We start from the raw sequence: 105,435 nt of genomic DNA, 5'->3' as shown, positions 1-105,435 counted from the left end.
ATGTGGTGAGTGGAGCTTTTTTGGCGTTGGAAAGCTCGGCCCCTATCCAGACTCCTTCCCAGGGGACTCTGTCTCAGATTCTTCCTCAGACTTGGATCCTCGAAATTTCGGGGTGGGACTCGGACACGAATCCCGGACCTCACCGGACCTCGAGGATGTCTAACACACTGGGTCCTCCATCAGCTACATTTGGTTTTGCGGCCGGCTCCAGGCACAAAAACTAACATTCCTCCTCTGCCATCCCACTAGCCGTTATCATCGGCAGCTCTATGGTGAGAAACATCTTGGTTCCTGAAAAACCTTGTGCTATCCTGAGGCTCGGGTACAGAACATCAATAGGCTGATTCCTACCGTTCTACTCCAGAACACAGGGGCTGTTGCTGTCGTAGTCCATGTAGGATCAAATGACATTAGGAAGTCTTGCTCGGATCAGCTGAAATGGGATTTTATAGAACTAATTGGAACTCTGAATGACTCCAATAAACATCCAATTATTTCAGCCCCAGTGGCATCACTGAGTCATGGTAGCGAAAAATCAGTAGGTTGCTTGCATCAGAGACTGTAACGTTCTCTGTTTCACGGAAACGTGGCTCACTGGAGAGACGCAATCCGAAGCGGTGCAGCCAGCAAGGTGTCTGGTAACATGACTGAATACAAACAGCGCAGCTATTCCCTCCGCAAGGCTATCAAACAAGCTAAGCGCCAGTACAGAGACAAAGTAGAATCTCAATTCAACGGCTCAGACACAAGAGGCATGTGGCAGGGTCTACAGTCAATCACGGACTACAGGAAGAAACCCAGCCCAGTCACGGACCAGGATGTCTTGCTCCCAGGCAGACTAAACAACTTTTTTGCCCGCTTTGAGGACAATACAGTGCCACTGACACGGCCTGCAACGAAAACATGCGGTCTCTCCTTCACTGCAGCCGAAGTGAGTAAGACATTTAAACGTGTTAACCCTCGCAAGGCTGCAGGCCCAGACGGCATCCCCAGCCGCGCCCTCAGAGCATGCGCAGACCAGCTGGCCGGTGTGTTTACGGACATATTCAACCAATCCCTATACCAGTCTGCTGTTCCCACATGCTTCAAGAGGGCCACCATTGTTCCTGTTCCCAAGAAAGCTAAGGTAACTGAGCTAAACGACTACCGCCCCGTAGCACTCACATCCGTCATCATGAAGTGCTTTGAGAGACTAGTCAAGGACCATATCACCTCCACCCTACCTGACACCCTTGACCCACTCCAATTTGCTTACCGCCCAAATAGGTCCACAGACGATGCAATCTCAACCACACTGCACACTGCCCTAACCCATCTGGACAAGAGGAATACCTATGTGAGAATGCTGTTCATCGACTACAGCTCGGCATTCAACACCATAGTACCCTCCAAGCTCGTCATCAAGCTCGAGACCCTGGGTCTCGACCCCGCCCTGTGCAACTGGGTACTGGACTTCCTGACGGGCCGCCCCCAGGTGGTGAGGGTAGGCAACAACATCTCCTCCCCGCTGATCCTCAACACTGGGGCCCCACAAGGGTGCGTTCTGAGCCCTCTCCTGTATTCCCTGTTCACCCACGACTGCGTGGCCACGCACGCCTCCAACTCAATCATCAAGTTTGCGGACGACACAAAAGTGGTAGGCTTGATTACCAACAACGACGAGACGGCCTACAGGGAGGAGGTGAGGGCCCTCGGAGTGTGGTGTCAGGAAAATAACCTCACACTCAACGTCAACAAAACTAAGGAGATGATTGTGGACTTCAGGAAACAGCAGAGGGAACACCCCCCCATCCACATCGATGGAACAGTAGTGGAGAGGGTAGCAAGTTTTAAGTTCCTCGGCATACACATCACAGACAAACTGAATTGGTCCACTCACACAGACAGCATCGTGAAGAAGGCGCAGCAGCGCCTCTTCAACCTCAGGAGGCTGAAGAAATTCGGCTTGTCACCAAAAGCACTCACAAACTTCTACAGATGCACAATCGAGAGCATCCTGGCGGGCTGTATCACCGCCTGGTATGGCAACTGCACCGCCCTCAACCGTAAGGCTCTCCAGAGGGTAGTGAGGTCTGCACAACGCATCACCGGGGGCAAACTACCTGCCCTCCAGGACACCTACACCACCCGATGCTACAGGAAGGCCATAAAGATCATCAAGGACATCAACCACCCGAGCCACTGCCTGTTCACCCCGCTGTCATCCAGAAGGCGAGGTCAGTACAGGTGCATCAAAGCTGGGACCGAGAGACTGAAAAACAGCTTCTATCTCAAGGCCATCAGACTGTTAAACAGCCACCACTAACATTGAGTGGCTACTGCCAACACACTGTCAATGCCACTGACTCTACTCCAGCCACTTTAATCATGGGAATTGATGGGAAATGATGTAAATATATCACTAGCCACTTTAAACAATGCTACCTTATATAATGTTACTTACCCTACATTATTCATCTAATATGCATACGTAGATACTGTACTCTATATCATCGACTGCATCCTTATGTAATACATGTATCACTAGCCACTTTAACTATGCCACTTGGTTTACATACTCATCTCATATGTATATACTGTACTCGATATCATCTACTGTATCTTGCCTATGCTGCTCTGTACCATCACTCATTCATATATCCTTATGTACATATTCTTTATCCCCTTACACTGTGTATAAGACAGTAGTTTTTTTGGAATTGTTAGTTAGATTACTTGTTCGTTATTACTGCATTGTCGGAACTAGAAGCACAAGCATTTCGCTACACTCGCATTAACATCTGCTAACCATGTGTATGTGACAAATAAATTTGCTTTGATTTGATTTAGCTCTGTTGGAGTTACTTTTGTGGATAACTTTGACCTTTTTGAAACAGAAGATGTTCTACAGAGAGGATGGGGTCCATCAAATTCATTTTAGAGCCTGGACCCTGACCTTAACCTATCAACACCCCAAGTCCTGCTCAGGTAATCCCAACCAAAAAGTATCAGCATTATCATCATACTGCAGGCCCGCAACAGGTAACCATCATTGATGCTTGTTGTAACCCACATCCTCGCTCGAGGCATAAGCCCAATGGTAAAGTTTGAGAGAATATTGTATATACTAATTCAAGCTAGTACTAGTATCATAACTTAGAATAAGACCCAGATGCAGACAGCTAGAGTCACAGATGTTTATTGACCCAAACAGGGAGCAGGCAAAAACAGGTCAAAGGCAGGCAGAGGTCTGTAATCCAGGGCAGAGTCAAAAAAAGTACAGAACAGGCAGGCAGGCTCAGGGTCAGGACAGGCAGAATGGTCAGAACTGGGAAAACTAGGAAACAGAACTTGAGAACGCAGGGAGATGGGAAACACGGTGGTAAGACCTGACAAGACAAACAGACAACTGGCAACAGACAAACAGAGAACACAGATATAAATACACTGGGGATAATGAGGAAGATGGGCGACACCTGGAGGGGGGTGGAGACAAGCACAAAGACATGTGGAATAGATCAGGGTGTGACACCTATGGTATTTTCAATAAAGGGGTTACCAACTGAGCATAGTATGCCTGTACTAGAGAGTCCATCCGATGTGAAATCCCGCAGCTGCGACTTTGGGCTGATACATGTAAATGCCAGAAGCTTGACCTTGAAAATGTACTTTATTATAACTCTGGCCTCTCAAACTAACATTTAAAAACAATCTGTGTTCGACACAAATACCTAGACATACTGACCAGCTCCAATAGACAGACGTGCCATATCGACCAATCCAAACTCATCTCTCAACATGTCCAGCCCACTCATTATCTCAGTATTATCTCACTATTATCTCTTATCACGGCTAGCGCGAAGGTTGCTCACTTTTTCTGTGGCTAAACCAACTAGGCTCGTAATTTGGCAATTGTATTTGCCAAGCTACCTGTATTGGCACACCTGTATTTGGGGAGACTCTCCCATTATTCTCTGCAGATCCTCATCCTCTGTCAGGTTGGATGGGGTGCGTCTCTCCAGATATGTTTGATCAGGTTCAAGTCCAGGCTCTGGCTGGGCCACTCAAGGACATTCAGAGACTTGTCCCGAAGCCACTCCTGCATTGTCTTGGCTGTGTGCTTAGTGTTGTTGTCCTGTTGGAAGATGAACATTCGCCCCACGTTGCGGTCCTGAGCTCTCTGGAGGAAGTTTTCATCAAGGATCTCTCTGTACTTTGCCCCGTTCATCTTTTCTTCGATTCGGACTAGTCTACCAGTCCCTTTAGCTGAAAAAGATCCCAACAGCATGATGCTGCCACCATCATTTTTTTATTTTTTATTTTACCTTTATTTAACCAGGTAGCCTAGTTGAGAACAAGTTCTCATTTACAACTGCTACCTGGCCAAGGTAAAGCAAAGCAGTTCGAAACATACAACAACACAGAGTTACACATGGAATAAACAAACATACAGTCAATAATACAGTACAAAAAGTCTATATACAGTGTGTGCAAATGAGGTAAGATAAGGGAGATAAGGGAATAAATAGGCCATGGTAATTACAAGTAATTACAATATAGCAATTAAACACTGCAGTGATAGATGTGCAAAATATGAATGTGCAATTAGAGATACTGAGGTGCAAAGGAGCAAGATAAATAAATACAGTGTGGGGATGAGGCAGTTGGATGGGCTATTTCAAGATGGGCTATGTACAGGTGCAGTAATCTGCTCTGACAGCTGGTGCTTAAAGTTAGTGAGGGAGATATGAGTCTCCAGCTTCAGTGATTTTTGCAGTTCATTCCAGTCATTGGCAACAGAGAACTGGAAGCAATGGCGGCAAAAGGAGGAATTGGCTTTGGGGGTGACCAGTGAAATATACCTGCTGGAGCGTGTACTATGGGTGGGTGCTGCTATGGTGACCAGTGAGCTGAGATAAGGCAGGGATTTACCTAGCAAAGACTTATAGATGACCTGGAGCCAATGGATTTGGCGACGAGTATGAAGCGAGGGCTAGCCAACGAGAGCATACAGGTCGCAGCGGTGGGTAGTATATGGTGGATAGTATGTGGCTTTGGTGACAAAACGGATGTCACTGTGATAGACTGCATACAGTTTGTTGAGTAGAGTGTTGGAGGCTATTTTGTAAATTACATCGCCGAAATCGAGGATCAGTAGGATGGTTACCTGGGTATGTTTGGCAGCATGTGTGAAGGATGCATTGTTGCGAAATAGGAAGCCGATTCTAGATTTCATTTTGGATTAGAGATGCTTAAAATGTGAGTCTGGAAGGAGAGTTTACAGTCTAACCAGACACCTAGGTATTTGTAGTTGTCCACATATTCTAAGTCAGAACCGTCCAGAGTAGTGATGCTGGACTGGCGGGCAGGTGTGAGCAGCGATCGGTTGAAGAGCATGCATTTAGTTTTACTTGCATTTAAGAGCAGTTGGAGGCCATGGAAGGAGAGTTGTATGCCATTGAAGCTCGTCTGGAGGTTTGTTAACACATGCTTAACCGTAGGGATGGTGCCAGGTTTCCTCCAGGCATGACGCTTGACATTCAGGCCAAAGAGTTCAAACTTGGATTCATCAGACCAGAGAATCTTGTTTCTCATGGGCTGAGAGTCTTTAGGTGCATTTTGGCAAACTCCAAGCGGGTTGTCATGTGCCTTTTTACAGAGTTTCTGGGGACCTTCAATGCTGCAGACATTTTTTGTTGTCCTTCCCCAGGTCTGTGCCTAGACACAATGATGATCAATGGAAACAGGATGTACTTGAGCTCAATTTTGAGTCTCATAGCAAAGGGTTTGAATACCTATGTAAATAAGGTATTTATTTTTATACATTTGCAAATATATCTAAAAAAAAATTTTGCTTTGTCATTATGGGGTATTGTGTATAGATTGAGGATGAAAAATATTTATTTTATCAATTTTAGTATAAGGCTGTAACGTAACACTATCAGAGAAACATCCATAGAAAAATGTAGCTTGGGCTAAGGCTAGACTGATTCTACGTCTGACTGGCAGTCATTCAGACGCTTGAGAAATGGATGTCTATCCCTGTTCAGAAGAAATTTGACATAGTTCTTGTACTGTGTATCTGAGATTGGTGTGAATCCAGCTGCCTTCATGAAAGTAGTCAAATCCCTGAAACAGAACTCCAAAACTTATCTCAGCAAGTTATGACAGCTTCTGGTCCCATAACAGATTAGAAGGACATTTGTGGTGCTTCTTTCTAATAACTGCTTTGCCTCAGTGGGCCACCTATTTGATAGAATAGCATCTGAAAACTCTGATCCCAGTAGAGGGAGTTCTTTACTCACCCCGAGTCAGGTTGCAGAAAACGATACATTCCCAGATACACTTGATTGGAGTCAACCTGTGGTAAATTATATTGATTGGACATGATTTGGATGGGCACACACCTGTCTAAATAAGGTCCCACAGTTGACAGTGCATGTCAGAGAAAAATCCAATCCATGAGGTTGGGACGAGTGTCTAAATGTCCTTGAGTAGCCCAGCAGGAGCTTGAATTTCTAAGGTCTTCGAAAGCAAAGTCAACAAACAGATTACCGAGCATTTCAAATCCCACCATACCTTCTCCGCTATGCAATCTGGCTTCAGAGCTGGTCATGGGTGCACCTCAGCCACTCTCAAGGTCCTAAATGATATCTTAACTGCCATCGATAAGAAACAATACTGTGCAGCCGTATTCATTGACCTGGCCAAGGCTTTCAGCTCTGTCAATCACAACATCCTCATCGGCAGACTCGACAGCCTTGGTTTCTCAAATGATTGCCTCGCCTGGTTCACCAACTACTTCTCTGATAGAGTTCAGTGTGTCAAATCGGAGGGCCTGTTGTCCGGTCCTCTGGCAGTCTCTATGGGGGTGCCACAGGGTTAAATTCTTGGCCCGACTTTCTTCTCTGTATACATCAATGATGTCGCTCTTGCTGCTGATGAGTCTCTGATCCACCTCTACACAGACGACACCATTCTGTATACTTCTGGCCCTTCTTTGGACACTGTATTAACAACCCTCCAGGCGAGCTTCAATGCCATACAACTCTCCTTCCATGGCCTCCAATTGCTCTTAAATACAAGTAAAACTGAATGCATGCTCTTCAACCGATCGCTGCAAGCACCTGCCCTCCTGTCCAACATCACTACTCTGGACGGTTCTGACTTATACAATATGTGGACAACTACAAATACCTAGGTGTCTGGTTAGACTGTAAACTCTCCTTCCAGACTCACGTCAAACATCTCCAATCCAAAGTTAAATCTAGAAATGGCTTCCTATTTCGCAATAAAGCATCCTTCACTCATGCTGCCAAACATACCCTTGTAAAACTGACCATCCTACAGATCCTCGACTTTGGCGATGTCATTTACAAAATAGCCTCCAATACCCTACTCAATAAATTGGATGCAGTCTATCACAGTGCCATCCGTTTGTCACCAAAGCCCCATATACTAAATCAAATCAAATCAAATCAAATTTATTTATATAGCCCTTCGTACATCAGCTGATATCTCAAAGTGCTGTACAGAAACCCAGCCTAAAACCCCAAACAGCAAGCAATGCAGGTGTAGAAGCACGGTGGCTAGGAAAAACTCCCTACCCACCACTGCGACCTGTACGCTCTCGTTAGCTGGCCCTCGCTTCATACTCGTCGCCAAACCCACTAGCTCCAGGTCATCTACAAGACCCTGCAAGGTAAAGTCCCCCCTTATCTCAGCTCGCTGGTCACCATAGCAGCACCCACCTGTAGCACGCGCTCCAGCAGGTATATCTCTCTGGTCACCCCCAAAACCAATTCTTCCTTTGACCGACTCTCCTTCCAGTTATCTGCTGCCAATGACTGGAACGAACTACAAAAATCTCTGAAACTGGAAACGCTTATCTCCCTCACTAGCTTTAAGCACCAGCTGTCAGAGCATCTCACAGATTACTGCACCTGTACATAGCCCATCTATAATTTAGCCCAAACAACTACCTCTTTCCCTACTGTATTTATTTATTTTGCTCCTTTGCACCCCATGATTTCTATCTCTTCTTTGCACATTCTTCCACTGCAAATCAACCATTCCAGTGTTTTACTTGCTATATTGTATTTACTTCGTCACCATGGCCTTTTTTTTTACCTTTACCTCCCTTATCTCACATCACTTGCTCACATTGTATATAGACTTATTTTTCTATTGTATTATTGACTGTATGTTTGTTTTACTCTATGTGTAACTCTGTATTGTTTTATGTGTCGAACTGCTTTGCTTTATCTTGGCCAGGTAGCAATTGTAAATGAGAACTTGTTCTCAACTTGCCTACCTGGTTAAATGAAGTTGAAAAAAAGAGTCTGTAATCGCTGCCAAAGTTGCTTCAACAAAGTACTGAATAAAGGTTTCTGAATACTTACGTGTAGGCCTTAAAAGCATAATTGGATATGAGTGGTAAAGTATGGTCATATTTAATTTGCTCTGTTAAAACATATATAGAAGACTCTTACCTCTCACTAGCTTTAAGCAACAGCTGTCAGAGCAGCTCACAGATCACTGCACCTGTACATAGCTCATCTGTAAATAGCCTAGCCAATCCAATCTCCCTCATCCCCATACTGTATTTATTTATTTATCTTGCTCCTTTGCACCCCAGTATGTCAACTTGCACATTCATCGTCTGCACATCCTACAATTCCAGTGTTTAATTGCTATATTGTAATTACTTTGCCACCATGGCCTATTTATTGCCTTACCTCTCTTATCCTACCTCATTTGTACATGCTGTATATAGATTTTTTCTACTGTATTATTGATTGTATGTTTGTTTATTCCATGTGTAACTCTGTGTTGTTGTACGTGTCAAACTGCTTTGCTGTATCTTGGCCAGGTTGCAGTTGCAAATGAGAACTTGTTCTCAACTAGCGTATCTGGTTAAATAAAAGTGAAAAAAATAATAATAATTGATTCCCTGTGTCTATCGAAGTCATTCCAAAGGGTAGATTTAAGTGGGCTCTCAACAATCACTCTCACAATGGGACATTGTCAGTGACAAATATCATAGTTAAGCAAGGCTTGGTTAAAAACCTGGTTGGGAGACCAAAGGATAGCTGTAGATAGATCAGTTCTCCAGTAGGAAGTGCTGTCCAGCCTGGATAGGAGACCAAAGGATAGCTGTAGATAGATCAGTTATCCAGTAGGAAGTGCTGTCCAGCCTGGATAGGAGACCAAAGGATAGCTGTAGATAGATCAGTTCTGCAGTATGATGTGCTGCCCAACCTTGATAGGAGACCAAAGGACAGCTGTAGATAGATCAGTTCTCCAGTAGGAAGTGCTTCCCGGCCTATTGGAAATCAATCTGGAGTACATCCGGGCAGCGAGGAGACTGAACCCTCGCCAGGCAAGGTGGGCCATGTTTTTCACCCGTTTTGTTTTCACCCTTTCTTACAGACCAGGTTCCCAGAACGTGAAGGCAGACGCACTGTTCCGGCTGTATGACACAGAGGAGCTGCCCATGGATCCCACCCCCATACTCCTGGCCTCCTGCCTGGTGGCACCGGTAGTGTGGGAGCTGAACGCGGACATTGAGCAGGCGCTATGTGCAGAACACGCTCCCCTCCAGTGTCCCGCTTGGGATCTGTATGTTCCGTCTGCTGTCCGTGACCGGCTGATCTATTGGGCCCACACGTCACCTTCCTCTGGTCATCCAGGCATCGGGTGGAAGGTGCGCTGTCTGAGTGGAAAGTACTGGTGGCCCACTATGGCTAAGGACGCGAGGGTTTATGTTTCCTCCTGCTTGGTGTGTGCTCAGTGTAAGGCTCCTAGGCACCTGCCCAGATGTAAGCTACACCCCTTACCTGTTCCACAGCGTCCATGGTCGCACCTGTCGATCGATTTCCTGACCGATCTGCCCCATCACAGGGAAACACCTCGATCCTAGTTGTTGTGGATCGTTTCTCTAAGTCCTGCCGTCTCCTTCCTCTGCCCGGTCTCCCTACGACCCTACAGACTGTGGAGGCCTTGTTTACGCACGTCTTCTGGCACTACAGGTGCTTGAGGATATAGTGTCTGATAGGGGTCCCCAGTTCACTTCCAGGGTCTGGAGGGCGTTCATGGAAAGTCTGGGGGTCTCGATCAGCCTTACCTCGGGTTTTCACCCTGAGAGTAACGGGCAGGTGGAGAGAGTTAACCAGGATGGGGGTATGTTTCTGCGTTCTTATTGCCAGGACCGGCCAGGGGAGTGGGCGGCGTTCGTGCCCTGGGCAGAGATGGCCCAGAACTCGCTTCACCACTCCTCCACTAACCTCCCCCCTTCCAGTGCGTACTGGGGTACCAGCTGGTTATGGCTCCTTGGCATCCGAATCAGACCGATGCTCCTGCAGTGGATGACTGGTTCCGGCGTGCGGAGACATGGGTCGCCGCCCATGTTCACCTTCAGCGCGTCGTGCTGAAGGTGCCAGTGCAGACCGTCACCGCAGTGAGGCCCCAGTGTTAGCACTAGGGGACCGGGTCTGGCTCTCGACCCGAAACCTGCCCCTCCACCTGCCCTTCTGGAAGCTGGGTCGTTCTAAGTCCTTTGGAGACTGAATGAGGTGTGTTACAGGTTACAGCTCCCCCTGATTACCGTATTAACCCCTCGTTCCATGTGTCTCTCCTCCGGCCAGTGATGGCTGGTCCGCTCCAGGTGTCTGAGGTGCGGGAGGTTCCTCCGCCCCCTCTGGACATCGAGGCGGCCCCGGCATACGCCGATCGCTCCCTACTGGATTCGAGGCGGCGGGCGAGGGCCCTTCAGTACCTCGTGGAGTGGGAGGGGTACGGTCCGGAGGAGAGATGCTGGCTTCCGGTGGAGGATGTGTTGGACCCTTCAATGCTGCATGAGTTCCACCTTCACCGTCCAGATCGCCCTGCGCCTCACCCTCCGGGTTGTCCCCGAGGCCGGTGTCGGCGCGCTGCTGGAGCCGAGCGTCAATGGGGGTTGCTTCCGCCGAAGTTTGTTCCTCTCCTTGTTCGGGCGGCGTTCGGCTGTCGACGTCACCGGTCTTCTAGCCATCGCCGATCCACCTTTCATTTTCCATTTGTTTCATCTTGTTTTCCTACACACCTGGTTTCAATCCCCATTATTTGTGTATATAACCCTCTGTTTCCCCCCCCCCCATGTCTGTGTGTGGAATTGTTTGTTGTTTCGTATGGGCACGTCTGACTGCTTTGCGCTGGGGTATGTCTACCCTTAGCTGTTTAGTGTTGTGTGTTTTGTTCACCGAAATAAACTGCTCCATTTGCTACCCAATTCTGCTCTCCTGGCCTGACTTCCCTGCAGCCAGTTACGCACATGCTGCAGATTTGAAGATAGATTTCAAGCAAAATAATAAGCTCTTTTAAATTAGTTTGATAAGGCTGGGAAGGCAGTAGCCATGTTTATGTGAACATTTTCTGACATAGCACAATGCTCTTGTCTGATTTTAATGTGAAGCTCTTTAAGTCATCTGACAAATTGCATAATGAGTGATTGGTTGTGTGAAGCAGTAAGGAGTAGTTTAATCCATCCAGTTCATTTTAATTGAGGGAACATTAGATTATGGCTGATGCATTTTAAAATTTGTGCGCTTTACATGTTAATCTCAAAATAATAGATGTTGAGTGTGAAGCAAATAATGAATACCCCACAGAGATTGGTAATAAATATATACAGTTAAAATGTAGGGTAAGACTTCCAATAAAGGTTCACCTGGTAAATTAGTGTTAGAGGGAAAGAGAGAGGTAGAGATTTTAGAGGGGACAAGAAATGTTGTCGTTAATGGGGATTTAGAAGGCTTTTGTGTTGGAAAGGGTGGAAGAGTCTGAGTTGAAGGAAACAATGCAGACGAGTGAAAGTAACATAGAGAAAGTGAGTTCTGAGTAGAAAGAAAGGAAATTGAAAAAATTAATGGTACTCATGGTCTATCAGTTGAAGTCAAGTGTAATGAGTTTTGACAGAATGGTGCATAATGATGTGTTATTAGTAGCTTTAAGCAAGCACTCTAATTAAGTGATAATGCACTCGCAACCTGTGTTTGGAGGATATATCGGCATGGGTGTTGTTAGGACCATTAGCACCGAGACAAAGTCTTTGAGGGCATTATCACTTTCATACAATGGGCATCCGCCAAACCCAGATTTGTCCGTTGGACTGCCAGATGGTCAAAACAAATCAAATCACGTGCGCTGAATACAACCTTACAGTGAAATGCTTACTTACAGGCTCTAACCAACAGTGCAAAAAAGGTATTAGGTGTACAATAGGTAAGTAAAGAAATAAAAACAACAGTAAAAAAGACAGTGAAAAATAACAGTAGCGCGGCTACATACAGTAGCGAGGCTATAACAGTAGCGAGGCTATATACAGTAGCGAGGCTATAACAGTAGCGAGGCTATATACAGGCACCGGTTAGTAGGGCTGATTGAGGTAGTATGCACATGTAGAAATTGTTAAAATGACTATGCATATATGATAAACAAAGAGTAGCAGTAGGGTAAAATAGGGGTTGGCGGGTGGCGGGTGGCGGGACACAATTCAGATAGCCCAGTTAGCCAATGTGTGTGGGCACTGGTTGGTTGGGCCAATTGAGGTAGTATGTACATGAATGTATAGTTAAAGTGACTATGCATATATGATAAGCAGAGAGTATCATCAGCGTAAAAGGGGGGTTGGGGGGCACACAATGGAAATAGTCCGGGTAGCAATTAGATTACCTGTTCAGGAGTCTTATGTCTTGGGGGTAAAAACTGCTGAGAAGCCTTTTTAGTCCTAGACTTGGCATTCCGGTACCGCTTGCCATGCGGTAGTAGAGAGAACAGTCTATGACTGGGGTGGCTGGGGTCTATGACAATTTTTAGGGCCTTCCTCTGACACCGCCTGGTGTAGAGGTCCTGGAGGGCAGGCAGCTTAGCCCCAGTGATGTACTGGGCCGTACGCACTACCCTCTGTAGTGCCTTGCGGTCGGAGGCCGAGCAATTGCCATACCAGGCAGGGATGCAACCAGTGTTGTTGCTGTAGAACCTTTAGAGGATCTGAGAACCCATGACAAATCTTTTTAGTTTCCTGAGGGGGAATAGGCTTTGTTGTGCCCTCTTCACGATTGTCTTGGTGTGTTTGGACCATTCTAGTTTGTTGGTGATGTGGACACCAAGGAACTTGAAGCTCTCAACCTGCTCCCCTACAGCCCCGCAATGAGAATGGGGGCGTGCTTGGTCCTCCTTTTCCTGTAGTCCACAATCATCTCCTTAGTCTTGGTTACGGTGAGGGATAGGTTGTTGTCATGGCACCACATGGCCAGGTCTCTGACCTCCTCCCTATAGGCTGTCTGGTCATTGTCGGTGATCAGGCCTACCACTGTTGTGTCGTCTGCAAACTTAATGATGGTGTTGGAGTCATGCATAGCCATGCAGTCATGGGTGAACAGGGAGTACAGGAGGGGACTGAGCACGCACCCCTGAGGGGCTCCAGTGTTGAGGATCAGCATTGCAGATGTGTTGCTACCTCCCCTCACCACCTGGGGGCGGCCCGTCAGGAAGTTCAGGATCCATTTGTAGAGGGAGGTGTTTAGTCCCAGGATCCTTAGTTTAGTGATGAGCTTTAAGGGCACTATGGTGTTGAGCACTGAGCTGTAGTCAATGAATAGTATTCTCACGTAGGTGTTCCTTTTGTCCAGGTTGGAAAGGGCAGTGTGGAGTGCAATAGAGATTGCATCATCTGTGGATCTGTTTGGGCGGTATGCAAATTGTAGTGGGTCTAGGGTTTCTGGGATAATGGTGTTGATGTGAGCCATTACCAGCCTTTCAAAGAACTTCATGGCCAAGGACATGAGTGCTACGGGTCTGTAGTCATTTAGACAGATTGCTTTGTTATTGGACACAGAGCCTATGGTGGTCTGCTTGAAACATGTTGGTATTACAGACTCAACCAGGGGCATGTTGAAAATGTCAGTGAAGACACCTGCCAATTGATCAGCACATGCCCAGAGCACACGTCCTGGTTTATCCGTCTGGCCCCGCAGCCTTGTGAATGTTGACCTGTTGAAAGGTCTTACTCATGTCAGCTACGGAGAGCGTGATCACACAGTCGCCTGGAACAGCTGATGCTCTCATGCATGCCTCAGTGTTGCTTGCTTCGAACCGAGCATAGAAGTGATTTAGCTCGTCTGATAGGCTTGTGTCACTGGGTAGCACGCGGCTTTGCTTCCCTTTCGAGTCTGTAAAGGTTTGCAAGCCCTGCCACATAAGACTAGCGTCGGAGCCGGTGTCTTACAATTCAATCTTAGCCCTGTATTGACGCTTTGTCTGTTTGATGGTTCGTCGAAGGGCATAGCAGGATTTCTTATAAGCTTCTGTGGTAGAGTCCTGCAACTTGAAAGCAGCAGCACTATCCTTCCTTCCGGTTGGGGTATGTACTTACAGTCACTGTGGGGACGACGTCTTCGAGGCACTTATTGATAAAGCCAGTGACTGATGTGGTGTGCTCCTCAATGCCATCGGAAGAATCCCGGAACATGTTCCAGTCTGTGATAGTAAAACAGTCATATAGTTTAGCATATGCATACCTGACCAATTTTTTATAGACCGAGTCACTGGTGCTTCCTGCTTTAATTTTTGCTTGTAAGCAGGAATCAGGAGGATAGAATTGTGGTTGGATTTACCCGATGGAGGGCGAGGGAGAGCTTTTTACGTGTCTCTGTGTGTGGAATACAGGTGATCTAGATTTTTTATCCCCTCAGGTTGCACATTTAACCTGTTGATAGAAATTAGCTAGAACTGATTTAAGATTCCCTGCATTAAAGTCTCCAGCCACTAGGAACGCCACACCTAGGTGAGCGGTTTCCTGATTGCTTATTTGCTTATACAGCTGACTGAGTGCGGTCTTAGTGCCAGCATCCGTCTGTGGTGGTAAATAAACAGCCATGAGAAGTATAGCCTAAAATTCTCTTGGTAAATAGTGTGGTCTGTATTTTATCACAAGATACTATAGACTTCCTTAGATTTCGTGCACCAGCTGTTGTTTACAAATATGCACAGACCGCCCGGAGTGTGCTGTTCTATCTTTTATCTTCGCGACTGAGACGTTGTTCCTCATAGATGTTTCCATTTCACAATAACGGCAGAAATTTGACAAACTGACTTGTTGGAAAGGTGGCATCCTATGACGATACCACATTGAAAGTCACTGAGCTCTTCGTAAGGCCATTCTAGTGCCGGTGTTTGTCTATGGAGATTTCATGGCTGTGTGCTCGATTTTATATACCTGTCATCAAAGGTATATACAATTCGGCTAAAATAGCCAAATCCACTAATTTGAAGGGTTGTCCACATACTTTTGTGTATATATAGTGTAATATTACACGATATGGTATTTAGTGCCAAAGGGGCTAGAATTCTTCCTCATTATGTTTTCACCATTGGTCAAGCGTTCTGTAATTGTGGGAGTGTAAGCATTTATTTGATATTTTTACAGCTTTGGCGCTGTAGTTTACGACTTAATTAAAGTTGTTGAGAGAAGAAAGGGACACAGTGTTCTTACAGTATGTAAGGATTTATGATCTTAAAGCAGGAACATTAGCATTGATTTCTTAATAAGTGGATTAGCACGTACTGTTCTTACAGTTCTTACGAATTCACAGTGTCTGTGTGTTCTCAGACAAATAGATTTACACTGTTTACACTGTGTTTGCACTGCATCGTCCAAAGTCAAATCGTAAGGTTGTTTCTTTGGTCAAATTCAAATGGTAACATTTTAATTCTTTCCAAACCATAATGGTCAAATAAATGTCATAATATCTAATATGTCTGCCAATTTGTCTGCCTTTGTATTACAAAACAGTTATAACATATTAAAACAACTGATTACGTGAAAGCGACCAGTTTGGGGGACAGTCCACAGAATACTGATAAAATGGTTGGAATACCACTCTGTTGACATCATTGGATCGCATTCACACATACTATATCCTTTGTGTGTCAACAATACACTGATGCTGCTTTACGACTGTAACATGAGTGTTACAATAGTGTGCTGTATATGTCAAAAGCAGAGTTCTAAGATCCCACAGCAAACACAACTACAGTTGTAGACAGGAAATGTATAATTGGATCATTGTGTGTATTTGGATCATGACGGTAGGCCGCCATTGTAAATAAGAAAATAAAGGTTAAATAATTATATATATTTTTTATTATTATAGTTAATTAACTGTGACAATAGCTTAAAAATCATTCATTTGTTTGTTCTCTTTTTTTTTAAGTACTACAATCTAAAACACGCGTTCGAGTAGAATAGGGGAAAAGGTATTCACCAAGGGCTTTAAATAAGGGTCAGCAATTGAGAGCTTGAGAGGATATGTAGAGAAGATTGGGAGAAACTCCACAAATACAGGTGTACCAAGCTTGTAGCGTCACACCCAAGAAGACTCGAGGCTGTAATCGCGTGTGCGTGTGTGTGTGCGCCAGAGTTGCAAACCCACTTGCTTATCACCACGGCAAGAGATGAAAAGGGGCTTCAAGTAACTTCCAATAATAGTGTGTGTGATAAATCATTGGAATTGGACATTTAGATAAAGTTGAAAGAACTTTATTGTCTGGTAAATCAATCCTCTATAGTTTGGAGATCACTCTCTCTTTCTCCCTCCCTCCCTCACTTCTCTTATCCTTTACCCTTCCCTCCCTCTTTCTCCTTTTCCTATCTCTCTCTCTCACTCTCTATGATCACCCTCCCTTGTGGTTGAGTTAATGATTAATACTTTCTCTGTGATATAAACTGTAAATGACAGTCTTATTAGGCACCTTTCCTGCAACGCTGTCAGCCTGGAGCACACCAAGGGCTTACCAGTAGCTAACCTGAGGCTTACCTGTATTTGGCTCAGCCAGGAGTGCAGATGTACCTTTCTGTTCACTGCTTTCCGGTTTACATTTTGGTACCCTGAAGGTTGAGCTATCTGGTGCCCAGGTGTATACCTGACCAAACAGTTTTTCGTATTACCTGTAGGTTAGTAGTAAGTTAACGCTAGGTTACCTGTGGTCCAGGTGTGTTTCTGTCTCTGGGTTACCTGTCTGTTGGAGAGCCATGGTTGGGTGTAGCTGGATGTGGAGCCATAGGAACTACCTCATTATCCTCCTCACCCCACTTCTCCTCCTGCCTCTGCCTCTGCTCATCCCCACACCAGTAAGTGTGTGTGTGTGTGTGTGTGTGTGTGTGTGTGTGTGTGTGTGTGTGTGTGTGTGTGTGTGTGTGTGTGTGTGTGTGTGTGTGTGTGTGGGTGTGTGTGTGTGTGTGTGTGGGTGTGTGTGTGGGTGTGTGTGTGTGTTGCTAGCATTTACATTCTTATTAAAAAGTATTTTCAAATCGAGTGTTATTTGTCACATGCCTCGTAATCAACAGGTGTGGACTAACAGTGAAATACTTACTTACGGGCCCTTCCCAACAATGCAGAGAGAAAAAAGAAAAACAATAGAAAATTCACAATAAGTAACAATAATTTGGCTATATACACAGTCTATCACTACTGAGTTGATGTGCAGGGGTACGAGGTAAATATGTACATATAGGTAGGGGAAAAGTGACTAGGCAACAGGATTGACAATAAGCGGTAGCAGTAGGGTATTTAATGAGTCAATAGAGTGCAGAAGGGGTCTATGCAGATAGTCCAGGAAGCTATTTGGTTAACTATTTATCAGTCTTATGGCTTGGGGGTAGAAGCTGTTCAGGGTCCTGTTGGTTCCAGACTTGGTGCATCAGTACCGCTTGCCATGGGGTAGCAGAGAGAGCAGTATGACTTTGTGGCTCGAGGCTTTGACAATTTTTAGGCATTCCTCTGACACCGCCTGGTATAGAGTTCCTGGAGTTCCCTCTGTAGCGGCTTGTGGTCAGAAGCCAAACAGTTGCTGTACCAAGCGGTGATGCGGCCAGTTAACTTCTTACGGATGTAATCCCGTTAACGGGATTGTGAAAGTGCAGGGCGCCAAATTCAAACAACAGAAATCTCATTATTAAATTTCTCAAACATTCAAGTATTATACACCATTTTAAAGATAAACTTGTTGTTAATCCCACCACAGTGTCTGATTTAAAAAAGGGTTTACGACGAAAGCATACCATGGGATTATGTTAGGTCAGCGCCTAGTCACAGATAAACACAGCCATTTTCCAGCCAAAGAGAGGAGTCACAAAAAGCAGAAATAGAGATAACATTAATCACTAACCTTTGATGATCACTCCTAGGACTTCATGTTACACAATACATGTATGTTTTGTTCGATATCAAAAAATCTCAGTTTACATTGGCGTGTTATGTTCAGTAATGTTTTGCCTCCAAAACATATGGTGATTTTGCAGTGAGCCACATCAATTTACAGAAATACTCATCATAAACATTGATGAAAGATACAAGTGTTATGCAGAGAATTAAAGATATACTTCTCCTTAATGCAACTGCTGTCAGATTTCAAAAAAGCTTTATGGCAAAAGCACACCATGTGATAATCTGAGTACAGCGCACAGCCACCAAACAGATACTCGCCATGTTGTGGAGTCAACAAAAGTCAGAAACAGCATTATAAATATTCACTTACCTTTGAAGATCTTCATCGGAATGCACTCATAGGAATCCCAGTTCCACAATGAATGTTTGTTTTGTTCGATAAACTCCATAATTTATGTCCAAATACCTCCTTTTAGTCCAGTAAATCAAATGCACAAGGTGCGAGCACTAAGTCCAGACGAAAAGTCAAAAAAGTTATATTACAGTTCGTAGAAACATGTCAAACGATGTATAGATTCAATCTTTAGGATGTTTTTATCATAAATCTTCAATAATGTTTCAACCGGACAATTCCTTTGTCTTTAGAAATGAGATGGAACAGAGCTCGTGCTCAAGGCCGCGCACGTGACTAAACTAATGGCTTTCAGCCAGACCCCTGATACAAACAGCTCTTATTCGCTCCCCCTTCACAGTCGAAGCATGAAACAAAATTCTAAAGACTGTTAACATCTAGTGGAAGCCTTAGGAAGTGCAATCGGACCAAATTTTACACTGTATATTGGATAGACAATGACTTGAAAAACTACAAGCCACAGATTTCCTACTTCCGGGTTGGATTTTTCTCAGGTTTTCACCTGCCATATGAGTTCTGTTATACTCACAGACATCATTCAAACAATGTTAGAAACTTCAGAGTGTTTTCCATCCAAATCTACTACTAATATGCATATCTTAGCTTCTGGGCCTGAGTAGCAAGCAGTTTACTCTGGGCACGCTTTTAGCAAGCAGTTTACTCTGGGCACGCTTTTCATCCGAACGTGAAATAGCACCCTCAGCCATAAGAAGTTTTAAATGCTCTCAATGGTGCATTTGTGTGTGGACCATGTTAAATCCTTGGTGATGTGAACACAGAGGAGCTTGCCTGGTTAGAGGGATATTGATTGGTATCCATAATGAAGAGAAAGAGCTCCTAAATCAGAATGAGCAGCAGTTCTGAGGAGGGAACATGTTGATGTCATCAAGTGCAAAACACTGTGAGGAGCGAGGCTCCAAAATACCAAGGTTCATTATTAGATAACAGCAGATACTAGTAGATATACATTAAATATAAAAATATATATCTTCCGTCACGATCGTCAAAATAACAAGAGGAATACCTATGTGAGAATGCTGTTCATCAACTACAGCTCAGCATTTAATCATGATTACCAACAATGACGAGACGGCCTACAGGGAGGAGGTGAGGGCCCTTGGAGTGTGGTGTCAGGAAAATAACCTCACACTCAACGTCAACAAAACTAAGGAGATGATTGTGGACTTCAGGAAACAGCAGAGGGAGCACCCCCCTATCCACATCGATGGGACCGTAGTGGAGAGGGTAGTAAGTTTTATGTTCCTCGGCGTACACATCAAAGACAAACTGAATTGGTCCACACACACAGACAGCATCGTGAAGAAGGCGCAGCAGCGCCTCCTCAACCTCAGGAGGCTGAAGAAATTTGGCTTGTCACCAAAAGCACTCAGCACTCAGGCGGTGCTGTATCACCGCCTGGTACGGCAACTGCTCCGCCCCACAACCGTAAGGCTCTCCAGAGGGTAGTGGTCTGCACAACGCATCACCGGTAGCAAACTACCTGCCCTCCAGGACAACCACACCACCCGATGTCACAGGAAGGCCATAAAGATCATCAAGGACAACAAGAGACCGAGAGACTGAAAAACAGCTTCTATCTCAAGGCCATCAGACTGTTAAAGAGCCAACGCTAACATTGAGTGGCTGCTGCCAACAGTCTGGCATTTCATTTTTACATTTATTGTTCAACAAGTTTTTGCTTGGTTGTTCTACTAGATATTAGATAACATTAGATGTGTCACGGCCGTCCTCCTCTTCATCTGAAGAGGAGAGGCGAGAAGGATCGGACCAAAATGCGGCGTCGTAAGTGTCCATGGTAAATCTTTAATAAAGCAAGTACTGACACTGTATACAAAACAATAAACAAATGACGACCGTGAAGCTACAACATAGACAATCACCCACCAACAAACAGTGCAACCCAGGCTACCTAAGTATGATTCTCAATCAGAGACAACTAATGACACCTGCCTCTGATTGAGAACCATACTAGGCCGAAACATAGAAATACCCAAATCATAGAAAAACAAACATAGACTGCCCACCCAACTCACGCCCTGACCATACTAAATAAATACAAAACAAAGGAAATAAAGGTCAGAACGTGACAGTATCCCCCCCCAAAAGGTGCGGACTCCGGCCGCAAAACCTTGACCTATAGGGGAGGGTCTGGGTGGGCGTCTGTCCGCGGTGGCGGCTCTGGCGCGGGACGCGGACCCCACTTAACCATTGTCTTTGTCCGCCTTATTGTCCGCCTCCGTGGCTTTCTAACCATGACCACCCCTCTCAATGACCCCACTGGACAGAGGGGCGGAAGCTCTGGACAGAGGGGCGGAAGCTCTGGACAGAGGGGCAGAAGCTCTGGACAGAGGGGCAGAAGCTCTGGCACCTCTGGGCTGAGGGGCTCTGGCGCCTCAGACTCCGGCAGCAGCGCCGGACAGGCGGGATACTCCGGCAGCAGCGCCGGACAGGCGGGATACTCCGGCAGCAGCGCCGGACAGGCGGGAGACTCCGGCAGCAGCGCCGGACAGGCGGGAGACTCCGGCAGCAGCGCCGGACAGGCGGGAGACTCCGGCAGCAGCGCCGGACAGGCGGGAGACTCCGGCAGCAGCGCCGGACAGGCGGGAGACTCCAGCAGCAGCGCCGGACAGGCGGGAGACTCCGGCAGCAGCGCCGGACAGGCGGGAGACTCCGGCAGCAGCGCCGGACAGGCGGGAGACTCCGGCCGCAGCGCCGGACAGGCGGGAGACTCCGGCCGCAGCGCCGGACAGGCGGGAGACTCCGGCAGCAGCGCCGGACAGGCGGGAGACTCCGGCAGCAGCGCCGGACAGGCGGGAGACTCCGGCAGCAGCGCCGGACAGGCGGGAGACTCCGGCAGCAGCGCCGGACAGGCGGGAGACTCCGGCCGCAGCGCCGGACAGGCGGGAGACTCCGGCCGCAGCGCCGGACAGGCGGGAGACTCCGGCCGCAGCGCCGGACAGGCGGGAGACTCCGGCCGCAGCGCCGGACAGGCGGGAGACTCCGGCCGCAGCGCCGGACAGGCGGGAGACTCCGGCAGCAGCGCCGGACAGGCGGGAGGCTCCGGACAGGCGGGAGGCTCCGGACAGGCGGGAGGCTCCGGCAGCGGCGCCGGACAGGCGGGAGGCTCCGGCAGCGGCGCCGGACAGGCGGGAGGCTCCGGCAGCGGCGCCGGACAGGCGGGAGGCGCCGGACAGGCGGGAGGCTCCGGCAGCAGCGCCGGACAGGCGGGAGGCTCCGGACAGGCGGGAGGCTCCGGCGCCGGACAGGCGGGAGGCGCTGGACAGGCGGGAGACTCCGGCCGCAGCGCCGGACAGGCGGGAGACTCCGGCCGCAGCGCCGGACAGGCGGGAGACTCCGGCCGCAGCGCCGGACAGGCGGGAGACTCCGGCCGCAGCGCCGGACAGGCGGGAGGCTCCGGCAGCAGCGCCGGACAGGCGGGAGGCTCCGGACAGGCGGGAGGCTCCGGCAGCGGCGCCGGACAGGCGGGAGGCTCCGGACAGGCGGGAGGCTCCGGCAGCGGCGCCGGACAGGCGGGAGGCGCCAGACAGGCGGGAGACTCCGGCAGCGGCGCCGGACAGGCGGGAGGCTCCGGACAGGCGGGAGGCTCCGGCAGCAGCGCCGGACAGGCGGGAGGCTCCGACAGCGGCGCCGGACAGGCGGGACCACCTGCAGGGAGGAGACAGAGAGACAGCCTGGTGCGTGGGGCTGCCACAGGAGCCACCAGGCTGGGGAGACCCTCAGGAGGCTTGGTGTTAGGAGGCACCTGAAGGACCGGGCTGTGGGGGAGCACTGGAGCTCTGGTGTGCAACCTTGGCACCACTTCCCCAGGCTGGACAACTACTCTAGCCCGGACCATCCAGAGTGCAGGCACAGGTTGAACCGGGCTGTGGATAAGCACGGGAGATCTAGTGCTCACTACACGCACCTCTCCCCTAGGCTCCACTCCCACATTCGCCCGGCACGAGCGGAGCGCAGGCAGAGGACGCACTGCACCCTCCCAGCGCCCCGGAGACACAGCACGCAGAGCCGGCGCAGGATAACCTGGACCAAAACTGCGTACCGGCGACCAGACCCGCTGAGCAGGCACCATACGCCCTGGCTCGATGCCCACACTCTCACGGCACTTTCGGGGGGCTGCCCTATAGCGCACCGGGCTATGGGCACGCACTGGCGACACCGTGCGCTTAACCGCATAACACGGTGCCTGACCAGTAATGCGCTGCTTATAATAAGCACGAGGAGTGAGCTCAGGTCTGCTACCTGGCTTCCTACCACACCTCGTCTGTCTCTCGTACCTGTCGCACTGCCGTGCTGCCTCCTCATATCGCCGCCGCTCAGCTTTCGCTGCCTCCAGCTCTGCTTTGGGGCGACGATATTCCCCAGCCTGCGCCCAGGGTCCTCTCCCGTCTAGAATCTCCTCCCATGTCCAGGAGTCCTGTGATGCTGGCCGCTGTTTTTGCTGTTGTTGCTGCTGCTGCTGCTGTCGTCGCTGCTGCTTACCACGCCGCTTGGTCCTTGGTTGGTGGGTGATTCTGTCACGGCCGTCCTCCTCTTCATCTGAAGAGGAGAGGCGAGAAGGATCGGACCAAAATGCGGCGTCGTAAGTGTCCATGGTAAATCTTTAATAAAGCAAGTACTGACACTGTATACAAAACAATAAACAAATGACGACCGTGAAGCTACAACATAGACAATCACCCACCAACAAACAGTGCAACCCAGGCTACCTAAGTATGATTCTCAATCAGAGACAACTAATGACACCTGCCTCTGATTGAGAACCATACTAGGCCGAAACATAGAAATACCCAAATCATAGAAAAACAAACATAGACTGCCCACCCAACTCACGCCCTGACCATACTAAATAAATACAAAACAAAGGAAATAAAGGTCAGAACGTGACAAGATGATTCAAATATTTCATACAAATCTCCAAATCTCTCCAATCTCCTTTTAGTTTTATGCTGTAGTGCTATATAATGCTCCAGGGGAAATCATTTTTGATTGTTTTGGGATTTTTTTCAAGATTCAGAAGAATTACTAATTCTTATCTAATTCAACTGTTACCATTTACCTGCAACAAAGAATAATATCAAATGAAATTGTATTTGTCACATACACATGGTTAACAGATGTTAATGTGAGTGTAGCGAAATGCTTGTGGTTCTAGTTAAGACAATGCAGTAATAACCAATGAGTAATCTAACCTAACAATTTCACAACAACTACCTTATACACACAAGTGTAAAGGAATGAAGAATATGTACATAAAGATATATGAATGAGTGATGGTACAGAACGGCATAGGCAAGATGCAGTAGATGGTATCGAGTACAGTATATACATATGAGATGAGTAATGTAGGGTATTTTTAAACATATGAAAGTGGCATTGTTTAAAGTGGCTTGTGATACATGTATTACATAAAGATGGCAAGATGCAGTAAATGGTATAGAGTACAGTATATACATATGAGATGAGTAATGTAGGGTATGTAAACATTATATGAAGTCATTTTTTTTAAGTGGCTAGTGATAATTTTTTAAATACATTTTTTAATTATTAAAGTGGCTGGAGTTAAGTCAGTATGTTGGCAGCAGCCACTCAATGTTAGTGGTGGCTGTTTAACAGTCTGATGGCCTTGAGATAGAAGCTGTTTTTCAGTCTCTCAGTCCCAGCTTTGATGCACCTGTACTGACCTCGCCTTCTGGATGATAGCGGGGTGAACAGGCAGTGGCTCAGGTGGTTGTTGTCCTTGATGATCTTTATGGCCTTTCTGTGACATCGGGTGGTGTAGGTGTCCTGGAGGGCAGGTAGTTTGCTACCGGTGATGCGTTGTGCAGACCTCACACTTTCCACCTTCTGCCCTACTGCCCCGTCGATATTTTGTTAACAGTACCACTTAAAAATATAAAAAAAGAAGGTCCAAGTGTCTTCAACACAAGGGATCAAGCTGATTCTATACCAATTCTATACCAATTCTATACCAATTCTATACCAATTCTATACCAATTCTATACCAATTCTATACCAATTCTATACCAATTTACAGAGGCCAGGTCACGAAGGAACGCTTGCCCATTAAAGTTGTTTTGCAAGCGTGTATGACAAATCAGGACAGGTCGTTTCACTGAGCGCCCATTATGAACACAGGCTGTAACACAGTGATCTCTAAGGTCATTACAGAAAAGACCAGACTGATACCTATCAGGTTTATTTGTGGGGATAATATTGAGGAGAGTAGCCTTTTCTGGGTGTTTGGAGTCATACCTTGTGGGATTGGTAATAATATGAGAAAGATTTAGGGAGTCCCATTGCTTTAGGACTTGGTCAGGTGTTTTAAGCATGTCCCAGTTTAGGTCACCTAGGAGGACAAATTCCGACTTAGTGTAAGGGGCCAGGAGATAGCTTAGGGCAGGTAGGGTACAGGCTGGTTGCTGATGGAGGACGAGCAACAGTCAACAAAGAGCTATTTGAATGGGTAATGCTTAAACCCAGCACATCAAATTGTTTGGGGACAGAGTTGGTGGAGACAACCGAGCACTGAAGGTGATCCTTGATAAAGATTGCCACTCCACAACCTTTGAAAGATCTGTCTTGCTAAAAATGGTTACAACCAGAAAGGTTAACATCAGTATTCAAAACATTTCCTCAACCACGTCTCAGTAATGACCAACACATCTGGATTGGAACTGTGAACCCACGCTTTCAATTGATAAATTTGAGGTAATAAGCTTCTCGTGTTAACGTGCAGAAAACCCAGGCTTTTACGAGAGCAGAAATCAGTGAAGCAGATATCAGAGCACAATTGGGGTCAGAATTGGGGCTAGCAACAGTAGATGGGCCAGGGTGTACATGTACATTTCTAGATATCATCAGCAGTGATACAATCAAGGACAGGGAGAGCTCTGCAGTGCTGATTTATGACATTTGAATGTGAGCTAGATGGCAACAAGATCATATTGTACAGAAATTTCATCAGGTAACATGAATATCAAGCTGGCGAGAGGTGGTTAGAATAGGATGGGAGGCCAAAAGTCTGTGTAACCAATAGAGTCAGAGTCCCGAGTGTGGGAACAAACATAGTCTATCCCACGGTTGGGTAAACAAGCACGTTCATAGTCAACAAAGCATGCAGGAGTCATGAGGCAAATAGCAAAATAGGAAAATGCACAAGAAAAAAAATTACGACGTGGGGCTAGCCATTGTAAGTTCAGAGTCAACAGTGCAGACGGTGAACAGATCCACCAGGTGGAATAGTAGTTGTCACACCCACTTGGGAGAAGCTTTGATTTCTGGAGGCAGATTTCTTGAAGAAAATGCCACTGAATGGTCTTTTAACAGTAGGAGGGTGCTTCAAAGGCCTTCGGATTTGGGTGTGGAAGGCTGTGAGAGACTCCTGCCATTTGTTGGGCTCAAAGGCTTCGACACCTCTCTCTTCACACCTCAGTGCTAATAGAAGTTGTATCTCGTCTGTCACAGGTTGGGTGGTGTCCTCAGGTTTCTGCTGTTTGTTAGCTTGGAAGAAAGAATCCTTGATAGTAGTAATCCTTAAGGTGTCACGTGCTGATCTTAGTTCCTTTTTTTATGTCTCTATTTTAGTTTGGTCAGGGCGTGAGTTGCGGTGGGTATTCTATGTTTTGTATTTAGTGTTCAGTTTATTAAAGGCATCATGAACACATAATACACTTTGGTCTACTCCTTCTTCCACCAACGAGAATCGTTACATAAAGGTAATTTTGTCCAAAAATGTGGTTTTAGGTTTTGGGCTGTGGAGGGTAGCATCCTGTATATGTCCCTACCCGAAAAATGCAAGTTTACCTAACTCTAAATCTATCTTCTTATAAAAAAAATGTGAGATATCTCTCTCTCTCTCTCTCTCTCTCTCTCTCTCTCTCTCTCTCTCTCTCTCACACACACACACACACACACACGCTCCCTTCATCGCTTTATGACTCTAAAACCTAATTAAAATAAACAAAAAAGTGTACATCCTATCTTAATCTATCAGGGAGATGGAGTTGACCATTTATAATAATTTCAATATTGTTTGTTTAAATCAATCAAAAAAAAGATAACTTTACAGACCATGAGGTCGTGTTGCACTACATGTAATGAGGACATGAATAAGGGGTCCTGCTCATGAATAATGTAGCTCCCTGCTCATTCCTGATTAATTTAAGATTGTAGACTAATTTGACTGAGTTGACCAAATCTCTGGACACATTTTTCAGGAATCACAGTTTTTAAAATAGTAAACACTTTTTGGGGGAGCGCTTGAAATTGGGATCCTTTACTCCGGACATGGGCATTTCTGGGCATGGAGCCGACATGGATATGAATAATATTGAAAATATGTAGAAAATACCAAAAGCAAATCTTTCACCTTCAAAAAATTCCCCCTAAAGGTAAGCTCAAATAACAAAATACTTTTTTCACCTATAAAAATACATTTTCCAGACTTTCAAGAATCCCTGAACTACTTCTATTGGAAGTATTTATAAATATTTTCAAATAATTTACTATACTATTTTGAACTATTTTCAAATACGTATTTCCAAATACAATATTTGAAATACCAAACAGACACGGGTTCAAATGCATGGGAGTATTTAAACATTAATATTTGCAAATGCATGCCAATAATTTGCCAATAATTTGCTAGTCTATTTCTAAATACACAATATTGTGTTTTTACTGTGTGCTTATTCTCAGAAACCCTTTGTTTTTCCAGTGATGGACTATGCTGCTGGGGTATGGGGATCCAACGTGCGTACTAATTGTAACAATGTTCAAAACAGAGAAATCCGCTGCTTTTTTGTAGGGCGCGAACTGACTCCAAACCTGGCCATCTGTGGAGATATGGGTTGGGAACCATGTGTGGTTAGGCAAAAAGGTGACATGGTATGTCTATGGCGCAGACGGATAAATATGCCAGAACACAGAATCACAAAAAAAGTGTTAGACTGGGACCTTACTCATAACAACAATCCGTGGACTAGAGAATTGTTATCTATTTTTTGTGAAACTGATTTTCAGTATAAATATTCAGGAACAAATTATCATGTGGTGTAACCCAAATCAAGGATAAACTTTTTCTAATCCACAAGGAAAAATGGGAAGCTGATATTTGGTTTAAACTTCAATTTAGAATGTACACTCCCACTGGGCACACATACCACGGCATTTCAATGTGGGTAAAATTTGGCTGAGACATTGATCAATGAGATTTCAACCTTTATTCACTCACTCAAAAAGACAGCCAGAATTGTTGAATTCCCGATATGTTATCACTATGCTTTCAACCATCTAAAACCCCAAGCAAATTACAATGGAATAACAATGTCTGATTTTTGGTTTAGTGGTCATCTAAATGTGTTATTACTGCACTTTCAACCATTTAAAAGCAAAGGAAAGTTCAAATGGGAATACAATGTCAGATTTTTTATTCATACAAAAGCGTGATGTTTTATCACTGTGCTTCATCTAATAGCAAAAACCAAATGACATGGTATCCAGTTGAGATTACATTAAAAGTACATGGTGCAAGTGATCAATGCTGTTCGAGATCCTGCACAAATTATTACAGCAATTGTGAAGATCTCCACTGACCTGCGATCTTTGCATGTTATCTTGAACATGCAAACACCCCATTATTACATAAGAAGATATTTATATTCATAGTTACTACAGGCTACCCTCAATGTGGCCGTTACTCATTTTAAGGTTAAATAAATACTGTTATATTAGTTTGTAAGATTAACTTTTGGCTATTTACTGTATTACAAAAGTAATATATAAAAATGATGAATTGTGTTTGATAGTCAACTCAACCAAATATCAACATTTGAAGGAGACGTATATTTTGTACAGGTGACTTAGTCTGGCTTCAATTTCAGTTTGTCTACAAATTAAGAATTGATATGTTGGCTTTACGACTCCATCTCAACCAATAATCACATCAAACTTCATGTAAAGTGCATTTAAGGTTTGATTTAATTTAGTCCTATTTTTTTACTTCGATTTTTGGTTGAGATGGAGACAAGAGTCCAACATATTAATGATGAACTTGAAGAATATATTTGAAATCAACCAAAACTTGAAACCCTAGGCCTATATGTAATCCAAAAAAAAAGGAAACATCCTCTCAATGTCAACTGTGTTTATTTTCAGCAAACGAAACATGTGTAAATATTTGTATGAACATAACAAGATTCAAAAACTGAGACAGAAACTGAACAGGTTCCACAGACATGTGACTAGCAGAAATTGAATAATGTGTCCCTGAACAAAGGGAGGTCAAAATCAAAAGTAACAGTCAGTATCTGGTGTGGTCACCAGCTGCACTAAGAACTGCAGTGCATCTCCTCCTCATGGACTGCACCAGATTTTCCAGTTCTTGCTGTGAGATGTTACCCCTCTTCCACCAAGGCACCTGCAAGTTCCCGGACATTTCTGGGGGGAATGGCCCTAGCCCTCACGTTCTGATCCAACAGGTCCCAGAGGTGCCCAATGGGATCCGAGCTCTTCGCTGGCCATGGCAGAACACTGACATACCTGTCTTGCAAGAAATCATGCACAGAACGAGCAGTATGGCTGGAGGCATTGTCATGCTGCAGGGTCATGTCAGGATGAGCCTACAGGAAGGGTACCACATGAGGGAGGAGGATGTCTTCCCTGTAACGCACAGTGTTGAGATTGCCTGCAATGACAACAGCTCAGTCCGATGATGCTGTGACACACCGCGCCAGACCATGACGGACCCTCCACCTCCAAATCGATCCCACTCCAGTGTACAGGCCTCGGTGTAACGCTCATTCCTTCAACGATAAACATGAATCCGACCATCACCCCTGGTGAGACAAAACCGTGACTCGTCAGTGAAGAACACTTTTTGCCAGTCGTGTCTGGTCCAACGACGGTGGGTTTGTGCCCATAGGAAACATTGTTGCCGGTCATGTCTGGTGAGGACCTGCTTACAACAGGCCTACAAGCCCTCAGTCCAGCCTCTCTCAGCCTAATGCGGACAGTCTGAGCACTGATGGAGGGATTGTTCCTGGTGTAACTCGGGCAGTTATTGTTGCCATCCTGTGTCTGTCCTGCAGGTGTGATGTTCGGATGTACCGATCCTGTGCAGGTGTTGTTATACATGGTCTGCCACTGCGAGGATGATCAGTTGTCTGTCCTGTCTCCATGTAGCGCTGCCTTAGGCATCTCACAGTACGGACATTGCAATTTATTGCCATGGCCACATCTGCTGTCGTCATGCCTCCTTGCAGCATGCCCAAGGCACGTTCACGCAGATGAGCAGGGATCCTGGGCATCTTTCTTTTGGTGTTTTTCAGAGTCAGTAGAAAGGCCTCGTTAGTGTCCTAAGTTTTCATAACTGTGACCTTAGTTGCCTACCGTCTGTAAGCTCTTAACAACCATTCCACAGGTGCATGTTCATTAATTGTTTATGTTTCATTGAACCAGCATGGGAAACAGTGTTAAAAACCCTTTACAATGAAGGTCTGTGAAGTTATTTGGATTTTTACTAATTATCTATGAAAGACAGTCCTGAAAAAGGTATTTTTCTTTTTCTGCTGAGTTGATTGTGCATTTTTTGTTAATCCCTGGGTTGAATTGAAGCAAAAGCTGTTGGTGACTTTTCAAAGGATATATAGGCTTAAATAATATCATTGATGATATGCAGTGCCTTCGGAAAGTATTCATACATAAGTATTCAGACCCTTTACTCAGACCCTTTAGCAGCGATTAGACCATTGAGTCTTCTTGGGTATGACGCTACAGGCTTGGCACACCTGTATCTGGAGAGTTTCTTACATTCCTCAGTGCAGATTCTCTCAAGCTCTATCTGGTTGGATGGGGAGCATTGCTGCACAGCTATTTTCAGGTATTTTCAGAGCTGTCCGATCGGATTCAAGTCCTGTTGGAAGGTGAACCTTCGCCCCAGTCTCAATCCTGACTAGACTCTCAGTCCCTGCCCAGTGAAAAACATCCCCACAGCATGATGCTGTCACCACCATGCTTCACCGTAGGGATAGTGCCAGGTTTCCTCCAGACGTGAAGGTTGGCATTCAGGCTAAAGAGTGCAATCTTGGTTTCATCTGAGAATCTTTAGGTGCCTTTTGGCAAACTCCAAGTGGGTTGCCATGTGCAGTTTTACTGAGGACTGGCTTCTGTCTGTACATTCTACCATAAAGGCCTGATTGGTGGAGTGCTGCAGAGATGGTTGTCCTTCTGGAAGGTTCATCTTCTCAGAGGAACTCAGGAGCTCTTTCAGAGTGACCATCGGGTTCCTGATCACCTGCCTCACCAAGGCCCTTTCCCCACGATTGCTCAGTTTGGCCAGGTGGCCAGCTCTAGAAAGAGTCTTGGTGGTTCCAAACTTTTTCCATTTAAGAATGTTGGAAGCCACTGTGTTCTTGGGGACCTTCAATGCTGCAGATATTTTTTGGTACCCTTCCCCAGATCCGTGCCTAGACACAATCCTGTCTCGGAGCTCTACAGACAATTCCTTTGACCTCATGTGTTGATTTTTGCTCTGACATGCACTATCAACTGTGGGACATTATATGGACAGGAGTGTGCCTTTGCTAATCCTGTCCAATCAAGTGGACTCAAATCAAGTTGTATAAACATCTCAAGGATGATCAATGGAAACAGGATGCACCTGAGCTCAATTTCGAGTCTCACAGCAAAGGGTCTGAATACTTATGTAAATAAGGTTTTAGGTTTTCTGTTTTAAAAAACACGTTTTCGCTTTGTCATTATGGGGTATTGTTTGTAGATTGCTCATGATTTTTAATTTATTTAATTCATTGTAGAATAAGACTGTAACGCAAGTTGTGAAAAAGGTCAAGGGGTCTGAATACTTTCCAAAATCACTGTGTGACTAATGAAGTATGGTTACATTTAATTTGTTCTTTTAAACCAAAATGTTGGATTGACTTCGAAAATAACAGTGAATATATTTAGTTATTAAGACATCTCTCAATAATCATTCTCAGGATAGCACATTGGTAGTAGTTAGTGACAAATATCAGAGTTAAGCAGGGCAGGGCTTGATTAAAACCCTGGATTGCAAGACCAAATGAATAGCTGTAGATAGATCAACTCTTCAGTAGGAGGCTTGCATTATGTTTAGTTTGCTCAGTTTGTTCACAATGCCTGGGGAAGGAGGAGGAGGAGGAGAAATGCACTATTTGTGTAATGTGGCTAGATGGTAGCTGTACATAATTATTGTATATATGTGTATAATTTGTCAAATGTTATTTGGCTTTCAGTACAAGGAAAATGGTATTGTGTTTCGTAGTGTCTTGTAAGCCCATGTGGCTGGGCACCGGTAGATTTTCAGAGACTTAAATAAATCATATCAATCAATCATATTCAACTACTTGTATTTTCAAGAAAAATTATGTCAAAATGTATTTGAAAGTAATTGAAATACCCTAAATAGTATTTGAACCCAGATCTGCACTGTTCACACTCAACAAATACACAATACATACAGTGGACATTGCCCATGTCATACACATCTTGTACCACCACATACATAATACATACAGTATATTGCATTCTGCCCATACACATTTTGTCGGTGGCACACTGACACAACCTGAAACTGAATAGCACAGTCAATGGAATTGTACAAGAGAGAGAACCCAAACCCAAGGCTACATGGTAGACCAAGGGATAAAGGAAAGCTCTGTTCAAAGCTGAATTCCTGACCTTAGGTCAACTAGCTTGCTACTACTATGATTACCTTTCACACTGTTTCCTTTCTACTGTAACTCTCTCCTGGTTTGTTGTAAAATATTATCTGTTCTAAACCAATGTGTTGGAATGGAAAGTTTTCAGCCAGCGAGGTTAATTAAATAATGAATTTGTATTTCTCCCTCCGGCCCATAAAGTGTGTCATAAAAGACAATTGCATGGATGAATGTTCGTTTTTATGATCAAAGGTTACAGCTATTTACTATTTCTCTGTTGTGTGTGTGTGTGTGTGTTTAAGATTATGTGCATGTATGTTTAAGAGAGAGACTTAATACAGAGAAACAGTAGTAGTGCTATACATTTTCTAATTCAGTCAGTTTAGCAATTCCAGAACCCACAAGTGAAAATCCATCCCTTTCTGGTCTAATGGAGAGCTAGGCAGTTGCTATTGTTGTTCAACGTGTAATGAAACTGGCCATATTCTGTTTCAAGTTTGTATTCTAACCCCCCCCCCCTCTATTCCTCTCACTCTCTCTCTCTTTTTCTCCATCTGTGTCTGTGTACAGGAGGCTAAGTGTGGCTATGCTATCATCCTGATGGCACTGTACTGGTGTACAGAGTGCATGCCCCTGGCTGTGACTGCCCTACTGCCTGTTGTCCTCTTCCCTATGATGGGCATCATGGAGTCTGGAGCAGTACGCAAACATTACACAAACAAATCAATACAAATGACTGAAACCTGATGTCCACGCTTTAGTCAGTGGGCTGACTAGGTCCTGACCTGTGTGTGTGTGTGTGTGTGTGTGTGTGTGTGTGTGTGTGTGTGTGTGTGTGTGCATGTTACCTTTTCCAGGTGTGTGTCCAGTACCTAAAGGACTCTAACATGCTGTTCATCGGTGGTCTGTTGGTGGCCATCGCTGTTGAGAACTGGAATCTTCACAAACGCATCGCCCTCCGAGTACTACTAGTGGTGGGGGTACGACCGGCACTGTAAGTACAATAAGTTAGCTAGTAGCCACTGTAATACAGTAGCATTTATACTGTACAGTCAGAGTTAGCTACCGTTCTACAAAATATAGTCAGAGAAAGCAACATTAGCTACAAAATATAGTCAGAGTTAGCAACATTATCTACTGCTCTACAAAATACAGTCAGAGTTAGCAATATAAGCTACCGTTCTACAAATCAAATCAAATTTATTTGTCACATACACATGGTTAGCAGATGTTAATGCGAGTGTAGCGAAATGCTTGTGCTTCTAGTTCCGACAATGCAGTAATAACCAACGAGTAATCTAACCTAACAATTCCAAAACTACGACCTTATACACACAAGTGTAAAGGGATAAAGAATATGTACATAAAGATATGAATGAGTGATGGTACAGAACGGCATAGGCAAGATGCAGTAGATGGTATCGAGTACAGTATATACATATGAGATGAGTAATATAGGGTATGTAAACAAAGTGGCATAGTTTAAAGTGGCTAGTGATACATGTATTACATAAAGATGCAGTAGATGATATAGAGTACAGTATATACATATACATATGAGATGAATAATGTAGGGTATGTAAACATTATATTAAGTAGCATTGTTTAAAGTGGCTAGTGATATATTTTACATCAATTTCCATCAATTCCCATTATTGAAGTGGCTGGAGTTGAGTCAGTGTGTTGGCAGCAGCCACTCAATGTTAGTGGTGGCTGTTTAACAGTCTGATGGCCTTGAGATAGAAGCTGTTTTTCAGTCTCTCGGCCCCTGCTTTGATGCACCTGTACTGACCTCGCCTTCTGGACGATAGCGGGGTGAACAGGCAGTGGCTCGGGTGGTTGTTGTCCTTGATGATCTTTATGGCCTTCCTGTGACATCAGGTGGTGTAGGTGTCCTGGAGGGCCCCCGGTGATGCGTTGTGCAGACCTCACTACCCTCTGGAGAGCCCTACGGTTGTGGGCGGAGCAATTGCCGTACCAGGCGATGATACAGCCCGACAGGATGCTCTCGATTGTGCATCTGTAGAAGTTTGTGAGTGCTTTTGGTGACAAGCCGAATTTCTTCAGCCTCCTGAGGTTGAAGAGGCGCTGCTGCGCCTTCTTCACGATGCTGTCTGTGTGAGTGTACCAATACAGTTTGTCTGTGATGTGTACGCCGAAACTCTTAAAACTTACTACCCTCTCCACTACTGTCCCATCGATGTAGATAAGGGGGTGCTCCCTCTGCTGTTTCCTGAAGTCCACAATCATCTCCTCAGTTTTGTTGACGTTGAGTGTGAGGTTATTTTCCTGACACCACACTCCGAGGGCCCTCACCTCCTCCCTGTAGGCCGTCTCGTCGTTGTTGGTAATCAAGCCTACCACTGTAGTGTCATCCGCAAACTTGATAATTTAGTGCATGGCCACGCAGTCGTGGGTGAACAGGGAGTACAGGAGAGGGCTCAGAACGCACCCTTGTGGGGCCCCAGGGTCTCGAGCTTGATGACAAGTTTGGAGGGTACCATGGTGTTAAATGCTGAGCTGTAGTCGATGAACAGCATTCTCACATAGGTATTCCTCTTGTCCAGATGGGTTAGGGCAGTGTGCAGTGTGGTTGAGATTGCATCGTCTGTGGACCTATTTGGGCGGTAAGCAAATTGGAGAGGGTCTAGGGTGTCAGGTAGTGTGGAGGTGATATGGTCCTTGACTAGTCTCTCAAAGCACTTCATGATGACGGAAGTGAGTGCTATGGGGCGGTAGTTGTCTTGCTCAGTTACCTTAGCTTTCTTGGGAACAGGAACAATGGTGGCCCTCTTGAAGCATGTGGGAACAGCAGACTGGGATAAGGATTGATTGAATATGTCCGTAAACACACCAGCCAGCTGGTCTGCGCATGCTCTGAAGGCGCGGCTGGGGATGCCGTCTGGGCCTGCAGCCTTGCGAGGGTTAACACGTTTAAATGTTTTACTCACGTCGGCTGCAGTGAAGGAGAGTCTGCATGTTTTGGTTGCGGGCCGTGTCAGTGGCACTGTTTCGTCCTCAAAGCGGGCAAAAAAGTTATTTAGTCTGCCTGGGAGCAAGACATCCTGGTCCGTGACCGGGCTGGTTTTCTTTTTGTAATCCATGATTGACTGTAGACCCTGCCACATACCTCTTGTGTCTGAGCCATTGAATTGCGACTCTACTTTGTTTCTATACTGACTCTTAGCTTGTTTGATTGCCTTGCGGAGGGAATAGCTACACTGTTTGTATTCGGTCTTGTTTCCGGTCACCTTGCCCTGGTTAAAAGCAGTGGTTCGTGCTTTCAGTTTCACGCGAATGCTGCCATCAATCCACGGTTTCTGTTTTGGGAATGTTTTAATCGTTGCTATGGGAACAACATCTTCAATGCACGTTCTAATGAACTAAAATACAGTCAGATTTAGTAACGATAGCTACCGCTCTACAAAATACAGTCAGAGTTAGCAATATTAGCTACCATTCTACAAAATTCAGTCAGAGAGCAATATTAGCTACCGTTCTACAAAATACAGTAAGAGTTAGCAACAAAATCTGCCATAATATAACAATAGTCAGAGTTAGCAACATTAGCTACGTACTACAAAATACAGCCATAGTTAGAAATATTAGCTAACTATTAGCTACCTTCGTGAAAAATACAGTCAGAGTTAGCCACATTAGGTAACACATCAGAATTTTTCATATTAGCTACAAAATACAGTCAAAGTTAACAATATTAGCTACCGTCTGGCAAAATACTGTCAGAGTTAGAGAACATTAGCTACCTTACTACTGGTAGTGGGGATATGGCCGGCACTGTAAGTATACTAAGTTAGCTAGTAGCCACTGTAATACAGTAGCATTTACAGTCAGTATACTGTACAGTCAGAGTTAGCAACATTACCTATCATTCTACAAAATACAGTCAGATTTAGCAATATTAGCTACTATTCTACAAAAAACAGTCGGATTTAGCAACAAGAGCTACCGTAATACAAAATGCAGTCAGAGTAAGTAACATTAGTGACTGTTCTACAAATTATAGTCAGTTAGCAATATTAGCTATAGTTCTACAAAATACAGTCAGATTTGGCAACATTAGCTACAGTAATGCAAAATACAGTCAGAGTTATCAAAATTAACTACCGTCCTACAAAATACAGTCTGATTTTGATATATTAGGTACTGTACTGTAAAATGCAGTGAGAGTTAGCAACATTAGCTATCGTCCTCCAAAATACAGTCAGAGTTAGCAACATTAGCTACTGTATCACATAAAACAATAAGAACAATGTTAGAAGTAGGCCTACCTTAGGTATAAAAAAAACAATACAGATAGATATTACATGCAATGCAAAAGTAACGTTTGAATGCAATCACCATCCACATCTCACTCTCTCCAGGCTGATGTCGGGGTTCATGGGTGTGACAGCCTTCCTTTCCATGTGGATCAGTAACACAGCCACCACAGCCATGATGGTGCCCATCGCCCAGGCTGTGCTAGGACAGCTGTGTGCCACAGAGGCCGGGCAGGATGAGCGGGAGCTGCAGGTTGAAGGGAAAGACAACCAGGCCTTTGAACTGGACACCAAAGCACCCCAAGAAGAAGAGATCAACACCAAACAGGACCTCGTCAAGATTCAGCAGGATTATATGTGTAAGTGTAAAGATACATTACTTTCTTTCCTGAATGTAATATTTTTAAAAGGGGAGTTTTATGGTTCTTTCTTAAAAACTTAAAAGTGATGTTATAAAGAACAACCCATTATTGCCTGATATGGTTCCTAGAACCATTTTCAATATGTTTTAATAAGTTGAAAAGAGTACCCTGAATACAGTGTTAATGATTCTTCTGAGACAGGTGTATGTGAATGAATGGAGAACAGGGAATGACAGGAACATGTCTCGTTTAATGTGACCCTATTCCTGACTAACTCTCAAACCTAGTCCTTTTCCCCCCCTAGCCCGCTAACCACATTCCTCATTCTCCTCCACCCCTCCTCTCCCTCTCTGTCCTTCCTCATCTTCCCTCCCCCAGACAAGGATGAGGAGAGGGATGCGGACTCACCTCTGGAGAGGAGAAGAAAAGAGAGAGAGTTGAAGTACCAGCTCTTGACTAAAGGGATGAGTCTGAGTGTGTGCTACTCTGCCAGTATCGGAGGAACAGCCACCCTCACTGGCACCACACCCAACCTCATCCTCAAGGGACAGATGGATGAGTAAGTTACACACACACAGGCACACACATACAGTGCATTCAGAAAGTATTCAGAACCCTTCCCAAATCAAATCAAATTTGATTTGTCACATACACATGGCTAGAAGATGTTAATGTGAGTGTAGCGAAATGCTTGTGCTTCTAGTTAGACCATGCAGTAATATCTAACAAGTAATCTAACAATTCCACAACAACTACCTTTTACACACAACTGTAAAGAGATTAATAAGAATATATACCTAAAGATATATGAATGAGCGATGGCCAAACGGCATAGGCAAGATGCAGTAGATGGTATAGAGTACAGTATATAAATATGAGATGAGTAACGTAGGGTATGTAAACATTATATACACGTAAAGTGGCATTGTTTAAAGTGGCTAGTGATACATTTGTTACATACATTTTTCATTATTAATGTGGCTAGAGATGAGTCAGTATGTTGGCAGCGGACACTCAATGTTAGTGATGGCTGTTTAACAGTCTGATGGCCTTGAGATAGTGGCTCGGGTGGCAGTGGCTCGGGTGGTTGTTGTCCTTGATGATATTTTTGGCCTTCCTGTGACATCGGGTGGTGTAGGTGTCCTGGAGGGTAGGTAGTTTGCCCCCGGTGATGTGTTGTGCAGATCTCACTACCCTCTGGAGAGCCTTACGGTTGTGGGCATAGCAATTGCCGTACCAGGCGGTGATACAGCCCGACAGGATGCTCTCGATTGTGCATCTGTAAACGTTTGTGAGTGTTTTTGGTGACAAGCCAAATTTCTTTAGCCTCTTGAGGTTGAAGAGGCACTGGGTAGACCAGTGCCTCAGTTTGTCCATGATGTGTACGCCATTGAACTTAAAACTTTCCACCTTCTCCACTACTGTCCCGTCAATGTGGATAGGGGGTGCTCCCTCTGGTGTTTCCTGAAGTCCACGATCATCTCCTTAGTTTTGTTGACATTGAGTGTGAGGTTATGTTCCTAACACCACACTCCGAGGGCCCTCACCTCCTCCCTGTAGGCCGTCTCGTCGTTGTTGGTAATCAAGCCTACCACTGTAGTGTCATCTGCAAACTTGATGATTGAGTTGGAGGTATGCATGGCCATGCAGTCATGGGTGAACAGGGAGTACAGGAGAGGGCTGAGAACGCACCCTTGTGGGGCCCCAGTGTTGAGGATCAGCGGGGTGGAGATGTTGTTACCTACCCTCACCACCTGGGGGCGGCCCGTCAGGAAGTCCAGGACCCAGTTGCACACGGCGAGACCCAGGGTCTCGTGCCTAATGACGAGTTTGTTGGGTACTATGGTGTTCATTTATCCTCTTAAGGATCATGCTCTTGTTTTCAATTTTTGCCAAAAATGACATTCCCAAATCTAACTGCCTGTTGTGACAATACAGAGGCGGAGGCAAGATGCAAGCAACGATGGTTTAATGAATAAGGTTTACAGCAGCAACAGGACAGACTGACTGTACTCAGACGGAATCCGACCCAGGGACTAGGGCGCATCTTCCGATGATAGCGTGCTGAGAAATCCAGGGGAGTGTGTCCGGATGTGTAGGAGGGAGCACAGCAGATAATCCACACAAGGGCGGTGAGAGATGAGTACGGACACACGACACAAACTCAGAGAAGTAACAACGATCTGACAACAAGAAACACTGGTTACAGAACATATAAAGGGAAGATAAGTGATTCCAGCTGGCACAGACAATCAGGCCGAGATTGGGAACCACGCCCACACAAACACGGGAGAGAGAGAGAGAGAGAGAGAGAGAGAGAGAGAGAGAGAGAGAGAGAGAGAGAGAGAGAGAGAGAGAGAGAGAGAAAGAGAGAGGGAGGCAGTGGATTCATGAACCGTGACAATACCCCCCCCCCCTAGGAACGCCTCTTGGCGTTCCCAGGCGAATTTACCTGTCGATTGAAATCATCGATAAGGGAGTGATCCAGAATGTCCCTAGCAGGTACCCAACTTCTCTCCTCCGGGCCGTAACCCTCCCAGTCCACCAGGTACTGGAATCCGCGTCCCCTCCTTCTAGAGTCCAAAATACGATTGACAGAAAAGGTGGGTTCCCCATCAACAAGTCGTGGCGGCGGGGGAACCGGGACCGGCGGGTTAATGCGTGCCTGAAACACAGGTTTTATTTTAGACACATGAAAGGTAGGATGAATTCTCCTATACGCCGGAGGAAGCTTGAGCCGGACCGCCACCGGACTAATGATCCTGGTGACTTTGAACGGGCCGATAAATTTGGGGGCAAGCTTGTTCGAAACGGATCGGAGTGGAATGTTCTTAGTAGAAAGCCACACTCTTTGGCCAACGACGTATACCGGAGGCTTCGACCGGTGGCGATCGGCCTTAGCCTTGGTGCGCTCCCCCACCCGGAGAAGAGTCTCACGGGCTCTGCTCCATGCGTGACGGCACCTCTGGATGAAAGCGTGAGCGGAGGGAACAGTGACCTCGGACTCCGTACTGGGAAAGATAGGTGGCTGGTAACCTAAACTACACTCAAACGGAGAGAGACCCGTGGCTGCCACTGGCAACGAATTGTGAGCGTACTCAACCATAGAGAGTTGTTGACTCCAGGAAGAGGGATTCTTAGAAACCAAACATCGCAACACTCTCTCCAAATCTTGGTTGGCCCTCTCCGTTTGACCGTTGCTCTGGGGATGAAACCCTGAAGACAGGCTGACACTCGCTCCCAGTAACCTACAAAACTCTTGCCAAAACTTGGACACAAATTGGGGCCCCCTGTCAGAAACTACGTCCATCGGCAGGCCATGTAAGCGAAAGACGTGATCCACGACAGTTACCGCTGTCTCCTTGGCAGATGGTAATTTAGGCAAGGGAATAAAATGAGCCGCCTTCGAGAACCGGTCCACCACGGTCAAAACAACAGTCTTGCCCTGGGAGGGCGGGAGGGCGGTAACAAAATCTAGCGCGATGTGGGACCAGGGTCTCGAAGGGACCGACAGCGGTTGGAGTAACCCATCTGGGGGTCGATTAGAAGTCTTCCCAGTGGCACAAACCGAGCAAGCCAAGACAAAACTGTGAATGTCACGAGCCATCAGTGGCCACCAAAAGCGTTGCTTAACCAAAAAGCTAGTGCGGCTGACTCCTGGATGACACGCTACGTTGGAGCATTGTCCCCACCGAATAACATCGGACCGACACCCCTCCGGCACAAACAACCGATTAGGCGGGCAACCGGGCGGAGGCGTTACCCCTTCTAAGGCCGTTTTGACCCTCGATTCAACCTCCCATGTGAGTGTGGAGACCACTAGGGTCCCGGGTAGGATGCACTCGGGAGTGGATGGGCGTTCGGAATGGTCAAAAATGCGAGAAAGGGAATCGGGTTTGACATTCTTGGAACCCGGGCGATACGAGAGAGAGAAGTCAAAACGTCCGAAAAAGAGTGCCCACCACGCCTGCCTGGAGTTGAGTCGCTTGGCGGTTCTGATATATTCTAAATTCTTGTGATCGGTCCAAACTATAAAAGGTACCCCCGAACCCTCTAACCAATGGCGCCACTCCTCCAGTGCTAACTTCACTGCCAACAACTCTCTGTTGCCAATGTCGTAGTTGCGTTCCGCAGGTGATAACCGATGGGAAAGGAACGCGCAAGGGTGCATCTTGTCGTCAGAAGAGGAACGTTGGGAAAGTACCGCACCTACCCCCACCTCTGAAGCGTCCACCTCCACCACGAACTGACGCGAGGGATCGGGAGCTATGAGGATGGGAGCCGAAACAAAGCGGCTCTTGAGTTTGGTGAATGCAGCCTCGGCTGTATCGGACCACCTGAACGTCACTCTGGGGGAGGTTAAGGCGGTAAGAGGAGCGACTATCTGGCTAAAGTTGTGAACGAAACGCCGGTAGAAATTGGCGAATCCCAGAAACCTCTGTAGGGCCTTACGGGAATCTGGGCTTGGCCAATCCACCACAGCCTTAACCTTGTCAGGATCCATGCGAATACCTTCAGTCGAGACGATGTAACCTAGGAATGGAACGGATTGTGCATGAAATATGCATTTCTCCGCCTTGACAAAAAGTCCATTCTCCAACAACCTCTGAAGCACTCGTCTGACGTGTTGAACGTGTTCCTGGAGAGAAGAAGAAAAAATCAGTATGTCATCCAGGTAAACATATATGAACTGATCAATCATATCTCTCAGCACGTCATTGACGAGTGCCTGGAAAACCGCTGGGGAGTTGGATAGCCCAAAAGGCATGACCAAATATTCGAAGTGCCCTCTGGGGGTGTTAAACGCGGTCTTCCATTCGTCCCCCCCCCCTTATGCGAACCAAATGATATGCATTCCGTAAATCCAACTTAGTGAACACGGATGCTCCCTGTAACCTTTCAAAGGCTGAGGACATCAACGGTAAGGGATAGGTATTCTTCACTGTGATGTTATTCAACCCACGGTAATCAATGCAAGGACGCAGAGAACCGTCCTTCTTCCCCACAAAGAAGAACCCGGCCCCCGCTGGAGAAGAGGAAGGACGAATGAATCCAGATGCCAGAGAATCAGAGATGTATCTCTCCATAGCCTCCCTCTCAGGAACAGAGAGTGAATATAACTTGCCTTTAGGCGGAGACTCACCTGGCAATAATTCTATTGCACAGTCATAGGGACGATGCGGAGGAAGAGAAGCAGCACGGGACTTACTGAACACCTCCTTCAGGTCGAGGTATTCAACGGGCACGTTAGACAAATCCACTGCCTCCTCTAGAAACACAGAATCAGACACAGACGAACAAGCAGACACCAAACAGGACTCAAGGCACTTGTTACTCCACATGGATATAGAGTTATGACCCCAGTCAACTCTGGGGTTGTGTTGGGTGAGCCAAGGGTGGCCGAGAACTAATGGTGCAAGGGGTGAGTCCATGAGTAGAAATGATAGTGTCTCAGTGTGATTGCCAGAAGTGATGAGTGTGATAGGTTCAGTGGTGTGAGAAATGTTAGGGAGTTCTTGACCATTGAGAGCGTTGACGGATATCTTGTGCGAGAGTGAGGTGATAGGAATCTGGAGTTTGTGAGCGAGCTTGAAGTCCATGAAATTACCCTCTGCTCCTGAATCCAGTAAGGCTTGGGTGTCGTGCGTGTGGGTGGCCCATCTTAGTCTTACCGGGAGGAGAGTAGATGATGAGGTCTTCTCTGTGGTGACACCACCCGATAGTAGCCTCATGCTTACTACCGGGCCTGATCTTTTACCGGGCAGGAGTGGATAAAGTGGCCCGCTCTACCACAGTAGAGACAGAGTCCTTGGGATCTCCGCCTCTCCCTCTCTTCCCGGGAGAGGCGAGCTCTCCCCAGCTGCATGGGTTCGTGAGCGGAGGCTGAACTGGCCGTGTTCCCGCCGCTGGCATGCCAGCCCTCCGTGTCGTTATACGGTCTGTTAGGGCATGCTCGGTGGCCAATACGACTCAGACGAGCGTCGACCCTCAAGGCTAGTTCCACTAGTCCATTTAAATTCCTGGGAAGGTCCAGAACATAAATCTCCTTCTGGATCCGGTCCTCCAGCCCATGCAGGAACATGTCCCACTGCGCCTCCTCGTTCCACTGACACTCTGCGGCCAGAGTGCGGAATTGGATGGAGTATTCCGATACTGAACGGTCTCCTTGGCGAAGGTCAGCGAGTAGTCTGGCCGCCTCCCTACCCGCCACGGCCCGATCGAAGACCCTTCTCATCTCCTCGGAGAGTGTCTGGAAAGAGGTGCAGCATGGGTCCTGGTTCGCCCACACCGCCGTTCCCCAAAGAGCCGCTTTGCCTGATAGCAGTGTGAGTACGAATGCTACCTTAGACTGTTCACGGTTGAAGGTCCGTGGCTGCAACGAGAATTGCATGGAACATCTCGTAAGAAAAGCTCTGCAATAGTCAGGATCACCTGAATAACCCTCTGGTGTCGGTAGCCGTGGCTCTAGCTGGGAATCCGGCTCTGGCGGGGCGGGTTGAACTGCCAGTGTAGGTGGCGCAGCGAGACCCCTCAGATGTTGTAATTGTTGGGTCAGCTGGGATACCTGCGTCACAAGGGCTTGTACTGCCTGACCTGTGCTGGAGATGTTCTCCTCTTGTTGATCCATTCTCGTGATACTGCGGGAAATGAATTCGGTCAGACTCGTTGAACTCGCTGCATCCATGGTCTGGTCAGATCGTTCTGTGACAATACAGAGGCGGATGCAAGATGCAAGCAACGATGGTTTAATGAATACAGTTTACAGCAGCAACAGGACAGACTGACTGTACTCAGACGGAATCCGACCCAGGGACTTGGGCGCATCTTCCGATGATAGCGTGCTGAGAAATCCAGGGGAGTGTGTCCGGATGTGTAGGAGGGAGCACAGCAGATAATCCACACAAGGGCGGTGAGAGATGAGTACGGACACACGACACAAACTCAGAGAAGTAACAACGATCTGACAACAAGAAACACTGGTTACAGAACATATAAAGGGAAGATAAGTGATTCCAGCTGGCACAGACAATCAGGCCGAGATTGGGAACCACGCCCACACAAACACGGGAGAGAGAGAGAGAGAGAGAGAGAGAGAGAGAGAGAGAGAGAGAGAGAGAAAGAGAGAGGGAGGCAGTGGATTCATGAACCGTGACACCTGTAGCTCAGGATCTGAAGCAAGGATATGCATATTCTTGATACCATTTGAAAGGAAACACTTTAAAGTTTGTGGAAAAGTTCAATTAAATTAATGTAGGAGAATATAACACATTAGATATGGTAAAAGATAATACAAAGAAAAAACATGCATTTATTATTATTTTTTTGTCCCATCGTCTTTGAAATGCAAGAGAAAGGCCATAATGTACCATTCCAGGTTAGGCACAGTTTTGATTTGGTCCACTAGATGGCAGCAGTGTATGTGCGAAGTTTTAGACTGTTCAATGAACCATTGCATTTCTGTTCAAAATGTTCTATCAAGAATGCCCAAATGTGCCTAATTGGTTAATTAATACATTTTCAAGTTCATAACTGTGCACTTTCCTCAAACAAAACCATGGTATTATTTCACTGTAATAGCTACTGTATACTGGACAGTGCAGTTAGATTAATGAGAATGCATATCAAGCTGCCAGTTCAGGACTTGTGAGGCATCTGTTTCTCAAACTAGACTCTAATGTACTTGTCCTCTTGCTCAGTTGTGCACCAGGGCCTCCCACACCTCTTTCTATTCTAGTTAGATCCATTTTGCGCTGTTCTGTGAAGAGAGTAGTACACAGAGTTGTACAAGATCTTCACTTTCTTGGCAATTTCTCGCATGGAATAGCCTTCATTTCTCAGAACAAGAATAGACTGACAAGTTTCAGAAGAAAGTTCTTGTTTCTGGCCGCGTTGAGCTTATAATCAAACACGCACATGCTGATGCCTCACATACTCAACTGGTCTAAGGAAGGCCAGTTTTATTGTTTCTTTAATCAGGACAACAGTTTTCAGCTGTGCTAACATCATTGCAAAAGGGTTTTCTAATGATCAATTAGCCTTTTAAAATTATGAACTTGGATTAGTTAACACAACTCCCCCTTCTCCCCTCTCCTCTCTCTCTCCTTTCTCCCCCTTCTCCCCTCTCCTCTCTCTCTCCTTTCTCCCCCTTTCTCCCCTCTCCTCTCTCTCTCCTTTCTCCCCCTTCTCCCCTCTCTCCTTTCTCCCCTTCTCCCCTCTCCTCTCTCTCTCTCCTTTCTCCCCTTCTCCCCTCTCCTCTCTCTCTCCTTTCTCCCCCTTCTCCCCTCTCCTCTCTCTCTCCTTTCTCCCCCTTCTCCCCTCTCCTCTCTCTCTCCTTTCTCCCCCTTCTCCCCTCTCCTCTCTCTCTCCTTTCTCCCCTCTCTCCTTTCTCCCCTTCTCCCCTCTCCTCTCTCTCTCCTTTCTTCCCCACTCTCTCTCCTTTCTCCCCCTTCTCCCCTCCCCTCTCTCTCTCCTTTCTCCCCCTTCTCCCCTCTCCTCTCTCTCTCCTTTCTCCCCCTTCTCCCCTCTCCTCTCTCTCTCTCCTTTCTCCCCCCTTCTCCCCTCTCTCCTTTCTCCCCTCTCTCTCCTTTCTTCCCCTCTCCTCTCTCTCTCCTTTCTCCCCCTCTCCCCTCTCCTCCTTCTCCCCCTCTCCTCCTCCCTATAGGATCTTCCCAGGTAATGGCGATGTGATCAACTTTGCGTCATGGTTTGGTTTTGCCTTTCCCAACATGATCATCATGCTTATCCTGTCCTGGCTCTGGCTGCAGTTCATGTACATGGGCTTCAAGTAAGTAATGCTGCATTCAAAACAACTGGGAACAACTGAGAAATGGGAGGTCAAAACAGTGATCTTCAGCTCAGAACCGTTCAAATCGATTTTTCCCAGTCAGAACTAATTTTTTTTCCAAGTTCCCAGTAGTTTAAACACGTCGAATTAGTTATTTACTGACTTGCCTAAGTAAAAAAAAAAGGTTTAATAAAAGTGTTAAAAAGTCAGAAGTTGGAGATTTCCATTTTCCCAGTTCCGAGTTCCCAGTTGTTTTGAACGCGTGACATTCACAATGCTCACATCATGTGTCCTCACTGGGCGACATTCACAAGGCTCACTTCACATGTCATCCCTGTACAATATTCAAACCAGATTAATAATAAGTAAAAAATAACATGGCTATATACAGAGAGTACCAGTACCGATCGATGTGCAGGGGGTACGAGGTAATTTAGTTAGCTACATGTATGTACATACAGGTAGGGGGTAAAGTGACTAGGCAACTCAATGGAAATAGACAGTAGCAGCAGTGTATGCGGGGAGTGTAAAGGTGTGTGTGTGTGTGTGTGTGTGTGTGTGTGTGTGTGTGTGTGTGTGTGTGTGTGTGTTGGGGTGTCAGTGTAAGTATGTGTTAGTGTATGGGTAGAGTCCAGTGTGTGTGTACAGAGTCAGTGAAAGAGTTATTGCAAAAAATGGTCAATGCAGATAGTCCAGTTAGCCATTATGATTAGCTATTTATCAGTCTTGTTTAGCAGTCTTATGGCTTGGGGGTAGAAGCTGTTCAGGGTCCTGTTGGTTACAGAGTTTGTGCAGTGGTACTGCTTGCCATCTATGGCTGGAGTCTTTGAAAAAAGTTCCCCCCCCTAAAAAAATAATATGGGCCTTCCTCTGACACCGCATGGTATGGAGGTCCTGTATGGCAGGGAGCTCGGCCCCAGTGATGTACTGGGCCGTACCCACTACCCTCTGTAGTGCCCACGTATCTATAAGACAAAATCCATGTGTAAATGTGTGTATAGTGCGTATGTTATAGTGTGCATGTGTCTATGCTTGTGTTGTTCCATAAGGCGTATCTTTATATTGTTTTTTTTATCTAATTTTACTGCTGGCATGAGTTACTTGATGTGGAATAGAGTTCCATCTAGTCATGGCTATGTAGTACTGTACGCCTCCCATAGTCTGTTCTGGACTTGGGGACTGTAAAGAGACCTCTGGTGGCATGTCTTGTGGGTATGCATGGTTATCTGAGCTGTATGCAAGTATTTAAAACTGACAGATCGGTGCATTCAACATGACAATACCTCTCACAAATACAAGTAGTGATGAAGTAAATTTTGAGCCAGGAGACATTGACATGCATATGATTAATGTAATGTACGTCCAAGGGCCAGCCGTGCTGCCCATTTCTGAGCCAATTGCAAAGTCCCTCTTTGTGGCACCTGACCACAAGACTGAACAGTAGTCCAGGTGCGACAAAACTAGGGCCTGTAGGACCTGCCTTGCTGATAGTGCTCTTAAGAATGTAGAGAAGCGCTTTACTATAGACAGATTGTTTTGACCAAGACGGTTTACATTCCAGGGTTACTCCAAGCAGTTTAGTCTCCTCAACTTGCTCAATTTCAACATTATTAATTTCAAGATTTAGTTGAGGTATTTAGGATTAACTTATTCCTTTCCACCCATTCTGAAACTAACTGCAGCTCTTTGTTAAGAGTTGCTGTCATTTCAGTCACTGTGGTAGCTGACGTGTATAGTGTTGAGTCATGCGCATGCATGGACACACTGGCTTTACCTAAGCATGTTGTTAGTAAAGATTGAAAAAATCAAATGGCCTAGACAGCTGCCCTGGGGAATTCCTGATTCTACCTGGATTTTGTTGGAAAGGCTTCCATTAAAGAACACCCTCTGTGTTCTGTTAGACAAGTAACTCTTTATCCACATTATAGCAGGGGGTGTAAAGCCATAACACATACATTTTTCCGGCAACGGACTATGATCTATAATGTCAAAAGCCGCACTGAAGTCAAACAAAACAGCCCCCACAATCTTATATCACCAATTTCTCTCAGCCAAACATCAGTCATTTGTGTAAGTGCTGTGCTTGTTGAATGTCCTTCCCTATAAGCTTGCCGAAAGTCTGTTGTCAATTTGATTACTGTAAAATAGTTTTGGATCCTGTTATAACACACATTTTTGTGTGTTATAACAGTTTACTAAAAGTTTACTAAGGGTTGGTAACAGGCTTATTGCGGGGCCAAAGGGGGCCACCTTGGTCCAGGCTGTGCCCAGGCTGTTGATTGACTAGGACAGGAAGAGGTAGCTGGAGGGGCATCCACAGCCATGGAGGGAACACCCAAGCCCCCGGCAGAAGACAGCTGGTACAAGGGCTCAAAGCGATTTGAAAGTTTTAAGTCCGGATGCGGGGGAAGAAGGCAGGCATGCCGAGAACGATTATTCTCCTTCTTTCTGGTTTAGACACGCATTTATTTTTCACTCACCTGGAGTCAAATAATGAGCAACCATTTTCTGGTCCAAGCTAGTAGAGGGCTGCAGTGGTGGAAATAGATCACAGTCCAGGAAGGTCCCATTATGATCCTCTTGGGTGTTTTGATAGGAATCATTTAAAGATACCGATAGTCTCAAAGCATCCTTATTCAGTTCAAGGCGCCTGGTCAAATTGTATTTTTCTTCATGAAGAGTAATAGTCCTTTCTTTAGCGTCATCAAGTTCTATACATTTTTCACAAATGAAGGTATCCATCGGACCTTTCCTTGTGACAACAACGAACAAGTTGCAGATTATACATTTGATAGAACGCGAGTACCCAGCATATTCAAATGAGTTTTCACTGCTGCACGCCAACAGTCCAACGGAACAAACATTTCCTGGCTCCGCTGTGGACTTAGATGCTCCCTCCGTGGCCGCAGATGCCCACATCAGCCCCCGCACAACTGTGTTAATGTATGTCTCTCGTTGAATGTGAAGAGGGAGAGAGAATCGCAGAGGTGTGGGTGATGTCTGGGTCGGTTGTTAGTGGCAGGTCGCCGGCTGTTCCTTGCTATGCACCAGCCCATCTGAGTGTTAGTTTTTGGTGTAGCCTCTCAGAGCTCTGTCTCCAGTGTCTGATTTCCTGGGACTGCAGCTCCTGTCATTTGAGGGTTCTTTAGATGGTGGATGGATGACTCTCTATGTAGAAAAACACTGGGTGGAGAACAATTACTCTTTTTCAGATTTTATAATGAACTCACCACAGTTTGAGCAGCCACGCTCTAACTTGCTTACCTTGAGGGAGAGGATGACCTCCTCCCTATAGGCTGCCTCATCATCATCACTGGTCACTCCTACCACCAACATGTTGTCAGAAACTTGATTATGGGGATGGAGTCATGCGCGGCCATGCAGTTGTGGAGTACAGGAGGGGATTAAGGAAGGACACACCCTTGAGTGGCCCACATGTTGATGGTCAGTGTGGCAGATATGTTGTTGCCTATGTTCACCGCCTGGGGGCAGCCGTCAGGAAGTACAGGATCTAGTGGCAGAGAGAGGTTTACAGTCCCAGGGCCCTTTGCTTGGTGAAGGGCTTGGAGGGGACAAGGGTGTTGAATGCTGAGCTATAGTCAATGAACAGCATTCTTACACAGGTATTCCTTTTGTCCAGTTGGGTGAGGGTAGTGTGAAGTGCGATAGAGATTGAATTATCTGTGGATCTGTTAGGGCGGTATGCGAATTGGAATGGGTCCAGCCTTTCAAAGCATTTCATGGCTATAGATGTGAGTGCTACAGGGCGATAGTAATTTAGGCAGGTTACCTTGGCGTTCTTGGGCCTTATGTACATATTCTTTATCCCCTTACACTGTGTATAAGACAGTAGTTTTTTTGGAATTGTTAGTTAGATTACTTGTTCGTTATTACTGCATTGTCGGAACTAGAAGCACAAGCATTTCGCTACACTCGCATTAACATCTGCTAACCATGTGTATGTGACAAATAAAATTTGATTTTATTTGATTTGATTTGGTGGACTGCTTGAAACAAGTTACTATTATAGACCAGATCAGGGATAGGTTGTAATGTCAGTAAAGACGCTCTGAGTATGAGTCCTGGTATTCCATCTGGCCCTGCGTCCTTGTAAATGTTTACCTGTTTAAATATACTCACATCGGATACAGAGAGCGAGATCAAACAGTCGCCTGGAACAGTTATCATGCATGGTTCAGTGCTGCTTGCCTCAAAGTGAGCATAGAAAGCATTTAGCTGGTCTGGTAGGCTCGTGTCGCTGGGCAGCTCACGACTGTGTTCCCCTTTGTATTCCGTGATAGTTTGCAAGCCCTGCCACATCTGTCGAGCATCAGAGCCGTAGTATTCGATCTTTGTCCTGTATTGACACTTTGCCTGTTTGATGGCTTGTCGGAGGTCGTAGTGAGATTTCTTATAAACATTATAAACATCTGGATTGGTGTCCTGCTCCTTGAAAGCGGGCGGTAGCTCTAGCCTTTAGCTCAATGTGGATGTTGCCTGTAATTCATGGCTTCTGGTTAGGATAAGTATGGTCACTGTCGTCGATGCACTTAATAATGATACCGATGACTGATGTGGTAAACTCCTGAATGTTATCGGATTAATCCCGGAACATATTCCATTCTGTGCTAGCGAAACAATCCTGTAGCTTAGCATCTGCTTCATCAGACCACTTCCATATTGTGCACATCACTAGTACTTCCTGTTTGAGTTTTTGCTTGTAAGCAGGAGGATAGATTTGTGGTCTGATTTGCCAAAGGGAGGGCCTTGTTTGTGTGTGTGTGGAGTAAAATGTATCTAGAGTTTTGTCATCGAGTTGCACAGGTGACATGCTGGTATAAAACAGATCTCAGTTTCCCTGCATTAAAATCACTGGCCATTACAAAACACTGCCTCTGAATGTACATTTTCTGGTTTGCTTATAGTCCTATACAGCTCGTTGAGTGTTGTCTTAGTGCAAGCATCGGTTTGTGGTGGTAAATAGACAGCTACAAAAAAATATAGATGAAAAATCTCTTGGTAAATAGTATGGTCTGCAGCTTATCATGAGGTACTCTAACTCAGTATTCTAACTCAGGCCAGCAAAAACCAGCTGTTGTTAAAATAGAGAAACACCTTGCCTCACTTTGTCTTCACCAAGTATGCCGTCCGGTCTTGACCATGCATAGAAAAATCTGAAAGATGTACAGTACATTATTGATGTCCTCATTCGACCACGACTCAGAAACATAATTTTACAGTTTTCAGGACCTGTTGATAGGATAGTCTCGAACGGAGCTCATCCATCATTTGCTGCACGTTCGGTAATAGAACAGAGGACAATGGTCTATTTGCTCACCGGCATAGTATCAGCAGGATGCTGCCTCGCCTGCCTCTTTCGCCGACGCTTCCTCTTTCGATTCCCGGGAATTATGGCCTGGTCCAGTGTAAGCAGAACATCCAGAGCTGTCACCTAGTTGGAGTAGAAATGTTAATCCACATTGAGGTTAGTGACTGCTGTTCTGATGTCATGAAGCTGTTTTCGGTCACAAGATATGATGGTGGTGATATGTTAAAAAAAACTTCAGATCAGTAAGTAAGAAAAACATGTCTACTATCCACTGCAGTGGCGTCTTTTTCCTTCAAGGCTCACATGCGTAATCACTGTGCGAAACCAATGATGTATACAGGCAGGTCCATTAGTATTTGGACAGTGACACAATTTGCATAATTTCTGCTTTGTACGCCACTACAATGGATTTGAAAGGAAACAATCAAGATGCGCTTGAAGTGTAGACTTTCGTCTTTAATATAAGGGTTTTGTCAAACTTATTATATGAACCGTGTAGGAATTAAAACTATTTTTAAACACAGCCGCCCAATTTTAGGGGCTCAAAAGTAATTGGATAAACATAATCATAAATTAAATTGTGAGTTTGAATACTTGGTTGCAAATCCTTTGCAGTCAATGACTGCCTGAAGTCTGGAATCCATAGACATCACCAGATGCTTGGTTTCTCCCCTGGTGGATGCTATGCCTTCCGTTTTGCCTTCAGCAAGTGAAATGCATGCTCAATTGGATTCAGGTCAGGTGATTGACTTGGCCATTGTAGAACATTACACTTCTTTGTCTTAAAAAAGTATTGGGTTGCTTTCGCAGTATGCTTTGGATAATTGTCCATCTGCACTCTGAAGCGCTATCCAATAAGTTTTTAAGCATTTAGCTGAATCTGAGCAGATAATATAGCCCTAAACACCTCAGAATAAATCCTGCTGCTTTTGTCAGCAGTCACATCACAATAAATACAAGGGAACCAGTTCCATTGGCAGCCATACATGTCCACGCCATAACACTACCTCCACCATGCTTCACAGATGAGGTGGTATGCTTTGGATCATCAGCAGTTCCTTCCCTTCTCCATACTCTTCTCTTCCCATCATTCTGGTACAAGTTGACCTTTGGCTCATGATCCTATGGACAGATGATGGACAGATGATCTTTGGCTCATCTGTCTATAGGATGTTCCAGAACTGTACAGGCTTTTTTGGCAAATGATAATCTGTTTTTTTGAGGCTTACCAATGGTTTACATCTTCTGGCAAACCCTCTGCATTTACTCTGGTGACATCATCTCTTGATTGTTGACTTTGACACAGATATACCTACCTCCTGGAGGGTGTTATTGATCTGGCCAACTGTTGTGAAGGTTTTTCTTCTTCTGGGAAAGAATTCTCCTGTCATTCACCACAGCTGTTTTCTGTGGTCTTCCTGGCCTTTTGGTGTTCCTGAGCTCATCAGTGAGTTCTTTCATTTTAAGAATGGAGCAAATAGTTGATTTGGTCAAACCTAATGTTTTTGCTATCTCTCTGTTGGGTTTGTTTAGATTTTTCACCCTAATGATGGCTTGCTTCACTGGCAGTGACTCTAATCCTGCTAGGATCTGGTTTCTTGCTTTGACTAATCTGGCACCTCCCCTGGAACCCCAATGTTATCAATGTATACCTTGTCATCAAATGACCCAGATGGAGTGCTTCTCTTTTCCCGTTTAGATAACTTCATGTCCTGGTGTCGAATGAGTGTAAAAGGCATCCCCACGCACATGACCCCACCCAATCTGTGGGTAATAGAATTGTTCCCCCACACAACCACCAGATGTCAGCCCTGGCCCATCTTCCTCTCAAATCCAACAGGGTCTTTTTAGTGGTAACATTCTCTGTTCTATTACAAGTACTAACTTCTCCCACATATTTTCATGAGTACTATACCGGGCGAAACAGTAATAATCTCCTCTGGATACCATACCGGCCCAAACTCCTCTACCCAGAACCGTACTAGGGTGTCGACCAAGACCTGGTCATCTCCATACCACAACCCTTGATCCTCCTTCATTTCTATTTAAAGGGTTAAGCGCATCTTTATGCCACTCTACTCTACCTTCTTCCATACTGGGTGAGTGGATTCATATAGCCCTCTCTCCCAATGAGCTGTGTCCACGATCAATATGGAAACCTGCACCGATATCTCTTTTATTTTGGAACAAAATCCTCATCGTCTAAACCATGGGTCAAATTACCACTCTCCGCATACTCGAGTAGGACGTGCTGTATCAGGAATATGTCACCCACGATAAGACAGCTCAGACGAACAGCTTCCATGTGAAGCCCCACCCTCTCCCCTAGAACACATCGCTTAGCAAGAGCCAGACACATCTTCACTTCTATGAACAACAACAGTGAGGAAAGGACAGGTAAGGTATTTTTCATTCGAGAGATGGCCCCCAGAATTCTGTTAATTCCAGTTCTCCTCTCGAACTCTGTTATTGTTCGACAGTGTCAGGGTGCCTTACCCTCCCGCAGTGCGATATGAATCCGGGTAGCTCTTTCAGCTAGCTGTCACCAGGAGTACTTGGTATGGTCCCCCCAACAAGCCTATGGGACTGGATTGAGTGACTTCACCTGTAGTTCACCTGTAGTGTATAAAATCTTGGACATACAGGTTTGGTTAACAAACAGTTTCTCATTTGTTCTGTTTATTAGCTGAAAAAAAATGTTTTTATCAGTTAATTATCCCGTAGGTCACATCCTATTCTAGAACACAATTTACCCATCCCCCCTTTGTTACCTGGTTCTGCCCAGGTAACAACCTTGCCTTATTCTTAATTAAACAATGACTTAGGTAAGATTTAGTGAATTATCCTTATGTCTGACATCATCATGTAGGAGCCCCTTTTAATTTTCCACATGTCCAATTCTCCCTTGGGCGCCCATTCATGTCAATCCTGCACCAATTCCCTGTCAAGTTTCTTATCTACTTTTATGAACTATCTGCGCTACTTATATATTTTCTTAAATATATATTTTTACCAATTTAAACCTTTTCTCTCATATCTCTCAAATACCACTAAGCTTCTAACTGTTTGACTTTATCTAAAATCATTGATTTTTAGAAAAAACATGTCTATGAGCGGCTTTTCTCTAAAGTCCTTACATTTCCTTAATCAATCTATCTTAATCCTAACAATAATCCTAAATCATCACAGATGTCCTATATTCCTGTTAAATGTTATACTATTTAAAAACGTATAATAATCAAACAAAGTCTAATAAATGCTAACCATATTAAAATCCTTCCTACACTAACAAGCCCTCTCCTTCGGGGACCCTCAGTATTCTATCTGCCAATAACATGGATTTAATATGTGTTGCAAAGTATGGAATACTTAAGTATGGAATCTACAGTAATTTATCACCCCTAAAAAACTGCAACTTATTTTTCTATGTAATTCCCTGCCCTATTGGCTTAATCTATCTTATCTTCCCCTATTTATTCTCAATAATAAATATGACTTTTTCTCTGTTACAATACCAAATCATTAATAGCCCATTCAAAAACTTCACAGCCAATGTTGTAAAACAGAATCCTGAACCACTTTCTCATTTGTGGTTCAAACAATAATTCTAACCCCTCAACCAAAACTCCATTATTATGAATTACCTTAAAACTAGTAACTCAATATGACCACATTCATTATACAAATGACTCTCCCCTGAGGCTGATCAGACCTCAGAGGACAGTCACGATAAGATCAATAGGTCATAAAATGTAAAGAGAATTCACTTGTATAATTAAAACTCATAATGTTCCATATGTGAGTGTGCCTCTTTAAAATACCTTTGCACAAAAAAAAAAACTAGTCCTAACAATGGTTTTATGTGTATATACTTGCAGTCCTGTTTTAATTTGGTCGTTTATGGCCTCATTCTCCCCCAGATTATAATCCCAGGAAACATCTAAAATTGAGACACCTTAAACATCAATTTTCCCAGAAGAACACAACACTCCTAACTAGCATTCACTATGCTAATTCCGATTCAGAAACTCAAAAGTGAACTATAAGCTAAACCTAATGATGATTCCCCTTTAACTAAAATCATTAATCATAAGTTTTAAACACCGTCAATGTATATTTTTCTTAAATGAACATGTTACCCTTAGATACAATTAACCCGATACATTTCTTAGTGTAAGAAATCCGTAATTTAATCCCCGATATTTAATAAATATGCATTCGCATTCTCCCATGGCTCCTTTAATTTACTTATTTTAGATAACTTCCATCCGTCCCGGAATGAAGAATCCTACTTAAGCACGCCTGTCTACGTATCAGGGGAAAAGTTTGAATAACCAAATTCAACCTAGCTTACTTCCCGAAACATATGCAGTTATGTTTTTCTATAGAGGTTGCTTTTCAAACTTTAAATACCCTAACATGGTTCCACACAATTGAAAAGTGCTCAAATTCACTGGTGTTACATAAACACTCAAACCTGGAATCACAACCATGGAATCCATTACCACGATGTTTTACGAATCATACATCCAGTCTCTCCCTAACATGGTTCAATCCAAACAAACGCCACAAACCTTGATGCCTACCTAGGTATCAGCTGATAGTCAGGAAAGATGCTAAAAACTATCCTGGCAACTCTCAAATTACTGTTAAAAATGTATTTTGTAATTTATATCAACTTCTGAAAAGTTACTCGAAACACCAATACACACACTAACAGACAAACAATTTTCTCCGTTGTCCCCAGTCCCTGGCGACAAAAGTGCCTCGCTAGTGACGTCATCATCAAGCGCTCAACCTCAGCCCCATTTGTAGCGACTTTAAATGAATTGTAAATAATTCTTGTTCGATTAACCAAACCTAATTTATCACATCTGTTCCAATCCTGAATTATAATTTACCACCCCCTATGTGAGTGTACACCTTTAAAATACCTTGTCACTGGGAACAGGGAAATCCCCTTAACCCAAACTTTTACTACTACAACGACACCCAATAATTCTGATAATCCCTACACATCGTTTGTTTTAAATCTCTTGATGTATCATGTAACTTATTTTTCTATCTTCAAATTGTCATCCCACAATATTTTTTCCACTGTCATACACTCAAAACACTGTGATTGACGTGCACTGTCCCTTTAAGATAAGACATTATTTTTCCCCGTAAAGAAAAACAGAGAAAATAGATAGTGTTTTTTTTTTTAGGATACTTTAACTTCTAGTTCGAATTCCCAGGCGTTACCTAACCAAAAATCAATACTCGGAAAAACAATCACAACTTTTTACGATTAAACTATTCTTACCTATTTTATAGTCCAAAGTGTTGCACTATATAGCCCATTTAGTGCTTGGCACTTCCGTTGCAAGCTGTGGCATCTTTACGATACTTCTCCTTTTTTAAATTTTATGAAATGTATCTGGAACTTCTGGCCGTTTTTGAAAAGTAACTCTAAGCTATAATGCACGCATTTTTCCTCTAAATGCCACAACCCCTTTTCTCGGTTTAAATTTGAGGAACGATGTTGTTAAACGTGCAACGTCATCACACATCTGCCTGCCTCTGTAAAATATATATATTCCCTATTCAGATTGCGTTCAGTTTTAAATTCTAATCATCAAAGTAACCCCAACCCAACTTCTCAACATACCATACTCTAACATTTAAACGTACCATGTTTTGTGCTAAATTTATCATATGTCAGTCGATTCATAAATAGCTATATCGTCCGGATAGCCCGAAATTGTATCGTATCTCTCCGTTATTCCCTACATTTAACTTTAGGTGACTTTCTCTTCTATGATACATTTATTTAAATACGAATCCCATCTCAATACATTATTCCACCAGATTCCACCAGGGCAAAATAGCGTTTTTCATCGAAATTGTCTCGCCATTATTTTTAATGCCTTCTTTTTTAACAAAATGTATTCAATCTAAAACACATAATAAACGTTCATTTCATATCTTTTACAAACATTGGCGACCGTATTTTTCAGGCAAAACATGCAAATAGGTCAATTACAATCTAAAATCAATTTTAGTTAAACGCCTCGGCCGGGATTACAATTAAACCATCTTGTATTTTTCTTTTGACTCACCTTATCTATTTTTCTCAACATTATTATTATAATTGTCCGTAGTCCCAAAACTTCGACACCGGGAATTCCCAGAAAATCGTCCTAATTACGGATATAGCAAGGAAGGGTTTTAAATATCAGCTTCCATTCAGGTTCTTTGTCTGAGTCAGATTTTGGATGTTTCCCTTCCATTCTCTTTGTTCTCGTATTACGGTAATCTCCCGCTAGTTTTTCGACACTTCTTTTGAGGAATTTCTAAACAATACTTCCTTTTCTGTCTGACTATTTGTCTGTCTCTTTTATGGAAATCTTATCAATAGCTTTGACTTTTGAATCAGATATTAGGTCTTACCTTACAACTATAAGCCCAGGGTTTGTAAAGCCCTAGTTAAAATCGTATTTTCCGGTTGTGTCAGAGGGCTTTTAAAGAACGCTAATAATCGTTATCTCACGCCACTAATTGTTAGACTTCCCTCTCGCATGGAACTTTTATCTAATTTCTTTAGATTTAAGTTCCCTCTCCTCCTTATTTGGATATTTCCAAGGTATTAGTTGAATCGGAACGATGATCAATACTGCCACTATTCAAATGACCAATCCAGTTATCTTGCGCATTCTTGCCGTCTCCCTACGCCCAGTATTTGTACAAGCTCACCGTCCTATCCCCCAGGAGCTATTTAATATCCCGTCTTAATCTCGGGCGGGTGGGCCTCTCATGATTAAGTTTAGTTTATTTACGGTAGTGCACATTACCACAGGTTATTTTCGAACCTGCTTCAGTGTATATCGGTTATACAAAACCCAGTGTATGATGGTCATACAAACCCAGTGTATATCGGTTATACAAAACCCAGTGTATGATGGTCATACAAACCCTGTGGGAATAGCAAAGCTCCCATTATTGATGAATTCTGAACATTTCAGAACATCAATTAAAGAGCTCAAATCCCCCCAGAATCGAGAATAAAGGCTACTTTACCTGCTGCCGGCTGGGAAAACATTGTTCGTTTGAATCTAGTCACCTTCCCTGTACTCCGTGATAATACGCAGGCCTGAATTTTAACCTCAATTCAGAGGTCAGGTCTTTAGTAAAACGAGTCAAAAACCCTTCCGTGCACGATTTTCAGCGTACTACCTCCAGATAACAGGGAGGGGTATTTAGATCTGGGATCGAATGACCAATTGTTAGTGGAATTTTAAATTCCTGTATGTTTTGTAGCCAAAACCAAATTCACACTCTTTCTAGTTCATTAATGATTTGTAAGTTCATTAATTATGCATGAAGTAGATCGAGACCAGTCTTAAAAGCCAGGTAACAGCGTTTAATTCAAGAGAGTACTGAAGCACAATACAAAGAACCTTACATTTTAAAGAGACAACATAAAATGACATCATCAGTTTCCCACACCCTCTCCGATCCACACAATAGCGCAGTGTTTTCAGGTCCGGAGATGTCTTCTACTCCCCTCATAAACCAAACATTCCAATCTGTCTAAAAGATATCTTCTCCTCCACTAATGGAATATCAAGGACCATTCTTATCTGTCAGAAAAGATATATCATCCCTCTCCCTTAAACTTCCCGCAAGGTACAGACAATTAATTTGTTTTACTTACATTTTCAGTAACAGCTTAACCAAGAGCCCATACATTTCATACCATAACATAATAGTATTAGAATAAATGGTTCTAATTGAAATGTATACATTATTAATCATTTCAACTATAATTTCCTCCAACAGCGCCATGTTCAGAAATGCCTCCAAAATATCCGGAGTAATTACAGAGAGCTACGTCAAATAACAGAAATACTCATCATAAACTTTGACGAAAGATACATGTTTTACATATAATTAAAGATACACTGGCTCTTAATGCAACCGCTGTGTCAGATTTTTTTAAAACGTTACGAAAAAAGCATACCATGCAATAATCTGAGACGGCGCTCAGACGTAAATATATTTCTCCGCCATGTTGGAGTCAACAGAAATACAAAATGATATCATAAATATTCCCTTACCTTTGATGATCTTTCATCAGAATGCAGTGCAAGGAATCATAGTTCCTCAATAAATCGTTGTTTTGTTCCATAATGTCCATTACTTGTGTCCAATTAGCTACTTTTGCTGGCACGTTTAGTTCACATGTCCAAAAGCTGGCGCTGGTCCAGGCGAACTCGGACGAAAACTTCAAAAAGTTATATTCCAGGTCGAAACTGGTATTACTAAGTAGAGAATCAATCTTCAGGATGTTATTATCATATATATCCTATAACGTTCCAACCGCAGCATTCGTTTTTGTCTACAGAGTAATGGAACGCAAGGCGATATAATAAGTACTGTGTGTAACCAGGAACTGGCATTCTGCCAGACCAGTGACTCAAATAGCTGCCATCCGGTCACACATCACATTAGAAGCTTCATTCCACATTCTACTGACTGTTGACATCTAGTGAAAGGCGTAGGAAGTGCGAACAGATCCATATCTTATTTGGATGTGAATAGGCGATGAGTTGAAAATCAACCAGCCCCAGAATTTCCACTTCCTGTTTGGAAGTTTGCCTGCTCTATGAGTTCTGTTATACTCACAGACATAATTCAAACAGTTTTAGAAACTTCAGAGTATTTTCTATCCAATAGTAACAATAATATGCATATATTAGTATCTGGGACAGAGTAGGAGGCAGTTCACTATGGGCACGTAATTCATCCAAAGTGAAAATGCTGCCCCCTATCCCTAAGCTGAAGTATGCACTTTCAGCTCATATTCATTATTCCAATATGCTGTGGTAGACAGCTAAAATAATAATAACTTGGTCAATGTCCAAATATTTATAGACCTGACTGTATCAACCTTGGAATGCTGATGCTATGTATTGGCCAATAAGAGGCTTTGAAGCCATCGGTTGGCCATCTTGGCACTCCCCAGAAAAACAAATGGAATTCTACAGTTTTGTACTGTATTTAAGGGTTTATCTTGTTGTAGTTGGGGCAGTAAACATTATAACTTTTTTTTTAAATACTTGAAGGAAAATGTTTTATGAATTGTATTCCTTTTTTTGTTATGTTTAGCTCACATAATAGCATTTAAAAGTATGCATTAAGGCAGGGCTGCCCAACCCTCTTCCTGAAGATCTACTTTCCTGTGGGTTTTCAGTTCAACCCTAATTTAACACACCTGATTCTGCTAATTAGCTGCTCAACAAGACCTTAACTAGCTGAATCAGATATGCTAAATTAGGGTTGGACTGAAAACCAACAGGACAGTAGATCTCCAGGAAGAGGGTTGGGCAGCCCTGCATGAAGGTATCTGTAAGAGAATAAACATGTCAAAAACAAATTTGGACATTAAAAGGCCAATCAGCAGTTGCTACATCAATGTGTGGACATAAATTAAGTCCACTGATTCTTGAAGAATCTAACGTACACTATACAATGCATTTGGAAAGTATTCAGTACCCTTTTCCACATTTTGTTACGTTACAGAATTATTTTAAAATGGATGAAATATTTATTTTCCTCATCAATCTGCTCACCATACCCTACATCATAATGACAACGCAAAAACTGATTTATTTGAACTTTTTGTGAATTTATAAAAAATCAACACTGAAATATGACATGTACATAAGTATTCAGACCCTTTACTCAGTACTTTGTTGAAGCACCGTTGGCAGTGATTACTGTCTCAAATTTAATTGGGTTGGCACATCTGTATAAGGGGAGTTTCACCCATTCTTCTCTGCAAATCCTCTCAAGCTCTGTTAGGTTGGATGGGGAGCGTTGCTGCACAGCTACTTTCAGGTCACTCCAGAGATGTTCAATCAGGTTCAAGTCCGGGCTCTGGGTGGGCTCCTCAAGGACTTGTCCCGAAGCCACTCCTGTGTTGTCTTGGCTGTGTGCTTAGGGCTGTTGTCCTGTTGGAAGGTGAACCTTTGCCCCCAGGCCTGAGGTCCTGAACGCTCTGGAGCTGGTTTTCATCAAGAATATCTCTGTACTTTGCTCTGTTCATCTTTGCCTCAATCTTGACTAGTCTCCCAGTCCATGCAGTGGAAAAACATCCCCACAGCATGATGCTGCCACCACATGCTGCCACTGTGTCTTTGAGGACCTTCAATGCTAAAGAAATGTTTTGGTACCCTCCCCAAGATCTGTGTCTCGACACAATTATTTACCCAGGCAAGCCAGTTAAGATCAAATTTTATTTGCAATGACAACCTACCCCGGCCAAACCCGACCGACGCTGGGCCAATTGTTCGCCGCCCTATGGGACTCCCAATCTGAGATGCAATGCCTTATACCGCTGCGCCACTGGAGACAGGATGCACCTGAGCTCAATTGTGAGTCTCATAGCAAAGGGTCTGAATACTTATGTAAATAAGGTATTTCTGTTTTTCTTTTAATAAATTTGCCAAAAATTCTAAAAGCCTGTTTTTGCTTTGTCATTATGGAGTATTGTGTGTAGATTGATGATGATTTTTTTTATTTAATCCATTTTAGAATAAGTCTGTAGCAAAATATTGAAAAAGTCAAGGGTTCTGAAAACTTTCCAAAGCCACTGTATATAGAAAAGTATGTGGACACCCCTTTAAATTTGTGGATTTGGCTATTTCAAACACACCCGTTGCTGACGGGTGTATAAAATCGAGCACACAGCCATGCAATCGCCATAGACCAACATTGGCAGTAGAATTGACTTACTGAAGAGCTCAGTGACTTTCAACGTGGAACCGTCCTACTGTAGAATGCCTTCTTTCCAACAAGTTAGTTTGTAAAATGTCTGCCCTGCTAGAGCTGCCCCGGTCAACTGTAAGTACAGTTATTGTGAAGTGGAAATGTCTAGGAGCAACAACGGCTCAGCCGCGAAGTGGTGGGCCACACAAGTTCACGGAATGGGACCGGTGAGTGCTGAAACGTGTAATGTGTAAAAATCTCAACTGCCTCTGGAGTTCCAAACTGCCTCTGGAAGCAACGTCAGCACAAGACCTGTTCATCGGGAATTCATGAAATGGGTTTCAAAGACCGAGCAGTCGCACAAGCCTAGGATCAAATCAAAATCAAATCAAATGTATTTATGTAGCCCTTCGTAATCAGCTGATATCTCAAAGTGCTGTACAGAAACCCAGCCTAAAACCCCAAAAAGCAAGCAATGCAGGTGTAGAAGCACGGTGGCTAGAAAAAACTCCCTAGAAAGGCCAAAACCTAGGAAGAAACCTAGAGAGGAACCAGGCTATGTGGGGTGGCCAGTCCTCTTCTGGCTGTGCCAGGTGGAGATTATAACAGAACATGGCTCAAGATGTTCAAATGTTCATAAATGACCAGCATGGTCCAATAATAATAAGGCAGAACAGTTGAAACTGGAGCAGCAGCACGGCCAGGTGGACTGGGGACAGCAAGGAGTCATCATGTCAGGTAGTCCTGAGGCATGGTCCTAGGGCTCAGGTCCTCCGAGAGAGAGAAAGAATGAAAGAAAGAGAGAATTAGAGAGAACACACTTAAATTCACACAGGACACCAAATAGGACAGGAGAAGTACTCCAGATATAACAAACTGACCCCAGCCCCCCGACACAAACTATTAGAGCATAAATACTGGAGGCTGAGACAGGAGGGGTCAGGAGACACTGTGGCCCCATCCGAGGACACCCCCGGACAGGGCCAAACAGGAAGGATATAACCCCACCCACTTTGCCAAAGCACAGCCCCCACACCACTAGAGGGATATCTTCAACCACCAATTTACCATCCTGAGACAAGGCTGAGTATAGCCCACAAAGATCTCCACCACGGCACAACCGAAGGGGGGGGGGGGGGCAACCCAGACAGGATGATCACATCAGTGACTCAACCCACTCAGGTGACGCGCCCCTTCCAGGGACGGTATGAGAGAGCCCCAGTAAGCCAGTGACTCAGCCCCTGTAATAGGGTTAGAGGCAGAGAATCCCAGTGGAAAGAGTGGAACCGGCCAGGCAGAGACAGCAAGGGCGGTTCGTTGCTCCAGAGCCTTTCCGTTCACCTTCCCACTCCTGGGCCAGACTACACTCAATCATATGACCCACTGAAGAGATGAGTCTTCAGTAAAGACTTAAAGGTTGAGACCGAGTCTGCGTCTCTGACATGGGTAGGCAGACCGTTCCATAAAAATGGAGCTCTAAAGGAGAAAGCCCTGCCTCCAGCTGTTTGCTTAGAAATTCTAGAGACAATTAGGAGGCCTGCGTCTTGTGACCGTAGCGTACATGTAGGTATGTATGGCAGGACCAAATCAGAGAGATAGGTAGGAGCAAGCCCATGTAATGCTTTGTAGGTTAGCAGTAAAACCTTGAAATCAGCCCTTGGAGTAATATGATCAAATGTTTTGGTTCTAGTCAGGATTCTAGCAGCCGTATTTAGCACTAACTGAAGTTTATTTTGTGCTTTATCCGGGTAGCCGGAAAGTAGAGCATAGCAGTAGTCTAACCTAGAAGTGACAAAAGCATGGATAAATTTTTCTGCATCATTTTTGGACAGAAAGTTTCTGATTTTGGCAATGTTACGTAGATGGAAAAAAGCTGTCCTTGAAATGGTCTTGATATGTTCTTCAAAAGAGAGATCAGGGTCCAGAGTAACGCCGAGGTCCTTCACAGTTTTATTTGAGACGACTGTACAACCATTAAGATTAATTGTCAGATTCAACAGAAGATCTCTTTGTTTCTTGGGACCTAGAACAAGCATCTCTGTTTTGTCCGAGTTTAAAAGTAGAATGTTTGCAGCCATCTACTTCCTTATGTCTGGATCACCATGCACAATTCCAAGCGTCAGCTGGAGTGGTGTAAAGGGGCGCTCCTTGACCTGCCGCCACTCCCCCAGTGCTCTCTCCCTCTCTCTCTCTCTCTCTCTCTCTGTCTCTCTGTCTCTCTGTGTGTGATTGTGTGGGTGGAGACAGGTGTGCTGGAGTCAGAGCAGATCCCCACCAGGTGGTTGCAGAGGCGTGCTGGTCTCCCTACCTCCCAGTTCCCCAAGACATCCAACCAGAACCAGAACAAATAGCAGGCCAAACTATCCCTCTCAGCACTGCCTGGACTGCGCAAAAATGCAAATGCTTTCCGTTTGAGTTATATTAGGTTTTATTTTCATCGTTTCATCAAGACCTCTACAAATACTCTGACTCTGGTTCCCATCTCCAGTCCCACATCTCCTCATCCTGCTACTCTGCCCTGGATTCCCCACACTGCTGCCTTGGATTCCCTTACAGACCTGCTTACCCTGTCCCAACCCCTCTCACTCTAGCGTCAGCCTGCACACCTGGTTTCCTGCAACCCGCCAGAGCTTCCCCTGGCCTACACTCCATCTTCCCCCTGGGTTTCAATAAATACCTTGGTTACTTCATCCCAGTCTCTTCATCTGAGTCTGCTCTTGGGTTGCCCTGTTCCACTCCGCTTAACAGAAACTTAATCAGTAGACACTATTTTGGCTGTTTCCAGTCTCCCTACATAATTATGAGTGATGATAGGTGTTTCAGACATAATTATGTACTATAGCTATATTTTAACATTTTCGAGAGTTCAACCAATGACGTCATCAGTTGATTGAGCCTAATCTAAAAATGAGTCATGATTTGTAGCAATTATTGTGGCCTTTGTTCGCCGACTGCACAATAACGCTAGCAGCAGGTAGAGATGGTTTTCCTCTTTCAATATAGCCATTGCATCTCAACAATGTTCCAATCTGCCACGACATTGCAGGATATCTAGGTTGACTCATTTTCCCTGGCTTTGTAGAGACTACAGTGTGACGGGAGCCCTACTTCCTTGTCCAATTGTGTTTTACTTCCTTGTCCAATTGTGCTGGGGACGTTCTTCAGAACCTCCAAGATCAATTGGTGGTGGCAGCCTTGACCAGCTGGACCAGCAGGGCAAATTACAAACAAGTAAGTTGTTTTGCTGTCGGGAACCAGCTAGCAATATAAGCTATCTTTTTACACAAGGCAGTGTTGTTCAGTACAGTATAATTTTGTGATCAATTCAGCCATAACAGGGCTTGCTGGTACCACTAGCCAAGTTGAGCTGGCTAGCATTGTTTGCTATACCCAAAATGTACTGTAGGTTGACATTAGCTACCTAGCTTAGCTAGCCTCAGAGCATCTCATTAGGAGCAAAAAAGTTATGACTTTGGCTTTATGACTCATATTAGTCTGAGTAGCTACATGTGTTTTGTAGCTAACGAACGTGTTTGTGAGATGTCATATTCTGCACTGCGCTGCTACAATAGGAATACAGACAGTACACAAGGATTGCTCGTGAAAAGCTAATAGTGTTTTTGTCAATCTCTTACAGACAATACCGCTTGTTGGCCTATAGGTTATTTTTGGAGTTGTTTCTATGTGAGGAGAATCTAGGCAGAGGAATCGAATCCCTTTCCCTGCGTGTCAATTACTCTCAAGAGGAGATGTGAAAGGTCCCATAACAACAATCTCCCCTTGTAACACCTCACTACACAGGCCAAACACACCATATCCAGGTATTCCCTTTGTAGAACTGTAGTATTTATTATAGGTGTTAGTAGTATATATTCTCAACAACTGTATATACACTGAGTGTACAAAACATTAGGAATACTTTCCTAATATTTCGTTTCGCCCCCTTTTTCCCTCAGAACAGCCAAGATGTTGACAGCGTTCCTGTCACGCCCTGACCTTAGTATTCTTTCTTTTCTTTATTATTTTGGTTAGGTCAGGGTGTGACATGGGTGATACGTGTGTTTTTGTCTCATCTAGGGTGTTTGCACTATTTTAGTTTTTTTTGTAGATTTATGGGGTTGTTTCCATCTAGGTGTTTATGTAAGTCTATGGTTGCCTAGATTGGTTCTCAATTAGAGGCAGGTGTTTATCGTTGTCTCTGATTGGGAACCACATTTAGGCAGCGATATTCTTTGGGTATTTTGTGGGTGATTGTTTCCTGTGTCAGTGTTTGTGCCACACGGGACTGTTTCGTTTCCATTTCACTTTGTTATTTTGTATTTGTGTCATGTTCAGTCTTTTCTATTAGAACATGGACACTTACCACGCTGCGTATTGGTCCAATCCTTGCTACACCTCTTCAGACGAAGAGGAGGAAATCCGTTACAGTTCCACAAGGATTCTGGCCCATTGTTGACTCCAATGCTTCCCACAGTTGTGTCAAGTTGGCTGGATGTCCTTTGGGTGGTGGACCATTCTTGATACACACAGGAAACTGTTGAGCGTGAAAAACTCAGCAGCATTGGAGTTGACACAAACCAGTGCGCCAGGCACTTACCACCATACCCCGTTCAAAGTCACTTTAAATATTTTGTCTTGCCCATTCATCTTCTGAATGGCACACATACACAATACAGGTCTCAATTGTCTTAAGGCTAACAAATCCTTCTTTAACCCGTCATCTACACTGATTGAAGTGGATTTAACAAGTGACATCAATAAGGGATCATATCGTTCACCTGGATTCACCTGGTCAGTCTGTCATGGAAAGAGCAGGTGGTCCTAACTGTCCCTGCATACTGCTGTGTAAACTCACAAATAAATGTTGTCTTGCATACAAGCCATGTTTAAACTATTTCCTATATTGACACACCAATCTAGTTTTATTGAAACATGTTTACTTGCAAATGAATAAATGTTGAATGTCCCTTCACCATTTTCTATAGCAGTAAGTGTAAGAATCAACGCTGCTAGAGACGAAAAGAAGGTACAGGGAGTGAACATTTAATGGCAACACACATGAAACAGGACAGGACAGCGTCTAGACATGAACACATAACGACAATAATGCAGACACAGGGAACAAACGGGGGGAGCAGACAGTTATAGACGGGGTAATCAACAAAGGGTAGGAGTCCAGGTGAGTCCAATGAGCGCTGCTGTGCGTAATGATGGTGATAGGTATAATGAACACGGGGGGAGACAGAGAGCTGGTTTCAAGAGCAGGGCGCAGCAGGTGTTTATCGCAATGGACCACAGGAGGAGGCAGGTAGCTGGGTTCAAGAGAAGGCAGAAGGTTATACACAGGGGGTCCAAAAGGGCAACAGTACAGGCAGGGAAAAGGCTAGTAATGTTGTCCGGGTGATCAGTTAATAGGTAGATAACAGGAAATCCGACAGGCTAAAGTACAGGCAGGGAAAAGGCTAGTAACGTAGTCCGGGAGATCAGGCAATAGGTAGATAACAGGAAATCCGACAGGCTAAAGTACAGGCAGGGAAAAGGCTAGTAACGTAGTCCGGGAGATCAGGCAATAGGTAGATAACAGGAAATCCGATAGGCTAAAGACTGGGAATATGCCAAAGGCATCGTTAGTGAGGCAGGCAAAAACTATTATACATGGGAGGAATAAATCACAGGGAAAAACAGAGTTCCGAAAGACGTGTGTCACAAAACAAACAATATCTCACAGTGTTGGGGTGCAAATAACTGAACTAAATATTGTGTGATAATGACATACAGGTGTGTGAACCGGTGATTAGAATTCAGGTGATTGGGATCTGGAGAGTGAGCTGCGTTCAAGGGACCTAGGTGTTTGAGAGTATGAGCTGTAAAGTGGGCTGGAAAGTGAGCTGCGTTTAATTAAGGGATCTACGTGTTTGAGGGTGTGAGTTGGAAGCAGACGTTACAACAGGTGTGCTTAATGAAGGGCAGACTGTCGCCCTCGAGCGCCAGGGAGGGAGAATAGACCTGACAGTAAGATTGTAACTAGTTACTTCTAGTTAATTCCAAATACATTTGCTGTCAGGATGGGTAATGTACTATATAAGTACACACTAGTTACAAGTAAGTACCCCTGAAGATAAAACTTCATTTTAACTAGCTATATCCTGTGTAACACCTAGTAATTATATTGTCCTTATGAAGATATGTACTTTGTGATGTACTTGTGGGTTTATCCTCTCACTTGTACAGAAAGGAGGTTCAGGTTGTTGAAATGGGGAACAAACACATTCGTAATTTTGTACCTTTTTTCTAAACATTACAAATAACAGTTTATTATCATCTGGGATGACACCCGTATCGTTGACACCAGCCAGTGAGGATGATTTATGTCTGATCTGTTTTGGTAAACTCAAGAAAGTTGACCCAGATGGTACACGTTTTGGGGGCAAGAGCTAGCAACATTGAGTGGAGATTTTGAAGAGTGCGCATTCACGGGTAGGTAATCAGAGTCTATAGTGCATTCAACCCTTAGGATTTTTTTGCACATCCAACGATCTGTGACAGTTATTAATGAACTGGATGCTCCTGTGTGGCTTAGTTGGTTGAGCACGGTGCTTGCAATGCCAGGGTTGTGGGTTTGAGTCCCATGGGGGACCAGTATGAGAAAATGTATGACCTCACTACTATAAGTCACTCTGGATAAGAGAGTCTGCTAAATGACTCAAATGTACAAATGGATGCAGCTGAGAAGAAAATAAACACTAAATTGGTGAATTTAGTGTAAACTTGCTCATTTTAAAATGCTTGCATTTAACAAGCATTTGTTGTTATGCCGCTGTAATTACAAACTGCAATTACCACCATGTCGTTATTACAGTGTAACTATGAGTTATTACAATTAACTACAATACTTACACTGTAATAAGGACCCCTTAAAATAAATTGTTACTGAACACTTTGATGAGAAAACAGAAATCACCTCCTTCTCCCACATCCTCATCTGGACCACTCTGGGAGGGAGAGAAGGAGATGATGACCGGTGTGGTGATGGAGTGGCAGCACCTGCAGCACTTCATCCATCACCACATACGACGTCCAGTATGTGGCTGTAGCTTCCACTCCCTCCTTGCAGTTTCCGGTGGGAGAGCTTTCAACTCCTGAAAAATATGGAAAAGAATAGTATACTATAATATGGAAAATCATGTATACTGAGAGAAACTTGGACATCTATTCAAACAATTCATCTTTATTTAAGCTCGATTAATTATTGCAATAATGAATCTGGCCGACTGCACACTCTGAAGTGTGTGTTGCCGAGAGCTTAACCTTACAGACATTGCAGAGTTAAAACTTCTTATGGCTGGGGGGCAGTATTGAGTAGCTTGGCTGAAATAGGTGCCCAGAGTAAACTGCCTGCTACTCAAGCCCAAAAGCTAGGATATGCATATTATTAGTAGATTTGGAAAGACACTCTGAAGTTTCTAAAACTGTTTGAATGATGTCTGTGAGTATAACAGAACTCATATGGCAGGCAAGAACCTGAGAAAATATCCAACCAGGAAGTGGGAAGTCTGAGGTTTGTAGTTTTGCAAGTCATTGCATATTGAATATACAGTCTCTATAGGGTAATATTGCACTTCCTAAGGCTTCCACTAGATGTCAGTCTTATGTTTCAGGCTTCTGCTGTGAAGGGGGAGAGAAAGAGAGCTCTTTCAATCAGGTGTCTGCCATGAGCTGATCACGCTGGCTCGCCTAAGAGGTTGCTGCGTTCCATTGCATTTCTAAAGACAAAGGAATTCTCCGGTTCGAACATTATTGAAGATTTATGTTAAAAACATCCTAAAGATTGTTTCTATACATCGTTTGACATGTTTCTATGGACAGTAATGGAACTTTTTGACTTTTCGTCGGGACCTAGTGATTGCGCCTCATGAATTTGGATTTCTGAACTAAATGCGCCAACAACAAGGAGGTATTTGGACATAAATGATGGACTTTATCGAACGACACAAACATTTATTGTGGAACTGGGATTCCTGGGAGTGCATTCTGATGAAGATCATCAAAGGTAAGTGAATATTTATAATGCTATTTCTGACTTCTGTTGACTCCATAACATGGCGGGTATCTGTATGGCTTGTTTTTGTGTCTGAGCGCTGTACTCAGAGCATTGCATGGTGTGCTTTTTCCGTAAAGTGTTTTTGAAATCTGACACAGCGGTTGCGTTAAGGAGAAGTGGATCTAAAATTCCATGTATAACACTTGTATCTTTTATCAATGTTTATTATGAGTATTTCTGTAAATTGATGTGGCTCTCTGCAAAATCACTGGATGTTTTGGAACTACTGAACATAACGCACCAATATAAACTGAGATTTTTGGATATAAATATGAACTTTATCACAAAAAAAACGATGTAGTGTGTAACATGAAGTCCTATGAGTGTCACCTGATGAAGATCATCAAAGGTTAGTGATTCATTTTATCTCTATTTGTGCTTTTTGTAACTCCTCTATTTGGCTGGAAAATGGCTGTGTTTTTTTGTAACTCGGCACTCACCTAACATAATCGTTTGGTGTGCTTTCGGTGTAAAGCCTTTTTGAAATCGGACACTGTCGTGGGTTTAACAACAAGTTTATCTTTAAAATGGTGTAAAATACGTTTATGTTTGAGGAATTTTAATTATGAGATTTCTGTTGTTTGAATTTGGCGCCCTGCACTTTCACTGGCTGTTGTCATATCGATCCCGGTAGCGGGATTTCAGCCATAACAAGTAAAAAAATGTTTTAGTCACCCCTCTAATGCAGATCAGAGGGCATCATAAGCCACCTCAGGTTCATCGGCTGATTAACGGCACGTGGTGCTGTATCCCAGATAATAAGGGTTTTGTTTCACTCCTCCAGGCTATCTCTATCCTCCACCAAATGTTACAGTAGGTGCGAGACACTGTGGCTTGTAGGCCTCTCCAGGTCTCACACCCACTGTGAAATTTGGTGGTCTGGGGGTGCTTCAGCAAGGCTGGAATTGGGGCAAATTTGTCTTTGTGAAGGACGCATGAATCAAGCCATGCACAAGGATGTCCTGGGAAGAAAACTTGCTTCCTTCTTCTCTGACAATGTTCCCCAACTCTGAGGATTGTTTTTTCCAGCAGGACAATGCTCCACACCACACAGCCAGGTCAATCAAGGTGTGGATGGAGGACCACCAGATCAAGACCCTGTCATGGCGAGCCCAATCTCTAGACCTGAACCCTATTGAAAACCTCTGGAATGTGATCAAGGGGAAGATGGAAGGTCACAAGCCTTCAAACAAAGCAGAGTTGCTTGAACTTTTTAATTTTTGCACCAGGAGTGGCATAAAGTCACCCAACAACAATGTGAAAGACTGGTGGAGAGCATGCCAAGATGCATGAAAGCTGTGATTGTAAATCAGGGTTATTCCACCAAATATGGATTTCTGAACACTTCCTAAGTTAAAATATTAGTATTGTGTTGTTTAAAAATGAATATTAAATGTTTTTCTTTGCATTATTCAAGGTCTGACAACACTGCATTGTTTTTGTTATTTTGACCAGTTTGCAAGTAAATGCTTTAAAACCTCTTTGGGCTAGGGGGCAGTATTTTGACGTCCAGATGAAAAGCGTGCCCAAAGTAAACTGTTACTCAGGCCCAGAGGCTAGGATATGCATATAATTGGTAGATTTGGATAGAACACTCTAAAGTTTCTAAAACGGTTAAAATGATGTCTGTGAGTATAACAGAACTGATATGGCAAGCGAAACCCCGAGGAAAAACCATCCCAAAAAATTACAATTGGCTGTCATCTTTATTATGAGGCAAGTCCTCCTAGATTGCAGTTCCTAGGGCTTCCATTATATCATTATTTCTGACTTTCATTGCGCGCCTGACTGGTTCAAATATGTTTTTCATGCTTTTGTATGCGGGGCACTGTCCTCTGATAATCACATGGTGTGCTTTTGCCATAAAGCCTTTTTGAAATCTGACACAGCGGCTGGATTAACAAGAAGTTAAGCTTTATGTTGATGAATAATTATTGTATTTTCATGAATGTTAATTTGAATTTGGCGCTCTGCAATTTCACCGTTTGTTGTCGAGGTGGGTCGCCAGCAGAACGCCTGAGCCAGACAGGTTAAATGACAATATTCTCATTTGGAATTTGAGAGAAATGTTGTCAGTAGTTTATAGAATAAAACAAAAATGTTAATTTTACCCAAACACATACCGATAAATAGTAAAACCAGAGAAACTGATCATTTTGCAGTGGTCTCTTTTAGGTGAGCAAACAATGGTCTCTCTAAGGTGTGTAAACTTCAATCCAAAACCTTAAAGGACTGGTAATTCCCCCATTTTGACACACGACTCACAACGTGATTCATGTGTAAAAAACATTGATAATCAAATTAGAATTACTACTCTTAAAACCTTTTGTGACTAGGGGGCAGAATTTTCATTTTTGGAAAAAAAACATTATTTTGTCAGGACAAGATGCTAGAATATGCATATAATTGACAGCTTAGGATGGAAAACACTCTAATGTTTCCAAAACTGTAAAAATATTGTCTGTGAGTATAACAGAACTGATGTTGCAGGCGAAAGCCTGAGAAAAATCCCATCCGGAAGTGCCTCATGTTTTGAAAGCGCTGCGTTCCAATGCATCCCTATTGAGCAGTGAATGGGCTATCAACCAGATTACTCTTTCTCTGTATTCCTGAAGGTGTCTACAGCATTGTGACGTAGTTTTACGCATTTATGTTTTTTTATTTCACCTTTATTTAACCAGGTACGCAAGTTGAGAACAAGTTCTCATTTACAATTGCGACCTGGCCAAGATAAAGCAAAGCAGTTCGACAGATACAACGACACAGAGTTACACATGGAGTAAAACAAACATACAGTCAATAATACAGTATAAACAAGTCTATATACAATGTGAGCAAATGAGGTGAGAAGGGAGGTAAAGGCAAAAAAGGCCATGGTGGCAAAGTAAATACAATATAGCAAGTAAAACACTGGAATGGTAGGTTTGCAATGGAAGAATGTGCAAAGTAGAAATAAAAATAATGGGGTGCAAAGGAGCAAAATAAATAAATTAAATACAGTTGGGAAAGAGGTAGTTGTTTGGGCTAAATTATAGGTGGGCGATGTACAGGTGCAGTAATCTGTGAGCTGCTCTGACAGTTGGTGCTTAAAGCTAGTGAGGGAGATGTGTTTCCAGTTTCAGAGATTTTTGTAGTTCGTTCCAGTCATAGGCAGCAGAGAACTGGAAGGAGAGGCGGCCAAAGAAATAATTGGTTTTGGGGGTGACTAGAGCGATATACCTGCTGGAGCGTGTGCTACAGGTGGGAGATGCTATGGTGACCAGCGAGCTGAGATAAGGGGGGACTTTACCTTGCAGGGTCTTGTAGATGACATGGGTGGGTGGGTTTGGCGACGAGTATGAAGCGAGGGCCAGCCAACGAGAGCGTACAGGTCGCAATGGTGGGTAGTATATGGGGCTTTGGTGACAAAACGGATTGCACTGTGATAGACTGCATCCAATTTGTTGAGTAGGGTATTGGAGGCTATTTTGTAAATGACATCGCCAAAGTCGAGGATTGGTAGGATGGTTAATTTTACAAGGGTATGTTTGACAGCATGAGTGAAGGATGCTTTGTTGCGAAATAGGAAGCTAATTCTAGATTTAACTTTGGATTGGAGATGTTTGATATGGGTCTGGAAGGAGAGTTTATGCTTTCTATGCTTTTCTTAACTCCTGTTCTGAGCTTCTGAGATTTACTATGCAATCTGATACACGTCAAATCAGTTTTCTTGATCTTCTGATGCTGTGTGAAGATAATGTTCTATACACTGATCTTTACAGGAAGCCTACTGATCGTAACAGTTTGTTGAGGGCTGATAGTTGTCACCCACTTCCCTTGAAAAATAGTTTGCCCTACAGCCAATTCTGGTGAATCAAAAGAATTTGCAAAAAACAATCAGATTGACAGAAATATGGCTGAGACACAAAGAAAGTTCAAGGAGAGGGGCTATGTAACGGTTTTCTTCTGGTGAAAGAGAGGCGGACCAAAATGCAGCGTGGTGGTTATTCATGTTTAATTTATAAAGACACTATACATGAATAAACTAACAAAAACAATAAACGTGCGAAAACCTAAACAGCCCTATCTGGTGCAAACACAGAGACAGGAACAATCACCCACAAAACCCAACACAAAACAGGATACCTAAATATGGTTCCCAATCAGAGACAATGACTAACACCTGCCTCTGATTGAGAACCATATCAGGCCAAACATAGAAATAGACAAACCAGACACACAACATAGAATGCCCACCCAGCTCACATCCTGACCAATACTAAAACAAGGAAAACACATACGAACGATGGTCAGAACGTGACAGGCTACAAGAATGATCAGATTAATATTGCCATTGAGAAAATTCTAAACAAAACGAGACATGACCTTTTTTAAGGTCAGTCTCGTAAAAAGACGCATTCTTGTGTTCTAACTACCCGCTATTCAAAGTGTTCTGAACAAATTAAGGGAATAGTTCACAAACATTGGCACATCCTAAAATCCGATGATAGTCTCGGTAATGTGTTTTCGGACCTTCCCTTGGTCGTAATTCTCACGGGGCAGAAATCTCAGAGACCAATTGGTACACTCTGATTTACCACCCCAAGATATTCCTGAACAACGTCTATTTGCACCCCTACTGGATGGAAATTACAAATGTAATGGCTGTGCTCAATGCAATGGCACTTATAAATGTAGATCCTTCAAATACCCACAAACAGGGAAATCGATCCCAATCGAAGGTGTTATTACGTGCTCCACTAAGGCAGTTATTTATCTTAAAACTTGTCCTTGTGGTAAAAATTATGTAGGTAAAACAAAGCGCGAATTAAAAGTACGTATTCCAGAGCATTGTAGCACACTTAGGTATAAAAACTTTACTTCCCCAGTTGCACACCACTTCTTGGAGGCAGGCCACTCGATTTCGTCTCTGCGTTATATTGGCATCGAACATGTCACCCTCCCCAGGAGAGGGGAGATCATTTATTGTTAAAACGAGAGGCTGCCTGGATCTTTAACTTAAAGACCCTTGCGCCCCTCGGTCTCAACGTAGACTTTGATCTGAAGCCATTCTTGTGATTATTTTGACTTTGCCATTGTAATTGTTTGTAAGCTTGTGTAGTCAAATTAATTTATGATCGTATGCTATCCATTTGTTGTTTATATGCTGTTCTTTGTATGACATTTTAATATTTGATAATTAACCAATGATATTAAGCCCCTCCTGGCCATGATTACAGACACCTGTGTCTTTTGACACTACATAAACGAGTCATCCCGCAGTGTTTGTGATTATACCCTGATGAAGACAACTTATCTGTTGAAACATTGGTAATACATTTTTTGCATCTGAGCTCCTAGAGTGTGCGGCTCTCTTTTATTTTCAAGCTTTCTACTAGCCAGCACCTCGCCTAAATAGGTCTGTGTTTCTTTTTTTTCTAGAGGACCTGCCTTACAACAGGCCTACAAGCCCTCAGTTCAGCCTCTCTTAGCCTATTGCGGACAGTCTGAGCACTGATGGAGGGATTGTGCATTCCTGGTGTTACTCGGGTAGTTGTTGTTGCCATCTTGTACCTGTCCCGCAAGTGTGATGTTCGGATGTACCGATCCTCTGCAGGTGTTGTTACACGTGGTCTACCACTGCGAGGACGATCAGCTGTCCATCCTGTCTCCCTGTAGCGGTGTCTTAGGCGTCTCACAATACGGACATTGCAATTTATTGCCCTGGCCACATCTGTAGTCTTCATGCTTTCTTGCACCATGCCTAAAGCATGTTCACGCAGATGAGCAGGGACCCTGGGCATCTTTCTTTAGGTGTTTTTCAGAGTCAGTAGAAAGACCTCTTTAGTGACCTAAGTTTTCAGAACTGTGACCTTAATTGCCTACTGTCTGTAAGCTGTTAGTGTATTAACGACCAATCCACAGGTGCATGTTCATTAATTGTTTATGTTTCATTGAACAAGCATGGGAAACAGTGTTTATACCCTTTACAATGAAGATCTGTGAAGTTATTTGGAATTTTACAAATTATCTTTGAAAGACAGGGTCCTGAAAAAGGGATGTTTCTTTTTTTGCTGAGTTCATATATTTTTTTTGGGGGGGGTTGAGGTTTGGCTTTTTCAGGAGATGCTTTATTGCTGACCCTTTTAGTGAGTTTGGTACACATCTGGAGGATAGGGAACCCGCTTATTATGTTCAACATAGAGCTACTTCCTGAGCTTGTCATCCTTTCAGTAGTTTAGTTAGAATAGGTTCCAGTAGACACCTGGAAGGTTTAGAGTTCATTACTATTTTCGTGAATGTGTTGAGATACAGGATTAAAAAACTTGAGGGTCTCCATTGATCCTAGCTCCTGGCAGTTCTGTGCACTCAGGACAAGCGAGTTTTGGAGTAACACGCAGATTTAAAAAGGAGTCCGTAATTTGCTTTCTAATAATCATAATCTTTTAATCTAAGAAATTCATGAATTCATCATTGCTGAAGTGAAGGCCATCCTCACTTGGGGATTGCTGCTTTTTAGTTTTGCAACAGTATCAACAATATGTTTTGGATTGTTTTTATTCTCCTTACTCAGGTCGGATAAGTAGACTGATCGAGCAGCAGTGAGGGCTCTTCAATCTTGCACTTTACTGTCTTTCCAAGCTAGTCGGAAGACTTCGTTTAGTGGAGCGTCATTTCCGTTCCAAATTTCTGGAAGCTTGCCTCAAGGGTCGGGTATTTTCTGTATTTCAGGGAGCTCATTTCTTTTGAAAAATGTTTTTTGAAGTGTGACTGCATCTAGGGTATTATGCAAGCTTAAATGTAGGTGGTTAACTGATTATTGTACTCCAGTGTCATTGGGTAGGTGGAAGTGGAGTCTGAGTTGTCCGATAATTTTTTAAGTAACAGTTTGTTGGGGTTTTAGCAGTTTTTTTTTTTTAGAGATTTCAATTGTAATAAAATGTAATATGGTAATAAGGTCCGATAGTCCAGGATTATCAGGAAAAACATTTAGATCCACAAATTGTATTCCACGAGACAAACCTAGATCCAGGGTATGACTGTGGCAATGCGTAGGTCCTTAGACATGCTGGACAAACCCCACTGAACCATGTTTCAGTCAGGCCAATCACATCAAGGTTATGATCAGTTATTAGTTAACTGACTGACTGCCTTGGAAGTGACTAGCTCTATTTTGAGTTGTGAGATATCACAATCTCTTACAATAATGACAGGAACGGAGGAGGTCTTTATTGCAGTGAGATTGCTAAGGCGAAGACCGCCACGTTTAGTTTTTTAAAGTTAAAATCAATTGAATGGATTCCTTCCTCTCCGGCAACTGAGTTAGGAAAGCCGCTTGTATCTTTGTAGTGACCGGGTGTATTGAGACAGCATCCAAAGTATAATTAATAACTGCACCATGCGCAAAGGGATATTCAATGTCAGATTTTTTTTCTTTGACCAATCTACCAATTGGTGCCCTTCTTTGAGAACCATTGGAATGCCTCCCTATTCTTTATGGTTGAATCTGTGCTTGAAATTCACTGCTCGAAGGTGGGACCTTACAGATAATTATGTGTGGGGTACAGAGCTGGGGTAGTTATGTAAAAATCATGTTAAACACTATTATTAAAACACAGAGTCCATGCAACTTATTAAGCACATCTTTAATCCTAAATTGATGCAATGAATTTAGGTTGGCCATTACAAACCGGTTGGCCATTAAACCGGTTGACTCAAGACAGCTTTTAACTTTTTTTATTAATTTGTTAAACATTTCTTAAAACACAATCCCACTGACATTATGGGGTATTTTGTGTAAATCAGTGACACACAATCTCCATTTAAACTATTTTAAATTCAGGCCGTAAGACAACAAAATGTGGAAAAAGTAAAGGGGCGGGAAATAATTCTGAAGGCACTGTACTATAAGCATCCATCTCCCTCCTATCAATAGATCATGCACACTGACCTTCCCTCACCATACCTACCCCCAACAGACACCCGTCAGTCACCCACACTAGATTCTGGTTTAGATAAACAAATGTAGTTTGCTAGCTACAGTGGCAATTTTAGCATGTAAACTTGGTAGGGCAAACAACATTTTCTTTTGCGGGGGGGGGGGGGGGGGGGGGGGGGGTGTATGCCAGCAAAGTCACAACACTAAGCAATACATTAATTGCACTATAACGGTGACAAACTGTGCTCACAAACTGTTAGGTCCTATACAAAGCTGTCCTTTCAGCACCATGGAGTGAATCCTTACCACCGCTACACCTGGCTTTCAGTGGAACCTTTAATGGCAGCGGTTCTTCTGACTCCTTGTGGATTTGTGTAAGTCGATAAGAACTGCATTGTGCTTCAATAATAACGAACGCCATACACAAACATGAACATTTATGTTCAGTAAATTCCTAATGGGTGTTCTTATATCATTAACATTATACCATTAAATTCAGATAGATATTAGTTCATATAAATTCAGCAAGATGTTCACTTTGCACTTCTTTTAGTCAATACACACATAACTGGGGGGCGGGGGGCTCAGTTAGTCTACCATTTGAAGTATTGTTTTAGCCCTATGTGTTCTAAAAATCATGAAGATCTGTTTTCTAGACAATACACAGACTCATAGACAGCGCATTGCGCAAACAAAACAACCCTCGCAATATCAACTGAATTACATGGGTCTATTACTGAACTGTTTGTTGAAACAAATAATTGAATGGGAAGAGACTGTTGAGATGTACAAACTATGGTAAAAGTGAATGATTAGCAGATGAGGCAATCCGTAATTTTGATTAATGACCAAGCCAATATGGACTTAGTCAATATAACTATATGTTCAGCACTTTTGAAATGTACAGAGACAGAATTCAGAACATGGGCCATTTTTACAGTGTTCTCCATGTACACCAAGTCAGAAACATAGGATAAATAAAGGGGGCATATAAGCAGACAAAGAAAGCTCTTACAATGTTTGATGATGACATGTCTCTAAAACAGGCTATAGGCTACATGTGCACCACCAAGTGCTGAGGGGGAAAAAGGGACAAAATTATTAGGGTGAAGCACATGGGCTACCAACAGCTTACTACACAACATACACTTAGTATATCTCCCTGGCATATTACATAATTGATGCAGCAGCATACAATACATTTTTGGACTCACCATTGTTGTGCTGTGCCCACTTGAACGGGAAGGTGGCGCAGCAGTCCTTTATCATCAAACTTTGTCATAAAAGTCTGACATTCTCTGGATTTATGATGCTTTCAAGGCAACTGGGAACTCGAACCATGACAAGGTCGAATCATGACTTCAGTGATCTTCAGGTCAGAGCTCTAGAAAGAGGCTGAGTTCTCGACTTGGAATTCTGAGTTGGATGACCATTCAAGATGTATTTTCACCAGTCGGAGCTCATTTTTTTTCAGAGTTCCCAGCTGTCTTGAACTTACTGAAGTATGAGATTTCCCAGTTCTGAGTTTCCAGTTGTTTTGAAATTGGCAGAAGTCATGGTGGAGTCACAGCATGGCCAATGCATTCAAACTTATAGCAGGCAGGGTAAGCAACATAGTGAGTGCTTTGCAACTCTTGCAGTTAGCCACTTATTCCTTCCAAACCACTCATTGAATATGTAATTTTCGGTCCAATGGCCGATGGCCACCAATACCTTTTATCTATCATTTCTCTTCATACGATAAGGATTAGAAAGGATTTGCGAGTAGATTGTCGAGGTGATTCATGATGATGACTGCTTGTCTAGTTAAGATTTTGAAAGTATGATGTTGACACGATCAGTCCAATCAAAACTACAGCACATATAACGTGATTTGAAGTCATTTTATCTGTGGCCTATCAAATCAAATCAAATGTATTTATATAGCCCTTCGTACATCAGCTGATATCTCAAAGTGCTGTACAGAAACCCAGCCTAAAACCCCAAACAGCAAGCAATGCAGGTGGAGAAGCACGGTGGCTAGGAAAAACTCCCTAGAAAGGCCAATACCTAGGAAGAAACCTAGAGAGGAACCAGGCTATGTGGGGTGTCCAGTCCTCTTCTGGCTGTGCCGGGTGGAGATTATAACAGAACATGGTCAAGATGTTCAATGTTCATAAATGACCAGCATGGTCGAATAATAATAAGGCAGAACAGTTGAAACTAGAGCAGCAGCACAGTCAGGTGGAAGTTGAAACTGGAGCAGCAGCATGGCCAGGTAGACTGGGGACAGCCTATGACCTTGAGCCTTCTTGGATGAGCACTTCTAATGTAAATCTATGGCAGCACCCAAGGGGGCTTCAACTGCCTAGCTCTCCCTGTAGATTACGTGGTGATGTAGTGTCCCCATGAATGACAGAACTGAGACTATCACAGCGCAACTAGAGAAGATTACAAACACCTACGCTCTGTATTTTCCACTGGCTGCCCCTCCACCATAGAAAGCACTGGTCTAGGCTGAAACACCTGCATTTTGGAGCTGCCTTACTCAAGAATGCAAGAAAGACCATGTGGCTTTATTCACTCAATACATTTGTTTTACATTGTTTGCTAATTGATATGACACAAATTACTGCAAAAAAAATGTTTTACAGGTGGGGCTCAAAACAAGTGAAAATCTGCCGCCACTGGCTAGCTAGATAACTACATTACTGCTGCTTGACTTATTTTCTGCTGCGCTGATGTTGGCTGATAGGAATGCTTCCTCTTTGAAGTGAAGGTGCAAATCGATGGAATAGCTTCACATTTCAATGTTCTACGACCTGGCAACCCCATCAGTTAAGACTTCAGGTCTGTTTCGAAATCCTCTGGCTGAAAGTGCTGGCAACCAACAAACACACTTGGATATTTCTCCACGGGAGTTTTCACATCATAGGCAGTGTTCTCTATTGCCGCCAGACAGTGCTTAATTTGTAAATCGGGAGGTGATGGAGCAAAAAGTGAGCGTGAGAGGGGGGGGGGGGGTGACCTGGGCACCGGAAAACATGAGAATGATTTTTTACCTTGGTAGCATGCATATCACATTTGCGAAGTGGTATAGAGCAGTAGAGTAGAGGCACTTAAAGAAGTTGCACACATGGGATTTTTTTGTTGCCTTTAATAAAATTATTTTTTGCAATTCTATGTCATTTTACATCATTGGAGACATAGGCATAATCTTTTTAATGTCACGTTCAAAACTGGGAACTCAGCCACTGCCGCCAGCCACTATCGGCTCAAAGGAATATTTCCGGCAGGTAACCAATGAAATGTTACCCCAGCAGCCTGCACTTGCTTGAAGTTTGCACATCCAGCTATTGAGCACTACAACATGACTAAACTTTAGTTGTTGTTGACACAAAAATAAAAAGTTCTTCACAATCTCAAAAGGTCAAATAGGGATTGCTTATATTTGTCCTGTAAGTGTGAGGTGCAAACACAAGTGTGAGGTGTGACATGGGAATGTGTTTTTTTGCATATCCCGACTCCCCTGAGACACCCTCTGATGTTCTATGAACGAGTGGCTGGTCCCGTAATTAACGTTAGCTATCTGTTGACACCAATTCTCAACTGGACCAACTTCGACAGGTGAGGCACTACATCCTGAAATCGCCATGAATTCCACATATTATGGTTTGCTTTACAACCAGGGAATGTAGATGGCCCTTCCCTTCCAGCGAGATGCAGAAACACTGGTATTTCTGTGTAGTGAGGCAATTCTCAACTTTTTTTAAATAACAAATTAATGGACATTTACATCGAAAGCACAGCGGTGAAACATCACTTTAACGGAAGCCGCTGAACATTCTACATTACTTCTAACTAATAGCTCCTAATTAAATTACGTTTGATATGAATTCATTCTTTGAGGTCTCACTCCTTGTCCGTGTGTGTCGCTGACAGCATGAAGAAGTCATTTGGCTGCGGGAAGAAGAACGAGGGAGACAAGGAGGCGTTCGCAGTGATGAAGGAGGAGTACAGGAAGCTGGGGAGCATGACCTTCGCCGAGGGGGCTGTGCTGACCATCTTTGTCCTGCTGGTGGTGATGTGGTTCACCAGAGAACCAGGCTTCATGCCAGGCTGGGCCACTGTACTGTTTAACAAGGATGGAGCGTGAGTAGCACACACATACAGATACATTCATGCACACAGGCTGGCACAGGCAGTCATGCAGTCAGATGCATGCACGCACGCACGCACAAAAACACACCAATAAAATGTGAATGTCTGCGCTTCTAACTGAATTCTAACCTCTTTCACTGTGTGTGTCCTTCAGGTTTGTGACAGACGGGACTGTTGCCATCTTCATGTCCACGCTCTTCTTCATTATCCCCTCACGGCCGTTCTGCTGTGGGAGTGCTGAGGAAGAGGAGGGAGAGGCTGGGGAGGAAGGTGAGGGGGGGGTTCAATGAAAGAGACACAATAACAAATACAGTTGAATTCTGAATATTACATACACTTAGGTTGGAGTCATTTAAACTCGTTTTTTAACCACACAAATTTCTTGTTGACAAACTATAGTTTTGGCAAGTCGGTTAGGACATCTACTTCGTGCATGACACAAGTAGTTTTTCCAACAATTGTTTACAGACAGATTATTTAAATTATAATTCACTGAAAACAATTCCAGTGGGTCAGAAGTTTACATACACTAAGTTGACTGCCGTTAAACAGCTTGGAAAATTCCAGAAAATGATGTCATGGCTTTAGAAGCTTCTGATAGGCTAAAAATATGTGGGCAGAACTGAAAATATGTGGGCAGAACTGAAAATATATGGGCAAAACTGAAAAAGCATGTGCGAGCAAGGAGGCCTACAAACCTGACTCAGTTACACCAGCTCTGTCAGGAGGAATTGGCCAAAATTCACCCAACTTATTGTGGAAGGCTACCCGAAACGTTTGATCCAAGTTAAACAATTTAATGGCAATGCTACCAAATACTAATTGAGTGTTTGTAAACTTCTGACCCACTGGGAATGTGATCAAAGAAATAAAAGCTGAAATAAATCAATCTACACTATTTTTCTGACTTTTCACGTTCTTAAAATAAAGTGGTGATCCTAACTGACGTAAGACATGGGATTTTTACTAGGATTAAATGTCAGGAATTGTGAAAAACTGAGCTTAAATGTAAATGTATTTGGCTAAGGTGTATGTAAACAACTTCAACTGTATCTTTGTCTGCAGATTCTGTTCAGTTAAGAAGACTCAATGAGACAAAGTTCAGTTTCACTCTAATGAAGAGATAGGTCTTTAACCTCTAGCGTCGAGCAATCCCGTATCCGGGAGCGTAATCATAGCCTCAAGCGCATTACCATAACGCAATGTTTCCTATTCATGAAAATCGCAAATGAAATGAAATAAATATATTGAAACACAAGCTTAGCCTTTTGTTAACAACACTGTCATCTCAGATTTTCAAAATATGCGTTACAACCAACGCTAGACAAGCATTTGTGTAAATTTAGCATGGCATAATGCTATGCTAGGCTGTGCTGGCAGCAGGCAACATTTTCACAAAAATAAGAAAAGCAACCAAATTAAATCATTTACCTTTGAAGAACTTCAGATGCTTTCACTCAGGAGACTCCCAGTTAGATAGCAAATGTTCCTTTTTTCCAAAAATATTATTTTTGGAGGCGAAAAACGTCACGTTTGTTCATCCTGTTGGCTGAGCAATCGACCGAAAATACTTCAACTATAACGCCAAACTTTTTTTAAAATTTGCTCCATAATATCGACAGAAACACGGCAAACGTTGTTTAGGATCCATCCTCAAAGTGTTTTTAACATATGTATTCAATAATATATCCGTGGAGGGAGTTGGTTTCTCATAAGAAACTATTGGAAAAATGGCTACCTCAGTATTTTACGCAACGTCTTCTCCGGGAGACACCATGCGTCCACTCGCCCCATATGGTCTCTTAACTTCTTGGATATAGGGGGCGCTATTTTAATTTTTGGATGAAAAACGTTCCTGTTTTAAAACAAGATATTTTGTCACAAAGATGCTCGACTATGCATATAATTGACAGCTTTGGAAAGAAAACACTGACGTTTCCAAAACTGCAAAGATATTGTCTGTGAGTGCCACAGAACTGATGTTACAGGCGAAACCCAGATAAAGATCCAATCAGGAAGTGCCGCATTTTTTGAAACAGCCTCATGCCAATGACTCCTTATATGGCTGTGAAGAAGCAAGGAGTCAGCTTACGTTTTCCCCAAGGTGTCTGCAGCATTGTGACGTCTTTTTAGGCATTTCCATTGGAGAATAGCTTGCGTCGAGCCATCCCGGATCCGGGATCGTGAATACAGCCTCAAGCTCATTACCATAACGCAACGTTAACTATTCATGAAAATGAAATGAAATGAATATGCTAGCTTTCAAGCTTAGCCTTTTGTTAACAACACTGTCATCTCAGATTTTCAAAATATGCTTCTCAACCATAGCAAAACAAGCATTTGTGTAACAGTATTGATAGCTAGCGAAGCATTTAGCGTTAGCATCAGCAGGCAACATTTTCACAAAAAACAGAAAATCATTCAAATAAAATAATTTACCTTTGAAGACCTTCAGATGTTTTCAATGAGGAGACTCTCAGTTAGATAGCAAATGTTCAGTTTTTCCAAAAATATTATTTGTTTAGGACAAATCGCTCTGTTTGTTCATCATGTTTAGCTACGGAAAATACCTGTATCCAGGAGTGTAATTATCCCCGCAGCTCATTAGCATAACACAACGTTAACTATTCATGAAAATCTCAAATGAAATGAAATTAATATGCTAGCTCTCAAGCTTAGCCTTTTGTTAACAACACTGTCATCTCAGATTTTCAAAATATGCTTCTCAACCATAGCAAAACAATAATTTGTGTAACAGTATTGATAGCTAGCGAAGCATTTAGCGTTAGCATCAGCAGGCAACATTTTCACAAAAAACAGAAAATCATTGAAATAAAATAATTTACCTTTGAAGAACTTCAGATGTTTTCAATGAGGAGATTCTCAGTTTTTCCTGAAAAATTATTTGTTTAGGAGAAATCGCTCCGTTTGGTGCGTCACGTTTGGCTACCAAAAAAAAAAAATGAAAAATCAGTCATCAAAACGCCGAACTTTTTTCCAAATTAACTCCATAATATCGACTGAAACATGGTAAACGTTGTTTAGAATCAATCCTCAAGGTGTTTTTCACATATCTCTTCATGATATATCGTTCGTTGAAAGCCTCCTCTCTCCTCTCAATCACTGGATGACTGCGTGCAGCTTGTAGATTACGCACCGATTTAGACAAAGGACACCGGGCGGACCCCTGGTAAATGTAGTCTCTTATGGCCAATCTTCCAATGATATGCCTAGAAATACGTCACAATGCTGCAGACACCTTGGAGAAATGATAGAAAGGGCAGGCTCATTCCCGGGGCATTCACAGCCATTTAAGGAGACAATGGAAAACAGAGCCTCAAAAATTGTGCCCATTTCCTGGTTGAAGTTTCATCTTGGTTTCGCCTGTAGCATGAGTTCTGTGGCACTCACAGATCATATCATTGCAGTTTTGGAAACGTTAGAGTGTTTTCTTTCCAAAGCTGCCAATTATATGCATAGTCGAGCATCTTTTCGTGACAAAATATTGCGCTTAAAACGGGCACATTTTTTTATCCATAAATTAAAAGAGCGCCCCCTATATCCAAAAAGTTAATGTGCATTGTTAATGTTAACTTCACTTATTCCTTCTCTTACTCCCCTCCCACTCTCCAGGTAAGAAGAAGCAAAAGGCCCCAGCTACTCTGTTGAACTGGCATGTGGTCCACGAACGCATGCCCTGGAATATCATCCTATTGCTGGGAGGAGGTTTTGCTTTGGCCAGCGGTAGCGAGGTTTGTGTGCAGGCATCTAGTTCATAATGCCCTGTATCTTGTCTCTCTCGCTCTCACCTCCACTCACCCCCCTCATCTCGCCCACCCCATCTGTTTCTCTAGGCATCTGGTCTGTCTCAATGGCTGGGTGAGAGTCTAGCTCCTCTACAGTCCATTCCTCCCTTCGGTATCTCCCTGCTACTCTGTCTGTTGGTGGGGACCTTCACTGAGTGCTCCAGCAACACAGCTACTACCACACTGTTCCTGCCCATACTGGCCTCTATGGTAACCACACACACAAACAGACACATGCGCACTCATGCACGAACGAACACACACAATAACGCACGTATGCATGCATGCACATTTGCATACACACACACACTCCCTCTCTCTGTCTGTCTCTCTCATACACATGTCCAAGTGTGTTGACTGACTTGGTGTGTTCCTTTCTACTTCCCACCAGGCCACAGCTATTAGGCTGCATCCTCTGTACGTGATGCTGCCCTGCACCATCTGTGCCTCGTTGGCATTCATGTTGCCTGTGGCAACACCTCCCAATGCTATCGTCTTCTCCTATGGAAATCTCAAAGTCATGGACATGGTGAGACCCAACACATGCACACACACAGGTGCATAAGTGCACACACACGAATGGATAGACACAGACACACAACCACAGTAGTGGTCTTGTGTTGCTCAGGTGGTAACATAGTGTTGCAACACCAAAATAGTAGGTTCAATTCCCACTGGGGTCACATACACTTAAATATATGCACAGACTACTGCAAATCGCTTTGGAGTAAAGTGTCAGCTAAAAGGCATATATTTTGTTATTACATATTCAGATACAACAGTGTTTACTGTATACCCTGAATTTGTGTTGTTGTGTTGTCCAGGTGAAGGCAGGCTTCATGCTGAACATGATCGGGATCCTGACCATCAACATGGGCATCAACACCTGGGGAGACGCAATGTTCCAGCTCAGCACTTTCCCTGACTGGGCCAACATCACACATGGGACCAAGCCCTGATAGGGAGAGAGAGAGGCGGGAGGAAGGAGGAGGATGGAGGGAGGATTTTGATATGAGCACCAAAGAGAGCAAGAGAGAGAGAGACATTACCAGTCAAAAGTTGACACCTACTCATTCAAGGGTTTTTCTTCATTTTTACTATTTTCTGCATTGTAGAATAATAGTGAAGACATCAAAAATGTGAATGGAATCATGCAGTAACCAAAAAAGTGTTAAACAAATAAAAATATATTTTATGAGATTTTTCAAAGTAGCCACCAGTTGCCTTGGTATTCTCATTTGCTTTGGCATTCTCTCAACCAGCTTCATGAGGTAGTCACCTGGAATGCACTTCAATTAACAGGTGTGCCTTGTTAAAAGTTATTTTGTGGAATTTCTTTCCTGCTTAATGCTTTTAAGCCATTCAGTTGTGTTGTGACAAGGTAGTGGGAGCTACAGAAGATAACCCTATTTGGTAAAAGACCAAGTCCATATTGTGGCAAGAACAGCTCAAATAAGCAAAGTAAAATGACAGTCCATCATTACTTTAAGACATGAAGGTCAGTCAATATGGAACACTTCAAGAACTTTGAAAGTTTCTTAAAGCGGAGTCGCAAAAACCATCGAGCACTATGATGAATCTGGCTATCATGAGGACCGCCACAGGAAAGGAAGACCCAGAGTTACCTTTGCTACAGAGAATACGTTCATTAGAGTTACCAGCCTAAGAAAATGCAGCCCAAATAAATGCTTCAGAGTTCAAGTAACAGATACATCTCAACATCAACTGTTCAGAGGAGACTTTGTGAATCAGGCCTTCATGGTCAAATTGCTGCAAAGAAACCACTACTAAAGGACACCAATAAGACGAGACTTGCTTGGTTCAAGAAACACGAGCAATGGACATAAGACGGGTGGAAATCTGTCCTTTGGTCTGATGGTCCAAATTTGTCATTTTTTGGTTCCAACCGCCATGTCTTTGTGAAACGCAGAGTAGGTGAATGGATGATCTCATGTGTGGTTCCGACCATGAAGCATGGAAGAGGAGGTGTGATGCTGTAGGGGTGCTTTGCTGGTGATACTTAATTCAAGGTACACTTAACCAACATGTCTACCACAGCATTCTGCAGCGATACGCCATCCCATCTGCTTTGCGCTTAGTGGGACTATAATTGGTTTTTCAACAGGTCAATGACCCAAAACACCTCCAGGCTGTGTAAGGGCTATTTGACCAAGGAGAAAAGTGATGGAGTGCTGTATCAGATGACCTGGCCTCCAAAATCACCCAACCTCAACCCAATTGAGATGGTTTTCGGATGAGTTGGACCGCAGAATGAAGGAAAAGCAGCCATCAAGTGCTCAGCATTTATGGGAACTCCTTCAAGACTGTTGGAAAAGCATTCCAGGTGAAGCTGGTTGAGAGGATGCCAAGAGTGTGCAAAGTTGTCAAGGCAAAGGGTGGCTACTTTGAAGAATCTCAAACATAAAATATATTTTGATTTGTTTAACAATTTTTTGGTTACTACTTGATTCCGTAGATGTTATTTCATAGTTTTGATTTCTTCACTATTATTCTACAATGTAGAAAATAGTAAAAAAATTCATTAAAACCCTTGAAGGAGTAGGTGTGTCCAAACTTTTGACTGGTACTGTAAATGTGGACTGACAGGCAAACAGAAAGTCAGACATAGACAGAGAGAGACAAAGCGAATGGAAAAGGGAGATTAAGCACACACACAATGTTGAAGTGACAATGAACAAGTACACCAGCTACAGTATCTTCTCCTTAATTTAGGACAGTTTAGAAATAAGATACAATATGGTTGCAGCTCTACCTTGCCCTCTGATAGGCTAAGTCTGCTGTTAAAAGTGCCTAGGTGGTCAGGGCAAGTGGTGGTCAGGGCTAGGGAACTAGGGTCTTAGAGGTTCCTGGACTGGGCCATACATTACAATACAGTACCATTGCCCTCTAGTGTTCATTACATGTAATTGTAAATCTGGTGAAGCGGAATAGGGTTGAATGGTGCTTCAACACAGTAGTGCACTCCTTTGAATCGAGTCTGTCCCAGTTCCAGACCAGGATATCCTTAAAACGAGACTACTTCTTCAAAGCAAGCATTGTGCAGGAATGTGTATGTATATATATATATTTATATATATTGAAATATAGCATATAAGTAGGAATGGAGACCGAGTGGCGCAGTGGTTCAATCCCGGGCTTTGTCACAACCGGCTGTGATCGGGAGTCCCATATGGAGGCGCACAATTGGCCCAGCTTCGTCTGGGTTAGCGGAGGGTTTGGCCGGGGTAGGCTGTCATTGTAAATAAGAATTTGTTCTTAACTGACTTACATAACTGTAAAAAATATTTTTTGTTTCAACTTATTATTTCCAGTGGCCTTTTTCAAGCTCAGAGTACTTCACATTTCACGGTATCCTCGCTTTGATTACATTTATTTTGACTAACAATAGAGTGTTAATTTGATGTTTGTAAATTGTTAATTTAATATTATTATTTGAATCAACTTAAACCTTTGTTATTTTAACAATAAATGTGGAATTCTAATAACTAAAGCTACATTATTGTTGCCAATTTCACATTTTGTTAAGTCAACTTTCAATTAAGTTACTGTAACTAGTAATAGTTATCGAAACTACATTTAAAGTTTACATAACAAAATGGTCTATGCAAGGATAAAGTGACATGTTAAGTGCTCTGAGCTTGAAAAAGGCCACGCAACTAGATGACTGGAAATAACAAGTTGAAACAACATTAAAGTGAGTTATCTAATTTAATGTCACATTTAAAAAAAAAGAGTCAAGCCTACGTCATATTGAGTTATTGTAACACATAGTTCTCAACCTGTTTGGCTGGTGGCGCTAGACTGTGGCTACGAGCAAGTCAAGCAGGCCACACACAAATAAATAACTATACTATTAATGACAGACAAGATTGCCATAGGCTGCAGGTTGAGAACCACTGTTTTAACTCAACAAAATGACTGACTAATACAAATTGTAAACTTAATATAACCCCGTATGTACAGTTGAACAAAGTTCAGATTTAGTAAAGCTTATCTCCATTTTAAAATGACTTTATATTTACAATGATTGGTTTACTATCAATGTCCTATTGATCGATTCAACAACTTACATTGAAATCAATTAATTATATCTAGCTTGTAATGACAAAATAGTCCTTTTGTGTATTTCAGAACATTTATTACACTATGTATTATCAAATACATTTGCAACAATGTATCGTTCCCCAGAATGCATTTTTATTGTCATAAAAAAAGAAATCTAACAACGCATATTTTTAGATTAATGTCTTTGGGTGCATTTAAACGGGCAGCCAAATTCTGCTGTTACTAATTGGTATTTTAACCAATATCAGGGAAGATTTTTCTTTTAAAATTAAGAAATTGTTTTGTCAAAGTTTTATTTATTCAACTGTCCAATAAACCCATACACATTTGTAAATGGCACCATTCAAAAATGGTTATATGGCACGGTAATTAAAAATTCAAACACTGAGCAAAGACAACCTTCACAATGGTTTCTAAGAAAAGTGGGTGTTGAGTGTGAAAAGAAATTCTATAACATGCTGTAAACATTTTCAGAATGCACTGTAGTTAATGGGAAGAGATGATAACAAATTCAATGGTCTCTAACAAACGACAGTTGTAGTTTGTAGACTGAAGTTCACACGTAAAAGTAGGGTAACTTAAGTCTTCCCAAAATTGAGAATTGTAAGATTTAGGCAAATAACAGCATCATTGTCCTCGGGAATTAACTCAACTACTGCGAGCAAAACAAAAACACACCAATTAGTTGAATTAACGAAGACGGTTCTTCAGCCCATGCACTTCTACTGTAGTTATCTGCACCAAAATCTTCAAGAATATTTTCTGAACTACCTCAAACATTTTTGGGTAACCCATGTTCAGACAACAAAGAAGTCCAATCAAAGTGGCAAAGGCATTTGGGACGTTGTGAAGCTCATGTATGATCACCTGCTCTTCTTTCACAAGGGCAACGTCCACATTGTCAGCTGGCATTGGGTCATCTGCTGCAGCTCCATCCACAACGACAAGTGTATTTTCACTCCATGGGTGACTTCCTCAGAATCAGTTGTCTTCTGAAAAACAGAACAAAAAAGAGGCAAAGAATAAAGGCATTGCCCTACAAAACATCCTACAATACATTTTCTTTCTGTGAAAATGTCAGCAAATGTACTGTTGCATATTGATGCAGGCAAGTGGGGTGGCAGGTAGCCTAGTGGTCAAGAGCGTTGCGCCAGTAAACAAGCATGGTCCTCAAGCACGTCAGTTAACCATGATTGCTCCCAGGTCTAGAAATAATGTGTTCTTAGGTTGAGGTAAAACATGTCTGTTATTTTCCAATTTGCTAAAAATGATTGTTGCTATAGCGCCGCAAAGGCCTACGTTCATCCAACACTGATTTTTTAAAAACATTTTACCTTTATTTAACTAGGTAAGTCAGTTAAGAACAAATTCTTATTTTTATTGACGGCCTAGGAGCAGTGGGCTAACTGCCTGTTCAGGGGCAGAATGACAGGTTTGTACCTTGTCAGCTCGGGGGTTTGAACTTCCGGTTACTAGTCCAACACTCTAACCACTAGGCTACCCTAAGGGGGAAAACCATGTAAAGCATCATCTATCATTCAGTGCTGTTTTGGCAATCTACAACATTCATTATATTAGAGGTGCACTGTGTAGAATTCCACATCTACTTTCTTTTTAAAATGACCAGCTTACAAAAGCTGCAAAACTATATCTCTAGAAATGTAAAAAATAGGACAATGATTCCCTACAATAAGTAATTAGTTTGTTACACAAAAGTATAGCCTAAAATGCTAAGTTTATATTGAAGACGGACCGGAGCGAGCCCACTGACAAACAATGTTGAAGCAAAACTGATTGCAATTCCTGTTCAGATGGCAAAATCAGCACTGCATGGTGTAGGGACGGATTGTCCCATCAATAATAAATATTTGTACAGCTTTGGTATAGAATTTGGAATTCCTCACAGTGCCACTTTAATTCTGTTAATTGTCTAAGGGGGAATTTGACATATCACTAAGGGCACAGCAGTATTGTGTGCTGCCATACACCAGGGATGTGTGATACATTAAAATATCCAAAAACCTGCGCATACTTACATTTCAAAGCCGTCGACAACAGCTATCAATAGTAGTTTACATGGTAGTTAGGTATTATCGCCCAAACCTAGTATTGGGTTTAATGTATGGTCCTGATTTTTGCTTTGCAGTCCAAGATGAAGTTGTCCAAGATAAAGACTTAGTTTCTTCTGGACAAAAAGCATGCTAAATCACTATTCTCAATTGAATGTCTAGAAAGGGAGTAAAAGTAAAACATCTAAAACATTGTTAAAAGAGATGCCCTTATATACTGTAGTTGGTTCACATTTGATTTGGCCTGTGTGCTACAATCACTACAGATGGTGACAGACATTCATCTTGACCCCATTGAACGTTACAATGCATCACGATTCATAGGAAATTTCACTCCTGGGAGAAAGCATAAGGTTATGTTGTAGGGTTGTATGCCTCACATCTTTAAAAAAAATTGGTAGGGTCTTCTTGCAGGAAGTATGGCAATCCTCGGAGCACAGCCTCTCTCTTCCTTTGATTGGAACTCTAACATAAAAAGCCTAATTGACTGTTTTACAACATTGTTAAATGTAGTTGTCAATATTAAGGTCTCACCCCCAATATTGATGTGTATTTAAAAAAGTAGCAATTATCAATACAGCAAAACATAGGTAATAAATGTACAAAATACTTTAATGTGAATAGAATGGAACCTATGTCTTTGTCAAGACTTTCCATAAGCTGTTTTAGCTCCATCCCTCCATCGCTCTTGGCCCGGTAGAATTCAAGGAGCTTGGAAAGAATATCTTCTTGAGGTCCACAGATACCAGTCTCATGAATTCCAGAGCAACCTGTTTGAAGAGAATAACATACCAGGAAATGAATTTTAGGGACAAGGGACACTGTCTTAAGGGGTGATTAATCTGCCAGTGCACCAAAACAATCAGCCTGGGCACTAAAGGCCATCAAGCAAAATAGCCAATTGCCAATAAACTCAAACACTTGTTAAAAAACCCTATAAATCTTCTTTGGGATCGGTGTCCCTTCCATGGAACGATTGAACTAATGTAGGCTAATGCGATTAGCATGAGGTTGTAAGTAACAAGAACATTTTCCAGGACATAGACATATCGGATACTGGCAGAAAGCTTAAATTCTTGTTAATCTTACTGCACTGTCCAATTTATAGTAGCTATTAGAGTGAAATAATACCATTATTCTGCCCTTGAATTGCTTTCCCATGCAAAACTAGACAGATAGCAAAAAACTAAGTCTTCAATAAAACGCCCAAGGCGTGACTTTTCTTGAATGAATATGTTGAAAAAGTTTGTTGTGAAACTGCAAAATACAGAAAAGAATATACATTAGTATTCAATTCACACCGACATACTATAGCTGTACATTATACATTTGAAGTTGCATAAATACAAAGCACGTGCTAAAGTACCATGCATCTGGCATGATGCCAAACCATATAGCTAATTGTTACTTATATGGTAATTGGCTAACTCCTTTCATTACTCTAATAATGTACAACCATCTCTGTAGAATAACAAAGCATGTTACACTAGAAAACAGTAACAAAACTACAGTATTGCATATTTTACAATTAGTTTGCATGACGCACGAGCAAAGTAATACAGCTAACGACATACATGAAAGGCATTGCAATTTGTGTGAGTAAATGCAACCAACCAACATTGATATGTAAGCAACTCTATCAATAACAAGATTATCATCACTAGCTAAATGCTTGAATCGAACTTACAAACAAATATTTTCCGAGGCTGAAGAGTGACAAGAAATAACTACACTAAAAGACCTGCACCGTAGCGTTGTTTTTAGCTGCTTCTAAGCGTGCAGAACAAATTCTCTACTTCTTGTTTGCGTACAGTCTTTCTAAGTACCAGAAAGCTCCACTAGGGGGCGAATAACACCATGGAACACAATGAAAATCCACCTTAACCATTGTAAAAAAAATAATCTGTTACCTTCTAACAGGATGGCAGCACAACCATGCTATTGTTTGATGTTTGATAACTGATTTTCGACTAGCTTGACTTTTTGATTTTTGACGAGCAAGTCACCGATTATAACCACAATAGTAAAATAAACTGATAACAGCGCATTACCACCCAATCTAATAGTAATTATAACTATAAGCATAGCTACAGTAGCAACAGTTGGCTTTTGTAGCTAGCTACTGTTATGCAGGTTATCAAACAAATGACAAGTTACTTAGTTGGCGCCATGTGTGCTGCTAGCTAGAGCGGTGCTATTTAACAGCACGATAACAGCAAGCTTAGCTGCAATTATACTACAGTACACATAGCAGAGTTGCACAAGTAATCTGATTTTAACTGATAAAGTAAAATACTATTTGCCAAACATCTGATTTTCTTTCTTAATTTAACCAAATTACCATTTTAACATGATGTGTGTGTGGTGCTAACCAGCTAGCTAGCATGTAACACAGTGGCTAATGTCCTTGCTATTCTTGTGCTGAAAAGTTATCATTATTTTTATAAACACATTTTGCCAAGCTACCCACTCCTGCTTGGAAAGACGTTGAATGCAGTATAGGAGTTGCCGAAGCGTGGTCTTGATCAATCCGCTTCCTGAAATGCGCCGCTGCCTATAAATTACCACTGAAAATTAAGTTTGATCAATATCCCCTATCAATCAACACCCTTATCCAGAGCGACTAACAGTTAGTCTGACAGGAATAAGCAATAGGCCTACTTACTAAGCAAGCAGCTTGGCCTTACACGTGTAGACCTTCATGCAGTAAAAACCTGTAACTCTCAGCTAACACAATATGAACCCATACAATTGGCACAGTTCATGCTATGTGGCTCCATATTCTTTAACATTAGCTGCAGTGGTGTCAGAAAGGAGAAAATGAGATATTACATGTGACTTTTGCCCTCAGACAAAAAAAGAATTTATTGGCTGCAAGGAATATGGGGGAAGTCACTCCAGCAAAGTTGCACCAATCAAATTCGATTTAAAACAAACCATCCACAAAATGACAATTGGAACAATTGTTGGCATCCAATAGGGATTCTTACGTATGAAAAAAGGAACTGTATTGTGGCCTTCCATGGCTCCCTTTAACTAGGATTTAAAAAATAAAGCATTTTTCATCAATCACAATGTGGAAAGGCAAAAACACTCCAAAAAAATAAATGGTTTCCACTAGCAATGGGTACACTATTTGGGCTATAATTAAGAAGTTCAAACCCAGACTCCAACCCACACACCAGTACATGTGCGCCGGAGGCAGTTGCACAGACCACTGATTTTACTTCTTGATTCTTGGTTCTGACTTAAAAGTTAAATAAGCACCTATTAATTTTAAGTTAGTTAATGTACAGATTTGTAGTTATCCTGACATGACAAAAGTTGTCATGTCTTTAAATATCTTCATTTAGTTAATTTGACCTATTGGATCTAATTTGAAAGTTGAGGGAACACAGTTCATAACTTATAAAACCAAGTTGAATCAGCAAAGACAATGTAATGACTTGTAGTTAATATAACGTCATTTTTTGTCAACACAACTGGGATCTTGTTTTAGTTTATTCAACTTTTTTTTTTTGTAAGTTGACTGAACAAATTGTTCTTAGGGGATTCAAATTGATTTTGTAAGTTAAGACAGTGTAATTCATTGTAGTTATCATAACTTGAAATATTTAGTAAACACAACTGTTATGTTGGTGTTGTTGATTTGACTTATTGGTTCTGACTTTAAAGTTAAACACACAGGTCTTAGCTGATTTAACTTAATTTTGTGAGTAAAGTTCATGTCAAGAATTATAGTTATCCCAACTTGACATTTAAAGTAAAAACAACTGTTGTCTTTATTTAGTTCATTTGACTTATTGGATCTAATTTGAAAGTTGAGTGAACACATAGTTAACAGCTGATTCAACTTGATTTTGTCAGTTTTATTCATTTATTTTAGCTTTATTTAACTAGGCAAGTCAGTTATGAACAAATTCTTGTTTTCAATGACGGCCTAGGAACAGTGGGTTAGCTGCCTTGTTCAGGGGCAGAACAACAGATTTGTACTTTGTTAGCTCAAGGATTCAAACATGCAACCTTTTGGTTACTAGTCCAACGCTTTAAACACTAGGCTACCCTGCCGCCACAAGTTAAGACAATGTAATGACTTGTAGTTATTATAACTTGCCATTTTTCATCAGCACAACTAGGATCTTGTTTTAGTTTGACTTATTAGTTCTGATTTGAAAGTTGACTGAGCAAATTGTTCTTTGCTAACTGAACAAATTAATTTTTACAGCTTTTGTTGAGTTGAAGTCAACTTAACATGATTTGTCAAATCAACAAATTTCACATTTAATTGACTTGAATAGATTAAATAAACTTAAAACGCAAAAACATTTTTTACAGTGTAGTAAAATAAAGGTTAAATAAATGTTAAAAAGTTATTGATCCTCAACATATATTCTTATAGCTAAAGCAGGGGGCATGGTATCGGCACTGTGAATACGTTTAAATTAAATTAATACAATTCTACTTTGAACTTGTTATTGTGGTTATTTTTTTTAACCAGAGACAATATGTAATATGCAGTAGCATCATCACACATTAGGCTACATGATTTTGTGTTGCATGGATCTATATGGTTGTCATTTTTAACTGTTTCTTATCCAGACAATAATATCACAACAATTCAATGTCCTTAACAAATCATTTGACTGATGACTGCGCACACATCTCAAATGGCACCCTATTCTCTATATAGTGCCCAATGAGCCCTGGTCAAAAGTAGTGCACTATAAAGGGAATAGGGTGCCATTTGGGACTGTATGTCCAGGTAGAGGGTTCTTGTTTGTTAAGCTCAAAATGTATACCATATAACTATAACTAACATATACCATATAACTGACTTGGGTATGTTTGTGAAGGAATAGGGGAGGCTTTGTTCATAGTGTGTGCACTCATGGAGGATAGTTTATGTTATGATTCAATATCAAGAGGGAGGAGGATAATGAAGAGAAGAAGCAGCAAGAAGAAGAGGGAAACAGAGATGGAGGGGAAATGAGAGGACGATAGGCCTATTTGGGTCTGGTAAGGAAAGACGTAAGAGGGAGGAGAAGGACTATTACCGGTTTAGGGCTATTGAGGGCTGGTGCTGCACTTAGGCATGCGGACCCCTGTGACTCATCACTGTGGTGTTGCTCTGGAGACAGACTGCCACTGCTGCTGTCCTCCTCGAACACATACGAGTCCTCCTGCTTAGGAAACTTCCCATGGTTCACTAGAGAGCGAGAGAGAGAGAGAGAGCGAGAGAGAGTGGAACTTGATGTGGTTCACTATCAATCAAATTGATTTATGAAAGCCCATTTTACATCAGCCAATGTAAAAAAAGTGCTGTACAGAAACCCAGCCTAAAACCCAAGACAGCAAGCAATCAGCAAGCAAATTTATTGAAAATGAAATACAGAAATATCTAATTTACATAAGTCTGAGTCAACACATGTTAAAATCACCTCTGGCAGCAATTGCGGCTGTGAGTCTTTCTGGGTAAGTGAGACCTTTCCACACCTGGATTGTACAATATTTGTCTATTGTTCTATCATTGTAACGATCGGCGTTGGTGGAATTAGACCAAGATGTAGCGTGAGGTAGGTTAATCACATTCTTTACTGATAACAAGAAGAAAAAAAAAAAACGAGAACCACCGCCACATGCAGCCTTGTAGGGCTCAACAGCAACAATACAAGGACAAGATCCCACAACATTGGTGGGGAAAAAGGCTACCTAAGTATGATTCCCAATCAGAGACAACGATAGACAGCTGCCTCTGATTGGGAACCACACTCGGCCAAACACAAAGAAATACAACACATAGAATAGAAAGCCCACCCAAATCACACCCTGACCAAACCAACTAGAGACATAAAAAGGCTCTCTAAGGTCAGGGCGTGACAATTATACTGTAACTTGGCCACTCAGGAACATTCACTGACTTCTTGGTAAGCAACTCCGGTGTAGATTTGGCCCTGCTAAAAGGTGAATTAAACTCCCAGTGTCTGGTGGAAAGCAGACTGAACCAGGTTTTCCTCTCGGATTCTCAGTAATGTGTTGTACTGGATTTGCGCCAAACATAATACTTTGTATTAATTCAGGACAAAAAGTTAATTTCTTCGCCACATTTTTATTGTTATTACTTCAGTGCCTTGTATCAAACAGGATGCATGTTTTGGAATATATGTATTCTGTACAGGCTTCCTTCTTTTCACTCTGTCAATTAGGTTAGTATTGTGGAGTAATTACAATGCGGTTGCTCCATCCTCAGTTTTCTACTGTCACAGACATTAAACCCAGTAACTGTTTTATAGTCACCATTGGCCTCATGGTTAATCCCTGAGCGGTTTCCTATCTTTGTAGTGACTGTGTGTATTGATACACCATCCAAAGTGTAATGAATAACTTCACCATGCTCAAAGGGAAATTCAATGTCTGTTTTGGTTGTGGTTGAATCTGTGTTTGAAAATCACTGCTCGACTGAGGGACCTTACAGATAATTGTATGTGTGGGGTACAGAGATGAGGTAGTCATTCAAAAATATCTTAAGGATTAGCCCCTTTTTTCAATTTTCGCCTAAAATTACATACCTTAACCAAACTGCCTGTAGCTCAGGCCCTGAAGGATGAGGTAGTCACCTGGAATGCATTTCAATTAACAGGTGTGCCTTGTTAAAAGTACATTTGTGGAATTTCTTCCCTTAATGCGTTTGAGCCAATCAGTTGTGTTGTGACAAGGTAGGGGTGGTATACAGAAGATAGCCCTATCTGGTAAAAGACCAAGTCCATATTATGGCAAGAACAGCTCAAATAAGCATAGAGAATTGACAGTCCATCATTACTTTAAGACACAAAGGTCAGTCAATATGGAACATTTCAAGAACTTTGAAAGATTCTTCAAGTGCAGTAGCAAAAACCATCATGCGCTAGGATGAAACTGGATCTCATGAGGACTGCCACAGGAATGTAAGACCCAGAGTTACCTCTGCTGCAGAGGATAAGTTCATTTGAGTTACCAGCCTCAGAAATTACAGCCCAAATAAATGCTTCACAGGATTCAAGTAACAGATACATCTCAACATCAACTGTTCAGAGGAGACTACGTGAATCAGGCCTTCGTGGTTGAATTGCTGCAAAGAAACAACTACTAAAGGACAACCAAAAGAAGAAGAAACTTGCTTGGGCCAAGAAACATGAGCAATGGACATTAGACCGGTGGAAATCTGTCCAAATTTGAGATATTTTGGATCCAACTGCCATGTCTTTGTGAGATGCGGTGTGGGTGAACGGATGATCTCCGCATGTGTATTTCCTACTGTAAAGCATGGAGGAGATGGTGTTATGGTGTGGGGGTACTTTGCTGGTGACACTGTCTGTGATTTATTTAGAATTCAAGGCACACTTAACCAGCATGGCTACCACAGCATTCTGCAGTGATACGCCATCCCATCTAGTTTGGGTTTAGTGGGACTATCATTTGTTTTTCAACAGGACAGTGACCCAACACACCTCCAAACTTTGTAAGGGCTATTTTACCAAGAAGGAGAGTGATGGAGTGCTGTATCAGATGACCTGGCCTCCACAATCCCCTGACCTCAACCAAATTGAGATGGTTTGGGATGAGTCGGACCACAGAGTGAAGGAAAAGCAGCCAACAAGTGCTCAGCATATGTGGGAACTCCTTCAAGACTCCTTCAAGAAAAGTATTCCAGGTGAATCTGGTTGAGAGAATGCCAGGAGTGTGCAATGCTGTCATCAAGTCAAAGGGTAGCTACTTCGAAGAATCTCAAATATAAAATATATTTTGATATGTTTAACACTTTTTTTGGTTACTACATGAATCCATATGTGTTATTTCATAGTTCTGATGTCTTCACTATTATTCTACAATGTAGAAAATATTAAAAATGAAGAAAAACCCTTGAATGAGTAGGAGACCCACTTATAATTGTATAATTAATCACCATGACGGCCCTAACAAGGCCAACTGACTCTGGGATGCATGGCCTTCTTATCACTGTCAACAGTGTTATCATGGAAACATAATTGTCTGTCTCTGCCCTCGAATTGCTCGCCACTCTGGTCACCTCACCTCTCTACCCAAATTCCCCACACCTGGAAATGTAATGGAGTATGATGATGATACCATTCACTACCACTGTTTTGATGACATCATCACCCTGACTCTCCAAACTGGCCTTTGACCAATGAGGGCTTGGTCTTATTCCACTGAGCCACTCAGGATAAGAACCAGGATGCTGCTGTAAATACACACAGTAAGGATTACATTAAACAGAGTTGTGAACTGACCGGCAGTACACTGTCAGTAACCACAGGGTGTGGCTTTTAGTTGTGTAAGGATCTAATGAAACAGACATACACTGTCTGAAGACTACACACACTATAAATACTACAAAACTATGTGGACACCCATTCAAATTAGTGGATTCGGCTATTTTAGCCACACCCGTTGCTGAGAAGAATATAAAATCGAGCACACATCCATGCAATCTCCATAGACAAACATTGGCGTTAGAATGGCCTTATTGAATAGCTCAGTGACTTTCAACGTGGCAACGTCATAGGATGCCACCTTTCTAACAAGTCAGTTCGTGAAATGTCTGCCCTGCTAGAGCTGAAGTGGAAATGTCTCGGAGCAACAACGGCTCAACCGCGAAGTGGTTGGTCACACAAGCTCACAGAACGGGACCGCCGAGTGCTATAGTGCTTAGCGTGTAAAAATCATCTGTCCTCGGTTGAAACACTCTGGAAGCAACGTCAGCACAATAACTTTTCTTCGAGAGCTTCATAAAATGGGTTTCCTTGGCCAAGCAGCCCCACACAAGTGTCAGCTGGAATGGAGTAAAGCTCGCCGCCATTGGACAATGGAGCAGTGGAAATATTTTCACTGGAGTGATGAATCACGCTTCACCATCTAGCAGTCTAACGGACAAATCTGGATTTGGTGGATGCCAGGAGAACGCTGCCTGCCCCAATGCATAGGAATAATGGTCAGGAGCTGTTTTTCATGGTTCAGGACCCTTAATTGCAGTGAAGGGAAATCTTAACACTACAGCATACAATAAGATTCTAGACAATTATGTGCTTCCAACTTTGTGGCAACAGTTTGGGGAAGTTCCTTTCCTGTTTTAGCATGACAATGGCCACATGCAGAAATCGAGGTCAATACATACATAAATGGTTTGTTGAGATTAGTGTGGAAGAACTGGACTGGCCTGCACAGAGCCCTGACCTCAACCCCATCGAACACCTTTGTGATGAATTGGAATGCTGACTGCAAGCCAGGCCATATCGCCCACCGTCAGATCCCGACCTTCCTACTGCTCTTGTGGCCCCACAGATATGTTCCAACATCTAGTGGAAAGCCTTCCCAGAAGAGTGGAGTCTGTTATAGCAGCAAAGAGGGGACCAACTCCATATTAATGCACATGATTTCGGAATGAGATGTTCGATGATCAAGTGTCCATATACTTTTGGTCATGTAGTTCACATCTAGCAGGTCTCATAAAGGAAACATCGGGGGTTTGAACTGGGGTTGTGTAAGGTTCTGCTTTTCTTTTCTTAGTCAACCTTGTGTTCTTTTTCTTTGAACTTAGCCCTGTTTCTTTGTTTTCTGGAACGTAGCCCTGTCAATTTTTGTTCATTGATTTCACCTGTGATAATTTCTCACCTGGTCTCATCAGCTCCCTATTTAGTTCAGTTCTTTCTGTTTGTATGGTTGTGAGGTATTGTTTTTGACTGCCTACCTGTGTTTGACCATTGCCTGCGACCACGATTCCTGCCTTCTGCGAAGGCTTAATAAACATATGCCACGCTCTGCGTGTGTATCAACACTTTTTTTTCTGCATGAGTATCCATTACACACTCTCACCTAAAAATGGAATGGATTCAGCGGAGCTACAGTGGTGCCTAACCCAGCAAGAGGAGTTTATGGAGGAAATGTGCCATCTTCTCTGCCAGCCTATCCCTACTCCTCTGATGCCAGGTATCGTAAACCATAGCCCTCCTTTGTTCATACCCACGCCTGGAAAATATGACTGTTCACCTGGGAAATGTCAGGGATTTCTGATGCAATGCAGCAAATACATTGAGCACAACCCCATTAACTTCTTGGTGACTGGGGGGCAGTATTGAGTAGTTTGGTTGAATAAGGTGCCCAGAGTAAACTGCCTGCTACTCTGTTCCAGATGCTAATATATGCATATTATTAGTATTGGATAGAAAACACTCTGAAGTTTCTAAAACGGTTTGAATGATGTCTGAGTATAACAGAACTCATATGGCATGTTAACCTGAGAAATCCAACCAGGAAGTGGGACATCCTGAGGTTTGTAGTTTTTCAAAGCTTGGCCTACCGAATACACATTGAGATATGGATAAAGTTGCACTTAAATCTCAGACATTTTATGTCTTATTCTGAAATAGATTTTTATAGTGGGCGATAGGAATCACGAGAAATAAGCATTAGGGTTGCAAAAACTAAAATGAAGTTTTAAACTGTTTAGTTCATGAACATTGTGGGTATGGAGAATCATGGGGAAAAGAGACCAGTGAACAGTTAGACACGGCAACATTAGACTCGGTTGCGAGATAAGGATAGTAGATGCTAAATAAAGGATACATAAATGATGGGGTGGATTAAAACAAACATTTAATGATTAGAGTAAGGACAGTGGATTTACCATTACCATGGTTGGTTTATAATTAATACTTTTGGGTTGCTGATTTAAGATTTAGCAAGGTGAATGCTAACAATGTACACTTTCTTTTTCCGGAAGAGGAGGGGGTTTCATTATCTCTCGTTGGAATGTTCCCCGAGACTGGTCTTGGAGAGCTATATGATATTCAGCAGTTAAGTATAAATGTATCTGGATTAGGCCATAAACAGAGTTCCCAGATAAGTAAGGCCTGTTCATGTGTGTTTTAACCTACGGTTTACCACTAGCATGCACACACAACTCACCAGGTATGAATATTTGTTATTGGTGTTAATACCGTGGGATTCATTTTGTGGGGTCTTTTCAATTTGTTTTTAAATTGGGTATGCGGAAGGCTGGAAATGTTTTAAATGGTTTCTGAAGGACAAGGAAAGGAACTATTTAATGGTGTCGAATGGCCAGTATCCTGACTTTCTGATCAGTCCTCACCAATCTCACAGGAAATGATCGAAACAGGTGGGATTTAATAATAAAATGAATGAGAAACACCAGTTTCTGTTCTATTTTTCCATTACTTTATGAGATTATTTCCTTATGGGGTTATCAAGAGTTGTAATTCTAAATTGATTGGTTATTTGAACTGGTTTATTTTTGATTTAACATGTTTTTGAATCATGTGTTCGAAGGGATTTTTTTTTTTTTTCACTTTTATTTAACCAGGTAGGCTAGTTGAGAACAAGTTCTTATTTGCAACTGCGACCTGGCCAAGATAAAGCATAGCAGTGTGAACAGACAACAGAGTTACACATGGAGTAAACAATTAACAAGTCAATAACACAGTAGAAAAAAATAGTCTATATACATTGTGTGCAAAAGGCATGAGGAGGTAGGCGAATAATTACAATTTTGCAGATTAACACTGGAGTGATAAATGATCAGATGGTCATGTAAAGGTAGAGATATTGGTGTGCAGAAAAGTAAATAAAATATAAACAGTATGGGGATGAGGTAGGTAAACTTGGGTGGGCTATTTACCGATAGACTATGTACAGCTGCAGCGATCGGTTAGCTGCTCAGATAGCAGATGTTTGAAGTTGGCGAGGGAGCTAAAATTCTCCAACTTCAGCGAATTTTTTATTTATTTATTTTTATTTATATATATATATATATATATATATATAAAAAATTCGCTGAAGTTGGAGAATTTTAGCTCCCTCGCCAATATATATATATATTTTTTTGCAATTCGTTCCAGTCACAGGCAGCAGAGAACTGGAACGAAAGGCGGCCAAATGAGGTGTTGGCTTTAGGGATGATAAGTGAGACACACCTGCTGGAGCGCGTGCTACGGATGGGTGTTGCCATTGTGACCAGTGAACTGAGATAAGGCAGAGCTTTACCTAGCATGGACTTGTAGATGACCTGAAGCCAGTGGGTCTGGCGACGACTATGTAGCGAGGGCCAGCCGACTAGAGCATACAGGTCGCAGTGGTGGGTGGTATAAGGTGCTTTAGTAACAAAACGGATGGCACTGTGATAAACTGCATCCAGTTTGCTGAGTAGAGTATTGGAAGCTATTTTGTAGATGACATCGCCGAAGTCGAGGATCGGTACGATAGTCATTTTTACGGCGTGATTGAAGGAGGCTTTGTTGCGGAATAGAAAGCCGACTCAAGATTTGATTTTAGATTGGAGATGTTTGATATGAGTCTGGATGGAGCGTTTACAGTCTAGCCAGACACCTAGGTACTTATAGATGTCCACATATTCTAGGTCGGAACCATCCAGGCTGGTGATGCTAGTTGAAAAGCATGCATTTGGTTTTACTAGCGTTTAAGAGCAGTTGGAGGCCACGGAAGGAGTGTTGTATGGCATTGAAGCTCGTTTGGAGGTTAGATGGCACAGTGTCCAAGGACGGGCCGGAAGTATATAGAATGGTGTCGTCTGCGTAGAGGTGGATCAGGGAATCGCCCGCAGCAAGAGCAACATCATTGATATATACAGAGAAAAGAGTCAGCCCAAGAATTGAACCCTGTGGCACCCCCATAGAGACTGCCAGAGGACCGGACATCATGCCCTCCGTTTTGACACACTGAACTCTGTCTGCAAAGTAGTTGGTGAACCAGGAAAGGCAGTCATCAGAAAAACCGAGGCTACTGAGTCTGCCGATAAGAATATGGTGATTGACAGAGTCGATATTGTTTAGTACCTTGAGCGTGGCTGAGGTGCACCCGTGACCGGCTCAGAAACCAGATTGCACAGCGGAGAAGGTACGGTGGGATTCGAGATGGTCAGTGACCTGTTTGTTGACTTGGCTTTCGAAGACCTTAGATAGGCAGGGCAGGATGGGATATAGGTCTGTAACAGTTTGGGTCCAGGGTGTCTCCCCCTTTGAAGAGGGGGATGACTGCGGCAGCTTTCGAATACTTGGGGATCTCAGACGATATGAGAGGTTGAACAGGCTGCTAATAGGGGTTGCGACAATGGCGGCGTACAGTTTCAGAAATAGAGGGTCCAGATTGTCAATCCCAGCTGATTTGTACGGGTCCAGGTTTTGCAGCTCTTTCAGAACATCTGCTATCTGGATTTGTGTAAAGGAGAGGCTTGGGCGAGTAGCTGTGGGAGGGGCGGAGCTGTTGGCCGAGGTTGGAGTAGCCAGGAGGAAGGCATGGCCAGCCGTTGAGAAATGCTTGTTGAAGTTTTCGATAATCATGGATTTATCGGTGGTGACTGTGTTACCTAGCCTCAGTGCAGTGGGCAGCTGGGAGGAGGTGCTCTTGTTCTCCATGGACTTCAGTGTCCCAGAACTTTTTGGAGTTA

The 105,435-nt window shown here is 43.1% G+C and overlaps 1 protein-coding gene and 2 long non-coding RNA genes across 3 annotated transcripts; 1 reads left to right on the top strand and 2 right to left on the bottom strand.

Annotated features, from left to right (window-relative positions):
• Nucleotides 1-16,782: 16,782 nt before the first annotated feature.
• Nucleotides 16,783-86,864, top strand: slc13a2 (solute carrier family 13 member 2). The gene is made up of 12 exons (XM_031797337.1): nt 16,783-17,149; nt 32,907-33,035; nt 33,194-33,330; nt 36,719-36,972; nt 37,354-37,534; nt 45,638-45,760; nt 81,782-81,991; nt 82,155-82,270; nt 85,634-85,752; nt 85,855-86,016; nt 86,198-86,335; nt 86,631-86,864. Exons 1-12 carry the CDS (start codon nt 17,051-17,053, stop codon nt 86,763-86,765), a joined length of 1,803 nt encoding a protein of 600 aa, XP_031653197.1. The 5' UTR covers nt 16,783-17,050; the 3' UTR covers nt 86,766-86,864.
• Nucleotides 81,864-90,882, bottom strand: LOC116354987 (uncharacterized). Its single transcript, XR_004204182.1, has 3 exons — nt 90,760-90,882; nt 82,130-82,258; nt 81,864-81,971 (listed from the first exon to the last, which is right to left on the bottom strand). It is a non-coding gene; the product is annotated as an uncharacterized LOC116354987 (long non-coding RNA).
• Nucleotides 90,883-92,552: 1,670 nt separating this feature from the next.
• LOC109876134 (uncharacterized) lies at nt 92,553-97,646 on the bottom strand. Its single transcript, XR_002252939.2, has 3 exons — nt 97,400-97,646; nt 97,016-97,167; nt 92,553-92,731 (listed from the first exon to the last, which is right to left on the bottom strand). It is a non-coding gene; the product is annotated as an uncharacterized LOC109876134 (long non-coding RNA).
• Between the last annotated feature and the right edge of the window lie 7,789 nt (nt 97,647-105,435).

Source organism: Oncorhynchus kisutch, linkage group LG19 (assembly GCF_002021735.2).
Source record: "Oncorhynchus kisutch isolate 150728-3 linkage group LG19, Okis_V2, whole genome shotgun sequence".
Lineage (NCBI taxonomy): Eukaryota > Metazoa > Chordata > Actinopteri > Salmoniformes > Salmonidae > Oncorhynchus > Oncorhynchus kisutch.
Note: the sequence above shows the minus strand (reverse complement) of the source record. Positions and strands in the feature narration are given on the sequence as shown.

Bases quoted from the DNA above. Each gene is read 5' to 3' on its own strand.
- slc13a2 (XM_031797337.1), top strand. From the start codon at position 17,051: ATGGTTGGGTGTAGCTGGATGTGGAGCCATAGGAACTACCTCATTATC. The intron at 17,150-32,906 runs GTAAGTGTGTGT...GTCTGTGTACAG, and splicing joins CTCTGCTCATCCCCACACCA to GAGGCTAAGTGTGGCTATGC. The intron at 82,271-85,633 runs GTGAGGGGGGGG...CCCACTCTCCAG, and splicing joins GGGAGAGGCTGGGGAGGAAG to GTAAGAAGAAGCAAAAGGCC.